Below are 143315 nucleotides of genomic sequence, written 5' to 3'. Positions count from 1 at the left end.
AATGGAGTCGTCCATGTTTGTTTATCATTTTATGTGTTTTGATTCTTTTATATCAACATTTGAGTTAATCCTGATTTCCATAATATGGCCATTATCTTGAAAAGAAATAGCCTCTGATATGCAACATTTTTCCTTTTCATCAGGATCTTGTAATGCCCTTCTGAAGAATGGTCCAAATTCTGTCCAAAAGCCGGAAGAGGAACAAAATCTCATTCCTATTCCCAAAACTTTTTGGTACCGAGATTTTATGATGGAAAGGCGGTAAGATCCTGTAAATTAATGGCATCATTACTCTTATACTTCTAACTTCTAAGTGGCATCATGCCATCTGTTTGTATCACTATGAACTTTCTTTTGTTTGTTTCATAGGTTAATGTTGTTGAAGGACTTAAATTGTAATGGAGAACTATTTGATAAGTTAGAAGTTTCTAATATATATTACAATTGGCAAATGAGTTGAGATCTGCTGGGCTGCAGGACAACTGAAAGGTGAGTTAACTTATTTGTTTCTCTATTAGACTCTGATTGTGTTCTTACCCTTTTTGTGGGGAAGTGATGATACATAGCTCGCATGTTCCACATATTCATTTTTGTGTGCTACTGAATTAATTTATTTTGTTATCATATTCCTCAACCGCTCAACCCATATATTTCAATGTTGTAGTCTCATATCTGTACTTTTTTACCAAAGAAAATAGTGGTTAACATCATTGTTTATTTCTTTTGTAAGTTTTGGACTGAGGATGATAGGTTTTGTGGGTTGAAATAGTGACTTAGTGGAAAAAGAAAATAGGGTTGGGATGTAGTAGTCTAAAAGCTTCTATCTGAGCTTGCTCCTATTCATTTAATACATCTCCTCTTCTGTTTGTATTATATCAAGGATGCGTTTGGAAACAAGAAATGGAATTCTTGCGAGAGTTAGAATTCTAATAGAATCCGATTCTCATGGTTATATGAGAATTATGGCTGTTTGGCAAACTATGAGAATTCTCGGCAATTCTCATTGTCAATTTCCCACTTCCTAAGTTAATCTCCCTCCTTCCAATAGAGATGTCCACAATTATTCAAGAATATATTCCTTGTTAGAGTCAACATTTCATTGGCCTTAAGAGTTAAGAGCAACACTGAAACCATCAACATGGTTTCTAGTTGCAATTTGTCATGGGAACCTAAATTTTCTTTGTAATCTCTTTGTTTATTCTCTCGTGATACTCAATCACTCATGAAGGAGTGGAGGGATGATGCTGGGATGATATGGGAATCTTGGGCCATGTGTGTGGTTGTAACATTTTGTTACTGAATGGCTTCTAGGGAATATCTTTAATTTATTTAGCGTTTTAAAACAGAAACTTATCTCTTAGAAACAAAAAGTAAATAAGTATATAACCATTGAGAATGATCTCTTGTTTTAAATCTCGTATATTTTATGCCTTTATATTGTGCTGCTACATATATTCATCAAAACTAGAAAGGCACTTAACATGTGAAGACATGGTGGATGATAAAAAGGATCATTGTCTTCACAGTTCCTATTATGTGCCTATTAAAACTCTCCATCAGAAGTTGTGGTAATGGAGTTCGTAATTGTTCTCGAAATCTTTCTAAATGATTAGGATGGTTGCTAATTTCTCGAGGCATCCTTGTTGTTCTTTGGTAAGGGTGGAATTCGAGCTAATCAAGCCGAGCTTGACTATTTGAGCTTATCGAGCCGAATAGCATGGTTATTTTACACTACAAAGATGCTATTTGAGCTTATCGAGCCGAGCTTCATAAAGCTCGTTTGTTACACGAGCTATGCTATAGGCTCAAGCTTGGCTCATTTAACTAAATGACCGAGCTCAAGCCAAGCTTAAACGAGCTGAGCCCGAGCCGCTTGGCTCAAATTCCACCCTTATTCTTTGGTGTGCCATTTGACTTGCTTCATGCGAGCTTTTAAGTAGAGAAACTGTATCTGGTTTTAATATCACATAAGATTAAAAGGGAATTGTTATATATCTTTATTAGACATTTGCAATGCTAGCACTATTCTAATCAGTCATCTCTAGTTGTTATTGTCTCTTATAGCAAGAAAATGTAGCTATGTAGAGTCTCTTGCGACTTATCTAACATCATATAGGATAAAAACCATTCAAGACTGTTCAAAGAAAGTAACAGAAATCTATATTGACGAGATAGCAGGACAGAGTTTTACGGTCTCAAAGAGACCAATGAAGGGACGTGGGAGAGAAATGATCCAGTTGGGAGTCCCCATTGCAGATGCACCTCCAGAAGATGAAAATGTGTCTGGGAGTTGTGAAGGCATGTATATTACATTAAAGCCATATGCGGTGTTTTCCCCTCATATGCATAAAAAATAAAACCAAGAATCTGTAATATACCTAACTTATTTGATTTGTTGAATAATTTTGCAGATCATAACATGGAAGCCATCCCTAGCTTGCTGCAAGATGTTATTGAACGCTTACTTAGCTTGAAAATTACTACTGTGAAGCCAGATTCTTGCATTATTGATTTCTTTAACGAGGTAAGAATATGTTTTGTAGTATTCCCAGAAATCTCGAATAACTGTTTGAATGCTTTACGATACATATGTTTGCTCTTTTTCACAGGGGGATCACTCACAGCCTCATATATCTCTACCTTGGTTTGGAAGGCCTGTCTGTGTTCTGTTTTTGACAGAATGTGACATGGCCTTTGGCAAAGTTATTGGAGGAGGTCATCCTGGAGAATTTAGAGGTTCTCTTAAGCTTTCGCTATCACCAGGGTAATTTCAAAAGTTTCTTTTTTGGCCTGGGGTTTATGTTTTGATTTTCCAGTGGTTTCTCTTATCATTAGGGATGTAATTCTTTCAAAATTGTCATTATTATTTTGCTGCAAATTATCCTCATTAATTTTTATTCCAATATTGATTTGTTATCATCGTCACTATTTTGTCACTCATCTCTTACTGTCAAACTTAGCTTCCTTGTGATATTTTCTCTGTTCATCTGATTGATTTATATACTGTCCGAAAACTGAATGATGATGGCTACTAGCAAATATGCAGAAGCTATTTGACTTCTTTTGATAGCTGGTTTTTCTTCATGAAACAGATCTCTTCTTTCGATCCAAGGTAAAAGTGCAGACTTTGCCAAACATGCAATCCCATCTGTCCAAGGCAGCGAAGTCCTTCTTACCTTCACAAAATCTCGACCAAAGAAAGCCATGCTGACAGATGGACAGAATGTACTCATATCTGCTGCAGCACCAGCCATGTCCTGGGCCCAACCACCAAGTAGGCCACCAAGTCAGTCAAGTCATCTAAGATATCCGCTTGGAGCTAAGCATTTTGGAGCTGCTGCAACAACTGGGGTATTACCGATGCCACCCATCCATCAGCAGCACCTTCCACCACCTAACAGTATGCAGCCAATGTTCATTACTTCTCCAGTGGCACCAGCCATGCCATATCCTGCACCAGTTCCACTACCAACTGCATCATCTGGCTGGGCTGCTGTTCCACCTCCAAGGCACCCTCCACCGAGACTCCCACTTCCTGGTACTGGAGTTTTCCTGCCTCCCCAAGGCTCTGGCCCTCCAGCATCTCCACAACAGCCAGTCTCAGCTAGTGCCATTCCAGTGAACTCTGTGGTGGAGACACTATCCCCATTGCAGAAGGAAAATGGGTTGGAAAGCTTCAACTGCAACAGTAATACATCTCCCAAGAGTAAATTAGATGCTGAAAAAGCACAGAGCCAGGAATGCAATGGAAGCAGCGGCATTCATTTTGGTGGAACAATGTTGGAAGAGCAGCAAAAGGATGGTATTGAAAATTTGGGGAGCAAGGCAATGGGTGCAATTAAGTAGAGTGGTTTTACTAAATGAATTAGCGAAAGTAGTAGGCTGTCAGTTGAGAAACTTGAGGATGAAAGTGTAGGCTGCAAATGAGTTTTGAGCGAAATGTAAAGAACGGCGAAGTTGGTGGTTGACTGTAAAACTGGAGACCTATGAAAGGTTTTCTGGATTCTCTTTTGTCTCTGTTCCCGTCTTTGATTGTGTGAACTTAGCAAAGTTGGATGAGGAACAGATTCTCATGTTGAAGTTTTTTGAGAGAAACAAATATACTTATATAGATAGACTACTACAGTTTATACCATGCATTACCAGAAAAATCGTTTGCCCTTATATTTCATGTGAGTTATCTGTTAACTTCATTTTTGTTTATCCTTTAAAAGGCTTCTTACATGCGACTGGTTTCCGCCTCTTTCCGAGGTAAAAGATTATTTTTTTCGCCCATTTGAGCTCATTCAACTAGGTCTGGATCAAGGTGTCCGATGCAAGAAGCTGATAAGGCCTCCTATTGGACAATGTCGGGGGCTAGAAGAGTTTAGTAGTGCGGCCAATAAATACGGAACAGACAGGGATTTGCAGTCCACGTGTCCTAATATGTTGGCGTCCCTTTTTGGAAAACATTGACCGGAGGGAGAGATCATGCTTTTAGAACAAGGGAAACTAGCAAAAGATTTTAGGGTTAACAACCATGTTTTTTTTTTTGTGTGTATTTGGAGAAAATCCTAATTTTCCATCTAGTGGGAGAAATCCTAATTGACTCATCTAATGGGAGTAATATTCGTTAACCAAGATTTTATCCAGTAATAGAATTACTGTCCCTGTTTGTCTACTGAGAGATCTGATATGAAGGACCTCTAAATGATGGGTACAACGTAACCTTTATAAACAAAACTAAAATCCAAATATACTTACCAATCTGGTGATCTGGGTGCAATGGGTGCAAGTTTCGAGTCCTAGCAATAACAACTGTTTTAAATCTCCATTTCCAGTGTTTGTAACTTAAACTGTATTAAAAAGGCGGGTTTTTGGCTTTTGAAATATTTATGGACATATTTCTATTTACCTTGTGAAACGGACTGGGCCCTCTATAAATGTGATAGAAATAGAGATTGTTTTAAAGGATAGTCGAACGGCGGAGCTTAACGATCTTAATAGAAGGGGCTATATGGGACAAAACCAACTTGGTTGGTTTAAATCGTCTCCTCACCTTCTCTCTCATTTTTTCTTCGCCTCCAATACCCTTTCTCCTTCACCCCATCTCTCTCTCTCCCCCGCATCACCCAACTCTCTCTCCCCCCGCAGCTCCGCTCACTCTCCACTGCCATGCAGTATACTAGTAAGTATAGGGCCTATATAGAGGCTGCATTGGAAGCCCATTTTTGTATTGTTTCTTTAAATTTGAAGATCGAGGCCATATCTAAGGTCCCATTGGTGATGCCCCTTATATTTGAAATTTGTACAGTTTTCTTAATTATTTTAGGTGGTCTACTGGCCTTTGGGTTATTCACCGAAACGGGCCTTGTAAAATCAAGCTGATATTATTTAGATTTTAGATGTCCCTTCAATAGCATCATCTTCAATAGCATCATCGACGGATTGATTTTAGTATAACAACTTTGCAGGTAAATGCAAGACTTGTCGGTAAATAATTGCCTGATAAAGAGTAGTCCCTCAATAACCATGCCATGCTAGATTCCTAGATGTTAGAGTGTGTTTGTTATGATGGAAACAATATGGAAAAGAAATGAAAATAAGAGTGGTCCACCTTTTCTATAGTTTTTAAGGCATTTGTTTACCCATAGAAAGAAAATGGGCTTTTCCATATGGAAACAAAATCATGGAAATGGAAAAGATTTTGTATCCTTAGCTAACCCCTAAAAATTTTGTAGAAAGGAAAGGAAATAGATAGCTAGAGACTTACTACTAGCACACCCAACAATACAATTATTCATTTCCATAGCTTTTACAAACAAACATGATTATTCATTTATTTAGTTTTTACTTTCCTTTTCCCAGTTTACTAAACACATACCATTTAAAATTATTTCATTTCCATTCCATTCCATAGTGACCTCCCATTTTATTTCATTTCCTTTTCTTTCCATGAGTTAAAATTTAACAAACACACCCTTAGTATCCGTACTAGGTGGGAAGACAATCATATATGAAATATACAGTTACTTGCAAATTCATGAAATTCGCTTAGGAGTGACTCTCACGGACAAATTGAATGAAAAAGTCACTCTCAATACTATTTCTTTTAATCACTCACAAAGACCGGTTAGATGAAAAATCCAGTTCACTCTTGACGAAAATAAAAACGACTTGGGTAGATGAAAGGTCAAGTATGCCCTTGACACGAAATAATAAACGGTTCGGCCCAACCGAAACGATCCGTATATATATAGTATGAACAATGATTGTTTATATCTCAACGTGAGGTATGAACAATCATTGTTCATATCTCAACATGATGTATGATCAATAAGAACGCCAATTGGATTATGAACAATCATTGTTCATACCTATTAGAGTATGAACAATCAATCGCTTCACACATCAACATCGCTTATATCTCAAACATGAGCTATGAACAATCAATGTTTGTATGAACATGAATACCTATTTGGGGTATGAACAATAATTGTTTATACCTATTTTGTCCTTGAGAGTTATTAAAATTGAAATCGTGGGTTCGTGGGTTACTTAATGGAGTTAATGCTAGAATTTGTTTTTGTGAGTTACTAAAAAAACAAATGGACAGAGCACATTTGGAACAAAGCTTCTTATTGTGGACTCATTTACAAAATTTCTTGTAAAGAACCTAGTCTTTGGATCTCATGGATATAGACAGAGCACATTAAGGAGAAATTTTTATGGACAATGTAAGTACCTAGAGACTGCTCATGGACATGGAAATGTATTTTGAAGCATAGGAAACATGCTACCAAACTCTTAAAGTACATCATTGCAAATGGTGAGCATACTCTATTATGGCACGACCCATAGTGCCTAGCTTGAGGGATCGCTTCTCCTCTCGCAAGAAGTTACAGACCATCTACCACTATTTCTTGATGCAAAAGTAAACTCACTAATCACAAATGGAGAATGGAATCAGCTAGCTAGTTCACAACTTCACACATTACCAGAGGGAGAAGTCAAAAGTCAAATTCTTGCTATTGAAATAAATGTCCATTTACCAGAAGATAGAATGATATAGTTGTTATCTCCATAAGGTGTGTTCACTTCCAAAGCATCTTATAATGACCTTAGAAAGAAAAGAAGAAGTCCCAACTGGTGCAAGATGGTGTGGGGAAAACTGGTGTTGCCGAAGCATTCTTTCAATGGATGACAATTGTTTCCGGGAAGCTTACCTACTCAAGATAGATTAAGGCATAAGAAAGTCTTGAATTTTTCTTAGTGCTGTTTTTGCAATTGTGAGAGAGAAAACTTTTTTGACTGTCATTTCTCTTCAAATGTCTGGGCAAGAGTGAAGCAGGCTTTGGGATTGGGTAGCAATATGAAGAGTTCAAATGAAGAATGGTGCTGCATTATCAATCACTGCAGAAAACAATCTCCCAAAGCTAAAGTCTATAGAGCATATGTGAACGTAACTATAGGCTATCTTTGGTTAGAAAGGAATAGTATAAGATTTCAAAATCACTCAGTAACATGGCAAATTAAATCTTGCATGCTAACACCATTCTGCACGATGTGAAACTCTATCTCAGCATCAAGATAGACTCAATACTTCATACCATGGAGATCAAAGCTTTATTCACACGACTCGATATACAAGTTAAGTACAAGAACAAAACTCTTTTTCTCTGTAAGTGGAAACTGCCACCCTCTGGGTCCATTAAACTCAATACAGATGAATCTGTAGTTGAACAGCGGGTTGGCTATGGTGGCTTAACGATTGATCAAGAAGGAAATGTGATATTCACATACTCAGGGGGAGGATATCGAAGGTCAGTTCTTTTTCAAGAGCTGAAAGCAATAAAGGTTGGTCTCACCATGTGTCAGGAAAAAGACCTAAATAAAATACAAGTTTGCTCAGATTCCCTACGTGCAATTCAGATTCTGAATGGCAAAGAGAGAGCCCCATAGTACTGCATGAACATCATAGGTTCTATACTTAAGCTTGTAACTTATTTTCTTTAGGTCAAATTTTGTCATGTTTACAGGGAAGTGAACAGTAGTGCTGACTACTTAGCTAGCCTATTTTCTTACGCTAAAGAGCAATGTACATGTAATATCCCCCCTAGATTCTACACTAGCAGAGATTGTAGCCACTGATGTAAGAGGGAAGGTTTATCTCATATTCTAAGAAGAAAAAAAAACAACAACAACACGGTCCTTTATAATTGTTTTCCCCAAATTGGTCCTATGGGTTTTTTTTCTGATCTAGAATTCTAGATACTGATAAGAAGTTTAGCTGACTAACCTGTTAGACTTGGAATCTGCACTGACATTGTCGGGTGGCTTTTTGTCTTTTCATTTTTGGTCGTTCTCAAGTCTCCATCTACTCAACTTACTTTAAAACATGTGGAACAAGGAGTTACCAGTAACAAACCAGAAATAAACATTGGAAGGTTCTCCAAAACCTTGGATTTTTCCCATTACAATGCAGGCCAAAGAGCCTACTTCCCACTCTCTAAGTACTTAGGAAACTAAAACAAATGTTGCTTTTAATGGCTTGTCACTTGTGATATAACAAAACATAGTTTTGTCCAGCTTAAAAAAACGGAAAATTGTATCAACCTTCTCTCTTTCGTTCACTGAGAAAGCCATGGTAGCTAAAGATGATTCAAGCTGTTGTATGCAGATAAAAAAAAACAATAGAAGACAAGGACAGAATAACAGGTAATAACCAAGGCGCGGATTAGGCTGTCCTTAAGGAAAGATTTCGCCCTTCCAATGGTGCGAAAAGGCAACAAGGTGCCTTCTTCCTCACAGATTCAATGGTTAACAAAGCATCGACTTTGCACTAGAAAAGACTACCCTCTAGAACAAAGAAATATAACTCTCTCGGGGGCCGCGGAAGAAGAGAAGAGAAGAAGATTGAATCAATTAAAGACTTATCTGTTTCACTGATTCGTGTAGGGTGGAGAGAAGGGAGTATCCACGAGTTCTGTTTCGCTGGTGTGTATGGAGGAGGAGCACGACTTCTGTCTCTCTCAATATAGAGGCAGCAGCAGCAGCACAGTATCCACGAGTTCTCTCTTTGCGTCTCTCTCTCTCTGTTCTGGATTCATCCCTATAGACACACACTGCTGTGTTTATATAGAGGTTTCAGTCGGTATCCAAACCTGAGAATGACTCCTCAAACCTGAGAATGACTCCTCAAATTCGGTCTCCCAAAACAGCTATGAGACAGTTGGAGTTTAGGCAATTGATAATCCACTACCCACTAGACAAATAGCCCAAGCCCACGACACGACACGACGCGACTCGGTTCGGTGCGGGGCGGGCGGGCGCGCGCGTGTGTGGCTTTGGGTGAGTCCTCCCTCCTAACACAAAAGCCTTTGTACCCTAAGGGCACGCCCTTATGTTAGAGGATCACCTCATATACCTCACTTGCTAGTGGTGGTTCACCAATGTGGGACTAAACAACATACAAGTGTTTTGAAATACACTTGGAGATTCCAACAATCCCCCACTATTTCAAAATACTAATAGTCCCCCACTATTTTGGAATAGGATATTACAAAAAAAATGGGTTAACAAAATGCCAGAGAGAATCGAAAAAACAATGCATAAGATACTGGTGCTTTTCGGGCTTGAACCAGTCATAGGGTAACATGTCTTATAATACGTGAAAGTGGTGGATTAAAAAATCTTTGAACCAACATTCCCTTGTAGTAAAATAGAGGACATGCACCCACATTGCTCCTTCATTATATGCCTGTTCTGCGGTGTTGCGCTTTTTGGCCCTTATACGCCTCAGTGTTATGTGAATGCTCTAGAGTATTTGCCTGAATACTCATAAGAACCGACCCAGTTCTACATTCACGTAGGTGGATATCCATCAAGTGTACATAGCAGTTAAAATACACTATCTCATAAAAAAATGGACTATGGATTCCATTAAGAGTAAAATAACTCATCCTTTTTCTCATTGCTATTCAAGTTATACAAAGTATACAATAATGCTATCTAGTCATAGGGGGTGGGGCCTCAAAGAAAGACAATAGCATACCGTGAGCGAATGAGGTGACTTGTTTTTCCCTTTGAACCTACTTCATGGGATCTCCAATCACATAGGTGGGGTTGCCGTCAGTGTCGCCCTCTATCTAAGGCAAAAGTCCCATCCCCCTCGACGTATCAACCACTTGTCTCCTGTTAAGTGGTTTTGTCAGAGGATCGGCCAAATTTAACTCTGACCTCACATAATCTAGAGCCACAACTCCAGATTCCAAAGAAATGCTTTATAGATGTAGTCTCGCATTTAATATGCCTTTTTTCCCATTATACAATTTGTTCTTTTTGCCTTTGCTATCATACCCGACAAATACAATGCATAGGTACAAATTGAGGCGGTTTTGTACCAATAGGAAGATCTGCCAAGAGGTTTCTAAGCCACTCAAATTTCCTCAAAGACTTGCTTTATCTAAAGCAATAAGCTCGGACTCCATGGTTGAGCGAGCTATCAAGGTCTGCTTTTAGAAGATTTCCAAGCGATCGCACCTCCACCTAGGGTGAAAATATAACCACTAGTGGACTTGATATCATGAGAATCGATATCCAAATTTGCATCACAATAACCCTCTATCACGGTGGAGTTTGTCTAAACCTTATGCCGTAATTCATTGTTCCTCTAAAGTACTTTGGCTAATCTCTAACGACTCCAATGTTCCCGACTAGGACAATGAGTGTATCCGCTTAGCCTCCTAACTGCATAAGCAATGTCGCCCTAGTGCAATTCATCAAGTACATGAGACTACCAATAATTTGGGCATATCTAGATCGAAGGACACCATGTTGAGCATTTTTCTCAAGTTCACTATTTGCCTCATAAGGTGTCGACACAGGGCTTACTATCATAAAAGTTAAACTTCTTCAAAAAAACTTCTCAACATAATGTTGTTGTGAAAGCCGTATAGCCATCATGTTTTACGATGATCTTGATTCCAAGAATCACATCGGCTTCTCCCAAATCCTTCATTTCAAATTGGGAGGATAAAACATCTTGGTGTTTCTCACAACATCAAGGCTAGGACTCATGATTAACATGTCATCCACATATAGACAGATAATCACATATGTATTCACATCAAAAGATTTGAAGTAAATACATTTATCAGCATCATTTATGTGATATCCATTAGACATCATGACACTGTCAAACTTTTCATGCCATTGTTTTGGCGCTTGTTTCAACCCATATAAAGACTTAACTAACTTGCATACCTTATGCTCATTCCCTCGGTACTATCAGATTGCCCTCGAGATGCATCATATATATTTCTTCATCAAGATCATCATTCAAAAATGCAGTTTTTACATCCATTTGATGAATAAATAAATTATGAATAGCAGCTAGAGCCATTAGAACTCTTATAGAAGAAATCCTAGTTACAGGAGCATAAGTATCAAAATAGTCAATGCCTTTTTTCTGGGAGAACCCCTTGACTACAAGTCTAGCCTTGTATTTCTCAATGAAACCATCTAGTTTCAATTTCTTTTTGAAGATCCACTTGTAACGTATAGGTTTCGCCCCAGGAGGTAGATCCACTATCTCCCATGTGTGATTAGCTATAATCGAATCTAGTTCTGAGTGTATAACATCCTTCCAGAAAGGTGCATCTCGAAACTTGCCCTCATTATATCGATCCACAGGATCATCATCAAGAAGAAATGTGTAAAAGTCATCACCAAAATTGGTGAATTTTTCGTCTCTTTTACTCTTCCGAATTTCTTGTTCGAAAATTTCAGGATCTCGTTGATTGTTGTTCACTAGGAGCTACCAACCTCTCAATGCCAATTTTCAAAGGAAACAAATTCTCAAAGAAATCAGCATTTTTACTCTCTATAATAGTGTTAGCATCGACAAGGTTATTATCAGATTTTACTACTAAAATCTATATGCAAAGACTATTATGAGCATAACCAATGAACATACAGCATTAATGGTTCTAGGTCCCAATTTTTCTCTTTTTAGGTTCGTTCACAAGAACCTTAGCAAGACACCCCCACATTTTTCAAGTATGTCGGGTAGGTACATGACCTTTCCATAACTCATATGGTGTCTTATTCCCTGTTTTCTTGTTGGGTATCCTATTCTCAGATATGGCAAGCGGATAGGATTGCTTCCCCACAAGTTCAGGAAGCTCCGAACTTACAAGCATAGCATTCATCATCTCTTTTAGTGTTATGTTTTTCCGTTCGGCTACTCCATTAGACTCAGGAGAGTATGGTGGAGTAGTCTCATGAATAATGCCACTCTTGTCACAAAAGTCCTGGAAGGGGTTAGACTCATATTCTCCACCCCTATCAGACCAAAGTCTCTTAATCTTCAGTTAAAAGTCGGGTTTTCAACTTCAGCTTTGTACTTGAGAAACATCTCACCTGCCTCATGCTTGTGTCTAAGTAAATATACCATGGTGTACCTAGAGAAGTCATCTATGAATGTAATATAATAAAACTTCCCCTCTAGACATGGTATTACGAATTCACCCAAATCCATTATGAATAAGAGTTAGTAATCCAGGTTTTATCTCTAGACACACGATTAGCGGGGTTTCTTCGATGGCTTTAGTCTCAAAGACATATCTCACATTTATTATTAGAAAAATCAGAAATATTAGACAATAAACCACATGCTTTCATCCTTTTCATATCTTGAACATTCACATGTCCTAGTCTACCATGCCATATATTAAAAGAGTCAAGCAAGTAAGCGTATGATTCATTCTTATTAATAATAATGTTGTCAAGTACATTCAACATGAAAAGACCAATTGTTATTACAATAACCTTTACCAACAAAACCCTCATTCTTTGTCGAAACAAACTTGTCACTCTCAAAAGTCACCTTGACGCCTTGACTTTTCCCAAGAGGGACCGCGAAATCGATTCGACCTAATCTCATGAACATAAAGAACATTACTAAGTGAAAGGGTTTTCCCTCGAAGTTAACTTCGAAGAACCTTTTTTGTTCCCTCACAGAACGGACCTAGAGTCACCCATATAGACATTTTCATCTTTCACTAGTATGTAGTCTGAGAAGGCTTCAACATCACCACAGATGTGGCGGGTGGCACCAGAATCTAGTACCCAGTTCCTCTTCCCAGTGGCTATGAACACTTGTGACACAACAGCAGCAACAATATCATCTCCCTCAACTAGATTAGTATTGGGAGGATCATCAGTGTCTTTCTTGTGTCTGCACTGAAAAGCCCTATGTCCAGGTTTACCACAAACATAACAATTTCCATTGCCAGTACCACTCCTTTTAAAAGAAGTGCCTTTGACCTTGAAATTCTTATTTTTGTTGAACTTCTGTTTCTTAGAGGTTTTGTTAGATTTGCTGGGATTACCTTCAATGATATTGGCTTTAGAATGGAATTCCTTAGACAACACCTCATACCGAGTCTTGTTCTTTTCCTCTATGTGAATGTGAATGATCACATCCTCAAGAGTCATCACTTTACGCTTATGCTTCATACTATTTTTATAGTGTTTCCAAGACTTCGGGGAGTTTCTCAATCAAACATCCAAAGAACAAAGGATTCGGGTAAATTAATACCCTCGGTTTTCAAATCATTAATCAAGCACATGAAAATCATGGATTTGAGACGTTACATCTCTATCCTCTCTCATATGGAACTTTAGAAAATTCCCAATAGCATATTTCTGAGTACCACCATCCTCTATTATGTATTTCTTGTTCAAACTCTCCCATATATCATGTGCATTCTTATTTGAATAATAAATATAAAAAATCTCATTGGACAAGGTACTCAAAATAGCATGACGATATACCTTATTCCCAGTGAAACTGCTTAACCCACTTACATTTATGTCATCGAACTGAAAATAAACTAGTGAAATACATAAAATATGCCTCATTGGCAGAAGCATTATGCTGCCACATCAATAGCTGAGCAAATAACTATAGTGTGCAATCAAGAAAACATCATCTATGCAGTTGGTCAACCTAAAATGAAGGGGTTTTTAAGTGTTGGTCCTACTATTAGTACGGAATTTTGGCTTTGGTATAGAAATCTTAAATATTAGTCTTTAGTCCTACTTCCGGTAGTTACCCATCAGTCAACTCAAGTACCGGAAGTAAGACTTAAGACTATTATTTAAATTTTTTTGTACCAAAGCCTAATAAACCAACAAATAGTATGACCAAGACTTAAAAAACCCTAAAATGAACAATGGGGCACTATTGTTACATGCACGTACCCAGACGAACATATTCAAACACATGAATAATTAGGCCTAAAAGCATAGTCACTAAATCACTTTTATCACACCCAATTATACATCAACACAAAAAAGGTTAGTCACAACCATAACATTTGTAAAGTAGCTAGGGTATGCGGGACTCTCAACATCACCACTAATTTAATAAACTTCTCAAACTCATTACAGTCATATAATTAGAAGCTCACATCGAATAATAGTCAACAATATATTTATTTAGGAGAAAAAAACATAAAACAAATTTATCAAACTTATATTCAAACATAGAACTCCATTCGTTATTAAGAAAAACACACAACTAAAGTGAAGGGGATGTGTAAAGCCAATCATATACATACCCAAAGAACATAGTACATTGAAGTCATCAAAAACTGAGACCAAATATTTATGTCACACCATAATATTTTTTAAAGAAATAGATGCTGCATTACCAATGAAAAGATTCATTTGAGGCTAAGATTTTGAGGTTTGTGAAATATACTATAAAGCTTAACCCTGAAAATTAGATATTCTCATTAATGTGAAATAAAAAATAATCAAATACTCATTAGATTGCTCATAGCGGGAAACAACTATGCAATACTTACTAAGTCAATTTTTTTGGTCATAACATCAGGAAATGTAAGTTCATTCCTATTAAAAAATAACATTGATTAATGTAGCATTACAATTGGTAGAATGGCTTTTTCCTTAACCAAAATAATGGTAGAAACATAATAATACGCCATGGAGACTTTTCTCTGTCTCAGTGCTTGCTCATTACTAACAAAAAAAATCTTCCTAGTGGTCAAGCAAATTGGATCAATCAAATTTCAACGAAAGTGGCATCAACTACCATATAGTCATTTTCCACGGATACTTCACAACAACAACTCGAACTTCATTATCTTTGGATCAAAGTTTCACGACGGCGATCATTATTGATTTGGACATGGCAAAAATGGACTAACAATATCAACATGAAGAAAAACAGAAGAAAACAAAGCAAAACTTCATTTTAAGTCAAAAACGTGGCCCGTGAAGAAGGACACGTAATCAGTAATCTATAATGCAAAAGTTACACGAGACTTTGTTGGTTAGAGATGGAGAAGAGATGCCTAACTCAAGTCGATCAGCGACAGTTCAAGCACCTAGCTTTTACCAAAAATCTTAAACAAATACCGAAAAATACGTCAATAAAGCGAGGCAAACAAAATTTCTTATCTAGATGATAAAGATGTTAAATATAATATGAACATTCCGCTAAAAGAAATATAGATAGCAAGATATATAGGGGCATGTTATTTCGTTACCTTTTGAAGGTTTTTCTAAAAGGTTCCAACAAGCAATTTAAAGGAAATTTATACCAAATGGAAAGGAGGGAAGAAGTGATAAGAGAATTTGGAATGAATGATTTAAGGCGAGTGGACAGTTTAAGAAACTAATAAAGTGGTAGATGCAGTGAAAGTGACAAAGTATCTAGCCGTTTTGCTTTGGCAGAACTTAAACCCCAATAACCAAATGGTAACGGAAATTTATAGTGTAAATTTATATTAAATCTCCAAGGGTCAAAAAACATTTTCATTTAAAACTTTTTAATTTTAAAAAATAACACCCATAGCTACGAAAATGGGATTTGAAGTTCTTATTAAGAAAGAGAACTGCTTCAGTGGTTCTTGTCTCTTGGGTAGTCAAAAGATGGCTCGAGAAATAAAACATTTGCATGTAGTACGTTGAATGACTAATTAAGTTGTGGAAAAATATTTAGTAACATTTAACTCACTGACAACATACTTTAATTTTCATTGAGAATATTCTCAAAGGGGTTTCAAAACAATCTTTGTCGTACACATGTTTTTAGCCGATCCCAAAACAATCCTAATGCAAATCCCTGCTGATCCCAACCACCATTTGTCTTCCCATTTTATTTTGTTATAATAGATAGTTCATGAATAATATTTATTATTTTTTATGTTTCGGGTGGCGAAGTCATTCCCCATTCCGTGGTTCATTAGATTTTGCTGAAACTAACATTGTAGAAGGAGAACATTATTATATTATATTTTTCTTTGATTGTTCTTTCCATATTCATAAGAAGAATAAGAGAGGATATACTTCGACTATGAACGTATTGAAGGAAGAAACTTGTGTGGGGAGATAATGGGGCTGGGTAATTTGATTGGGAGAAAGGCAGTGTTCGTGATTCCGAGTAAAACTTCGGAATTCCGCCCAATATTTCGGTTTTTCAAAAAATCGAAATTCCGAATATATAGTTGAAATATCCGAAATTCCGAAATCATTCGAAAATTCAAATGTGATAGGGTCGAAATTTAATGAATTTCGGTTTTTGGATTTGTCGGAATTCCGAGAAATCCAAAATACCAAAATATGGAGAAAGTTAGAGAGAGGGTAATATCGGAAACTGATACTTTTAAGTTTTAACCGTGTGTTTCACCTCAATAATATGTCACTATCCACATAAATTTGTTTTCCAATCTAATTGCCACAACGATATAGAACAAGAAAGAACTTTATGCTAAAAATGATTACATAGATAGTTGGCCCGAGATAGAAAATGACTGCCACTACCTCACTATGCCTCTTGGAATAGTAATACTAACCAAGCAGGCTTTGGTTTTTCTATATGGAATAATTTTGGATATTGTATTGGTGATGGACATGACAGAACCAGTGTCGCTGACCCAGAAGAGGCAGAGACAGAGGCACGAGCCATCCGAGGAGGAGTAGACTTGTGTCGACGTTTGCAGCTCCGATGTGTCACCATTTTGACGGACTGCAAACACTTAACTGAAGTCCTAAAGCAAAAAGGAACTAATTTATCTTGGGGAGCTAGATCAGTCGCATATGATATTTATTATAGTATCTCTTTGTTTGATCATTGTAATTTCTTTTACATTTGTAGAGACTCGAACATTATTACTCATGTACTCGCGGCTAGAGACAACAAGTCCCTCCACATTTTACTTTGAACCCTGCTACGGCAAGGTCGCTAATTACTTTATATATGGATGTAAGGAATGTAGGAAGTTCTTCCTAGTTTTGGAAGTGTATTCCTTTTATCTATAAAAAAAAATATATATATATTTGCTGGCATCATTTCATATCACACGGACACACGTCTCTATTCGGAAGATTGTTTGGGATGTAATCCGCAGTGTTTAACACGGATGGATGGATCGCATATTTTTTATGATGGGCTCCGCTGTTTTTCTGCATCAAAAATTTACAATCTCATTTAATAAGCCCTCTTTCTAAACAGCTTAATAGCATTTTGGCCTATAAATAGAATTATGAACTCCTGAAGGCTGACCACCTCTGCTTGTTTACTGTAAAATTGTGCAACCCCCGAAAAAGGACTTGGAACTGCTAAGTGACTATTATAGAAATCACTCTAAGAAAATGGACAACAATGGGAGAAAAAAGAGACTTCAGACACTCACAAAAAATGATACCAACTAGCAGACATCATCTCGCTGTGTTTCCCCAGTTGTGTCTAATTCCTTGGCCGGAAGCATTGCGTACCCTACAATTTAAGAGAGGGCGAGGCCCAAAATTTGCAAATCCATGGCTCATCCGCTTCATCATTTTGTTGTGTTCCGAATAACACATCCTTATCAAGAGGCAACAAGATACTCTGGTCACAAACAAAAACGTGAAGTTAAAGCTGTTTAATCAAATCTCCTTCACATAAAGAAAAAAGAGTAGCATTCCAAGAAAAATGCCTTGCCAAGTTACACACTTCTATCACTCACGACAATCATTACAGTAATCATCACACATAATATTGTGATCATCTACAAAAACGATCACTACAAGTAATGACACATCATATTAAATAACCAACAAAAACCCATGTCTACTACACACATTGCTGTTTTGTAGCCTCCATCCTCTCTAGCAAGCCTGCAATCTCAGCTTGCATTCTAATTTTCATGTTGTAGTAATCACAATGAGAGTTTTCTAAAGCCTTGAGCTCCTCAAGTTTCTTCCTCCGTCTCTCCTCTGTCTCCTGCAAACACAGTTTGGCAAGCTTGCTCGTGTACTCTTCCTCCAACTTCTCACTGTTAGCTCGCACCATTCTTCGATACCTCTCAGCTTCTCTTCGGGCATCATCTGCTTTGGCCTGGAACATCCTCGCTTCTGCTTCTTTAATTCGCACTATGCTTTCGAGGCTGTTGAACCCGTTCTTTGACAATATGCTGCTCTGCAACTCCTCTTCCACTGTTTGATCAGTCATAAAGGGTTTAAGGTTGTTCTGGTGAGCATCTTCTCTAAATGACAACATATCATGTTCTACACCGGAAGAGTGCATGCTATAGGAAATAGATTGGGGACCCAGAGAAGTGGGAGGTGGGGCAGAGGCCATATTTCCCTTTTGACTCATCTGAGTTTTCACCGCGTCTTTAAAAGAGCTCATAGAACCAGAAGCGTCTGTGATCCCATCTGTGTTTATATATGCCACATCAATATTCCGTGTTAGTAGAAGATATAATACACAGAGGACATTTAAAGCAAAATTATCAAGAGTTAAGATTCCTTACAAGAATTTCGACATAAGCAGTTAAACACGACTAAAGAGAAAAAAGTAAATGGCTTTTCCATGCAAAAAAATACATATCTGGAAGCACTTTTTAAAGATGAATGCTAAAAATCAGCAACTCAAAGGTGGATATTCAATCACTTGAAGAATGAACAAAGAAAAAAACACGGAAAAGAGTACTCGAAATCTGCTAAAATCATTACAAACAAACAAAATCAATATGACTATTCCACAACCCCCTCCCCCCCAAGATTGGTGCACCTAAGAATCCAATAAGCAACGCCAGGCATGCACGTCAGCAATAAGAATTCATGATCCATCAATATTATAGCAATACTCAAATTGGTCTATATGATCTAAGTCAAATCGATGCTACTTCCAGCGCTCTTACAAATATGGATAAAAACAAAAAGGTTTTACCCTGGACCCTTGGATCTCAAGAGAGCACCTGAATAATGTAACATAACATAACTCTGCTGCTCCAAAGAGGAGTCCGCCGTCTTCCACATGGCTTCTCTTGTCCCACAAATTTCCACATAACATGTTTCAATATATAGCTAATAGTTATTAGTTGTGTATATCCCCTTCATGTTCCCTTCTACACTTGAGATGTTTATCATTTACACTCACCACCACTTGAAACAGCACATGTTTCGACACCCCCCCCCTCCTTTCCGCAGTTGCTAAACAATCAATAAAGAACAGCTAACTAAGATGGGAACTAGATCTATATAACTATTGACAAGTACGTAAAAAAATAATACCAGTATTATATGTATCAATGCCTTGTATTTTTCAGCATGCTAGACATTGTGATTTGGTCCAACACTCAGACTACTGGTGCACCACCTTGGTCAACAATATCAAAATATTGGATCGGAAATAAAATAACACATCACGCTGATTGACATGATTGTTAGCTTGATGATAAACAATAAAAGGGTAAACTTCATGTGGTAATAAGACCAAGGGATGTCCCACACATTAACGTGACAAAGTAACTTCTAGTCTGAACTAGGGAACTTACTCTTCACTAATTTTAGTAATTTCCCGGTAAACTTACATGCATTTGTTCTTTCGAAATGATATAAATTCCATAAGGTATTCAACATAGCAATATCATATTAACTTAGGAAGTTTATTTATGGTAGAGTTGTGTTCACTTAGTGCGAACTTGCAAGCTGTCAGCAGCATGCAAAGCCCTTGGCAAAGAGAGAGGCTGTAAATACATTATTAATGCTAGTAACCAATCTCCAAAAGCTCAATATTTTGTACAGGGACATAAAATATCAAACGCTACGAAGGACTAACATGCAGTAGGCACACACCAAACAACACACTCCCAAGGGTGTTCACGCCCAAAAAAGGCCTCGATGCTAGCGCTGGGTTGCAAACTCAAATACACAACCTCTCCAGACTTACTGCTTCATATCATCTTGACAACTTATTACTCCAAAAGTCGAATTGTAATTGTACGAGAGAGAAGTAATAACATACCAAAGGGTCTCTGGAGTAAACAATGGACTCACACATGCCTAATACCACTTCCTTCTAGTTTGGGAAGTTTCCTTGTGATAGTTATTCAAGTGTCTTTAAGGATGATTACTTGCCACTCCTGGGACCAAAGATTTACTCGATTTTTTACAACATTCTTCACCAAATCCAGGAAGATCAGCAGGACTATGAAGAGAATATATTTATCAAAATACTAGGCAACATACAATTGCAACCTTAGGAATATTTAGGTTGAGAGGAATTAAGAGCTTCTGTTCCACGGCGCACTAGTGGTATCTGATCATCTTAATGCCTTCTACTAACCATTAGTATCTCAAATTACATCCTGAGAGAACTCAGTTGATATCAAGCATGTATTCTGTAGGTTCTTTGGAGCCTATAGTATTAAAAAAATGGAAATGTGAAACCTCGTTCTAGTCTATTACATGTTCCATGGTGGAAACCTCATAATTTCTCTCATTCACTGTCTTAAGCTATATACCTAAGGTTATCTTTGTTGGAAAATTATACCCCGGCAATTCAATTTTGGAGTTTGAAACCTGTCTCTACTACCACAATGATGATACAGAAATTCACTATCTTAGCAAAATCTACTTGCATAAAGCTAACTAACGAAGAGTAACTTCGATATAAAGTCAATGCCATTTGTGTGGAGTAATGCCAGTCAATTTTTAGATAGTTTTACAAGCAGCTGACTCCTACAAATTGCACCTTGGGAGTAGCAGTGCTCTATAACCAAACAAGAGTTTAGTAAAAATATATTTAGCCTTGACTAAGAAAGATCGTGAAGCTGACAGACAGTAAATTCTCCAAATGGAGAATGTTTGTCAATGTTTAATTCTAAATCTGGTGACATTTGTCGAATCAAATTAAACTCACTGAAACAACTTTCTAATCAAGATTCCTGTGGAACCTGTGTTCTCTAAACGTACGGTTCAGATTTGAACTTCACTATCTCTAAATTAGTAAATTTTACAATTCAAATGGAAAACAGGACACATTATCACATAATAATAAATCACTCATGTCTCTTTAATATACGATATACTAAAATAGTAAAATTTAATATCCAAAACGAGTTCCAGCTAGAGAAAGCATTGCACTAATAAAAGAAATAAAAATTAAGGCGCGGAAGGAAGAGAATCCATTATCTAAGGAGCCATCGATCCCAATTGAAATCATTATTCTTAGTAGACCGCCTCTGCAAGAAGGAACAGAAAAGAAAATGGTAACATGTTTCTTCCATACACACAGATAATTTAGTCAACATAATACTGCCATGGCAAGGGACCAAATATTTTCCTTATGCTTCACAAGTAAAGAACCTCTAAAGTTGATTTGCATTTATGCTAGATATAAGTACGTTAACTTTCACTTGGCTCAAAAAGGGAGGTGTCGCTAATCAAATCCCATTAGAAATGGAAGATCCCAAATGCTATTGTTTTGGAAAATTAATCTAATAGTTAACCTCTTCACGATATCCTTTAAGACCAAGGACAGTTGAAAATTTGAAACTGGTGTTCTGTGCCGGGATGGAACCAATTGTTTATAAGGATACTGTCGGAGACCTTGGGATTGTGGGACACTATGAGTCTTCTAAAGGAAAAAGACAGTAGCATTAACAACAACGACAATGACAATAATAACAAGGAAGGTGACGATAACAATAATGATAATATGACAATAATAAGGTTCTTCAGAAATAAGATGATGCCATTAATCAATACAGACGTTCTACAGACAAGCTGGTCATTTCTAAAACAGTTATAACTATGTGACATAAATGTCGTATCAAGCCATTAAAATTCACAAATTCTTCAAAGACACTATTTCAGACACATGCACATCTTAATAATGCATCCAAAAAAACACCCAGAGGAAAATAAACATGAAAGTATGCAGAGTATTTATTTAGAAATGAGATTTAGCTTGATAAGTAACTAATACATGGTTTATCCCTCAATTTCCTTTTATTTTCATCACTCATTTTTTCAGTAGACAATCTCACCCTACCCTGTACTACACTTCCAACTAATAAAGTTGGTAGTCCATCAATCAATAACAAATGGGGAAACTGAAAACTTATACCCTCAACCTTCATTCTACACTACTTTGATAAAGATAGTCATTCTACACTTCTTACATTCTAGGCCAACATCAAGCATAAGACAATGACATAGGAGCAGTGATATGGAGGAGCCAACACAAATAACTGGGAAAATTGTGAAGGAACATACCAATATACACCTGAGATATAGTCAAGAGTCGTGATATCTAAGATAACAAACCATAAAAATATAGTGGAGGATAGAAACAATTATGAACAGATAAGAAACCAGAAAACATGAAAATAATGTCAACTCAAATAAAAGAATAAAATAGCGGTCAGAAGACTTACACTTGAAAAACTGAAGCAAGCCGTTGCAAGCATCTGCAGGAGAAATGACCTTGTTTTTAAGCTTGCCAATCAATTGTTCTGCCCTATTGTGAAGTTCTTTGCCCTTGGAGTCTTCACTGGCCTGGAATATCTGCCTCACATAGTCAAGCTCCTTTATCAAGGTTTCTAGACCCCACTCTCCAGGACACAATTCAAAGACATCCTTAACAAAGCCAAACATCTCAGAAGCATGCCCACATCCAGGGCAATAGAATTGCATTTCCGTGCTCCCTGTTTTCCCTCTCATTCCAGACCCTGGTTTGATGAGATTACTCTGAATACCACATACAGCATGGCACCAGTGGGAACAGACGTCGCAGCCAACCCAACTGCAAGTTTTGTTGGCACAATCAAACTTGAAACAGACAGGGCACATGCATGCACTACAGAAGCCTTTTTTAGACGAGCATATCTTGCAGTCACAGTCATCAACAGGCAATAAACCCTTACAATTCACATTCCGACACCTCAAGAGCAAGAATATCTCGACAAGCTCAGTCATCGGGAGACGCATTTTCGCCGATAAAAAGATGGCCTGACCGGTCTTTAACGTGACCAAGATGTCCAGTTGGGCCTTGTGAGATTTTGAGAGCAACTCAAAAGTAAAATCAGACCTCTCGAGCCGCTTTTGGAAACTTAATAACTCATCACTCTTCAGGGCACTCCAATGAGACCCTTCAAGTACTCCTTGGTGGATTCAATTGTCTCATCAGGAAGCTCCTGAAATATATGAGCCATGACCGAATTGATTCAGAGACAACTTCTCGTAGTAGCCTCTCAGGTTTTGATAGCTTACGTGGGTCAGCCCTCCTCCATCCGATCCAACCCTTTGTCGATCAGAGGCTCTTCCCCTTGAGTCATTTGATTGGGTTTCCATTACTTGCCTTGCAGGAAGATCAGACGGGAAGAAAGAAAGGTTCTCAGAACCAGTTGTTCTATAAAGGGTTGAATCCTTATTGACTGGCCAATTACTTTGCATGGATATACTACCAGTACCAGCATTATGATTCGCCAAAACAACCCCATCCCCAACAGGTTTGAACCGACTGTGAACAGACCCATTAGTCCCCTCCCCACAATTCCAAATAGGGTCATTCTCTCTTCGATGACTCCCAACAGAATACTCATAAAAATCAGTAGAATTGCGCGTGAGCGAACAGCTAGGATTGTGTGAAAACGGAACAGAATACGAATAAGACATTGACATCGATGCTGCTCCAGTAAAATCATCAGAACTCCCAGTACGCGTATTATTATTCGAAGGCACCAAAGACTGGGTACTCCTACTAGGCCTCAAAGCAACAGGAACATCAGCAGCTTTTGGCATGCGGTTAGGCGAGGCAAGGGACAGCGATACATCAGGCAAACCCAAAGACAAATTGAGGGTCTCAGTCTCAGTCTCTAGTTTTGGTTTCTTCTCGTTCTCCTTCTCCGACTTCCCCTCTCGATCAATATCTCGTTTCGGACCACCTCCACTGACCCCATTCAATTGCAAGAAATCTCTTTCAACCCATCTCTCATCTTCATTTCCAGAATCCAAAACAATTTCTTTCCCTTTACTACAGCTACCCTTTTCTAAAGAAGTCAAAAAATTCTTCCCTGTAGCTGTAACCTCTTTTTCCTGAATACCCATCTTAAAATTCTCACACAAATAACTCAAAGTCAACTCCTGCGATCCTAAATTTCCAATTTTTAACGAATTTGAGCTACCCCCATCACGATCCATGTCTGATTTTCGTATAAAATCATCATTTTTCACAGAAAAATCAGTTTTTTCGTTCGGGTTTTTGGAATTTTCCGAGTTTTCAGTACCATACACATAATCTTTATCTGTAAACATGATGAAACACAGGTAGAAAAATGGACAGAGTTACCTGAAAGAATGAAGGAGGAATTATAATGACTGTAATACCCTTGTCTGCTTCTTCCTTCTTTCTCTCACCAGTCACCTCTACTCCATTCGTTTGGAGTTTGGACAACGGTTGAATTTTTTCCACTTCTTTAAAACCAACTACGATACTTCCAAAAGTTGAAAAGAAAATTACAACTATGGCCTCAATTAATTTTAAAGTTGACCATGCAAGTAATTATTTTTAGGGTGACCTCACCCAATTTATACCAAAATCTAGAGTACACAAGCTGTATCTGTAAGAGCGTATTGCATGACAAAGTCTATAACCAAAGAATAAAATGCCAACGCAACCATATATTGAGAGTGTACTCTAGAATTGCTATTCATTTATATACTTTTGATGTTGTAAATACGAACAAATTTATGCGTATGTATATCCGAGAACTATGAAATATTTGTTTGGTATATAGATGAAACCTGATGTCCTCTTCATAGGCCTAACCTTTTTTTTTTTTTTGTTACTTGGTTTTTGCTCCAAAGATTGTAGTTCCACTTGTTAGATAAGTTTTATGACGAATCTAAGAAGATTTGAAATTATTTGGAAAGATGGCAGGTATCTTGCATGGAACCATATATAAAATTTAACGGGTGTAGGCCTTTGGATGGTGAAAAAGGATATAAAGTGGAAATCTTTTTAGGTGGGACAAAAGTCAGCAGGAAAGTTTGCTAAGACATCTGGCGATGGCGAAAGACCCACATGCTAACTATTTTGTCTTCCAAAATTATTTTTTCTTTTCTGTTTTTGGCCAATGTTGTTCAATTTTGACAGGTCAATTATTTATTTTCGGTTGACTTACAAAGAATATTTTCAAGCGTGTTAAATTAAATACGTTTAAGTTCTTGGAATATTGGATGGATTAAAGCGTCTTCAATGCTACTCTATTATCCTACGTGTAGAGTGGGCAAGTTGACAATTTACCACACCAATCCATATTCTATATGGCGTGACTATCACATGTGGTTTAGAAAAATGATTCAGTGAGAATAGATAACTAAAACGAGAAATAGACGAGAAAAGTAAAGATAAATATCCAGGGGCGGGCGACCTTAAGTTTTGGGGGCCCTAGGCGAGATCCTAACGTATGATCTCTACCGATAAATGATGAAAAATACATAAGCCAATTTTTTTTTTCTTATTTGATCAAAAATTAAGTCCAAATTCTTTCGTACTCTTACGGAATCAAATGTGTGTTTAATATCAACAAATTCACACCAAAATTCAATTACAAAAACTAAACACAACTGAAAAGTTAGTCTTATTATATTTCTAGCTGCGAAATCACTAATTAAGTCTTCATAATCAAGTTTTTATACTAAAGACTTTTCAATAGATAACATATCTAATCCATTTAATCTTTTTTGATACATGCTCGATTGAAGGTAAGATTTGATCAACTTCAGCTTTGAAAAACTTCTTTCTGCATATGCGATGGTAACTGGTATAGTCAACAAAAGAAAGAGGAATAGAGACCGTGAAGTGCAAGTTGGAGAACTGGAGAGATCTTAGAGAATTGTAGAGACCGAGAGATTAAGAGTAGAAGTGGAGTCGTGGAGAATAAACCTCTCTACAGTTTAGTATCGATGTTTAATGATTTATGTTTGGGCAAAATTTGGAGCCAATGTTGGGCTGAAAAAAGAACAGTAGGATGTTTGTTTGCTTTCTTTTTGGGCCGAAAAAAAAATAATTGACCACAATTGCTTTTAACCATAGGGGCCCTAATATTTGGCCAACTTTCGGGGGACCAGCCAGCCGCTTGTGTGGGCTGTCCTCAGGGCCGGCCCTGTAAATATCAGAGTGAGTTCATTCTCTCTCCTGTTACTAATCTCACTCTTTCTTCAACTAAATACGTTGATCTTCGTTGGTGTTTTTATGTTATATTCAAAGTTTAATCTCTCACATTGATTCATCAATATCTTATTTAACATAAATGATGAAGAGACAACTTAAAGAAAAAGAGAACATATTGCAACACAAATAGATATTGATGAAGGTAAGATGAATTCATAATATGTTGTTGAGTATATATCTGAAAACCCAAAGGTGTAGCAGTAGGACGTACAAGTTACAGGACTAGTGCTCCATGGAGACGAGAAAATAGCCCCATCATTGTTTATCAACCAAGTATTGTTCTTGTTGTAAGTTTTAGAAGCATAACACCCATGTGAAAGAGAAACTTCTTCTGCCCCTGGCCTGGTGGACCTAGCCTTAACTCAAGTTTTTTCTCTTATGCAACTACCAACTTCTTTTCATCATTATTCTTAAACAACCACTCTCTATCCTTGTGTATCAAATCCGTTTCAACTTGAACTTGAGATAGGAAAATCCCAAGGAAGAAGAAGGTGAACTTGTGTTGTTCTAGATCGGTCTGTTTTATTTCTCTCTCTCTTTTTAGTTATCTCAATTTCTCATATCTTTTCGCGTTTGTTTTTTTTGTTAGTTTTCGCCACGTCATTCCTTTTAAGGCCAATCAGGTTGGACTTCGTAAGTTTTTACGGTGCTGGACCATGTGTGATAGTCACGCCCTATTCTATATCAAGTTGACAACTCACCACATTCTATTTTGGGGGTCAAATATAGAGCTTGATTTGATTTATCAAGTGTCACTCCATACTAGCTGCCCAAGTTGTCCCAACTTATCATATGTGCAAACAACCAAATTTAATTACTTTTCTATCCCTATGAATAATTTCTAATTCAAGAATGGTGTGTTGATATGTTAAAAACATATGATTATCTATGCAAGTGTGTGTTTCAATTGTGGACGGACTTATACAGTGTCATACACAACTTATACATTGTCGTATATAAACTTTATCCATTATATAATGTCGCAACGGCTTTATACATTGTCAGTGATATAAGTTGCCTGGGAACCTATTTGTTCTAGACACTATATATAAATTGTCTTCAAACATGTCCCTTAAAAAAAAGCCTAAACAAAACAATAATTCACATTCAAATTGAAAAATCATTTCACATTCAATTCAAAATAACTTACAACAAAATAACAAGTGAAACAAATTTGCACCAAAATAAGAAAGTGACATAGAGCAACACATATCTATCATTGCTGAATTAATTTTGCCCACGCAATTCCCACAAATGATCTATTAAAGCAGCCTGAAAAGCTATGAGTCTGCCTACAACGAATTTCGCGATGCGGACCAAGGAACCGTTGGAACCTTCTTTCATCGTTTTCATTAATATCAAATTCCCAATTATCGTGTGATTTATTTGAATGAAATGAGCAAGTAGTGTTTGATTTTGATTTGACTAATCCATCTCAATTTCATGAAGAGATGAATTTACACAAAAAATCATTGTGCTAAAATTAGGATTAGAAATGGGCGGAACTAAGTTTTTTTTTTATCTGTAGAAAGATGTAAAATAGAGAATGGTAATGTATATGGACGAGATATGGGGTGGTGGCAAAGAAAGACGAGTTGTAACATTTTACCATAAGTGAATTGTGTCTATAGAATAGATTTCATTATAAAACAATAATTTGGAGTGTAGCGCGTTAGTGCAGAAAAATTTTCACACTTCAACTAGTATCATCTTTTAAGTAGATGATATCACTTTGCACTCCAAATCAAACAATTGCCTTGACATTGCACTCCAAATCAAGTAATTGCTTTGACATACTTAAGACGTCTAAAACTTAAGTATAACTTTGACTCCGCTTGTGGATCTGTTAAACTTTCTATGTAACAGTGAACTAGAAAAAATATATGGTTTTGAACTATCGGGATGTTTGCAGTTTTTTTTTTTGGTCAAAACGGTAGGGATGTTTGCAGTTGACATCTAATTCCTTACCAAATACAAGTAACCTGATCAGTTTTAGACTTTTTAGTAATAAGGTTCAAGGGTCATCACTCATGACTCATGACCAGCTTCCCAGTTTGTTGAGGATTAGTTACACAATAAGCAGGCAAGCAGCACAGCTAGGTTCGCTGCCCCAGTGCAAGTCTGGCTAACCAACATCACGCGTATGTTGAAGTCTTGAAGGCGGAGGCTGGATCAACACAAATCAAACGCAAGTTCAATTAACTTTATTGTCGAATTCCAACAGACAGCTACCCCTATGTAACTAAAAAAAAAATCATAATTATCTCAAATTTCTTCGCCTTACATTACAACCATGTCTGATATATTTAATGACTTCCCATCTCAATAAGCGAACTTACCAAGGCTATAATTCAAGCTAAGCTAATGCTACCTACATCCATTAGCTCAATGCTCAGGATCTTTACCAGATGTCAATGCTTTAGCTCAGAGTTCAATGTGCATAAGAATTCCAGTTCATCGCCCTGTACAACTTTATGGAATAGAAATCACCTAACGAGGCCTCTTCCATATAATGTCTTCATACTCAGCTACCTCATCCTTTGGTTTATCGCGAACTACACTTAAGACAGAACTTGTTTCTTCTGTAGTTTAAGAAGTCACACCTACAAAAATACGATTCGTGAATAGACAAGCATTGTGGACTTCCCTCAGCAAGACAATAAGAACATATGTAGAAAACCTAAAAATAATTCTTACTTAGGGCATTCCCACCCCTGGCTGCAGGTCTCTTTTTTCTCTCCACAATGTGGTCGATGCATTTGGTGTTGCGAGCAAAGTTCATGAACTGACACCTGCATGGAAAAAAATCAGACAGAGGGAGGAGTGGTTCCTCAATAGAGAATACATTTGAAGAAGCTTTAACTTGGCGACACCAACAAGATGATAGAAAGTGAAGTTTTGTTAAAAACCATAGCAAGTTGAAACTAGACTTACTGTGGGCATGTCCAGTCCCCTTTTTCTTGTCAATATCATCAATATTAACTCTGTTAGGCCCATCAGCCTTGCACTCTAGGCATCGATATTTCTAGCAAAATTCATGAAAGTACAACTGCAGGAACAGTCACACACCAATTGGTTAACCTTCGAGTATACTATTGCTTGCAAATGCATGAAAGATTTAGTATGCAAGTTACGAGATAAAATTGACCACAATGGACATACACTTAAAGAAGTTAGATTAATCACTTATTTTGATCTTTAAATATGCAAAGGTATTATTGTGGATTTGTGGGAATGGTGAAATGTGATTCTTTTTTTTTTCATCACGGTAGCAATATCATACCATTATAAAAAAATATTAAATATTTGCAAGCCCAACATACTACTTACTTGGGGCATATCCAATCCCCTCGCTTCATTTCAACATCCTTAGATCGTTCACGACCCATGCCCTGAGATACCCTGGGGGTTTATTGCAGGCTTTGGAAGGGCTGGATCAGGGGGTGTCTCGCTCAATTCAACTAGCTCTGATAGTAGCTTGCGGGCAGATGCTTCAATCTGTTCCCTACCATGGGGTTTCTCTTCCCCTGAAAGAACAATTGGATCTAATGCATAGATTAACAACATACTAACAATATCCACAGTAGTGCAGGCAGATGCTTCAGAATCCTTTAGTATCCCATAGGCTCTATCACAGGATCCTCTCAAATTGCAGGCACTGCACACCTGTATGTAAGAGGATTTATTATTTATATCCAAATTTTCAAATTTTTGCTTACAGTGCCTTTCTAGCCTTTCTCAGTAATAATGGGAGCATACAAAAAGGACAAGCCATAAAGAACTTCGCCTGAAAAAATCAAAGAATTTCCAATTTGTATCACTATACTTTTATCTTATGCAGAGACAGAGAACTTACATCCCCTTCGTCAAGTTTTAAAAAAATGCTCTCAATCTTTTTAAGCTGAATTAACAGCTTTTGAAACAGACTAGGGCATCCACACTCAACCATAGTCTGAATGTGTTCTCTTGACAACGACCTGACATGATAAAGAGACATTAGTATTCCCACGTATGTAATATTGAAAGAATGTGCAATTAAACAATAAGTTACCACAGTTATGATTGTAAAAATAAACTGCATTGGGGGAGGGGGGTGGGTCATCGTATTCCTATTGCTATGTAGATCATTGATTATAAAGGCAGCAGAAACTTTGGCCATGTATCGCCAGTATACATGAGTTTTTGGTCCACCAGGCAAACCGTATCTATTTATACAGTTATATTTTTGAGCAACCATCTAGAATTTCAAAGCTCAGTCAGACAATATTTTTAAAATATCTCAGATGTGTTTAAGTTTTAGGGAACCTAATATATTTTAGACAACATTCAATTGTTGAATCATTTCACCAGTGACCAGACAATAAGATGCTTCTTCCAAAATCCTCCAAGTTTTACAATCTAGGAGTGACTGATAGTTAGCTGTAAAATGGGCTTTTGAGATAGCAAATCATTGTTCTTTTGAATTTTGGAATAAAGGTGGATCAACTTCAACCTTTTCAAACAAGCTACCAAGTACCAACTACCATTACTAAAAAGAAAAGAAATCACCATACAAAGGTAAGACAAGCATTCCCAACTTATTTTCTATCATGCTAACTAAAGTATACTAGCTCATTTTTCTATTCAAACTTCCAACCAAAAATTCAATGCCAAAACAAATGAAAACAAAGAAAGCCCCATACCTGAAAAATATCGAATCGATCATGAGAAAAGGTAAGAGAAGCATTTCTCAATTTATTCAAGTCCCTGTTAGTAGTACCAATTACAGCATCATCCTCCACACCACCACCACCTTCATTATTATCTTCAACTGGCAATAAAGATTTATCAAAGTAACCATTACTATTCAACTTCTCAATAAAACTTACCCATTCAGGCCATGGGTGAGAATAACTAAAACTAGTAGTTTCACTACTTCCATCATTGTCTGTAAGGGTATCTATAGCTTCAGAAGCAGTAGTATAGCTTTTCAAGATAAGGGGTTTTGAGATAAAGGAAAAAGGAAGTGGTAGTAATACGTGGGTTTTGGAGATTGATGAAGGGTTTTGGTAAAAGGGGTTTTAAGATAAAGGGAGAAAATGATGTTGTTTTTGTTGTTGTCGAAAGGGTATTTCTGTGAATACGGAAGAAAGAAGAGGTGAAAAGAAAACGTCTTGAAGCTGCCATGGTTGAGATTAATTCCTTCATCTCAAAAGAAATGAGTCAAGAGATGAAGAGGGACTAGTAAGGGTTTTAGCAGGTGAGCGCGTGCCCATCATGCGTTCATGTTGCGGAATATCGCAAACTCTCAATATCGTCCCTATTTTTACCAGCCAAAATTCCAAGGAATGTCTATGTTTCAAATGAAACTTTGAAATATGTTTCAATGAAACTTTGAAATATTAACTGTTGCTTGATTTACCAAATCTCTATATGATATGATAGCCGGATCTTTAGGAGCAAAATTTCTCAACCGAACTGTGTATTTGTAATCTCTCTATTTTATGATTTTAGAACCACCTCCCTTAATTATTCTAATCAGCTCCCTCCTTTTTAAATAATTTACCAAAAACTCTCTCAATTTTATTGAAATTATACTTAGCTTCATATTATTTAAAATAATTTAGAAAACCTCATTCATGTCACTCAAATTATATTCAACCCCTCCTAATGTTTTATATTATTTTTTAGATTATAACTAGAATTCAAAAAATCATACTATCATATAAATGTTAGAGCGACAGGTTTAAAAATTTGAAAAAACACCGATGCGTAGCACGGTTCGCATACTCGTCTCTATATGATAGGCGGGTCTTTCCGAAGCCTCCTCAACTCTCGAGTAGGCAAATTGCAATATCTATTTTGTTATTATTTATCCATTTCACCTTTTCTTTTGTTATTATTTAGTCATTCCTCCTTTATGTCTTGCAATCGAAATCAAACACCAATTCCTCAATGTCCAACTCCACACCCTTTATGTCTTGCAATCGAAATCAAACACTAATTCCTCAATGTCTCTATATATATTCTTGAGGGGTATAAGGTTTTTTTGAAGCAGTATCAAAAGTGGGTTACTGCGAATAAGGATAGATTGGAAGAAGGTCATATAAGGTTAGAATTAATTTTGCCTTTTTTGTTTTATTATTATTATTATTATAAAAGTTTGATGTGTATTATTTACTATAAAACGTAAGGTATGATTAGAATTTGTCAACAGAATGACTCATGTTCTTGATATAACACAATATTAACTAGGAAGTAGGACTTTGATTCTAAATATGTTACTCTAAATTCTAAATATTATGAGATGTGCTGTTTGAAGTATGTGTGATCAGTATGTTAATGTTGCGATACTATATTTGAATAGTGGTACTTGAACTTGCAGGAACTTCCTAAGGATATATAGTATTAAAATTAATTTCAAAAATCTATATAGAAACAGAATCAAGAACAATGACAAGCCCTACATTTGTTTCAGGAGAGTTGTTCTCTGCCTCGCCAGATATACCAACTGACTCCATGTCTCTGTCAGAATTTTGGTTTGTCTGAGCAGCAACTTGCAGCTTTTCTATCAGCCCTTCAAATTCATAAATGATCTGCAAGAAAAGAAAAGAGAACAATAATGTATACATAAAACAATAAGTTTCAAGCATGCTAATTCCTAGGAAGATATCCACAAATAAACCACTCACTAGATTATGCTTACTTTGTTTTCTTCATACAAAGCCCCACAGTGATGTATAAACAAGTATGTTTATGTCCCCGAGTAAAGGAGTATCAAATGTCAACCATAGTTGTAATGTCAAGGCTTAGTTTGCAATGAACTAAGATTTGGCATTACATTATGCATGCTTTATAAGTAAAACCATTCTTTACTAAGTCGGACCTGCAATTGGTTGAATGAACTATACTCTTCAGAAGGCAATTTGTTGATTTGGGTGCAACTGCCTATGGTATGACTCATCCTCGATGATGCAGGCCCAACCACCTCAACGTATGCAACACCATTGCCTTATGGAGCTGAAAGAAATGGAGATAATAGCATTGCTCCTGCATGCAGTGTCACTGGCTCCACTGTGTAGGAAGGGGCTCATGCTCAAAGATGAAAGTATAGTGTCTTTAACCAATATTTTCTGGGGTTAGAACTATTCCATAGACTGTTTTAGGAAATCGTTTTGTGTTCATAGAGTGATGGGCATGGTGTTGACCATAGACTAAGCAAGATTAGCACCATTTTTTTTTTATGGGATGCATGTATTTTAAAAGGATCAGAACAAGGCATTGTTAGTAGTTGAAAAAATAGTCATGTTTCTTCTTTTATTGAGTTCATGTAATAGCAGAACAATCTATGTTGGCAGTGGAAATATGGTAGACCTAAACCTTGCATCTAGGACGAAACTACAATACTGAGTGGTATGCTTCTCAGATGATTCAATTTAGTGAAATGAACACCTTTGTTTTTTATCGTGCTCAGATATTTTTTATTTCTAGAAATTTTGTGTTTTGTTTATTTTCAAAGTGACAATTTGTAGCCATTCTAGAGATGTTGTTTGATTTGTCTATCACATGTTTGTTCTCTATCCATTGCCACGGAAGAATGCTTATCTTCTACTTCTTCTCTGTGCATCATGCTTTGAGTGTTGCTGCTTAACTTCCCGAGCATCGTATCATAACTTAAGTCATTCCTTTTCTTCTCTTTTTCTTGAGGGCGGCTGAGAGGGTTGCGACTCTTCTCTGCTCGCACTTCCCGCTTATGGGTTCGCTTTTGCCTCGAGATAGAAGAACAATGGATTGACAAATCAGAAGGGATGCCCGAACATAGATATTGATTTGAACAAAGGAACTCAAACCGCACCATAAACCAAACTAGAGATGGAATTCCGTGATAGATGACCGACCTAGCTAGAAGTAGAGCTAACCTAAGCAGGAAAAATGTTTACTTACGAGGGACCGTGAGGGAGTGGGAAGAAAAAGAGGGAATGGTATAGAATATGGAAACATATGGAATTAGGAAGCATATGGAATGCCACAACATATCAACTAGAGTTTATGCCTTCATTTAATGAGTGTCATAAAGAGTGTACAAGATGTAAACCGGTACTTTCACGACCGAGGGTTTTTTTTTTTCCCCAAGTCTTGAAACCCGACATTCGAGACCGATAATTAGCATGGTTTCTTTGGATTCTAATTGTAATTACATAGGGAGGCTCATCTAATTTAAATATATATATAACTAGAACATCATTCCTTTTGGTATTAAATAGCGTTGTCTTATCTAAAAGCGATTGTGAACCGTGAGTTATTTCGCACAATTATCTATGAATCCACTCAGAAATCTGACAATAAAATGGATTGTTGTGTTGCATCGAGGCAAAATGGGCTTTTCCTAAAGTTTGCAGTTGGACCCTGAATTTACTTTAACCTTATGGCTTCTAAGCTATCTGAATCAATCTTTTTAAATTGCATGACCAGGGGATATTCTGTGGTTCTGTAGTGACACTTCAGGTCAATAGTCCCACGGAAAATAAGCTTTTTAGTCTCAATCAAATCTCAATCCTCCAAACCCAAACATATACCATGGGAGAGGGTAGCGATATAATAATTTCTCACTTGAAAATAAGTGACCTAGTCTTATAGAAAGCATATACATACATCATATATATACGCTTGAAGTTATTAAGCATCAACTTAGAATGATCCGTGAGCAGAATTTTTCTTAAAATACCACGCAGTAACCACTACTTTAAAAACCGTGCTAAGCTCGGTCCGCATATATACTAGTATTGTCAATAGAATCAGAAGTGTCAGTAATTCTTCAGAAAAGTGTTTGTGTGTTGTGTGTGTGTGGGTGGGGTGGATGAAATGACCATCGAATTAACTTAGTTGAGCTGAGGAAAAATTCGTTCTTTAGGGGCTTTGATAAAAGCCCTAAGCATATTTCAGTTGATGTTGAGTGCAATTAGTGTTAGCTGTGTTGCTTAATACTTATTGATTATAACAAACAAATTGGTTCTTCCCTGTTGTTTGTTCGTTATAATTCAGTGTAGAAGGGGCATTTGCAATTTCAGATTGATTTAGCTTAATGATCACATCGCAGCCTTTACGAAAAGTACTTCAAGCGTCCGGATCTGAGGGAACAAACCGATAGTGAGAGAAGCTCTTTCTTTGGTTATCAAATCTATCGAATGTACAATCAAAGTGGTTTTTGGGTGGTTTCTATGCTTGACGAGGGACAAAGTCAAGTTCATTTTGTTGCAGAGAGAGTCCAGCTTATTTTGTTGTAATACTCGATGTACATAAATGACTCGGTTCATACGTAAATAGTCTTGTATATATATACATTTTCACCGCCGTGGTAAAAATTAGGTTATATGTACATATGGTTGTTCGATCTCACATGTCAAGAAGAATCACTTGTTCAATCTTTGACATCCGTTAATAGTTTCTTGTAACTTCGTAAGGTCATCCTTTCTTAATAATCGCTAATATCAAGTAATCAGTTACAAGACATTTTATAACCATGCATGCTTTTGAAAGAACAAAAACTTTCTTTTGGAAGTCTATCTTTTCCTTCTACTTGCGTCCACATTATGGAAGTAGAAATTGTATTGTGGGTTGAATATTTTATAGGGTATGTACATATGGTTGTTGGAAGGATGTCATTATTGATTTTTAGGGTTATGGCCAGGTTTAAATTATCTGAAATGTTGACTAAATAAAGGAAACTCTTGAAATTCGATAGAATTTGGATAGTGTAACATACCTCATTCTATTTCTTCATATATACTTGGAGTTATCATAGCAAGCTTATAAGTATATTAGTTTTAATTGGGATGATCTCTTTTTTTTCTAGTGGTTTTCTTTGTACATTGTTTATTTAAATATGGTTTACTAATACTTGTTTTATTTTTCTTTGTAGCGATGGGTCCTCGATCCGAAAGATGTGGAGAAATGTAGTGAAAAACTACATTCAAAGGTGTTAAGAAATTGTTTGGTAGCTTCCTCTAGCGTGACGCAGTTGGAAGAAAAGACAAAGTGGCAGACGCGCTTTAACGGCATCGGTAGCGTAGGGACCATTTTGGAAAAAGAGGTTCACCGAGGTTGATTTTCGTTTAGTGAAGATAGTGTAGATAGTGTAATAGTGATACTAATGTAGGTTTAGATGTAAATATGGACAAAGGGAAGGTATAGTAGAAGAGGAGAGTGAGGAGGAGGGTGGGGAGGAGATGGTTGGGATGATGATGTGGAAGAATACGTGGTAGAAGGCGTGCCACGATTGGAAGAAAGCACCTCGGTATTGGATTTCGTAAGAAAATCCAATGATGATTTGGAGTTTCAAAGAGGTGTGTATAGGGGGAGGCCCATTATGGGTAGTTATTGTATGACTATGCGGTGCATGTCGCTTCGTGATGTTTGGGAGAAAAGGGTAATATTTTGTTTTTCTTATTATCACTTTGATTTTCTTTACAAAATCTTTTGTTTACATTCATATATATCTAATGCGTGCTTTCGGTTGTTTCAAAGAGGATCGCGAGTGTTGAAGTGTGTTTCACACTAAGCGAGATTATCGATGGAATTTCAAAAAATGAATGTGAAAGGTCTCCGAGATTTGCCGTGGCAGTTGGTTGGCGGATGGGTTGTTTGATCTCGTGGAAGGTTATCACGAGCATATGGATCCACCATTGATCTCTGCGTTTGTGGAGATGGCATCCGGAGACCAACACCTTCCATATGCGGGTTAAGGGATGATCGCGGACTTTTGGGCGATGTTGTCCAAATCGTGGAGTCACAATTAGAGGAAGAGCGTCTGCAAGGGACCCAGATGAACTAAACTTACAACAATCGATAAATCTCCTACATCTTGGTGCGGGCTCCTATTGATTTTGATTAGGGCTGAGATGGAATCTAGTAGGTTCACTTCAAAGTAAGGCTAGAATTCATCCGAAGCATTTTATGAACAAGGTTCATGATAGCCCTATATGTGTATTTGCTAGGAAGGTGGTGGAGAAGGCCTCGAAGTTTCCGGATGTTATGTTCAAATCTAGAGCTTTTATCTTTTTTTTTTCTTTGGATGTGCCGTTTTCTTGACAAGTCCGGGATTTGGAGTGCCTATATGTTATCATCCGGCCCGTTGTTGAAATTGATGAGATAGAAGAGTATGCATGGGATGCAACCAATTTTACGTTTTTATATAGAGGTCTGAGGCCGCCCACATGTAGGAAGGTGAAAGGGGTTGACGGGCTATATGACTCTTCTATAGGTAAAACTTGAGTATTTTAGAGTTTATTTTTTTTAATGTTAATTTTATTATTCTATCAATATGTTAACTATTTGTGTATATCTAGGCATGGATCTATGAGTATTTTCCGGTATTCATGACAGTCCCAAACTTCAACTATATCTCATCTCAGCCGCGTGCTCATAGACACATCCCAGTCGCTCCACACTATTACGATACAATGTATGCATTGCAGTTTTATCGAGCGATAATTGATGATTTGAATGAGTTCAATGTAAGTATTAAATTCAATGTATGTAAGTATTTAAGTTTGTTTATATATTTTTTTTAGTAATTGATCATTGGAGTTGTTAATGACACATTTGATTTTGTTTCAGGTTGTTTGGCATCCCTACAAAATTGTCAGAGATACAAACCCGATCGATGACATTGCATTTTTTGAGGGATTGCTATGTTTTTTCAACATTGTCGAGCTTTTCTGTTCCGCCGCAAGTCGCGTCGGTTAGGTCCGCGTCAGCTTGTACCTAAAAGATCTCTAATACCAAATTTGAGAACAAGAACTGCGGTGGCGGTAGCGGGTATGAGGGAATTTGGACCAATATTGGGCCACTTTCTTTTGGTCGTGGCGAGAATCCGCGCGGATCCAACACCGCAACCGAGGACTATCTCGTCTTTATCCATGGAGGTCATCAAAACTACATGACTTGGTATGCGAGGAATTCTCATATAGTTTTAGTGAACCCCGAGCTTCTTCCTATTCATCCCTCCCCGAGACACTTAACTAGTTTCACCGATTGTAAGTATTGTGATTTTTTAATTGAGTTTCTAAGCTGTGATTTTTGCATTCGATTGATAACTTATCTTGATTTTCCTTTTTGACAGTCATCGATGAAACCAAATTCGTTTGCTAGAAGAGTCTGCAATTGGTCGGGAATGATATGCGAGAGGAAGCAAGGTCCTCCTTGAGCAGCGCAAACTTGACTAGGTGCAAATTACATTGGTGGGCTTATAGTTGATTTGTTTCGGTTTAGAGTTTGTAACTTTGTAATTTGTTTGATGGATGGATTATTTGAAACTTTGTTAACTTTGTTTCCCATTTAGTTTGATGGATGTAATTTGTTTTGTTTAGGGTTTGTAATTTTGTTAACTTCGAATGAATGGATGGATATGATGTTTGAATGAATGTTGGATGTTTGAATAGATGAATGAAAATGTTTGAATGGAATTTGATGAATATGAATGGATGAATTTGATGAATGAGTGTTTGATATTTGATGTTTGAATGGAATTAAATTATGGAATTTGATGAATATGAAAGTGTTGTAAAACAAAATGAATTTTGAATTTTTTTCCAAAGCGACTCCAAGCCGCGTCGTTTGGCATAAAAAGGCCAAACGACCTCGTCGATCGTTTTCCTTTATACCAAAAGCGACTTCGCGGATCGTTCTCTTTTAATCCCAAATCGACCCATATACATCGTTTGGCCTTTATACCAAACGACATGGACACATCGTTAGGTATAAAAAGCCAACGACCGCGCTGTTTGTTTGCTTTTATACCAAATGGCATGGTCACATCGTTTGGTATAAAATACAAACGACTTGCTCATGTCGTTTTTCTTTGATCCCAAACGATGTATTGGTCGCTTGGGATTAAAATAAACGACTTGACCGTGTAGTTTTCAGTCATTATTGACAACATACGAACATTATTTCAAATCACTTTCGATTGCGAATCAATCAACTAGTCGATAACTTCGATTGCCCATCCGAATCAACTTTAGTCGATCATTCGATTTCCAAATCACTCGATTGCCGTCGAATCAACTTAATGCGTCGCTCTATTTCCAAATCACTTTCGATTGCCGTCGAATCAACTTAGTTTAGTCGACTTTCGATCTCCAAATCAAATCAAATAAAAGCCCTAACATTATTTCCAAATAACATAAAAATCAAATCAAATTACACTTGTTCCAAATTACTTCAAAATATCAAATTACATCAATATATCCTTAGTCGATAAGCCGATTTCCAAATCACTTTCGATTGTCGTCGAATCAACTTAGTCGATTCGATTTCCAAATCAAATCAAATAAAAGCCCTAACATTGATAACATAAAATCAAATCAAATTACACTTGTTCCAAATTACATAAAAATATCATATTGACAACATACAAACAACTTTAATTAGATAACATACCTTTGTTGGGTCTTCAATCGAGCTCATTTTCCCATATTAAATTAGGAATGTTCAATGCCATAAATTGCAATTGCCTTTGCTGTCAAGGCCAAATTCCAACTTCAGCAATATCATATCGGGCGCTCTAAGCCATTTAGATTATTGGAGGAACCCGGACAATCTTCAACAAGTTCAACATTGACAAAATGATTTCCACAACATGTCGCCGCTTACGACACTTCGAAATACTCTCTCAGGATTTGCTTGGGTTCTCAGCTGCATGAGAAGGAAGCATCGACGAGCTCTAAATGTAGAAGGGGCGAGATTAAATCTTGAAGCAAAAAGTATCCGATAAAGGGCATGCTCATCCACTTATTTAAAAGTCGTAACCTTCTTCATGTAGGATTTCCTTCATCGAATAAAAACCTCACTTTGATTGTACAAAGTACAATAAAGGGGGAGGTTGTCGATAAATTCTTCGTGACAACTCCCTTCATCATCGTGGGCCATTCTTCTTGACTTCTTCCTAATGCAATCAGAAGCTCTATAACCCTTTGATTGCCATCGCCAAGGTCATGGACTCTAACAATGTATTTATGCATTTCTTCAAGAATATCCAACCCGTAATCCTTAGGACCCCTCGTCTTTTCCAAAGTCTAAGCCATCTCTCACATTTAAGTGGTGTGACCGTGTTTGGAGAAGGCTCATTTCTTGGGTGTGGTTGTTTTGGTGTTTTGGAGAAGGTTTATTTCTTGGTGTGTTGTTTTTTGGTGTTTTGGAGAAGCGCTTGTTTGTGTGGTGTGGATGTTTTGGGTTGGCATTTTGGAGAAGACTTCTTTCTTGGTGTGGTGTGGGTGTTTTTGGGTGTAGTGTTTGGTTGTGACGCGACCAGCTCTTCATGGTCACGCGTGGAGAATGTTCAAATGAGATGGATCTAGCCAAGAGTTATCATCTCGGTTAGTCTTTCTGCATGACTACCTTTCGGCCGACCTTTGGTTTTGCTTCCCTCATGGGCTGCATTTCTAGCCATGTACTTTTCGTATGCAGCCAATCTCCATAAGCTTCCTAATCATAACCCTCTGCTCTTTGATAAGCACCCAAAGTGTATTATGAAACCCCCGTTGAGACATATAAATTTGGTTAACTATGTGTTTAATAATCATGAAATAAATATGTTTTCATACTTTTGCGATTCGCAAGATATACATGGAAATATGGTTTAAACCTGCGATAAAGCCGCGAATCCATATATATGAAAATCTTCCAAATCCGCACGGAAGCATCAAACTTTTCGAAGCTCCTACCTTTTTTGAACCCGGGACTCAGATGTGACAAGAGTGAAATTTCTTTCGGACAATCGGCGATGAACTCTACGATAAAGGGAAGTTGTAAAATTGCCCAAAGACCGGACCGCCAACTGAATTTTTATAGGACCCACTATATCTTGCCCCACAAGATTGGATAAGTCATCAATCATGGAGCATGTCAAGACAAAAATGACAAATTATTGGTGTAAAGTTAACACCTTGCATGTAATTAATTAGATTAGGTGTTAATAGTGAAAAAAAAAGGCAAGGTGTCACTTTGTTTTAAATGTGTGGATAAAAATGAAGTAAATATGGTTTGATGTTTCACATAGGAGGAAATGAGATGTCTCTCAAATGAAGAAGAAAAACAAAACAAAGGGGACACTCCATTTACTCCCTTGACTTCTTTTCCTTTACCTTGTATTATTTTAGTTCTTTAGTCATTTTTATTATTTAGTTTTAGTTTTTGTAAGAAAAGCATGTAATAGTTTTAATGGAGAAACTTTGGTTTCTTCTAGAAAATAAATAAAAAGCAAGTGAGTTTAGTTAGTTTTTCTTCTTCTCTTCCTCTCTCTCTTTTTTTGTTCTTCTAGTTTGTAATCCTTTATCCCAAGGATCATGAGCTAACTTCCCTTTTTGGGGAGTTAATCCAACTTCGTGAGGGAAAATAATTGTTGTTGGCTTGGTAGGTTGTTAGAAGAACAACTAGACCTACATCCTATCCCAAAATGATAGTTGGTGTAGTGTCTAGTCAGAATCAAGTAATGAGCTTAGATAAGTCATTGCTTGATTCAATGCTAACATGTATGAGTTTATAAATGAGCCATACATGTTAGGGATCAAGTTTTCTTCCATTAGGGCTTGTCTATATGAGTCTAGGAAGAATCAAATGAACCTTTTCAAATAAACAACTAAATGTTATTTTCACATGAGGAGGATTAGCTCTCCACCTTTTCTTTAGTAAATTGTATTTTGTCTTAGTTGCATATTTGAATCTTAATGTTTTTCTTTAATGTGTTTGTGTAGGAAAGAAACCTAGTATTAATATAAACTTACTCACTAGTTCCCTAAGAGTAACAAACAAGTTGTAGTTGTCCTAACCTTTAGGTTGGTTCGATCCTTACTTCAACTTCTGAACGGTGAAGATCGTGAGTAAGGAACTTTGAATTCGCTCTTTTGCTAAATTAGAGAGTCAAATCTCTAACGTAGTAAAAGCTAATATCACTCTTTATTCAGAAACCATTGAAAACCTATTCATGAACAAGTCCATCGAAGGTGCAACATCGACCAACACCCACTAACACATTGGGAGGAAGCGCATAAATGTTTTCCAAAAGGGGTCGATAGCGATCAAAGGGATGGACCGCCTTTGCTCTTCAAACTCAATTAATTCATGAGCACATGGCGGTCATGGCTCGTGCACAAAATAACACCAACACCTTATCTCTCCATCTTTAACACGCTTTACGGGTATCTATTTCTTCAAATAACAAGTCCAAACATTTCTGATTGAGACAAGGCCTTTGAGTTCCGCGAAACAAAGGAATCGGTGGTGGTCTTTGAGTTACAATCATACTTCTCTCCGAAGGTAGCTCTAATCTCGGACATCCGGATCTCTAGAATCGGGTGGATTAAGCTAAACATACTCAAAAAATCATGACGGTTGCATTTCCTAGTACCGTTTCACCCGCATGAGACCTTTCAACTCTATTGGTTGTTGTACTCCCAAAGTGAATGTGTTGGTCATTCAACAACATCACGAATCGATCCACATGAGGAAACCAAGTCTCTGCAAATAACAAACAAAATTGAGTACTTCAACCACGTAATATTTTTCCAAAGCATCCCATCTGTTTGGAAAATAACCTCGCTCTTCGATTTGACTCTGTGTTCCACGACGAATTGGGCCTTTTCTACAAGGTTAAGTAGTTGGAAAAATATTGTAACGATTCTCAAAGGACGACGTAGCGATATGCCATCTACATAGATGCTTGTGTGAGTTAGGAAAAACTCTGTCATCGGCCCTCATCGTGGCCGCATCCTGTCGGTTTCACGATCCGAGATGGGCTTATGTCACCAAGCAAAGCCACTAAAATGATCACGGGGCCCCACTCATAGTCATTTGTTGTTTTGTGATCAAGCGACGCTGACACCTTACGGTGAAAGATTTCCTGCACGTTGAAGTCACCCCCAACAAATTGTCTGAAGGCCACCGATACTGTTAGTTTTGTAGGTGGCGTCTAACATGAAAATCCCAGTTGGAAAAGTCAGAGCCAACTTAACACCTTTCCGGATGGGCCCATAACAATCCCGTTATCTCCTCGGTATTCTCATCCCATCTCGACTCCTCAAAATAATGTTCTTTTGCTAACAACTCAATGTAATCTCCGCAATTGTGTGAGACCGTTCATATCGATTTCCTTACGCTTACGCGCTACGGTTGTAGACTTGGGATATACTAGAGATGTTATCATGATACCTATTCTTGATGGAATCCAATATTTGTTTAGGTTTTATTCCACACTTACTCATCTCGACAAATACCGAACTCGTGGAGCGGCTAGTCGAAGTAGCAAATGCATGTCCTTCAAGGGTTGCGCCTATGGATGGTTGTGAACACCATTAAAAGCGACAATTTTCCAACTATCGACATTCTGGCGTTGGAAAACACCTTTTAACTTAAATGGACATCTCGATTTCTTGGTTCCCGACCTTCTTTATTAGCCCTCTCTTTGCCTTCCTTTTTGTGTGACCGATACACTTTAAGCACTCGCAAGCCAAATTCAATCTTGCTACTCGGTTTCCTTTGGCACCTCTCGACTTTTCAATGACCACAACAACATTAACTTGTCTTCCTCTAGCGGTTGCCCAACGATTGCCTCATCGATGCGATGTGAAATACCTAAACACATAAAAACAACAACTATTATTAATACACTAATAAAATTATATTTAGAAATTTTTTAAAAAAAATGAAATCAATGCTGCTTTCAATCATACATCTTCCGTAGTAAAAAATTTCGTTGTATCACTTAAAATCGGTTAACAATCCACATCATTCGAGTTTTGCGGAGGATCGGTTCAGGATAGCGGCAAAAGAATTCTACATATAGAAGACTAAAACAAGAGTCTCAAACAATTTGCATTTAGTTTTCAAAAAAAAAAAAAAAAAACTTTAATTAAATTTAGTCCAAACGACCCGACCATGTAGTTTCATAGAAGGTCCAAACGACCGGCCATGTAGTTCTATAGTGTCCCCAAACGGCCGGAGAAGTCGATTCTATAGTCCTATAGTGTAACCAAAACCGACCCATCTAACCATGTCGTTTTATAGTGTTCTCAAACTACACGCCATGTCGTTCTATAGTGTTCTCAAACTACACCGCCATGTAGTTCTATAGTGTTCCCCGGCTTGACCCATTATGTCGTTTGGGTTCTGGTTTTGCATTCATTCGTTTTGCATCCATTCATTCATTCATTCAATCAATCAAGTGTTTTGTATTCATTTTAATCAAGTGTTACCTCATTATTTAGGTTTTGCACTTTGTTATCGGCGATTTCGGCATTTCATTTGCTTTCGACTTGTCGCATCTTCAAATTCTTCACCTTGACCTTCAACATTTTGTTCCACTTCTTCACTTTCAACATATCTTCTATTTTCTCCTTCTCTAATTTGTTGCTCTTCTCTAATTTGTTGTTGTACCTCAAATACTTCTTCTTCATCTTCATGTTCCATTTAGAGAAACTTAAGTATTATAATATGTAGAGAAACTTGAGTATGTAGAGAAACTTGAGTATTCTATGTAAACCCTAAACTCTAATTTGGTGAATAAATTATTCTATATATATTTGAAATTTTGATATATTTCAAATAATTGAGTGAAATATATTTGTAAACCCTAAACTCTAAACCCCCAAACTAGTTTATTATTTACAATTGAATAAAAAAATGGAAAATAACAAGTTTAGATATAAAACAAATTATTATTTTAGATTTGGATAATTGAGTGAAATATGTTTGAAATTAAATTTTTTTTTTTTGTAAATGCGAAATTTGTAAACCCTAAACCTAAACCCAAACCCCAAACCCCAAACCCCCAAACCCCCAAACTAGTTTATGATTCAAAATTTGAAAAGAAAATAAAAAATAATAAGTTTATAAATAAAACAAATTATTATTTTGAATAATTAAGTAAAATATGTTAGTCTGAAATTTGTAAACAACCCTAAACCCTAAACCCCAACCTAGTTTATGATTCACAATTTTAAAAATAAAATAAAAATAACAAGTTTAGATATAAAACAAATTATTATTTCAAATAATTAAAGTGAAATATGTTGGTACGAAATTTCTAAACCCCGAACTCAACTCCAAACTCCAAACTAGTTTATGATTCACAATTGAAAAAAATAATAATAATAACAAGTTTAGATATAAAACAAATTATTATTTTAGATTTTAGCATGTTTGATTACATGTAGCATGTTTGATTACATGTTTTAACTTGGTTATAAAGATACTATGTCATAACGATATAAAGTCACGAGTGCATGTAGTTTTATTGATGTAATTGTGTTGTTTTTAACCCAATTTTTAAATCGGTTTCAATTTTCTAATTCAATTGAAATTGTTTGAGTCGTTTGGAATCGTTTGAGTGCATATCCACATCGTTTGAGTGTACACTCAAACTTCGTTGACCATTTGAGTGTATACTCAAACTACATGGACAAGTCCTTTGAGTGTTACTCACACTAACACTCAAACTACGCCGCCATGTCGTTTGAGTGTATACTCAAACTAAATATTACGTCGTTTGAGTGTACACTCAAACTATATGGAACAAGTAGTTTGAGTGTTACTCACACTAACACTCAAACTATTGGCCATATCGTTTGAGTGTATACTCAAACGGCTTGTCATGTAGTTTGAGTATACACTCAAAACGATATGGTCAATGTAGTTTGAGTGTACATTCAAATGACGGGTACATGTCGTTTGGAGTGTACACTCAAACGATGTGGTCACGTAGTTTGAGTGTTAATGTGAGTAACATTCAAACGACTTATCCATATCGTTTGAGTATACACTCAAAACGACTTGGCCATGTAGTTTGAGTGTAACTAAACTCAAACTAACACTCAAACGACGTGATCGCGTAGTTTGAGTGTGCGCTCAAACGGCGATGGTCACGCGTCGTTTTTTGTATATACTCAAACGACTTGGCAAAGTCGTTTGAGTGTATAATTCAAACGACGCGACCACGTCATTTGAGTGTAAACGGAAACGACCCGGAGGGTTCGTTTTGGCGATACCGGTTGAATTGGTTGCTGGGCTTGGGCTTTGATGGCAAACTTGTAATATGGCAAATTTGTAAAAAAATTTTTTTAGGGGTTGCCCAATCCAATTTGATGAGTGCCCGATGGAATCACCTACAAAAACACCAAAAATGACACATACATTGTCTTCAGGAAGAAGAGTCACTTGTGCGAAAACTAACCTCATCAGTATCCGGTTCCGCCTACACATAACAACAACAACAAAATTAAAAAAATGATAAATAGAATTGGAGACAATGAAGTGAAGTAATATCTTCAATTCGACATTAATTACACGACAGAGGATCTTCGACGACAGATTATAATCAGGCAATTGTTGGTCAGAGATTTGATTCGTTGACGCTTCCACCTGTTCAATATGGTCTTGAGAGAAATAGAAAACACGGTTGCCTTCATGAGGAACTGTAACAAGTGGTCCAGCACAAGCATGCCATAGCTCGGCGTAAAGCGCTTCTTCATCACTCGTTATTGTTGTTGTCGTTACTCCTGATCTTTCTTCAACACCACTACTATTATCTCCATTAATTGTACTCATTTCTTTCTTCCTTTCTTCTATATATGAAATTCAGCAGCTCAACAACTTCAAGAACAATAACACAGATCTTTAATATCAATCAACTGTCTAGTTTTTTTTAAGAAACAAAATATGTTGTCTCGTAACTTTTCTTCCTTTTAAGTGTTGATGTTTTGTTAAAGCCAGAACTGATAAACTGAACCGCACCGAACCGATTTCATGGTTCAGGTTGAAGTCGGTTTTTGTGATATCTCAGTTCGGTTTCGGTTGTTGTTTTTAAGAACCGAGTAGCTCAGTTCGGTTTGAAAATTGCCGTGGAACCGGACCGAACCAAACTGTGAACACCCCTAATAAAAGATAGGTTTCTTAGAGATTGGTACCACTTTTTAGACCGATATTAAAAAATAGTATCAAATTTCAAAAAAATTAGGAAATAGTACTACTTCTCTATAAGTCAACGAAAAACAAATTAACAGCAAAGATTACAATACATCGCGCAACCACTAAAATTGTAACACGTGGTGTCTAGGACAACTTAAAAAGTGGTAACCTAATTATCTAAAACATGTGAGAGGCACGGGAGGGGTAATGTCACCATATTGAAAATATTGTCATATTGACCGTGGTCAATTTGGTCAACTGACAGAAGTGGTACATTTTTTTTTTTTTTTTTTTTTTAATTTGGTACTATTTCCTAAAATAGGTCTAAAAAGTGGTACTAAAGCTTAAAAAACTCTTAAAAAATATTTATGTTGTATCACTTAAAATCGGTTGAACATCATCCACATCATTTGAGTTTGCAGAGGATTGGTTCTCGGATCGCGGCAAATAATCCTACATATAGAGTAAAACAAGAGTCTAAAACAATTTGTGTTTGGAATTTCATTGGTTGTAAATCATGGATTTCAAAATGACCAAACAAACAATTTGAACTTCTCATTAAATTTAGCCCAAACGAACTAGACATGTCGCCTTAGAGAGTCCCCAAACGACCCAACTATGTCATGCCAATAGAGTCCCTAAACGACCAATTAAGGTATGTATAGTATATCGACCAGTAAAGTGCCCAAACGACTTATTGATGTCAGCTAATAGAGTCCCCAAACGACCCAGTGGTATAGTTTGGGCTCGGGTTCTAAATGTTGTTGATACCAAATTGTAAATTGCAATTTGTTAAATGGATCAGAAGTTTGCAACATTAACAATTGTAATGCAATTTGAGGGACAAATAAGAACCCCAATAACAATTGTGTAGTAATGTGTTTATAAATTGTAGTTGCAATGGTTTACCTCATTATTTGGGTTTGGTTGTCTTAATCATCGACCGATTTCTCGGTACCTCTTTTGCCCCACTAATCACATTTTCTACTTCTTCATTTTCAAATGTCATTTATTCACTTTCCATTCTGACTTATTTACTTTCCATTACAATTTCTTCACCTTCAACATTTCTTACCACTTTTTTTCACTTTTCTTTGCAACTTCTTCACCTTCAACATTTCTTACCACTTTTCACTTTTCTTTGCAACTTCTTCACCTTCAACATTTCTTCTCATTTATCTATTTTGTTGCTGCACTCAAACATTACCTCAAATGTTTCTTCTTCATCTATATGTTCAATTTAAGGTTTTGATTGAGTATGAAAAGAGTATGGAGTAAATGAGAAGCTTGATATAGTTGGCAATATAAATGAGAAGTTTGAGTATTCAATGTAAGGTCAAAGGCCAAAAGAGTTGGCAATAGGTCACCTTGATGAGTGTGTGTGTGTGTGTGTGTGGGGGTTATTTTTAGAAAATAGCAAACTGGTATATATATCCTTCTCTAAAAGTAGCTACTTAAGTAGTTAAGTTAACTTAAAATAAATAATGCGTAAATAAAACTTCACCTAGAAAATGAATTTAACCCTAATATTTTGTGGTTATGAAACACTCATCATAAATATTATCTTTACAAAATTTTAACGCATTTGGAAACCTCTAATATAGATAAAAATTGTTATTATATTTAAAAAGAAATCTAATAATCCAAAAATATTGAGTTTTTGCAATCATTTTTTTGCCAATGTTAGAGGTTTCCAAATGAGCTGAAATTTTGTGGAGATGATCTTAATGTTAAGTATATCATATCCACAAAAAATTAGGATTGAGTTAATTTTCTAGGTAAAGTTTTACTTACGTATTTATTTTAAGTTAACTTAAGTAGCTACTTTTTATAGAATTACTATATATATATATATATATATATATATATATAGGGGAGGTGCCCAATACAATTTCGTGAGTGTTCGATTAAACTACCAAAATCAATATATATATATATATATATAGGGGGGGGAGGTGCCCAATACAATTTCGTGAGTGTTCGATTAAACTACCAAAATCAATGTGTTTATATGAGAACCCTTTACTTTTGGCCCATGGTAGTTTTGGAAGTTAGTTGAAAATCTGGGTGATTAAATGAGGGGAGGTGCCCAATACAATTTCGTGAGTGTTCGATTAAACTACCAAAATCAATGTGTTTATATGAGAACCCTTTACTTTTGGCCCATGGTAGTTTTGGAAGTTAGTTGAAAATCTGGGTGGTGAAATGACCCTCAATTCATATTGTATGGGGCAGTGGATGTCTGTTACAATCACCAAATCTACCATTAATCAATCACTAATTCTACCTATATTATTACAAGAAATTGCTTTGTTCTTCAATTAATCCAAGAACTAATTAAGGGAACGGTTGGGACTTTACAATTACAATTTTTGGGCGGCGAGGTTTGGAAAGGAGGTAGGATTTGGAGAATTTGGGATAGTACTTTCCTAAACGAGATGGAGTTGGGTTCATAGTACAAAATATTAGAATATGAGTATTTATCGATACTCAATTTATTGATATGTATCGTGAATATATCACCCTCTTTGGGGATATTTTACATTGTTTCATATGCAAATATCGTTAGATATATATTGTCAAATATCATGAATATTGTAGATACTTTTTGATACATCATGATATATTATTTATATTTATTTGAAATATAATGGTAAATAAATAAAATTGTTACATAAACAAAATATCGCTAAATATCAATAATATCGTATATATCGTTAAAATATTGACAATATTTACAGTCATATATATCTTTAAATATATCGTGATATTTATATAATTTTTTTTTTCTGAAATCTTGATATTTATCACGATATATAGCTATCGCGATATTTTGTACTATGGTTGGGGGATTGGTTGGGTTACAGAAAAACCGTTACCATCCCTAGGAAAGCATGATGATCAATCAAAGGATGAAAACAGTGAAATAAAATAACGATTTAACTCCCTATAGTACAAAATCACGACTCTAAATCAAGGAACAAAATATCGCCGATATATCTGATATATTGCCGATATATATTGTTTTTTTGGTACACCGACATCGATATATCCGATATATATCCACCGAATATTGAATCTTTTTTTTTTCCTATATATATTGGAATTTCCGATATAACGATATATATTGACCGATATATACGACATATCTGATATAAATTGTTGACTCCGATATTATTGACTTTGACAAAATATTGTTGACTTTGACTGATATATTGTCGATATTTCTGATATAATCGATGATATTTCTGATATATCGACATACAAAACAAAATTTTGATTGGTCACAAAAAAACTGGATATATCTGATATTTCTAATATATCCGATATATATCGGTTTTTAGATATACCGATATATTCACAGAATTCAATATTTTGATCCTTGCTCTAAATCACCGAGGGCTTCACTATTGCACTATATAAACCAACTCTTCACTAGGGTTTTTTCATCATTCATTTCTTCTCCCTTCTCTAGGGTTAGGGTTTCTACAGTCCCTCTTCTTTTTTTTTTTTTTTTAACCTTTCATGTCTAATCCAATCAAATCGAACATTTTTTACAAATGATATTTTGAGTAGTAATAATTAGCTATATTGTACCAAGAAGTGGGTGTGGCCAAAACCACCAATACCCACATTCTTGATTTGCCAAAATTGGTTATAGCTAAACAAATAAGAAGTTTACTGGCCGGTTGTTGTGAAATTTTCAATCTCTGTCGACAAATCTGCTTACCGAATTTCTTACAATTTGGGCTTTAAAAATCAAAACTAATCTGTTTGAAGAAATTAAGGTTATGGTTTAATGTTAAAAGTGAGAGGGGGTAAGAAGAGGTAAATGGCACTAGTTTTAGCTTTTTTAAGAGACCCATCTCTCACATCAACCAATGGTCACCTTCCAGGCATTCTGCTTTGATTTCCTGCAGTTTTGCGTCTATGGGTGTCCACATTTTTCAGTGTTGTAGATTTTTCATTTGATTGTTTTGTTGAAGCTTTCTTTATACTGCTGTTCATAATCTGGATTTGGTGTTACCGTGTTAGAACTTTTGGTTTTAACACACATTTCCACCACCAAACAACAAATGAACTGTGGATCCATGGGGACTTGAGACCCAGAATTTTCGAGCATTGTGGATACCTTCTTGTCTTTAAAAGTGCTAAAATTTAGTCCATCCTTGAGCTACTTGCGCAAAATGACTTCAGTTTGAGTTGAGGGTTGTAATTTACCAGTCAATAAAATTATACGGTTTATGTTACCAAATACACATACAAGGAGACCGGTCAACAAAATTTATACTAATCCCTGTAAAACAGAAAGATAAAAGGAGATTTATTTCCAAACATTGAACTTGTGTATCAGCTCCGAGAGAAGCAGTCTGATTCTGAAAGAAAATTAGGAATGCAGTTTTGATTTCAAGAAAATTTGGAATGCAGTTTTGATTTCAAGTTTATGAGAAGTTGTTGAACTGCCTTGAAATTAGGAGGAGTTGGAATTTCCTCTTATTTTGATAGTGAGAGTCTGAGAGAGACAGTACCTCTACAGGATTCCCATGCGATAATATGCCTGCAAGAGCTCAATGAGAACTCCAAAGTTTAAGTTCTATTAACGAAGAAAGCAATTTATGCACTCAATTGGCAATAATATGCCTGACTAAATACTTTTCAAAAGACACAGTAAGTGCATTCAAATACTCTTGCGGATTGCATCTGCATTAACACCATTGCCTACATCAAACGAGCATATTATGGTGACAAGTGATTTAGTTCGTGATTTTTGAAAGGACGAAACGCCATGGGCCCTTGGAGATCACCATACAATTATGTGGAAAGACTTGTGCAAGTAGAATGTGTTCTTTATATTTGGCACGGATTGTTTTAATATTTTCTTGATTAATATTATGTAGAATTAATTAGAATAAAATGATGGAGATAAATATTGGTACACTATCTTATTCTTTATGTTATGTCTCTTTTTTTTTTTGTTCACTACTAACCTTGTTAAGATAAAATAATATTTTTATTTCTACTATGTCTCTAGTAGCCCGCAATTCAACTTTTAATTGAATACCTAATGCAAAAGAAAAAGATAATGGTGTTGCCATAAAATAACTTAACAGCGAGCAACTTGTATTTTATGCTTCCATATGAGATAGTTGACTAAAGTTTGCACATGCATACATGACTCTAAAATCCCGTTACCAAAAAAAAAATAATCATATAAATTGATGAGAACTCTAAAAATCCTGTTATTACCAAAATTCGAAAGCCAAGGAATATAGATTGAAAAGATTGACCATTGACGCTTACATATCTTGTTTTGAACACGCCAAGACCGTCTAAAAATTGATGTCTCCATATTATTATAAGTTTAATTCCCGCCACCACACCCATGAAGTACCATTTTCTAACAACAACTTCCTATTGCATTTTCTAACAAAGAACTTGATATTGATAACACACTCAAGAGGGAATGTGATGCCTAAGCTTTTGGCGGCACATTACCACTTTCACCAAGCCGGATCAACTTTGTAATCGGAAAGGTCTCTTGCGGTTATGTGGTGTGCCAGTGAATAAAGGTGTTTACTATGAATAAATGTTCTTTAGCGCTGTAGTTGAACTTGAATCACCAGCTTTCATTGTAAGTGCAAAATCGTCGCGTCAATTGAATCAAGTACCTCCCTGAATTCCTTATTCCACTTTTAACAACCTGCAATTCTCAACATTTACCAAAAAAGAAGAAAAAAAAAGTTAAAATTTGGTTACAACATGATCTAGCAAGCAATTTTAGACAAACCCATAATGAGGTGCCAAGTGATCAAAACAACTAAAATTCAAATATTTTAGAAGGAATGTGTCTGCCGAAGCTTTTACCCCATACAACTTTCATCCAAACATGTCTAATGCAGCATTGCAGCCTATGCTCAATAAAAACTCCAAGCTAGATCAGTTAAATTCCATCAGAGTCCAACCTATGCCTCCCCCGCAATGCTTACCATTCAAAAAAAAAAACACCGATAATGTAACAACAAAATCGAACTACAAAGCAAATTAGGAGAACCCCCAACGAAAAGAAGTATGGGTGACTAATTTTTGATGTCGGGATATGCTACGTACAAATCAATATAATACGTGGATCCAAAACAAACCATCAGCTTATTATTTGAAAAATTTCATGACGTGAAAGAAAATGAATTATGATACATATGGCACTAAAACAAATAAAAAAAAAATTGTATAAGCAACATTTACGTTGGGTCGATTTGGCCACTGAATGGAGAATATCAAGATGGACAGTGAATTGAGAACACGTACTCATGCATCCAGAAAGATATTTTTGAAATCCCTACACACTTCTACGAAACCCAACTCCTCATTAAACAACTTAGTAAGCACCCCATTCTAGGCTCAATGTTGTATAACACCTTGACCAAATTTACATTTATCGACGGTGGACTGAAATGTCCCAGTGTGCTGGTTGGATTGGCCAACTGACCTTACATTTTCATATATTAATTTCACTATGCGCTAAGCATTCCGAACCAATCACAGGTCTCCCATAAGCATGGCTCAACAAAAAGATAAGCAAATAATCAATGACTGACCATCAAAACTCCACAAAAAAAAAAATGGGAAAATAATGAAGGAGAGTACCGCAAAGAGGCACAATCAATAAAGTGGATCAAAGAAATAGTTCAGGTATGAAAGTTACCAATTTCGGTGACAACCCATTCCCAAGGAATTACTACATCATTTGAAGCTTCGATTTGGCATAATTTAGACTTATGCTCAACGTTCAACTTCAACTGCATAGTTCAAAAATATAAATAGAGGCAAAGCAAACTATGAAACACTCTACATGATAAAATTTGGCAAATAATAAAGAAGTACAACAAATAAGGAAATGGGAAAGGAGAATCACGATTTGTAATGAAATAACGCCATCAAACAGTATCTTAGACACTTTCCCAACGGCACTATAAGTTGCATTTTTCAATTCTAAATAGATGGTAGTGCTATGTTCAACCTACTCAGGCAGATGAGACATACATTGCTCAATCTAGTGAAGGCTTCACATAGTATCCTATGGTATAAGAACTACAATGGTCAGAAACATGATTCTTTTGGTAGGGTTTAACTAATATATTGTTGGGGGGAATTATTAAAGATATCTTTTTGTGTAGACATCATTCCTTTAAGGTAAGCATTCTTACAATGCCAATCACATTTAAAGAAACCTAAAACCTAACAAATCCTTTTTAAAAAGATAGGCGACCTCTATAAGCAGACTGAAAAGGTGATCAAATGAAATCAAATAGAGAATAAAGTAAAGAAAGTTCTATTGTTGCAAGCTTTAGATCAATGAAGATTGGGAGGTAGAGTTGGAGAAGAAACTTCCTCAAAGAGAGCTTGGAATGAAGAAAAGAATAAAGTGTATAATTATGCTTAAAATAAATAAGTTCGAATAACTTACCTTCTATGATGGTCTTAGTCAAATTAACTTGCTTTCATCAATCTTAGCCTCCAAAACACTTTGTTGATTTTGTTATTTGGTTATCTAAGCCACTTGATGTAGAGACTAATACCATACAAAATGTTTTTGAAATAAACAACTACTCTAATAATAGCACAGGGAATATATTTTTCAAGATAGAGTTCAACATTATGGTGTATGTACTTACGCTTATGACAAAAATGAATGTGTAATTGTTTCTCTGAACCAAGACCTGAAAAGGCAAAAGATGAGATGTAAGGTGACTTGCAAGGAGAATTGCTACCATGAGCAGATGAATAGATAAATTCTTTTTGCATTAGAGATAGGAAAACAATATACTAAATCAAGAGTACTACTTGGCGTAAAACTATATTCAGCGATTAGTAAGGCTTTTGCATTAAAGAAAAAGAATAAACAACTCACATGTTTTTATGGAAATGGCAGTGAACTACTCCCTTGATTCCCCTTTTTTCATGGTGATATCGACGACACTCAAACTGAGTGCATGAGGGGTTTGGAGAAGAGAGCGGAGAGTGGGGATTGCATAGGGTCGTGGGTTTCATTAAGCAAATTAAGAATATGAAGCGTTTTGGGAAGAATACGAGGTTTTAATTCTCATTCATTATGAAAACCTACCCGTTCTCTCTCACTAATATAGTCTAATACTAACCTCAAATGTAGCATACACATTGTCATTGGCCACTTCTTGGCCCCAAATAAATGTGTGAAGACTCTATCTCAACCATCGATTTTGTTTGTCTTGTCCTCACTCTAGTGCAATCCCAACAAGAGAGTATCGACCGCTAAAATGCCTTAACCGTAATATATTTTTGACTTTAATTATTCTAAGACAAACAACAACTTAAGAAAACATAACAACTAATAAATCATATCAAGTGTACCAAGCATATCATCAAATTTTAGAAAAGCAGGTTAAAAAAAAAAAAAAACCACATACTCGAGTAATTCAAAACATGTCTACAAATGCTAATACCAATGCCCATTCTATATGAACTGCGAACTCGCCGAGTTTGATCATGCAAGAATTAAGATAAAAGGAGCTATTGCCCATGTTGTTTGAAGGTCTAAGTAATCCACAACAATGTAAAGAGTTGTATCCACTAATAAATACTATCTCCAAATATATAATCACAAATAAATTGAGGTTGAGATCACGCACACAAATCTCTCCGATTTGCAGCTTGAATAACTTTTGATCACAAATAATTAGGAACATGACAAATGGGTAGAATGTCTAAGTATAGTTGCAATTAAAGAGATGCTTACGATGAATAAGTTAAGGGTGGAAGCGTTCCTAAGAATAGCAACCCACTACCTGCAATGCCCTTAAGGTTAAGCAACCAATTCAAGAAGGTTTTTCAACCTTTTCTGATATTAGATCTTTATGGACATTGTGTTATAAAACAAAGAAGGTGTATATATGTAATGATATTAGCTTATGTTAGTAAGTATACGATGATGAACTTCGAAGCTTCAAATGTGTAGTTCAACAAAAGAGATTACTTATTGGAATATCCCATGTTAAACAACATAAGAAAAATTGTTTGGGCATGGTATCGTGGCATCAAACTTTTGACTGAATTTCCTAAGTAGATCCAACGTAACAATCTAAAGTGCCATTATAAGAAACTATTCACATACATACAACGTACAACTCACTCAGTGTATACCATACTACTTCAAGAACCATAAATAATTTTGTGTGCTTGTACATATTCAGCGTCAAAGACCACTTAGCCTTTCCAATCTTTGCGCGCTATTGCTTCAACCTCACTTAATCATAAATTGAATAAATTTAATCTATGAAAGTTTAAATAAGAACCCTTGTGCATTGATACTCCTTTAAAAGGCTACATCTATTCGAGTGGAAGAGAAGCATCACATTTTTCAAAAAGTTGAGGAAAAGAAAAAAAATCTAAAGCTAGTGCAGTAAAAAGTTGTCAAATTGAGACCAATAAACTACCTACATCTCAATAGCTAGCAACAACAAAATATTTTCTTTTTCCTGATTGATTGGGATCAAAGTGTGTATCGATTTCAATTCAAATAGCCCAACTAAACTATAAATCAATCTTGTGCTTTTTAATGGCGGTTCTTTCACACCAATCCAAATATCCATGGATTAGAAATTAAGTGTGCCCATAAATCAAATCAGAAATTTAAAGCACACTAAAATGCATATAAGCTACAATACTTAACAAGACAAAAACGTTTCCTTAAATTCAAGAACTAAGGAAAGATAAGCAAAAATTAAACAATAGTAAGCAAAAACTTTTAACCCAACTGTGCACTCGATCAAAACATTGTGATCATAATAAGTGAATCTTACGAGGACTGGTTAAAACTGATTAGGAATGTGCAAAAAATGCTACAATTTCTTATGACATAGAATGATAGAACCATGAAAAAACAAAGAATCACACTCACATCATCAAAAAAATAAAATAAAAAATGATCAAAATAAAATGTGTAATGGGTCGATTAAAGCGAATTACGATAAGATAATCAAACTACTGTAAAGAGGGATAGCGGGTTTTAGAAGGTGAAAAAGGGATGGAGAGAATGAGACTTTATCAGAGAAAGAGTTGAATGTTAGAAATTAAATGATGGAGTAATTAATCTGAAGAATCCCATGCTAGTGAAGATAAAATTGATCCGAGGTATAGATGTTAAAGCATCGTGAATCTTGGGCGTTTTCGTTTCAAAGTTGTTTTCATTTCCTTACTCCCCGCTTTTTCCGGCACTTAATTTGAATATTTGGAGTTATTTGTGCCCAAGAATCATAGTTTCTACCGTTTATTACAACCTTAATTAAATGACAATTAATCTTAATATTTGGGGTTATTTATGACAAAGAGGCCAAGAGTCATGGTTTCTACACTTTATTACAACCTTAATTAAATGACACATTAAAAACTACTCAAAGGTGTTTCGAAACGATATGGAGCATACACCTATGCCCCATCAAACGCAGATCCTCACGCGATCCCGACCACCCTTTGTCCGGCCATTGTGTTTTATTATCATAGATGGATTAAATTTGAAATTTCAAACCACTTTAGTATTTACGAGCCACTCTTGCCGCCAAAAATTTTCACAGAGACAGTAAGTGCTAGCTAGTTTAGTTGGTAAAACCTTTAAGTGCACACTATGGAGTTAAAAAGAGACTCGGCCACACATTATGTTTTGTTTTTTCTACTCACTTATCTCATTTAAACACATACTTGCCAATAAAAATAAAAATAAACAAAGTTTACAAATTGTAAAAACCAAACTTACCTTCGAAAACAATGGTGGAATTGGATACCCCTTGAAAAGGTTATTGAGAACACCATAACGTTTGAGTTTCTAATTGGTTTGATGCCTAATTATGTCATAAGAGAAATGGTTTGATTTTTAATCCTAATTGAAGATACAGTGAAAGTGGATAGAGGAATGTTCGAGATCCGTAGAGATAATTAAGTGAGCAGAGCGAACTAACTGGGCCGATAAGAGGTATATAGTCCAAAATGTCGTTTGGTTGGTTTATGTCTGCTTTTCTCTCCGCCAAAACTCTCTCTCTCTCTCTCTCTCTCTCTCTCTCGTCTCGATAGCAGGTCCCAACACACTTCCTTTCTCTTAAGTTTCAAGTTTCAACACTGCACGAAGAGCATGAATCATCAAGTAAAGTTTTCTCTCTCCTCTAAATTGTGTCAATTTGTTAATCAATTGTGTTGTACTTTTTTCAATCAGTAGGGTCAGGGTTGGATTATAATGAACAATCGACTTTGAAGAGAGCTTGAAACTTCAGATAAACTTGATTTTGTTTTTTGCGATCACATGTTTCTTACTATTTTTATTACGACTCCAATCTCTATTGGTTATTCTCAATCCAATTATATTTTTATGGACATTTAGAAAACATATATATCAGGGGTTTTTTTTTTTTCGATAACCTAATATATATTGGGTTTGTTCCTATGTAATGAGTTGTGGTGATAAAGATCTTTAAGGTATATATTTGTGTGAGACTGAGTGGCTGAGAAATATGTGTTGACTTCTCACTATAAAAACCTATAATATTTAGTTATTTCCCTGCAGCATACAATATGTGGTGGCCCACCCTTTTTCGACATACATTCAAAAACATATGCTTATGAAGTTTGTCGAGAGGAACATCAAGCTCTTAGAATGTCACTTGTAAGAAATGTTTCCTGATTTCCACAAGTGTAGTTCTTAATTGGCCGAGCATTTCCATTGTGTCATTTTGTCTTAAGATAATGATTTTATATAAATATTTCTATGTAGGTTTTCGTACTTCTACCCTGCCTATGCATATCACTCTTGGCACTAGTCGTCTTTGTTGCAAGTTTCTACGTAGGTTTCTGGTATGTTTCTAAAACAGCATACGAATCAAATTACATACCTCTTCCCCGTGAAAATCTTAATACAGTTTTGTTTTAAGGTATTGTAAGTGTCCAATAGCTAGGGTGGTCAATTCCTAGTGGTTGTACCTAGATGGCATTGTGCTCTACACCTAGTTACTTAGCTTGTGAGCAACAACCTATAATACAATGAGGTTGAAAAAAAAAAACTATTAAACACTTAAGTTTAACCTAATCAACATCATTGTCCATTTAACTAATTTTTTAACTCTTTTTTCTTAAAAGTTCGATGGGGTTCACCTTGAAGGCTATGCTTGTTTCCTCTGGAAATTTGGAACTAGGTGAGTGAATTTGTTGAATAACCATAGCATACGCTCATGCCCCCACTGCATTGCAGTATACTAGTAATTTTAGATAGTGAAAAGACCAAAACGCCCTTGTGACGAACACCACAAATTTCCCTGTTCCTCATACCTCTCATTTTTCTAATATAGCACGATATTTACAACATCGACATGCCGACCTAGTTGGCTTTGTAGTGTCGGCATGGAAGTTGGGACCTTTGTGAGTTCTGAGTTCTGATTGTAGTGGACTCTAAAGCATGGATGCACCTCCTAATAGGCTGTGTCCGCGTCGGACGCGGTCAAGACACAGTCAACTAAACCGGACGCGGGTTAAGACGCAGTCAGGACACTGTCAACACGGTTAGGACGCGGATTTTAATCTAAAAAAAAATAAAATAAATCAAAATAATATTAAAAAACACAAAAATTTCATTTTTTTTGTTTTGTTAAGACTTATGACATGTTTTTAAAGTTTGATTATGAAATATTAAACTTAATTTTGTCGCTATTTATCTTTAATAGTTTTCATTTAATTTAGTTTTCAATAGTTTTGAATTTATGAATGGCGATACATTTAATTTAGTTTGCCGCGTCCGCGTCCTATTTTTTGAGATATAACCGAGTCGCCGCTTCAGTGTACGTGTCCGCGCAACATAAAAGTGGAGTAGTCTGCTTATTATAAATTATATATTATATAATCGAAATGAAATGAAATAACGATTTTTTAGCGAAGTAGTATCTATGAGACAAAACCAACTCTTTGGTTTCTGTCTGTCTGTCCTCAACTTCTCTCTCATTTTTTCTCTTTCTCCTTTACCCATCTCTCCCTCTCCCTCTCCCTCTCCCCTGCATCACCCAACTCTCTCTCTCTCCCCGCAGCTCCGCTCACTCCCCACTGCCACACAGTATACTAGTGCTATTTGGAAGATCATCAACATTCTTATGTTTGCACAGAAACAGAGGAATCCCTTTTTCACACAACACAGAAGATGAAGAGAGCAGCAGCAGCAGCAGCAGTTCTATACCACTATCCATGCCCAGACGGAGCATTCGCAGCCTTAGCAGCACACCTCTACTTCTCTGCAGCTTCTCATCCTGTTATCTTCTTCCCCAACACTGTTTATGACCCAATCAAGTAATCTATCTCTTCACATTCTCTGTTTTGCACTCTTTTCAAAGTTTTCATTTTTATATGAAAATTTCTATGCACACAGGCCTGAAGATCTTCCATTTGATGACATAGAAGAAGTCTATATGCTGGACTTTGTTGGGCCTTCTGGTTTTGTTGGGAAAATTTCTTCTCTAGTAAAGAGGTGTTTTTTCTTCACCATTCTATTCAATTATGTTATTTAGTATTAAAATTGTTAATAGATTGTTATCAGTTTTATATTTGGAAGGAAAATGGTGAATTAGAAAACTTGGTTTGTGAAAAACAAGAGATCTTCGAACAACCGAAAAACAACAGACGAGCATAGAATAAAATGTAATTGGAGTTTGTAATGAAAAGTGGGGAAAAGGATAATATTTCATATTTAAGCATTATTTTAACGTCTTCCGTTGCTTAATTTTTGGTATTTGGTTATGATTGATGAGTAATGGAATAGTTGTAATCTCTTGATATGGTACTCCGAACCACACATTCTGGTTGCTGGAATATAAGTTTCAATTTTATTTAGCATCTGAGGTTCTTATTGGACTCCAGATATAATGTCAAGTACTAAAGTTGGAAAATGTTGATCCTACATGCATTGTCTTGATTGTTTTTATTTCTATTATTCTTTTGTTTCCAGCGTCATCATTTTAGACCATCACAAGACTGCGCTTGAGATGTTCAGTGGGCAAACGTCCATCAGCGAGAATGTAACAAGAATAATTGATATGGAGCGGAGTGGGGCAACCATTGCTTATGACTACTTCAAGGAAAAACACACAAGTAAAGGCTTTGGTTCTGAGCTGGTGCCCAGGGATAAACGCGAGCAGGTCAACCAGCTTTTCAAATACATTGAAGATGGAGATTTATGGAGGTGGGCTCTTCAAAACAGTAAAGCTTTCAGTAGTGGAATGAAGGATTTAAATATTGAATTCAATGTGAGATCAAACCCGGATTTGTTTGAGCAGGTACGCGCATCAATCATAAACTTCGCTTTTCTCGTGAGAATAATTTAAACATATCTGCTTATTATGAATGAATGCAACTTTTAGGGTAAAACATGGGATGATAACCTTGTTCGCTAAAGCTGATACTCGTTATTCTTGTACTAGTCTGCAACTTTGATGGGTGTGAGCTGAGCTCAGTAGACTTCATTTTACATGGCTCAGGTTTGCACTGATACCATGCAAAACTTGGGTTGGAATGTTGGATTTGGTAAGGAATTTTTGAGCATGACTTGCAGTATACTTATTTCAAAGCCTTGGCCAAGGCAATTAAACAGTGCTCCAGCAATAGGAATATAATGGTTGGTTTCCTCTGTATGATCGATATATGATGTGGAGGAAATTCTTACGGATAATAAAATACAGATTAACCAGAAATATGATTGTATTTAGAATTGAAGACTCTGAAGTTAATCATAAGTATCTTTGCTGCATATCCCATCTTCTGTGATCAACTCAACCTAATAATATAATAGATTCAGTCTAAGAGGACTGTGTTGAAAATTTCCGTGGTATATGTCATCTCATTATTTTTTTTGGTTTGTGATAACTGTTCCAAATCTTAATGTGAACTCATTTCACCTTGGTTTCCTAAATACCCTTTGTTTAACTCTTTCTGTGGTTGTTAGAAAAGACTAATAAAAGTAATCGCTTGATTTGAAACGCATCTTAGAGTCGACTATATATGAGATCCAATAGCATCAGCAGCCATGGTGGTGCTGGGCTTCAATCAGCAGCCATGGTGGTGCTGGGCTTCAATCTCTAAAGTGATGAACTGATGATGCTTGTTGCATCCTAATATTCCAAATAGTAGCTTCTTTCTGATACTCGTTTCTATTGTTTTTCTACATGAGTTACTGCAGCTCTCATTTACTATGCATTGTTGATTTTCAGCGTACTTACTGCTATAACAAAGATAAGATGTTATGATTCGCTAATATAAATACATTCAAGTTGTCATAATGTGTGAGGGATTTCTTGTGATTGAACAGTTATTGGCGTTAGATCCTCAGTCAGTCATCAGTCAAGGCATCTCAAGCTTATCACGTAAGCAGAACTCAATCAACGAAGTTCTCAATCAGTCTTACAAAATTGCATTAGGGGGTGGACTGTACGGTTATTGCCTGGTATGCACATCTTTCTTTTCTTGTTCTCTGCACAGTTCTCATATGTCTATTTTGCTACAACTCTTATACTTAAACTTGGAGCATCCTACTCAAAACCAATCGGTAATGACTGGAGCGGCCCTGAGAATTTGTATAGCACTATACAAGGCTTTAACTGTCTCAGGTGGGACTACTATACTAAATGTCTCTAGTCTCTACACTGCAGTACCCAATTATATAAAAAACAGATGCGATTTTCTGAACTCCGAGAACCCAAAATGAAAATACCCAAATTTTGCCCTTTGAAATAGATAAAGTCTTTTGTCTCTTTTTTGCTGATGGAGACACATTTTGGAAGCTGTTTTTGTATATTTGTATCATGTTCTCTGCATATTATGGATTTAATTCACTAATATTCTTTCACCACTTAAGGTAGAGTAATTCCCAATTTCCAGGACAGCCATTTTATTGTATTCTAACTGTCGTTGCATGCACAAGAAAACTATGTCTATTCCATGTTTATGCAAACCCACTTTCAGCTTTATTTTATTTGCTGTTGCTGTTGCTGTTGCTATCAGTTTTATAATCTGTGTTTTGGCTATCTACCATGTATAGGCCGTCAATGCAGACTCTCTTTTAGAACTGCGGAGTGAGCTCGGACACCAGTTGGCTAACAAGAGTCATGATCAAAATTTGAGGTCTGGTATATAATTTTATTTAATTTAACATTTGGTTAGGAATTAAAAACCTTTACAGTTTGATGTTTAGTTGTTGCAATTATTATAAATCTAAGTTCTTATCTGTCTGCAATCTTCACATCTGTGATGTACTACTTATGACTTGTAAATTGTTTTTTTCCAGTTTATAACATATTTGTAGTCTAGTATCATTTATTTGTACTAATTGTATAAATAAATTTGAATCCCAGGGGTATTGGAGCTGTTGTATACAGAGTTCCTGAGCTAGAAAATGATAAATTACTAAAAATAAGTGTCAGAAGTGTGGGCAGTGAAGACACAACACCTATATCTCAGGTTTAATCCTCATTCATGTTGATTTGTGAGCGTTGACTGCATGTATTCAATAACAGATATCTGCTTAGTGGAGTCTGTAAAACATATTGAGTGGAAATTTCATGCAGGCATTTGGAGGAGGTGGACATCACCATGCGAGCTCCTTCATGCTAAGTTCTGCTGAATTTGAACGTTGGAAAGTTCCATTTCAAAGCTCCGACATTAACGGATCACTCTTAGTGCAGGATACCTAAATTAGTTATTGTATTTGCTTGGCACCAGATCAGTGGACCATGACACTCCTACTGGCGCATCCAACAAATTGTACCGCTACATTTTGTTAATTTCTAGCTTAACTCTGTGCTGTTGTCACTGCATGGGGAGCCAAAGGGGAGTCAGTTGCCCATCTTTCAGCTTCAGCATACAACTATGTGGACAAGGAATGGGATGAGCACAGTTGCACAGATTATGATCTATGTCCGTCATTCAAATTTTAATAATCCTGAGAATGTAATGACCAGGAACGATCAAAAAGCAAAAACAGAAAGAAAGTGATATAAATTGATTGAAATTGAGACTGGTTCGTAATCTCAGCTTAGTACAATATTTTTCAACTGAATGTCAATTATTACAATTCCTCACGATTCCTATTTTCTATAAATATAAAGCTCTAAGTCGTTCAAATTAATAGTATTCCAAAAAAAATCGATAAAGTGAACAATGTGATACAACATTATAGACAATAATTTATTGATAAATTAGTTGAGAGATTTGTTCATAGTTTCATACCGAGAAGAGTTAATAGTTACACATTGTTTTGCATGTTAAAAAGTTGAAACACTCCTAAAATGATAAAAGATGGGTTAGTTGTTATATAATCAAGTGAGCCGAGGGGAGAAATATGTGACCAAAATGTATTTGGTTGGTTTCTGTCTTTCTGTCCTCATCTTTTCTGTTCGTCTCCCTTTTGCTCTTCTTCTCCACTTTTCAATCTCTCCTTCTCCATTCTCGGCTCACGCCCCCCACTGCTATTTCTACTTAAAGTCTGTGGCGATGGAGTTGAGGGCGTGCGCCTTGGGAACACTTATTAAAACATTGGCCCAAAATAAACGGCGGTTGGGCTGGTCTCGTTAATTTGAGCCCATAACGCGTAGACTGAACGGGGTGTTGTTAAGAAGCCAGCCTGTTGACGGGTTGAGAAGTGAGAAGCAACAGAGACTTTAAAAGAGTAGAAAAGACGAAAAAGAGGAAGTGGCTTATTAAAAGAGCAGAGATTGAGAAGAAGATGGGGGTGGGCACGGAGGCGCAAAAGTACGTATGGGAAGGAGCGATACCGCTTCAGATCCATCTCCACGAATCCGAAATCACCACACTCCCTTCTCCACCACCCGCACTGGTAAGTAACCTTACTTGATCATTGCCATAAACTAATATTATATCGGGATTTGTACTTTTTCATGTTTTGTTTTTTGGTTAGATTTTGGCACCTCGGATTGGATACTTGCCATTGTTAGTCCCTCTTATAAAGCCTTATTTCAGTAGCACACTTCCTCCTGGCTCAGATACTGTTTGGTTCGACTACAAAGGCTTGCCCTTGAAATGGTATATTACTTTCTCTCTTTGCTCCATGAACCCATATGTCTAACAGTGTTTTACATTACTGCCCTTTCCTCCTTCAGGTATATACCGACAGGAGTTCTTTTTGATCTTCTCTGTATAGGACCAGAACGGCCTTGGAATCTAACGGTAGGATGTTAAGCCTATTTTGTTTAGTATCTCGATGAGCATTTGCAATAGTGCCATCTTCTTTCTTTTTACTGCTGTGTCTTTTTCTGTACTTTTATATACTCTGTAAAGTAAAAAATGTATATGTTAAATGAAGAAAGAAAATTAAGCAGTTTATGTAATAAAAAATTATTCATCAATCAGCACAAGAAGAGAAATTTTTTGTCTTGAATACTTAGATGGTCTTCAACAATAAGTTTAGTCGATGAAGAGAAGCAGTCTCCATATAGATTCCGTTCGCTTATTGCCATCTCAGTACTTGTGTTTCTACTTTAAAAAAATTAGAAGATTAGAAGAGCTTTCTCCAGTCTGATTTTTTATCTCTTCATAGTTATATTTATGAAGTTGATAGTTTTTGCTTGGGTGTGTTTGTTTGTAAGCATGTTCTGAAATATCCAGAAGATTCCCAGTTTATTTGTTTCTTCGTCCACCTGAGAGTCTAAGACGAAACAACCAGAAAACAGAAATGCAGCAATGTTTCATGAAGATCGCGGTATACCAAAATCTGGCTTCCTACTTTGGCTAGGAAACCTTCCATATGGAAACTTTGTTACACATACTGCATGTATATATAGAATAATAAAGATAAACGGAAAATAGGACAAACTGTCTGAAGAGTATTAGAAAAGTTGTTAAATAACTCATCATACCATCATTGAAATATCAGTGGATGAATAAGGTATTTTGGTCTGCTCAGCACTTTGTTATATTGATATACCCCCCCGCCCCCTAAACCTTGGCCAACCAAGGTATTGAATATAGTCATATACCAGTTGTGTACATTGTTTGATTGGAACTTGATATTTTGACTGATATGGATATTTTCAAACATCGGTTACAAGAATCGTGAGATAAATAATTACCTAAGTTTTGGTACGAGCTTATCATAGCTAGCTAATATGCTTTTAGTCAACGTCTTCTTTCCTCTCAGTCTGACCCAGTATGGATCCTACAGGTGCATTTTAGAGGATACCCTGGAGACCTTTTAAGTCCCTGTGAAGGCGAAGAAAGTGTGAAGTGGAGCTTCATAAATTCATTGAAGGAGGTCAGAATATAATTGTTTTAAACTGGTTTGTTTCAAACTTTCAGTATGCTTGTAGTCTTTGTAATTTGGAAAACCATGCATATTCTCATTGAAAAATCATAAAAGTATTTGAAATATTAACAAAATACATGAATTATTATGTACTTCCTGTTAGCTGGTTTCAACACGTTAAAACCAGGTGGAGGTTGTTATGCAGACACATTTTGGAAATCATGCCAACCAGGTCATTGCATCAGAAGTTATCTCAAATCTTACCTAGAGAAAGATAGGTAAAGAAAACGGAGAAAAAGAAAATTAGAATTTCACTAGGAGGAGAGTTACTTTAACCTGACCATTCTCTTGAGAATTTAACTGGGACCGTTCTCTATTTCTTGTGAAACCAACTTTAATCGTCTAGTGATAAACATTGTTGAAATAATTGGGTTATACATGACCAAATTTTCAATTTGTGTCATGTACTTATATCAGTAAGGTAAAAAAAAAAATATGATTATTATGTTTTAATTTTTTGACTTCTTGTTATTAAGATTATTTTGTTTTAGAAATTTGGTACATTTCCTTCTTTAGGCATTGAAGGTTGGTCCCTGGACTCCCTCATTCTTGGGTAGGGTCTTTTTAGGTAGTTTGAGTTATGTATTGGGAGTAATGCGTGGAAATTTGTTTCATATCCTGAGCATCTTTGTTCAGTTTTTGCCTCCTCTTATCTTCAAGAGAAACTAGAATGTCTGTACATTGAACAAAATAGTTTAGTGTGATTTGAGGTGTTGAGGAGTAAACCATTTGCATGAAACCAAGACAACTATTTGAATATTAGTGTTAGTTTTCAGCAAACTGTTATACCTACGGTTCATATGGTTTATTATTTTTCAAGGCTTAGCTTGTTTCATCACATGCTTAACTAAGTTGTTTATCTTTTCCCATTTAACTTGGAATTCAGAAATGTGGTTGACATTTAATTTTGTATGCAGGCAGCATATATAATCAATGGAAATTGCAAGAATGTCATGAACATGTCTCAGCCTGATCAGTTGGAGCTGTGGAGATCTTTCAGCAATGGTAAGCCGCATGCCTGCTTAGTGGATCATGACTTGTTGAGAAGTTCATGTATGTATAGTTTGCTTGTACAAGGAAATGCTTAAAAAATTAAAGGCATTTCGGTGGGAAATGTATGTACATTTTTTATTTTTCTCTTTTGTTTTGTTGTTTTGTAGTCTGTGATCTGCTATGTAACGAAAATTATGGATACCACTAATGTTGAATGACGTGTGTACTAATTGTTTGATAAGGTAGGGCCTAAAACCTTATACACATTACATATAGAATGTTTCTGTCTGTGTTTGACACATGTGCAACACACTGTCATGGACTCTGACACAACAAATACGTTGAGAACGAGTGTCCTTGTTAACTATTGAAAGACACTGAATAGCAAACAATTAAACTGTAAACTTTAAAAAAAAACTGTCTTGCATTTGTTTTGACGCAAGTTTGTGTTTCTGTACATTCTCCTTTTCCCATGCAATATAAGGACTAATCACACATTGGTCATACAAGTTAAATTTCTATTTGAATGATCTACAAATATGTTATTTACATGACTTTTGCATCTAGCAGTATGAAAAGGATTCATGTGGACAACACTGTTGTCTAACACAAGTTTTTACATCCAGGAAACATGGAAGGAAACCTTCGGATTTCCTCCAAGCTCAAGCTTGGAGCAGTTGGAGAAGAGTCTGCAACAAAAGTGATTTCTCACCATCATCAACAATCTTCTAGTGAGACAGATTTTGCTGGACCAGGCCGAACAGGTTCTTTACTCTCCCCCAAGGAGTGAACATCACGTGTTAACATAATTTATGGCATGCTTTGACATACATTTGCAGTGTTGGTTTGCCATATTTTCACTTGTATGGTCTTTTCTTATAGCTGATTGCTTCTTTTATCAGTACACCTATATATGGAGGTCATATAAACGTTGGTAATAAGAAAATTGATATATCTTATCTATGAAGATATCGTAGTTTTTTTACTTGTTACTTGAAGTAGATAAAGGAAACATGATCTTGAAAATAACAAAAGTTTATTAGATTCTAACTTACCATTTTCTACGGATCATACCTTAGTTTCCATGACACGAATTGTTAAATAGTAGGAGCATGCCCAGATATGTTGAATCTTGTTAATGGTTACATAACCAAACATGTGAACCCTCCAGGACTGACAAACATGCCTCCAGGACTGCCACCTCATTTTGATATGTTCAAAATGACAAATCTGATATGTCTTGGTTAATTTGTTTGTCATGCATATTACACACATAAAGACAATAATACGGACGCAATTCGGATGGCCTATTTAGATAATCATAACCCTCTTACTTTCCTTTGAAACTCTATTACATATATGCTTTTAAGTGCATTGTATACAGGTTTCACTATCTATTCATTTTAAGTTATATTTTTTGTGATGGTTCTCTAACTTGATTTTGTACTTTAGCTGCAACATTTGTCATCCCCAAAGCATATGACAGTAGTTCTGTAGTCATTGTGGCAGTTGAACAATTCTATACCTTCGAACTTTGATAATTTGTGGCTACTGTATGGTTATATTTTATCACTGCTGAGATAATAGGGCCATTTGCTATTGTTCATTTTTTTTTCATTTAGAATTCCACAGTAATTTGTTGCTTTCAATTTTTGAGCTGCTTAGTCCCCCTTTTCCAACCTCTACAAAATTTCACATGGCAATTGCTTGGGAGTTTTTTTTCTCCTTTCTGCTTTTCAGTTCTTTTATTATTTGGGGTCTGGTCAGGCAGAATTCCTGTTCGATTGTACATCCGGAGTATTGAGGAGGATGTAGATGATTTAGAAGATGTACCCCACATTGACAGTTGGGACAGAATCTCCTACTTAAACAGACCTGTGGAGATGCACAAGGATGAAGGTAAGTTCATGTTCTTTGTCATTTAAATGCTATTGTGTGAACAAATTTAACTTGCAGCATATTTTTTATTTATAATTGCCCCCCCCCCCCCAAATTTGCTGCAAGATCCAACGGTAATGCTTCTTCACGTGAAAAAGAAACTTTATCTCTTAGCCATTGGATCTTGCAACTGGGGGGGGGGGGTGTGTGTTATCCCTAACTAACCCTATTTTCTATGGATTTTTCTAAAAGCATGGGATGAACGTTTAAACCAAACAGTCTACGTTTCTGTTTCCTGACTAGTTGAGAGTGATTAGTGAATATAACTTTTTTGATTATATGCAATAGAAAGGTGTCGGCTTACTTTGTCATTGGCCTATGTATCATGTACTTACGTATGTTAGTTAGATCATCTAATACCAAGTGCTGCTGTGTCCTGCAGGTAAAATCTTTACTTTATCTGATGCCATTAAAACTCTACTGCCTGAATGCTTTGAAGATGAGCCTTCAATTGATGAAGAGATGTCAAGAATTGAACTAGAGGATGGTGCAAAATCGCCAGAGAGTACTTTGTCTAACAAAGATCCAGAGAACCTTGGTAGTGCTAGAGGCACGGAACCGAGTGAAATTAAGCTCATACGTATTCAAGGAATTGAACCCAAATGGGACATTCCCTTCAGTTGGGTGGTCAGCAACTTGATGAATCCTGAATACTATCTTCATATCTGTGTTTGTATTCGAGTTGCGCAAGATCCGGACAAGATTTGGTGACAGGCCACTTCAGTATGTTTCGTCATCCAAGGAATCTGGTATATTGTTTAATTTTTCACGATACTGACTCCACTATCATATTACATTTGATGTGGAAAAATGTACAGATTGTTCGGTTGTACAGTGGTATAGAAATCATACACTTCACTGCTTTGGAATGGCACAAAATTAGACGATATGCAAAAAGCAATGAATTTCATTCCTGCAGAGTGACTAGGTCGAAGGATTAGTATGATGACTTAAGTAACATTACAAGTCCAATCACAAGACATCTCGGAACCATCCTGTTTCCCTCAAGAATCATCCTTGCTTTACCTGAGCATTGTCCTTGTTTTACACTGTAGTGATCCATTTGAATTTCGAAAATATTTAACGCAAACTTCCTTATTGGTTTTTGGCAGTTAGTTCCTTAGAACAGTTTTAGTTTCCTACGTGCTTATAGCAAATTTGATTTATGAACAGATTCGATTAAGCTTAATCAGCCACTTTATAGTAAAGGAAGTTAAGATGCATGAGTCTGGACTCTGGACTCGGGAGCCAAGGGCTCAAACCTTAGGACACCCGCCAATGTTCGCATCTGTAGTTGTGTCAGACGCTAAGTACTGATTGTCCTTAAAGCCGGAACTTCATGTTTTGTAACATTAGGCATGAAATCTCCGATTTTGTCTCTTGTGCTTTTAGGCAGACTCGTAAATGTACCAATGAGAACGTGAGAATAACGAGATAAAACGGAACGGTAATGGAGCTTCTGTAAAAAAATTGGGATGCGAATCTTTATAGTCTAGCTATTTTTTCTAACACATTATATGACTTTTACAAATCTTTGGGGGTGAGGCTGCTGCTCCATCAATAGCCAGGAAAAAAGTGTGGTAATGGGTGGTTCTCTTTGTTCTTAGATCCATCTATAGCCCGAGGAGTGCCTAAAAAGTGTGGTAATGGGTGGTTCTCCTTGTTTTTATCGGGCATATTCTGCCGAGTTTAATCAAATCTCTGGACTGCTGGTATAATATTAAATAAACAAGTAAAATATAATGTTATTTCCACAATTGGGAAATGCAAAACTAGAGTACAAACTTCTTAGTAGTCCGTACACACAATAGCATAAACAAACTAGGTTATTTTGTTCACAAGCTGTTCGTCTTTGTCTCCTTGGTGGATCTAATGCGCCACAAATTGCTGTCATTGGAGTGTGAGAAGTGCAATGTCAGCGGAGGACCCAAGAAGGATACTTCGTAAATTTCACCTAGAATGATTAGCACCAATTTTCAAATTTTCAAATAAAACGAAGAGCTCCTAAGCCCCCCTATAAAAACGACTGGACAAGTGTTATTTACCATCACATACATACTAGATACAAAGAGCTAGAAAAAGAACTATCGAGAGAGAATATGTCGAAGGACGAGGTTATCTTGTTGGATTTCTGGGTTAGTCCATTTGCATTGAGAGCAAAGATTGCATTGGCTGAGAAAGGTGTTGAATTTGAGGCAAGACAGGAGGACTTGTTAGGCGAAAAGAGTGAGTTGTTGCTTAAATCAAACCCTATATATAAAAAAGTGCCTGTTTTGGTGCACAATGGTAAGGCTGTTAATGAGTCCACTATCATAGTTAGCTACATTGACGATACCTGGCCAACCCCTTCACTGCTCCCTCCATGCGCATATGGGCGTGCTACTGCTAGGTTCTGGGCGGATTATGTTGACAAAAAGGTTAATTTGTTGTTCCCTGTTTTTCCCTTTTTTGTTAAATTTAAATGTTCATAATCAATTTGAAGTCTATTGTTTTTAATTATGAATGTGGACTTACATTTAATGCAGTTATTTGATGGTGGAAGTAAGATATGGAGGAGCAAAGGAGAGGAAGTTGAGGTAGCCAAGAAAGAATTCATAGAAATCTTGAAAGTGCTAGAGGGAGCTCTTGGTGAGAAGGAGTACTTCGGAGGAGATAGCTTTGGGTTTGTGGACATATTAGCAATCCCTATTACCGCTTGGTTTTATGCTTATGAGCAATATGGAAATTTCAAGGTGGAGGATGAGTGTCCCAAAATCTCAGCTTGGATTAAAAAATGCCTTGAGAGGGAGAGTGTTGCGAGTGGTTATCCTGAACCAACGAAAGTCTACGAGTTTGTTGGCCTGCTGAGGAAGATGCATGGCCTTGAGCAGTAATCTCTTATTTCTCTTGATTTAGAGGAAAGGATAGAGAAGAGAATTTCTTGTTCTTCTTCTTCTTCCTATCCGTCTTTTCCATTTCACTCTGTTTTGTTGCTTACTGATTTTGTTCTCTTAGCTGAACAACATAAATAATGTACTTGTGCTGGATAATAACATAATACCAAGTTCCAATGGTGTATATGCCACTCATTTTTTTTCCTCAGTTGAAGGTTATTAATACTAATATGCTCAATCGTGGAAGTTCTCAAAACATTCAAGTGACTAGAGCACCACAAACCACAAAACAGTACTTTTAGAAGTCACTGTATTTGGCTACTCAATAAAATTTCCAACTTTCCAAGTATACTCTCTGTAATTCGAATTACTATTGTGTAAATAATATTAAATCAGTTGGTCCTGAGAGACTGAGAACATATATAGAAATCTTGGAACAACAACCACATTGCCATGCATTATGGTGTGCTGTTCTAAGAGGACCATTGATCGCCAATTTGGAATCAGTATCCATCATATCTATTCAGTAAGTGTTCTTGACGGGCTGTCATTGAGCTAAATAAGTGTCTTTGTCCTTTGAATCCATTCGTTTCCGAACATGCATTTGAGAATGCAAGACAAAGCCAACAGTTCTCCTTACATTATTGGACACAGTAGCAACAGAACATAGAGATAATTTGTTGAGTCCACGTACTTCGATTTCCTTATCTCAAACTGATCTTCACAGCTCACCGGAACTGCCTGCTTTCTCTTTATTTATTCCCAGAAAGACTGGAGATCAGCAACTGCGCATGCCTTGTCCCCTATCTAGTGTCTTTGGATATGGTGCATTATTGAACTAGTAATGTTTGAAGTTCTGCCCATAACGAAATAATCTCAACTTCACAATCTCCACTCGTAACTTGTAAAGTAAATATGACCAAATATACATACAAATAGTCAAATTCTACAAAAGTGACGTTACAATGCAAAACTATATCGGTATCGTGGTAGTGCATGCCGCATTGCAGCCGTTTTATCTCGAAAGTAATCAATATCGGAAAATCGTACAGTGAATTGGATATTCATCTTCTTTGCCTAAATTGGAAAAGTCATCCATAATAATTAGGGCAATCTAAGGTGGAACCCGCGGAAATCAGACATTATCCACCACTGACACAATGTCCAGCCGGACACGTGGAGAGAATCATAAGAAATTCTTATGCGGGGGGACCCATTTATATGCTTCAGTGACTTGATATCCACTCATACATTGCCACCTTTCTATAGTAAGGACACACTACATACTGTATTTAAACATACTGTACCAAATTAAGCCTTGCCAAGCTGGCGTCTGCCTAACATTCCTTAAGCTATCGTAAGTGTCCTTTAGCGTGAACTCTCCTGTGAATGTCTCCTTCCATACCACACTATCATCTCCCCCTTCAATCTCCACCTCCTCTTCCATCATCGTCACTATCTCATTCATATGTATTCTGATGTGCTGTGGAACAGCCCAGTTTCCATTCTCTATTAAGTTCGATACTTTAGTATTAAAGTTACCTATGGAAGCATATCGTAATACTTGTGGGAACTTGTCTCTAAGTATTCCTGCTGGATGCCAAGGGTCGTGCCACAGGTTTGTGTTCCTTCCATCTCCGATCTTATACAAAATCAGATTCGACGCTTCAGTTCTTAACTTCAGTACGTTCCTCCAGCTCCAGGAACAATCAGTTGGTATTTTCATTTCCCAGAACCTCTTTTGCTTTATTAAGTTCTTCTTCACCCACTTAACCCAAATAGTTTCCTTATTACTTGCTATCTGCCATACTTGCTTCAGATTTGCTGCTTTGTTTGCTGTTTTCAAGTCTCTTATTCCCAGCCCTCCTTCATCTTAGATTACACACATAAAGACAATAATACGGACGCAATTCGGATGGCCTATTTAGATAATCATAACCCTCTTACTTTCCTTTGAAACTCTGTTACATATATGCTTTTAAGTGCATTGTATACAGGTTTCACTATCTATTCATTTTAAGTTATATTTTTGTGATGGTTCTCTAACTTGATTTCGTACTTTAGCTGCAACATTTGTCATCCCCAAAGCATATGACAGTAGTTCTGTAGTCATTGTGGCAGTTGAACAATTCTATACCTTCGAACTTTGATAATTTGTGGCTACTGTATGGTTATATTTTATCACTGCTGAGATAATAGGGCCATTTGCTATTGTTCATTTTTTTTTTCATTTAGAATTCCACAGTAATTTGTTGCTTTCAATTTTTGAGCTGCTTAGTCCCCCTTTTCCAACCTCTACAAAATTTCACATGGCAATTGCTTGGGAGTTTTTTTTCTCTCCTTTCTGCTTTTCAGTTCTTTTATTATTTGGGGTCTGGTCAGGCAGAATTCCTGTTCGATTGTACATCCGGAGTATTGAGGAGGATGTAGATGATTTAGAAGATGTACCCCACATTGACAGTTGGGACAGAATCTCCTACTTAAACAGACCTGTGGAGATGCACAAGGATGAAGGTAAGTTCATGTTCTTTGTCATTTAAATGCTAGTGTGAACAAATTTAACTTGCAGCATATTTTTTATTTATAATTGCCCCCCCCGCCCCAATTTGCAAGATCCAACGGTAATGCTTCTTCACGTGAAAAAGAAACTTTATCTCGTAGCCATTGGATCTTGCAACTGGTTGGGGGGGGTGGGTTATCCCTAACTAACCCTATTTTCTATGGATTTTTCTAAAAGCATGGGATGAACGTTTAAACCAAACAGTCTACGTTTCTGTTTCCTGACTTGTTGACTAGTTGAGAGTGATTAGTGAATATAACTTTTTTGATTATATGCAATAGAAAGGTGTCGGCTTACTTTGTCATTGGCCTATGTATCATGTACTTACGTATGTTAGTTAGATCATCTAATACCAAGTGCTGCTGTGTCCTGCAGGTAAAATCTTTACTTTATCTGATGCCATTAAAACTCTACTGCCTGAATTCTTCGAAGATGAGCCTTCAATTGATGAAGAGATGTCAAGAATTGAACTAGAGGATGGTGCAAAATCACCAGAGAGTACTTTGTCTAGCAAAGATCCAGAGAACCTTGGTAGCGCTAGAGGAAGGGAACCGAGTGAAATTAAGCTCATACGTATTCAAGGAATTGAACCCAAATGGGACATTCCCTTCAGTTGGGTGGTCAGCAACTTGATGAATCCTGAATACTATCTTCATATCTGTGTTTGTATTCGAGTTGCGCAAGATCCGGACAAGATTTGGTGACAGGCCCACTTCAGTATGTTTCGTCATCCAAGGAATCTGGTATATTGTTTAATTTTTTCATACTAACTCCACTATCATATTACATTTGATGTGGAAAAATGTACAGATTGTTCGGTTGTACAGTGGTATAGAAATCATACACTTCACTGCTTTGGAATGGCACAAAATTAGACGATATGCAAAAAGCAATGAATTTCTTTCCTGCAGAGTGACTAGGTCGAAGGATTAGTATGATGACTTAAGTAACATTACAAGTCCAATCACAAGACATCTCGGAACAATCTCAAGAATCATCCTTGCTTTACCTGAGCATTGTCCTTGTTTTACACTGTAGTGATCTATTTGAATTTCGAAAATCTTTAACGCAAACTTCCTTATTAGTTTTTGGCAGTTAGTTCCTTAGAACAGGTTTAGTTTCCTACGTGCTTATAGCAAATTTGATTTATGAACAGATTCGATTAAGCTTAATCAGCCACTTTATAGTAAAGGAAGTTAAAATGCATGAGTCTGGACTCGGGAGCCAAGGGCTCAAACCGGACACCCGCCAATGTTCGCATCTGTAGTTGTGTCAGACGCTAAGTACTGATTGTCCTTAAAGCCGGAACTTCATGTTTTGTAACATTAGGCATGAAATCTCCGATTTTGTCTCTTGTGCTTTTAGGCAGACTCGTAAATGTACCAATGAGAACGTGAGAATAACGAGATACTTTGCTAAGGGGCCGAGGCAGGGACGGAACGGTAATGGAGCTTCTGTAAAAAAATTGGGATGCGAATCTTTATAGTCTAGCTATTTTTCTAACACATTATATGACTTTTACAAATCTTTGGGGGTGAGGCTGCTCCCACACACACCCCCTTAGATCCATCTATAGCCAGGAGTGCCTAAAAAGTGTGGTAATGGGTGGTTCTCTTTGTTCTTAGATCCATCTATAGCCCGAGGAGTGCCTAAAAAGTGTGGTAATGGGTGGTTCTCCTTGTTTTTATCGGGCATATTCTGCCGAGTTTAATCAAATCTCTGGACTGCTGGTATAATATTAAATAAACAAGTAAAATATAATGTTATTTCCACAATTGGGAAATGCAAAACTAGAGTACAAACTTCTTAGTAGTCCGTACTCCGTACACACAATAGCATAAACAAACTAGGTTATTTTGTTCACAAGCTGTTCGTCTTTGCCTCCTTGGTGGATCTAATGCGCCACAAATTGCTGTCATTGGAGTGTGAGAAGTGCAATGTCAGCGGAGGACCCAAGAAGGATACTTCGTAAATTTCACCTAGAATGATTAGCACCAATTTTCAAATTTTCAAATAAAACGAAGAGCTCCTAAGCCCCCCTATAAAAACGACTGGACAAGTGTTATTTACCATCACATACATACTAGATACAAAGAGCTAGAAAAAGAACTATCGAGAGAGAATATGTCGAAGGACGAGGTTATCTTGTTGGATTTCTGGGTTAGTCCATTTGCATTGAGAGCAAAGATTGCATTGGCTGAGAAAGGTGTTGAATTTGAGGCAAGACAGGAGGACTTGTTAGGCGAAAAGAGTGAGTTGTTGCTTAAATCAAACCCTATATATAAAAAAGTGCCTGTTTTGGTGCACAATGGTAAGGCTGTTAATGAGTCCACTATCATAGTTAGCTACATTGAGGATACCTGGCCAACCCCTTCACTGCTCCCTCCATGCGCATATGGGCGTGCTACTGCTAGGTTCTGGGCGGATTATGTTGACAAAAAGGTTTGTTGTTCCCTGTTTTTCCCTTTTTTTTAAATTTAAATGTTCATAATCAATTTGAAGTCTATTGTTTTTAATTATGAATGTGGTGTTGATCCAAGGTCACTTACATTTAATGCAGTTATTTGATGGTGGAAGTAAGATATGGAGGAGCAAAGGAGAGGAAGTTGAGGTAGCCAAGAAAGAATTCATAGAAATCTTGAAAGTGCTAGAGGGAGCTCTTGGTGAGAAGGAGTACTTTGGAGGAGATAGCTTTGGGTTTGTGGACATATTAGCAATCCCTATTACCGCTTGGTTTTATGCTTATGAGCAATATGGAAATTTCAAGGTGGAGGATGAGTGTCCCAAAATCTCAGCTTGGATTAAAAAATGCCTTGAGAGGGAGAGTGTTGCGAGTGGTTATCCTGAACCAACGAAAGTCTACGAGTTTGTTGGCCTGCTGAGGAAGATGCTTGGCCTTGAGTAGTAATCTCTTATTTCTCTTGATTTAGAGGAAAGGATAGAGAAGAGAATTTCTTGTTCTTCTTCTTCTTCCTATCCGTCTTTTCCATTTCACTCTGTTTTGTTGCTTACTGATTTTGTTCTCTTATTGAGCTGAACAACATAAATAATGTACTTGTGCTGGATAATAACATAATACCAAGTTCCAATGGTGTATATGCCACTCATTTTTTTTCCTCAGTTGAAGGTTATTAATACTAATATGCTCAATCGTGGAAGTTCTCAAAACATTCAAGTGACTTGAGCACCACAAACCACAAAACAGCACTTTTAGAAGTCACTGTATTTGGCTACTCAATAAAATTTCCAACTTTCCAAGTATACTCTCTGTAATTCGAATTACTATTGTGTAAATAATATTAAATCAGTTGGTCCTGAGAGACTGAGAACATATATAGAAATCTTGGAACAACGACCACATTGCCATGCATTATGGTGTGCTGTTCTAAGAGGACCATCGATCGCCAATTTGGAATCAGTATCCATCATATCTATTCAGTAAGTGTTCTTGACGGGCTGTCATTGAACTAAATAAGTGTTTTTGTCCTTTGAATCCATTCGTTTCCGAACATGCATTTGAGAATGCAAGACAAAGCCAACAGTTCTCCTTACATTATTGGACACAGTAGCAACAGAACATAGAGATAATTTGTTGAGTCCACGTACTTCGATTTCCTTATCTCAAACTGATCTTCACAGCTCACCGGAACTGCCTGCTTTCTCTTTATTTATTCCCAGAAAGACTGGAGATCAGCAGTTGCGCATGCCTTGTCCCCTATCTAGTGTCTTTGGATATGGTGCATTATTGAACTAGTTCTGCCCATAACGAAATAATCTCAACTTCACAATCTCCACTCGTAACTTGTAAAGTAAATATGACCAAATACACATACAAATAGTCAAATTCTACAAAAGTGACGTTACAATGCAAAACTATATCGGTATCGTGGTAGTGCATGCCGCATTGCAGCCGTTTTATCTCGAAAGTAATCCATATCGGAAAATCGTACAGTGAATTGGATATTCATCTTCTTTGCCTAAATTGGAAAAGTCATCCATAATAATTAGGGCAATCTAAGGTGGAACCCGCGGAAATCAGACATTATCCACCACTGACACAATGTCCAGCCGGACACGTGGAGAGAATCATAAGAAATTCTTATGCGGGGACCCATTTATATGCTTCAGTGACTTGATATCCACTCATGCATTGCCACCTTTCTATAATAAGGACACACTACACACTGTATTTAAACATGCGTATGAGATGCCCTCGCAATTTCATATGATATCACCCAGCTTTTTCTAGCTTCATTCTCAAACCATGGCTCTGTGCTTTCTCTTCCTGGTTATGTGCTTGGTCTCATTTAGTTCTGGTGATGATCTTCAGAGACTGCAACAACAAACTAAAGCTGATGGCTCACTGAGCTTCTTAGTTGTTGGAGACTGGGGTAGAAAAGGAGCATATAACCAATCTCAAGTTGCATTTCAGGTCAATTCTCTCTCTTTCTTTTATAAGATCAATTTTGTTATTCGATTTCGTGAAAACATATTTTCGAATCAGTGTGACCAAAGTGAAGTGAAGTGATCGAAGTATAAGACAAGTAGTATTTCCACATAATATCTCAAGAATCTTTTTAGTTGGCATAAAGAAAATAAAATTTTCTAATTAATTGGCCATTGAAATAATTAAAGAACTTTTTCAAGAAAAAAAACGTTCTAATCCATGAGCCAACACAATAGGGCTAATTTGTTCAAATATGGTAACAAAGTAGCTTATAAAAGAAATAACAGAGTACAAGCCTATTTTTATAGTACGTTCGTATGTACTAATTGTCGAATATTTTGAATGTGTAACGTGTATTTATAGGAGAATGAAAAATAATTATTATGGTATAATGAGGGATCCTTTGTGTAGATGGAAGCAGCTAATCGTGACATTAGGGAATTTAGCAACAACATTGTGATGATGAGCAGAGTTACAATTATCTGAATATTTTCATCATCATAGAGCAACGAACCTACTTCTATCTATCTATCTATATATATATATATATATATGGGGATGGTTATATGAACTCCACCTTATAGCGACTCCAAAGTTACTCCACTCATAAAAATGAACTTACAAAATGAACTGAGGACTAATTTTTTGTGAATATGTATATCTCATTCACAAAAAATATATAATGAACTGAGGACTTATATATATATATATATATATATATATATATATATATATATATATATATATATATAAGTCATTCTCTAAAAAAGTAGTTTTATGGTTTTGTGGAGGTTTCCAAATAAATTGAAATTTTGTGGAGATGATTTTTTATAGTGATGACTTCATAACTACCGGACATTAAGTTTTAATTCATTTTCTAGGTGAAATTTTATTTACGTTATTTATTTTAAGTTAACTTAAATATCTATTTTTAAAAAATGACTATATCCTATTTGAAATTTTGAATATGTTATATTATTTATTTATTTTTATGTGCAAGTTACATTGACACTTGATTGATGAATGTTGTGGATGACTCGAGAACATACCATACGTACTGGTGGGCTGCGGCTCTTTATTTAGTTTTCTATATCTTTTTCATGATCTAATACAGCATTAAACCCATAGACATACATTATCTACTTTTTCATGATGCTAATTAAAGAGACGTACATCAAATTCTGATAGAGTACTCTCGGAAACTTCTGAAAAATTCCGAGATTTTATTATATAGCCATAGGTTTTGGTTAGTCGGGATCGTAGCAGTTCCATAATTGTTTGTTAGGAATAGAACAATATTTAAAGTAAAAAAGAATAATCTGAAGAACAAATAATGCAAGGGGTTAGGCTCCAAGTGGTGGGGGTATCTTTACCAAACCAATGCATGCATGGTATATTATAATTACAATAAAACTAATTAGACGATTCCTTTTCATATTCTAATGGCTAGGATGGATAACTTGTAAATACAGGTCGCTTTCAAATTATACATTGCAGTGAGGTATGCTAAAATGCCATTTTATATTGGTTATTTGGTTTTATCCCCCAATACGAAAATTTTATATAATTTTGTGAGACAATGCCGTATATCTTAACCCCTTCTTAAGAAAAGTAACAAGTCTTCAAAAGTTCAAATCATGGGGTGGGGGGGAATCTTTCGAGATTTCCAGCTGCTCCTTGCTTTGATCAACCATGGCCCAAAATATCGCCGAGATATCTGATATCTTGTCGATATATCTCGGTAAATTGGTACACCGATATCGATATTTCCGACATATATCCACCGAATATTGAATTCTTTTTTTTTCCGATATATATCGGAATTTCCGATATGAAAGTTTATATCGCTGATATAATCGATATTTCCGAGATAATCGATATATATCAGTTGATTTTTTGACCAATTATTAATAACTTAATATTGAAATTTTCGAAATATCCGAAATATCTGAGATATATCGGCGAGAAATCCGAGATATATAGGTGAGATATCCGATATTTTAGAAACTTTAGACTGGTCACCAAAAAAACCGAGATATCCGATATATTCGATATATCTCGGTTTTTGGGTACACCGATATATTAACTGATATCGAAATTTTGGGCCTTGTGATCAACTAGGGAAGGTGGTTACTGGGGGAAGGTTGTCGAGGAGTGGTTAGTCTACAATTCTACATCAGTACATCACATGACAGGTTTCATGGTTTAAAGCCCATATAAGATCTAATTATACAGCTCCATGATCCAAACCCATAGTACAGGCCCACATGACACCGAGGTCCATGTTCCAAGCCCATCTAGGTAGTTTGTAATTTGTAGGTAAATTAAATGGAGGTTTCTCCTAATGGAAAACAAATGGACGCAAGAAATTGCTAAGCAATGGTTCATTTCTCAAAGAGGTTTCTCGTTATGGAATTAGGAAATAACTCGTTTATTACAGATGGGAAGGATCGGACAGAGACTTGATGTAGATTTTGTCATCTCAACTGGTGATAATTTTTACAATAGCGGATTGACTGGCGTAGACGATCTAGCATTTGAGGAATCATTTAGCAGTATATATACCGCTGAGAGCTTGCAAAAGCCATGGTATAGTGGTAAGTTGGACTTTGCTATATCCTGACTCCTGATTGTAGTGAGTAGTGATAATTATTCATGTTTTCCATTTTTTCCTAATCAATATTAGTGTTGCAGTTTTAGGCAACCATGACTATAGAGGTAATGTAGAAGCACAGTTGAGTGATGTACTAAGAAAGATCGATCAACGATGGCTTTGTCTGAGATCATTTGTTCTTGATACAGGTATACATTTCATTTAAGCTCTAATGTATTTTGTAAGTTTTCTTACTCTATTTTAATATCACAACGAAGTTTAAGAACTTAATTCAGATCATTTATGTTATACTAGAACTCGTGGAAGTTTTTTCGTCGATACAACTCCATTTGTGGACCACTACTTCACAAACCCAAAAAGACCATACGTATGACTGGAGTGGTGTGAATCCAAGAAAGCAGTACCTTGCAAAAATCCTCAAGGTAATTTTAGGACAATTACAAAATTTGAATGGGTAACTGCCTCATTTACATTGGAAGTTTTTTTTTTTGATTGGCAAGCCAATTTTAAATGAGATTATTAACTCTTTGATGCTGGCCCTGGTATTATCACCCAAAAGTTTTAGACTTTGCTAGTCGGCACCTGCTACATTGGAAGCTCAAATGGTGCATTAACACCCAACAAGCTTATCTTTAAATGGTTAAAACTTAAAACCTCTAGAATCTAGATCAACTGCATGGCATCATGCATTCATTTCTTTTAAAGAATGAATGCATCGAAATGCAACAAGAACCACTGGAAAACAAGAGAAACACCATTAGTTATTCACTAGTGACAGTTGATGCTGCAGGATGTTGAATCGGCATTAAGAGATTCAACATCGAAATGGAAGATTGTGGTTGGTCACCATACAATCAGAAGCATTGGGGTCCATGGCGATACCCCAGAGCTTGTTGATCAGCTCCTCCCAATCCTCAAGGTAATCAAATTACTAATTAAGTATTACCAGTTCGGTTAATTTTGAGGAGAAGGTACACTATCTATCTTCACTATGTATATCCTACAATGTATCTTCAGACCTACAACGTGGATTTTTACATCAATGGACATGACCATTGCTTGGAACACATCAGTAGCAGAAGCAGGTAAGATTGAACTCAGTAAGATCTGACTTTGATATAAGCAAATAAAATAACAAGAAACACACACACACACACACACAATCACACTCACACACATAACACATAACAGAACACAAGAACAAATAATTAATTTTACTTGCGGGGTTGGCTTATTCTTGCAGTCCTATCCAACTTCTAACAAGTGGAGCTGGCTCAAAGGCATGGAGGGGCGACATTAAAAGCTGGAATGAAGACCATGTGAACTTCTTCTATGATGGACAAGGTTTCATGTCCATACAATTGACAGACAACATCGCCAAGATTGAATTCTATGATGTTTTCGGAAACCTTCTGTACTCATGGAACAGCTTCAAACAGCTTTACTCTGCGACATAGATGACATCTACAACTTGCTCAATCAAAATTCATAACATCTGTAAAACTTCTTCTGTATTTTGGTATTCAACTTTGTTCATCGGCACAAGTCACACTGTCACAGTATGAAAATTTTGCAGGCCGAAGACTCTTTTAGTTAACACCATGTTTTTCAACTGAACTCTATAGCGCTTTTCAACTAATATTACTGCAATTTCATCCTCCTGCCCATTAGAGTTTAATTGACAGGTAGATGCACTTACAAGTAATCTCAAAAAAGAAGGGAATGCCAGAAAAAAAATAATAGCAATGGAGTTCATTGATATCTTCAAGACTTACATTTACATGAAATATTGTAATCAAGTACCTTCTTCGTTCCCAGCAGAAAAAAAAAAAATTGATTGGCGATCTCTCCAGTATGGCAAGCCTGCAAGCAGTTCCCTACGCAACTGATGAGTGTAATCTTCCCAAGCAACAACTGCAACATTGAAGTCATCCCAATCAAAGGAACTGTGTATGTACTCATTGCAGGATACAGAGTGGAATACCACTTCTGCAAGTTCATGATCACCCAGAGTCATTGATTTCAATCTGTTACATTTCTTTGTATGTGATCTGACTAATTGTGAGACATTTACATTGTTTGCCCTGATGCTGACTGCATGTAGCTCAAAGCCTTTCCAGCTGTAAAACTGTACCACCTGTTCAATTGAAAGCCAAACAAAAAACTTCAGTGGCCATTACAAAAATTTGAAGACTCAGTAATTCCACAGACTATCATCTACTGTTTGGGCTTGGGAGCATACAAGTACAACACTTACATGACTACCGAACCAAGATAGATCTATAAAGATTCTAAAAAACAAGGGATGTCACCTTTTCTCCTTCCTGCTATTTCAGTCAACACAAATTATAAGCTTCACACAACAAGCAATGTTTATCCAAAAAAGTTTATTTTCCTTCTTAAATAGGATTTTACAGCCACGATCCAATGAAATAGAAATGTAATCTACACATAAAAAAGGTGTATGTCTAGTTCTAGAGATGACTACACTATATTCCAAGTCAACATGCGAATTTATCTTACATTAGGTACATATCTATTTGGTAATAATAAAACTTATCTATTTCCCTAGAAACGTGAAAACAATGGTAAGAGGCTAGGACAAAGTACCTGCAGAGCATGCAAACTGTTGACAAACTCTTTCGTGAATGTTTAGCCTTCCCCTAGCTAACCATAATGGCTTCATCAATAGCTCTGAGAGATCATATGATGAATCTGACGTAAGATTTGAAATCTCATCATCAAAGAAACAAAAATTATAGCCAAGAATGTGTATTCGAGCCCAGCGTATATCAAAGCCTGAGTGACAAGAGGGAGCTTGTTCTGAAGAAAACCAGTACATGTTGCTGGAGGCTGGGAAAGGCAGGTACGAAACAGGATCCTCATCTAGGCCACTTGAGAGTCTTTGGGAGAAAAGAGATATAAGTTTGGCATCCTCGTCATACGAACTCTCACGGGTGAACCATAATGTTAATGTAATTCTTTCACCATCAGTTATCTGTTTTATGATAAGGGAGTAAGAAGTCAGGAAGCATGCAAGCTACTAGCTCTGCATTATCAATTTGATAGTTACACTTTAACAAGGTGATGTGTACTCTAAATGCATGTAATGAGTTTACCTCATCTACAGAATGGATATTCCGACTATCAGCTGTATACATTAGAACATCCTGAGAATACAAATGAAAGTGAATCAACACGTTTTTTTTTCAAATAAAGAACAAATTTTGTAACAATAACAAAAGTTTTGATAATTTCCAGCCATGAGCATTTGAACAATATCTTATATGTATGTATCATAACACAATAAACAACACAGCTTACAATGCATTCTAATTGCAAACACAATTGTTGCATTTGTTGTGTTTTGCACTTACTCCAATCATAGGAACAATAGTTTCAGGCTCCCCATCTTGGAAGTGGAAGAGTCCACCTTCAAAATCCTTGGCATGACTATTCAAATAGCAGACTGCCTTATTCACATTTCACAAAGATTGTGTTAGCACTCACCCGCAATATAATAACACCGCAAATTTATATACATCACTGCACACAGAACAAGTAATATACACACCGCAAAATGACGTTGTTTAAGGTAGGACCTATTATCATCACTGTGCCAACCAATACTAGATCCCTTAGTCCAGCTGACTTGCAACAAAAAGAATATATACAACTCAAAACCATATTTATTAGAATGAGTATAAATGCACAGAAAAGACATAAAAGTTGAATAAGAATGAAACCTGATCAATCCTGTAAATTCGACAAAAAGCTCAAATTCACACCCGAAAAATTCCTCCATTTTGTCTTTCAGCCTCTCTGCATGACATTTCATAAGCAGTAGAACTGATTGATTTTAAACTAAAGAAGTAAAAAAGAGAGCATACCTCTGATTGAGACGAAGGGCAATACAAGATGGCCGCAGTTGGTGGCAATGAGATGAGAGAGAGTGGTGGAAAAAACATTGGGCCTGTAACCAATTGTGCTGCAGCTCTTATGTATGAACTCTAACTCCTGATCATACTCATACTTGTTAAATATTAAAGTTTAACACTTTATTACATAGAAATGAAACTGAGATTATAGAGAGTAATTATTATTACCTTGCAGAGATCGAGGGAAATGAAGTCATGGATAATAAGACGGGGATGAGGATTCTCCCACCCTGCTGCCATCTCCCCCCTGTTTTCTCTTCTCTTGCAAATTGGTTGGGCCTATTATATGGACTTACATATAGGCTAATTAGGAAACACGGATCTGGGCCTAACACTCGATCCGGCCCAATTACGCCACCAGAAAGTTGATGTGCATATCTTGCAGTATGGTCAGTGTTTTAAAAACTATAAATTGGGCTCTAGACACTTTCTTTAGTCAGTTTAGTGTGCTTTTTGTCTAGAGAAAGACCAATATTATATTTTGATTCTACTCCAATTTTAGCAACACGTCACTTTTTAGGTGTATTAACTGTTTTTAAATTTTTTTATTTCTCTTTTTTACCTTTTCATTTGTAACTACCAATTTTTTCTACAAATAAATAATACTAAAATCTAATGTGCTTTCGGTCAGTAGGTGTGTGTGTCAATCGAGGCCACTCATCGCAATGGTGCGTGTGTATTGCTCCAAGATGTCTTTCAATCAAATAATACAATTGTCTTATAAAAAAAATCCATTTGTCCTTTCACAATTTCACAATTTGAATTACATCAAACAAAACTTAAACATGCTATTCAAAATTATCAAAGATGGATTTTAAATTGTTAAAGCTGTATTGAAATTAGTTGTAATCAACGTACATTTTTTCCATTTTTGAAGTTGATGTTTTCCACATTATTTTGGTCTCTCCAGAAATTCATCTCACTTTTAATTAGAATTTTATAGATTTCAAATGAATTTTAGTTATTTTGATTAACCCACTACTCTTTTGGTAACTGATTTAGTTCGTAGTTTTTTTTTGTTAGTAGTTTGCTTATTTAGTTGGGACTAATAAAAGATGTCAAAATTGTAAAAGTCAGTTTGAAATTTGAGACAGATGTCAAATTTCAGTTTTTATGGAGGAAAAACAAAAAAAAAGTTTGTTATTTCCTCTAAACTTAAAATTTTTGGGTATGTGTACCTATACCCAATTTTTTGCGTTTTTTAAAACGCTAGGCGGTAGTCGGGTGGTGGGAGAGTGCCTAGCACTTAGGCCTTCTAATGTCTAGACGGGCTAGGTGCTAGGCGGTTTTTTTTCCTAATATATATAGTAATACACACTTATACTACAAGAAATGAAGAAAATCATTTACCATAACTCAAAAAATAAACACAAACAAATATACTTATTACAAAAATGCGTAATAGTTGAAGAATATCGGTTTCATATAAAAACACATATTTTGTTATAATGTAATTTATATTAGACTTTAGTTTTTTAAACTTATTCAAATCTTAAACTTCTACACATGATTTTAATTTTTTTCGACATTTAATCATTCAAAAAGGAAAAAAAAATGATTTGGATCGCCTAGAGGCCGTCGAGACCCGTCTAATCGGTCCGTCTAAACTTGCATAGTCAGTCCACCGATTTTTTAAATGACTTGGGCCTAGGTAAGTCGGTTGGGTACTGCCTAACACCTAGAGACCGCCTAAGCGGCCGCTTAGACTGATTCGCCTTGATCGATTTTTAGAACAGTGACTATGGTGTGCTTCTACGTTTTCTTGCTCCTTAAGTTTTCCATCACAGGTTAACTAGTCAAAGAGACCCTGCCGTCTACTTTTTTTTAGTCAAAGTTATTAGTGGTCACTACTCACTACTTCAATATGGTTTTAATTCATTTCCACTACCACACAACTCCAAAAAATTTGTTATATTTGTACCTTAAAAAAAACACTTTAGTCTATTGAGAAGGAATACAACAATGAAAGTTACCTCTGAAATCAAACACACCATAATATTACATTTTTCGAGTTTTCATTATGAATTCTAAAAATCCGTTCGAAAATAAAATAAATAAATTTGAATGGTAGATACTAAGACCAATCACATTTCAATTTTAATTTTTCCTTGGCCAAAAACTAATGGTTGTCACTTATAAGTACCAAATTACATGTATTAATGTGTTTCGATATTATGACAAATGTAATCGTATGAACCATAGATTCCTCATATCATATATCCGTGGTGTACCTATAATCCACAAAACCAAATTTTGCACTACTAGAGATCTCTTGAAGATGAATCTCATTTGTCCTTTTATTCAAAAACAAGAATCTCCAATTTCCAATTTACCAAACTAACCCATACCCATTAACACAACAATGAATGGCAACCACGTAAATAAAGAACAGAAATCAGGGCTAATTCGAAACTCCTATAAATAACCGAGTTTATCACCAACTCCCTTCACTCGTGTCAACGACTTTGTAGTTTGTATAGCTCTCAAAACTCATAAATAAGATTGTTTTTGTATTGGCTGTTTCTCAGAAGAAGATGGAAGCAGCAACATTTCTTCAATCTTCATCTTCCTGTGTCTTAAAACCTCCAATTTTTTCAACAGCTAATCGAACAGATTCTGTTTCTTTTGGCTCAAGAACCAATCTTTCTAATGGATTAATGAAGGTAAGTAGTTTAATTACTATTATTATTATTGTTTACTTGAGATTTATTGGTATTGAGTTTGTTATTTTAATGGATGGACAGCAATATTGTGGTTCGATTAAGGGCCCGAAGAATGGGCAGAGGAGATTTGCATTTGGAGGTAGAAGAAGCTTTGTTGTTAGAGCTTCATCAGCTTCGGCTGATTCGCCAATTGTGCCTCTTCAATTAGAGTCTCCCATTGGACAGTTTTTATCTCAGATATTGAAAAGTCATCCCCATCTTGTTCCTGCTGCTGTTGATCAACAGCTTGAACAGCTACAAACTGATCGTGATGCCGAGAAAGTTACACCCAAAGAAGAGCCCTCTCCCGCTGGCACGGGCCTCGTTTTGTACAGGTTAGTTTTACTTTTAAATTTGCAATAGTTGAATTGATAGAGTAGTTGGGGTTTACTGAAAGTTGTTATTATTGTGAAAACTTTAGGAGAATTGTTGAGGTTAAGGCAAATGAGAGGAAGAAGGCGTTAGAAGAGATATTGTATGCATTAGTTGTGCAAAAGTTTATGGATGCTGATGTTTCGTTGATACCATCAATTGCCCCATCGTCTCATCTGTCGGGTAAAGTAGATACTTGGACGAATGAGGAGGAGAAGCTTGAAGAGCTTCATTCTCAAGAAGCATTTGAAATGATTAAGAATCACCTTGCTCTTATATTAGGAACACGATTAGGGGATTCGACTTCGGTTGCACAGATTAGTAAACTTAGAGTTGGGCAAGTTTATGCTGCTTCTGTTATGTATGGGTATTTTTTGAAGCGGGTTGATCAGAGGTTCCAACTTGAGAAGTCCATGAAAGTGCTTCCGTTTGGCTCTGACGATGAAGACAATGATATTGTGCAATCCGTGTCTGAGGAGATGAGTCGAGACACTGAGAGCTTGCGTAATGCTGAGCAAAGTAAACCGCATCCTGAGGTTTCTTCCTGGGTTGGTGGATTTGCCCCTGGTGGGTTTGGGGCTGGTATAAAATCATCTAAGTTGCGGACCTATGTTATGTCATTCGATTCAGAGACACTGCAGAAGTATGCAACAATAAGATCAAAGGAGGCTGTTAGTATCATTGAGAAGCACACAGAAGCACTCTTTGGGAGGCCTGAGATTGTTATTACACCTCAGGGAACTATTGATTCTGCGAAAGATGAACTCATTAAGATTAGCTTTGGGGGTTTGAAAAGGCTTGTTTTAGAGGCTGTGACATTTGGTTCTTTTCTGTGGGATGTAGAGAGCCATGTGGACTCGAGGTATCACTTCGTGACAAATTAATTCATGCCAAAGGAATGCGAAAGTCCTTGTGAAAAAGTACGGCAAAACTGACTTCGGCATGAAATCCTGTAGTGATTACATGTGAATACTGAGTACTAAAGTGCAGGTAGCTGTGGATTGATCTGCACCTTGTTGTCAGGTCGTCCTCTAATTAGATTTCAAGTATTTTAGTAGTCATAGTATGTAATTCGTACTTATTGCTTTTGTGCAGTACTAAGATACTTGATGTTACGCTTCTCTTGTTTCAATTATGAGTGACTATTTTGTAAAGAAAATATCTCTGCAGTCTAATGCTTTGGGGTTTACTGAACCTCTGGTCATTAAGCATTACAGCCTTATGTTTGAATATACTCCATTCTAGTCTATGATAATCCATGGAACGAGTCCAGTCTACCAACTTTTATATTGAATTTAGTTGGGGGTATGTATGAAAGCTTCAGTTATATGACTTGGTCAAAAAACAATTGCATTGGATACGGGTTTGTATGCCGAAAATAGTCACTCATGACTCATGACTCATCAGTCAGGTTATTCTTTTACATATACTAGCCTTTTTGTACGTGTCTCCGCCACGATAACAATCCCTGATTTTATTTTATTTTTCATTAATTTATGGACGTAAAACTACAATTTTACTCCGGTAAAAAGACAATAAAAAAAATAAAACAAAAAATGGCATGAACTATAATATTCGTGTTTGGCAAGGGGTAAAATCGGAAAAAAAAAAAAAGCGTGATGAATTTACTGTTGAAGCCCTCGTTTTCTTTATAGGAGTTAGATTAGATATTTAGATTAGATATTTTAATTATTTTTAACGGTAATAGACTTATAGGCTTATAGCTTCATATCTACTCATTTTCGTCCCATTTACAGAGCTAGTAGGGAAAAAACAGAAATGAGTGTGTTAAACGTTGCGGTTCAGACAAATAAATTAAAGTTGGCATTTCAGATCAAATGTTGAATTTTCAGTTCATCACTTCACTTCATGTATTGCTTCTGGAGTTCTGGTGCACAAAGTGACTTCAAATTTTTATGAGCTCATAGAGTCATAGAAACCTTATACGTTTTTATTTATTCTTTGTTATTTACAACGATGTCTCCCAATCCGGATTTTTGAGAATATAGAGGGCCTTATTCCCTTTCCACTGGAGCATGCAACATCCTACCTTTAACACTCAATGTTGGTTCCTTCACCATTCCTCATGAGTACCGAAATTTGTGATCTGTTTGTCCAAACATTTTTGGGTTAACTAGTATTACCCCACTAGATGAGCCAATTAGGATTTTCTCCTTACTAAATGGCGAAATTAGGGCTTCCCCTAAGTACACACAAAATAAAAGTCAACTTAGGTTGACCGTGCCTAATTTCCCATCTAGTTAGGGGTAATGTTCGTTAACCCAACATTTTTTACAATCCAAATGCACTCTACTTTCATGGTTTATTTCGTATCTTGTATTCAATTGTTGGTCCTATTAAAGTATTTTCTTAATTCATTTTCATGAAGCTCTTTTCTGACGTTTTTAATCAGTACCTGACAAGAAAGAAAATAGACTTGGGGAACATATTTGCTTCTCAGCATTTCAGGCAAATAGACACAACCTTGATGTTTTATTCATACACTCATATGTCAACAGGCTTACAGCCAAGTTCTATGGATTTGCCAACAGCATCTAAAACTAGCTGTGTTTTTCTACTGATCTCTGGCCATTTGCCATCTGGTGATTTCCCATTCTTCTTAATATTCTCAACCAACCTAGCAAACTCTTGAACCATCAAAGCCTCTTGAGGTAATTCTGAAGCAACTTGAACCTTCACGGGTTTCACAGTCCACCCTACCTGGAGTTCTGCAAAATTTGCACCCGATGATAAATCACACGAAGCTGAACTCTCTTCATAAGGTATGGTGAAGTCTTCAAGATGAATGGATCCATTGGTACCATAAAGCACAAGGTCCATAGACACATTTGAAAGAAAAGAACAGTAGAATGTCGCAGCTTTGCCATCTTCACCCCAATCAAAAGAGGCGCCACATGCTAAGATAACACCTTGTTGGTTGCAGGTGAGTTTTGGTAGTGTACACACGGTTTTAGGTAGTTTGTAGTCTGTTGCCCATAAAATGGCTCCAATGCAGTACCACCCGACATCTCCAAGTGCACCAAGGGAATCTAAGTCTGGCTTTACTCGTATGTTGTCGTCAAAAATTCTTCAGTCTCTGAAAATGTGGATGTGCTGTGGATCTGTATAAGATTTGGAATAAAGGATCATACATGGGTAATCTATTGCGCAATTGCTTGTAAATTTCAGCGAAGGATTGACAGGTGTTTTACAAGCGGATGCAACTATGACTTTTATGTAATCGCCACTAAAGTCATAATCATCCACGATGGGCAATAAAATTTTCCTTGATCAAATTTATACTTACCGAATTGAGCTGTCCAAAGAGTTGTGTATCTCGAAGCATGTCCTTCATCTTAGCCGTCCTCGGATGATGCAACCACATACTTCCATCCATGAACTGTACACCATTAGCTCTACATGCCTCCAATATCAGATCAAGATCAGCCACACTTAGAGCCGTTGGTTTCTCCAAGAGCAAATGCTTTTTCTTCTCAGCTGCCAAGACCCCCCAGTGGACGTGCAAGGTTGTTGGGAGTGGCATGTACACAGCATCCACATCTGGGTCGTTAAGAACTTCATTATAACTGCCATATATCTTAACGGTTTCTGGAAAACCATTGTCTGCTGCGAATTTATTCGCTTTCTCGATCGAACGGCTACCAATAGCATAAAGGGTTGAGTTGGGTGAGAGATGGATGGCTCTAGATACCTTCCTGGCTATCTGGGCACATCCCAGTATGCCGAATTTGATCGAGTTTTCAGTCATGCTTCTTTTAAATATAGAGAGAAGCAAAAAATAAAGCACTCTTCTGGAGAAGGTTGGATTGTGCTAATGAAAAATGTTTGACCTGGATGGAATGCTGATACGTGGGCTAGTTTTGGCCGTTTTCATGAACTACCACATTTATCTGCTTGTATAATTGGTCACTTGGTCCACCACACTTCCTCTCCATCACAAATTATCACTGGATGACAAGACCTAATTTCTTAACTTGAGCTCTACGTTTAGCGAGAAAAAAAAAAAACTTGAGCTCTACGGGTAGGCAAAGTGCTCATATTTCAGTATATTGCAGCATTTTGGTAGTATGATTAGGAGAATGTTCGCTCCTTTTGCCTTTTCTGCTCTGTAGTTATTAATTTTCAAAAGCATTAATGCATTATGAAATCCGTGTACAACAATACTAAAATTTTGCACTCTATTATAGCATTTCCAATGCAAGTCATTTTTTCAACTCCACCTAAGAGCATTTGCAATGCAGGTGATAGAAGGGGAAGTGATAACTATCACCTACTTTCCTCCAAAAGTGCTTTGTGCAATCTTTGGGTGATAAACTTCGGTGATAGTTTTCCCGAAGTTCAAAATAAGGTGAAACCTTCCACCGAAGTTTATCATCGACTTGTTAACTTCGGACGGGATGTTGGATTCCGTCTCGTGTTTTTTTAAAAATGGGTTTTTTCCCGGACGGGATGTTAGATTCCGCCTCGCATGATTTTTCGACTTTTTCGGTTTTTAATTTCAGACGGGATGTTTCATTCCGTCCGAGATGTTTTTTTTCGATTTTTATGTCCGGGATCGAATCCAACATCCCGTCCCGAGATATTTTTATCACCTTTGCATTACTTGCGACAAATTCACCTTGTTTTTCACCGGGTTGGTGAAAATGGGGTGAAAAGTGATGAGGTGGCGGCGAGAGGGGGAAAACTATCACCTGCATTGCAAATGCTCTAAGACTATTTCTTCTTTTTGCTACCTTTGTGGTGAAAAATGAGAAAATGTTACCCAATTCAAAGGTGACTTTAAACCTTGGGCCGGAATGTTTGATTCCATCCGAATGTAAAAATTGAAAAAACCGGACGGAATGAAACATCCCGACCGAAAAGAAAAAAAACCAAAAAAGTTGAAAATACACGCGGGTTCCGGTCCGAAAAAAAAAAAAAAAACACCGAAAAATATAAAAACACACGGAATAAAATGTTCCGTCCGAAATTCACAACTTAGTGACAATCTCGGTAGCAACCGATACCCTCGTTGACTCGTTGTGACTTAGTTACAAGTCACCGTTATTGTCACCTTTGCATTGGGCAAGTATTTTCTGGTCCACAAAGGTGAAAACTCTCAATTTCTCTTCATAGTGACTTGCATTGGGAATGCTCTTAGTAAGACTTGACTGGTGAGTGGTGAGTGCTGACCGTAAATTCACCTTACTGAACCAGCAGTGGATGATATCATGCAGACCTTAATGACAAAGACATTCCCCGTCTCGCAAGGCCAAAAAATCTAAAATGTTACTGGTTAGTTAGAATTTTGAGCTTTGAAGTTTTGAAGTATGTAATAAGATGAAGTAGTTAGAATTTCGTACACTTGGTCTTCCCTCTGTGTGCTATTTCTTGTCTAACAATTTAACTATATTTGTTGTTTGTTGTTCATCTAATTTATCATCTACTCTTTCTGACTTTCTTACACTTTCGCTAGTTCTAGTCATTCTTCCTCGTCAAATTCACTTTGGCATTTTCACTTTCTTCCTTTTGGTAGGGGAATTCTTTCGTATAAGAAAAGGCTTGATCGAGGTGATTTATCCAGAATCAACTAGTCACTTGAAAGTCTTAAACTAAATGGTACTGGCTATATCATGAATTCATGATCTACACTTATTAATAACAGCACATCATCCTATTATTTTCAACACCTGTGTATAAGTCCCACTCGCTTGAAATTTGAAAACTGAATATATATTTTCAGGTTCATAACCAAAGCATAGATTCACACTCGTATTTTTCCAATAAAAGTGTCACAATGGATTTGACCAATTTCTGCACTTGTTGTATGTAGAAGTTCATTTCTAGTATTTATAATTTGGAACATAATCTAAAGCAGTAACTTACGTATGGTCGGCAAATTGTGATTCCTTGCTCCTGAACGTCTCTTTCCTTTTGAAAAGAAAAGGAGGAAAAACAAGGTTTTTAAGTATACATAGGGAAAAAAAATACCAAACCCAACAGGTAAAGCAAACTTCATGAAGAACATTGTTGTATTATTCGAACTTTAACTAAAGCATATAAAGAAGTAGAACCACCTCATTGTCACCTTCACTGATCAACCCTTAATATTTCTCATTTGGCTCCATCAAGAACACTCTAACTTCCCTCCCACGACCAAGCCATGCACACAACAGAGAGGCATCGTTTTCGCCCAATGGCTTCTCGTGTCACAGTACTTGCACACTTCTTTGGTGTAATGGCCATCATTCTGATGTTTGTATGGTTGTTGCACTATCGTGGAGGAATTGATTTGGATTCTGATAGTAGTGATCGTGTTTTCAATGTAAGCAATTCAATCTGCTTTGAATTCCTCTAACTTCTATTTAGTATTAGACATCCATGTTCATAGCTACACTCTGGCGTAATGCAGGTACACCCATTTCTCATGCTCTTTGGGTTTATATTTATGGCTGGAGAAGGTATGGACTCAATGGACAGAACATTACTTTCAGATTGCCATAGAAGTAACTGAGGAGTGACTGAGTGATTATTCAATGTCCCTCCGGTCTTTCCCTTAATACTAGTAAATACTTCTGTGACAACAGCACTTGCCTCAGCTCACTAGTCTGTGTTAGGCTCTTAGCTACTTAGCTTATAGCTTCTACAACTTTGAAAACTCGTTACTTAGCACGCATAATTGAATACAGACTTAGTTCATTTAGCTGTGAAATTTATTGTAATTATGCTGAGGATGTAATTTTTGTGCACAGCAATTATGGGCTACAGAATGGTCCCGGCAGAAAGGAAGATACAGAAGTTGTTTCACATGGTGATGCACCTTATTGCAATTAGTCTAGGGATCGTTGGTATATATGCTGCCTTCAAGTATCATGACAAGGTCGGATTAACTGATATGTATAGCTTGCATTCCTGGATAGGCTTGGGTACCTTCATCTTCTTTGGCTTGCAGGTAACAACCTTACATGAAGAAGCTAAAACTATTTATTTGGTGATAGTGATACCGTGATAGATGCGAGCTATACAATACTTTAGAATGGATTGCTTAGCTCAACTCGTTTTGGATGCTTGTCTCACCTGATTGAAAGATCTATCGCCATCCAAATATCTGAGTTACGTACGTGTTTTGGCCATTTAAACCAGAACCTATGGTGCAGAACACTCAGTACGGCAGTTTGCTTCAGTTATGGAGGAGCTAAAAGAGTGAACTAAAATATGATTTATTTTTCGACTAAACAACACCTAAAATCTGGATATGAAGCTAACTGTGAGAGGGAGTTTTGACTTAAACCCATACGTGAATAGCGTGACCTAGAAATTAACACTAGCCCATGTTATACTTTGCAGTGGTTATTTGGGTTCTTCACCTTCTGGCTACCCCAATCATCAGTAGCAACAAGAGAGACGATGCTCCCTTGGCACATCTTTAGTGGAAGGGCCCTTCTCTATATGTCTATATGCGCAGCCTTGACTGGGTTGATGCAGAAAGCCACATTCATGCAACTGCAGCATGGAAATGAATCTCGCTTGATGAACTTCACTGGACTATTCACTCTCTTATTTGGCCTTGCAGTTGATCTCTCGCTCTCCCTTGCATTCTAATTCTAATGTGTCGATCCTTTTTCCTATTCTTGTTAGCCATCTTGATATTTCAGAATTTACACAAGAGTGAAAGAAAATGTTTTATTTATTCATGGATTCTATTATACAAGGGCTTCCTAATTGTGACTTGACGAAAGAATCTCATATCTAGGATAATAAAATTGCACACATGAGGATCCAAGCAAAGCCGAAAAACACAAAAATAAGGGAAAATAATTCTAAAAACAAAATTGTTTTAAATGGGTACCTTATATGTTTTTTTTTTTAACGATGAGAAGGTCATCCAAGCATGAATCATCTCTGTGGCCATAGTGCCATACACTTGGGATATGGAGCAATAAAGATGGATAAAAGGACAATGAACAAACTAAATATTGAATAAGAACTTATTATCCACTGCCATTCTCACAACATATTGAATAAAACCATTTTACTTTTTCAACAACAATGTGAATCTACTTTATTTTTATTCCATATTTAACTAATAAAGTTTTGTTACACACGAAGTTCTCTAAGCTTGTTTGGCAATAATATACATGCCTATTTCTCAGATTCAGCAACAAATCTTTCTACAAGTTTTATAAAATTTCCAACAATAGTCTTTCCTTCAATAGTTATAATGCTTTCTGGATGGAACTGAACCCCCTGCATTGAAGTATTATCCACAAAGTTAAATTAATAAGTGATAGCATGCCAAGGACTAGCAAAGAAGACAAACCGGTTAAAAGCAGACAAGTCGTGTGCTATAGATTGGAACTATGGGAATCGGTAACGAAAGCTCAAGCCCAAATATAAGTGCAAGGCAACCTTGCCGTGTGATTATGCTTATATCATCCTTCTAGTGTTTCTCATATTTTACAATCAAAGTACGAGTGCAGGCCTAAACCATGCCAAGTGGATTTCTCCAACCACAATCCTGAATATAGTTCAACCTCTAGATGCTCACCACTCCAAATTATCAAAACTTGAATCCTAATGACACAAGAAATAAGAGGGATCCCAATCTATCTTAGAAAGACACTTTCGAAACTCACAATCAGGTCTTTAGTACATGTATATTGGACGTCTTCTTTATTTATTTTTTAATATCACAGGTTTTCTAACTACACTAATCAAAGAAAATCACGACTCTGCAACAAGGTCCTCTGGTCCCTACAGATATCATAACATGCACTAATATTGCATCCACAGTAGAAGAAACTTACCTGGAGATGCTTATACTTCTTATGACGAGCAGCCATTATCAAGCCATCATCTGTCCAAGCTGTAACTTCAAGCACATCACTAGGGAAGCTTTCCTTCTCAATCACAAGGCTATGATATCTACCAGCAGTGAAAGGGCTGCCATGCAATAAAAATGCAGTCAAAGATACAATATCATTAAGCAAATGTATAACATATATAAGAATATTACACGTTGAGCGCGTGCAACTATATAATGGAAACCATGAAAGTAGTAAGTTAAATTCCGAAAGGAAATAGAATCGTACTTAGTTAATCCAGAAAACAAACTGTCTTCCCCCTTTTCGTCATAATATACCAGGGAACTTTTTCCATGCACGACACCAAAAGGAGAGCGGACAACCTTGCCTGCAGATCATAAAGACACTTGGCATTTTTACAAAGTGTAAGGCTTCCAAAGAAATACTTAAGCTAATTGAGAACCTAGGGGTCACACGCACACCCAAAAAAAAATGATACAAGATGAAAAAGTGAACTGGAAAGGATAAACCCACACTAACACATAGATAAGAAGAAGAAACTCACCTCCAAATGCCTCACCGATGCATTGTAATCCCATGCAAACACCAAATACAGGTAGAATAGGACCAAGTTTCAAAACAGTTTCCAATGATATTCCAGAGTCCTGAGGAGTACCTACACAAGGATGTAATGTTAGCTAAACTATTCGAAGATACCAGGTAAAAAATGCTTCCATAGGATTTAAGTCTCGCACCTGGTCCTGGGGATATTAGTATTCCTCTTGGATTTTTCCTATACATGCACCACGTTGATGTTAGTTACATAAATAGTCAAACTTTTTATTACTTCTTTTGGAACCAATCATATGATATAAGACAAGCGTAAAGACCCAACATGTAACACCAGAACAGCATGGATATGAAATTACTAACAGGAGCAGAATTACCTTGCTAGTTCCTCTACAGTGAGGTCATCATTCCGGTAGACTTCGGGTTACAACCCAACTCTCCCATGTACTTCAAGACCAAAAAGGGGGTGAGTGATTAAAGAAAATTCTTTCCATCTCAAAGCATAAGTAGCCAAATGAGAATCCTTACTGAGCAAAAATCTCGACAAGTAAACAAGGCGCAAGAAAAATGCAGCCAGTGATTTATAAGAGATCAAAGTACACAAAATCTTATTATCTACGATTACATTTGTCCAAAATCTTCCTTTCCAATTTTTATAATTTAATTTCAGCTTGACCAATTAATACTTCCTCCACTGAGTTGGAAGTCCCATAAAAATGGTACACACATCAATGGAAAATTTTGATTCAGGGTCGTCCATTTGATACGCCACCTCAACTGGCCAATTAGATAGTGCAATCGTATGAGTCATTCCTAAACTTTCCAACCAACTAAACATCATCCACAAAATCGAACAGCAAAATCTCCAGTTTTAAATAAGATACTATCACAAAAGAAAATGAAAAAAGTAACTTTTCAACTAATCTATATAAATCACATCAAGTCTTGCCACAAAATGAGACCGAAAATGGCAAGCATTCCAACCGTGATAACACGAAACAGCCTGGTCACATGCATAGGAAACATCACTCAATCACAGTACCCATACATGTTGTAGATACAGATTGATAGGCAATAGTCTATTGAACCCTAACAGACTCGTATTGCTTCAGCGTACAAAATAGCGCATTCAGAAGATTTCTATAAATTTCTCCCACAAGGCATACAACATTGTTTGCATTCGCGTCTGTGAACAGAAATTCCATCTGTCAAAATGAGCACAACACTCTTTTCTATGCAAATCGATTTCACATAAGAAAACAGAGTTATATCAATAAAAAAGTAATATTTAATCATATTCAAAACATGATAATATTGAAAAAGAATCGAGAGAAGAAAACCTGGCAAAGATTGTAAGTAAAACTATCATAATTATCAATCACCACAATCGGACTCTCAACTTTCTTAGCTTTAACACAAACCCTAGAATTCTCCACTTCATTCAACAACGAAGCTTTCACCGTCAAACGATCCGCATTACGAATCGGTAACGAATCATAACGAATTTCTACACACAAAAAAAATCATTTTGTTACAGAAAAATATTCACACAAAGAAAATGAAGAGAGAAAGTTTTTGAATCCTACTTCGAGTTGAGAGAAAGTTTTTTGGTGTAGTGAGTGAAGTTGTTGGAGTGAGACAAGCAGCAGCAGCCATTTGACAGAGAGAAAACGAGCCTTGTCCTGATTTTTTTGATTTTGTTTTGGGAGGGGGGGTTTATATACCTGATCCAATTCAACAACTCGGTCACGACTCACTGAGTTGGAATTTTTTATGCGGAATTTATCCAATACATCAAGTTGCACACATAGATAATAAATTTGTGTTTAATACCCGTTTTATACATTTTTACGTATAGTATGAATAATAAGGCGAACGTTTCAAACATAGGGATTAATACACAAATTCTATGATCCAGACTTATAATTGCCGAATAATAAGGTCTGTATTTTTTTAATGAAAAAAACATATTATAAAAGGTATGATGCAACTTCAAAATGGAAGGTTTTGAAAATTCACTTAAGTTATAACCTTCCATACCTAAAGAATATCGAAGAACTAAAGTGTTAGCAAGTAAATATAAATGAAAAATTGAATTATGTATGTGTAGTTAATGAGCAATTATGGCAAATTATTACATTCTAAACTTGTAATGCAACAAAATATATATGTTTTTTCCTTATTATATGATAAAAGAATTGTTTGTTTGGCTTTTTTGGCGAATTTTTAAATGTATTATTATTCAAAATTTCAAAATTTTAACGAATAATTTCCGTATCGAATTTTTGTCATCTGCGAATTTACTAGCTATCCACTTTGCGACCATAGTTAGTAAATTCGCGGACGACAAAAATTTGATACGGAAACTATTCGTTAAAATTTTGAAATTTTGAATAATAATACATTTAAAAATTCGGCCAAAAAAAGCCAAACATACAATTCGTCTTTTATACGCATATAATACGGAAAAAAACAGATATACTTTGTTGCATTACAAATTTAGAATGTAATAATTTGCTAGAATTGTTCATTAACTACACATACATAACTCAATTTTTCATTTATATTTACTTGCTAACATTTTAGTTTTTCGATATTCTTTAGGTATGGAAGGTTCTAACTTAAGTGGATTTTCAAAACCTTCCATTTTGAAGTTGCATCATACCGTATTATAATACATTTTTTTCATTTAAAAAATACGGACCTTATTATTTGGTAATTAGAAGCCTGGATCATATAATTCGTGTATTAATTATTAGATTTGAAATGTTTACTTTATTAAAAATATATAAAACGTGTATAAAACAAATATTAAACGTGAATTTACTAGCTATGGCCACGGCCTACCGGCTTTCCTAAATAGCATGGATGATAGATGCACCCATAGTTTTTAGTACGAGTGTTCTTTTGGAAATGAAGGATGAATCAATGGCATTTATTATGAAAGATATTCTTCAATCAAAGTTGTTCTTCAATCTTCACAGAAAAGGGCACGTTGTTATTGTTATTGTTATTAATCTTGAATTTGGACTCAACAGACCTATTAAAGATTCCAGATTAATTTACTACCTCTTACTGTTTTAAGACGACCACATTTATTTTGATTTCCTTTAGGGAGAGCAAATTTCACTAAAAAAAAAAGGGTTAACTAGTATTACCCCTCATTAGATAAGCCAATTAGGATTTCCCCCACCACCCCCTCCCCCCCCCCACTAGATGGGAAATTAGGGTCTCCTCCCTAAATACACACAAAAAAAAAGTCAAAGTAGGTTGACTGAATTTTTTTTTGTGTGTATTTAGAGGGAGACCCTAATTTCCCATCTAAATGGGAAAATCCTAATTGGCTCATCTAGTGGGGGTATACTAGTTCACCCAAAAAACACTGATCTTCTTAATTAAGGAACTAAATTAAGTAGTAGTCAATTTTATTGGCTTCCTGTCTACATACGAAACCAACTACATTATTATCAATGGTTAGATAGGAACCTTACGAAATAATGCTGATTTTAGTCAATTCTATGGGCCTGCTGGAGAGGCCCAAGAAGTCATTCTATGGGCTAAGATATGGTTCCCTATTGGAATGGATTCCAAGTTTCGTAATACTGGAAGAACGATTGAATGAAACTGGAGTTGTTTCAATGGATGAGAGAAGATGTCCTGAGAACTTTAATGGCTGAATAAATTAGACTTCACACGTTGATCTTGTATTAATAAATCAAATTGTGAAGGGCTAAAAACTTAGTCCAAATGTAAATACTTACGCTCCTCCTAAAGCATAGCTAGTGGTGATAGAACTGACAAATGATGATGGCTGGCGCCTGGCAGAGCAATGTGGTCAGTGCACCCAGTGCCGGCTCAATTCTTAGGCCAGTTAGGCAGCCGCCTGAGACCTCAAATTTGGAAATCCCTTAAATATTCTAAATAATGTGCATTTTCAGTTTTTTTATTTTTTTATTTTATTATATTTTGGATATTCTTATTGTTATATAATATAAAAACCTAGTTTAATTAGACTTAGAACATCTCTAGGTGGTGGTAGTATACTCTTTAAATTTGAAGAATAAATTTGGAGAAACTCTTCAAATTTGAAGAAGAAATTTGAAGAAACTGGTTGCAAATTTTGACCAATTCTAACTGGTCACAAATATCGACTGCAAATGAGATTGTGACCTCTATCACGCCACCAAGATTATTGTCGCTACGACATTACCATAATTGCCCAAGTTTAAAAAAAAACACATGATATTCCCAAACATCGCCGAAAAAAAAAAAAAAAAAATGCGCGACATTAGTAGTGGCCAATACACCGGGCGTGTGTGGTGGTCTTTAAAAAAAAATCGGCGACATTTGCAATGGCGCGCGATATTACCAATGTCGTTTCACATCCGCATCCAAATTGCTAAATTTGCGAACAAAAATGCGATCGGATAGGTGATGCGATCGAATATACTGTCACCTAGAGTTGGAATTCCAAAAAAATTCAAATTTTTTCTTCAAATTTGAAGATTTTGACAGAAACAGGTGATACTACTATTAGAGATGCCTTAAGTGTTTGACCATTCTCTATATATGCATTGATTTTCGGAGAGATTTCATTGATTTTCGGAGAGATTTCTTTTCAATATGGAAAGTGAATCTTGTTTCAAATTAAAATTCTTCTCCAAATCCATATCTCCACGTTGTCCATCCTATCCCAATATTTCTTTTTCTCTCGCTCTCATGAGTGTTAAGTTTGGGGGTCCAATATTTCATTTTCTCTCACTCTCATGAGTGTTAAGTTTGGGGGTATGATGTTCAACAACAAATTAGTAGTAAAATTGTTATTCTCATATAGGAACTCATCACAGGGGATAAAAAAGGCCTCTCATCAATTCACACTGAAAGGCCTCAAATAACCTTGAGCCGGCCCTAAATGCACCCTGCCAACATATTCGAGCATATTCGAGTTAAGAAAAGGTTTCATGGTTATGTGCAACTCTCTGGTGTAAGGAAATACTGTTTGAACTTCAAAGGCTTGTGGAGTTGTGGATGTCCAAAGCACATAGCCACATGCCCATATAAGCTTATTTCAGGCCTGTAAACTAGAAGCGAGCATTGCAAAATTTGCAAATACATGTATGAAGAACTCAAAATTCAATTCATCCAAGGACTGAAAGTCTAAAACATATTTTGAATAACAAACAAAGATCCGAAGCATACGTGAGAACTGAGAAAACATGAAAATTTAACTCCAAAGTCCATTGATATACTTGAGCAAGAGGATGACTCTAAGTTCAGCTAGGGACTTTAAGCATGTGGGAAAAACCTGATAAGACATTTTAGTTCAGATGTCAAAGAGCATCCGAATTTCTCATTGAGCATACACACTTTTAGATTTGAAGATCTAAAATAAAAATGAGATAACACATTTTGATCTCACACAAAGAGCGACAGCTTAACAACTAACATAAGTACACAACTACGGATCATTTTCAGAATCAGCATTTTATATAATTCATAATTTTCCAAATGATAAAAGTATAAAAACTACATTATTATGCCAGATATTGCCAATTTACAAGTCGTTTACAAGTCAAAAAATAATTCCAATGGCGCAATTATCAGCCACCAACCAAAAATGAAGTTAGAGCACAAAAACGTGATAAGACTAGTAGGCCACTACAGTAGCACTAGTACCACATCTCAGTATATCAAATAAATGCTGACGCCAATTAAAGCCTAACTACTTCCATAAAAAACTAACTAATAATGGGTTTAGTTACATACTTACGTCAACTAAATTACTAAACACCAGAATCTTCCTTCCTGGTTCTTTTCAGTTTTCACACTACTCATTTCTAAGCTGCTTCATCTCTCTCTTCAAACAAACCCTAGATCTTCAAGAACCTTCCAGAACACTCTCAGATCTGTAGTCCCAATCTTCAAAACTCCCACATTTCACTGTCCCATCAAAACAAAAATAAAATAAAATAAATCTGAGTTTCTTTATTTATTATTTTATAGTTTAATTTAAGTATATCTTAGATCTAAAACTTGAGATCTTCTAGATGTTATAAGGTGAAGTAATAAATATAAATATATAGAATGGCAATGCAGGCAGGGAATGTGGTGATACAAAATAATGGTGCTAATGAAATGAGACAATGGGTAATGGATGATAGAGATAGATTTATATCATGGTTAAGAGGAGAATTTGCTGCGGCGAATGCGATTATTGATTCTTTATGTCATCATTTAAGATCAATTGGTGAACATGGGGAGTATGATGTTGTTATGGGTACTATTCAACAGAGGAGGTGTAGTTGGAATCCTGTTTTACATATGCAACAGTATTTTTCTGTTGCTGAAGTTACATTTGCTTTGCAACAAGCAACTTGGAAGAAACAACAGAGGTGTTATGAGAAGGTGAAGTTTTCTGAAAAGGAGGTGAAAAAAACTGGTTCTAGACAGTGGTCTAGGGTTGATAGTGTTAAGGAAACTAACAATGCTAGTTCAGAACTGAGTCCGAATCGTGATGTGGGTTTGTCGGGGGAGATAGTTGATGTGGTGGAAAAGAAAGTTGAGGTGGATGATTCAGATGTAAATAGCTCACCACTTGCAAAGGAGATCGAGGGTAATGAATTAAAAGTTTCATTTTTTTTTTTTTTAATACATTTTGTCTATGAGTGTTTGATGCTTTTGTTGCTAATTGTGCTTTGGACTTAACTTGATATGCCAAGTTTAATGAGATCTTGTGAAAGTTTAGAGGAATCATATTTATGTCAAAATGAGAAAGCATTTGATAATTAGTTTTGATGGTATTGATTTCTTTTGTAATAGCTATTTTCTTTAATTCAATTTCATCTGTCAAAAGATAAAGATCACACTCTGGTTGTTGCACATTATTAAGTCCAGCATGCACTGCACACTGAAGGAAAATATGCATGGGCAGACTATTGATCATAGTGGAGATGATGAATAGGCTTACAACTAAGTCCCACGAATTCAAACTTTAGGAGTTATTGAACATATAATGATAATTGTTGTGAGGGTATGTGGCAAAAGCGCCGTGTGTTTCTTAGGTATGTGCCTACACTATGGTGGAATTGCGCTCCCTTTGATATACAATCCTATGTATCACTCGAACAGCTAGGCTGGAGCAAAGTGTTCGTTAACAGTAAATAAGTATCCACAGACTGGTTCTAATTACTGTGAGTCATGATGTATTTCTAAAATAGAGTAAATAGTGTGACCGTGGAGCAGGTGGTCTGTTGTCAAGAAAATGTGCAGAAATGAGGTGTCAATTCCCACTGAAGTGTGTGCATGTTGTCTCTTTTCCCGCACCTCACCGAAATTGGCCAGAGGCTTGATTGAATTAGCTGAATTTAGGTTGAAAAGAAAGGCATGCTGGCTGTTTTTCTCCTTATTAGATTGTGTGGAAGGAATTTGTTTTGTTTGTCTGCATTTAGATCCATGTATTAATACAATTCGTGAGCTTAAGCCTTTCCTTTCATAGAGGATGGTTTCCATCATGTCTTGAGGCTGCCCATAAAATTGCTTGGCTTTTACTTTGCTGGTTGCAGGAGTCTTTGGTACTGCAAAGTTGCATTCAAATGTTGGCTTAAAAGAGTTCTGGAAACTTTGAAGGATCAGAGTCTTGCTAGAATACAGAGGCCAAAGTAGTTAAAGATGAGGGCACCTCAAACTTTAAAGGTGTGTTTGCTTGCACTTGTTAGAATAAATTTGGTGAAACTTAGATAAATTCGGTTATCCTCCTTTTTAACTGGGTCATGGAAGGATGAAGTTCACATTTGCTTGAAGCACTACCAACTCGGCTTTTAATAGAAGTTCCCTTTGATGTAAAGTGTGAGAAACAAGTAAAAAGAGAGAGAGCGTGCAAAACCTTAAGAATTACATAGCCCATTGTGACTAGAGATTCTGTTTTTTGACATAATGGAGTCGTCATGTTTGTTTATCATTTTATGTGTTTTGATTCTTTTATATCAACATTTGAGTTAATCCTGATTTCCATAATATGGCCATTATCTTGAAAAGAAATAGCCTCTGATATGCAACATTTTTTCCTTTTCATCAGGATCTTGTAATGCCCTTCTGAAGAATGGTCCAAATTCTGTCCAAAAGCTGGAAGAGGAACAAAATCTCATTCCTATTCCCAAAACTTTTTTTGGTACCGAGATTTGCGATGGAAAGGCGGTAAGATCCTGTAAATTAATGGCATCATTACTCTTATACTTCTAACTTCTAAGTGGCATCATGCCATCTGTTTGTATCACTATGAACTTTCTTTTTGTTTGTTTCATAGGTTAATGTTGTTGAAGGACTTAAATTGTACGGAGAACTATTTGATAAGTTAGAAGTTTCTAATATATTACAATTGGCAAATGAGTTGAGATCTGCTGGGCGGCGAGGACAACTGAAAGGTGAGTTAACTTATTTGTTTCTCTATTAGACTCTGATTGTGTTCTTACCCTTTTGTGGGGAAGTGATGATACATAGCTCGATGTTCCACATATTCATTTGTGTGCTACTGAATTAATTTATTTTGTTATCATATTCCTCAACCGCTCAACCCATATATTTCAATGTTGTAGTCTCATATCTGTACTTTACCAAAGAAAATAGTGGTTAACATCATTGTTTATTTCTTTTGTAAGTTTTGGACTGAGGATGATAGGTTTTGTGGGTTGAAATAGTGACTTAGTGGAAAAAGAAAATAGGGTTGGGATGTAGTAGTCTAAAAGCTTCTATCTGAGCTTGCTCCTATTCATTTAATACATCTCCTCTTCTGTTTGTATTATATCAAGGATGCGTTTGGAAACAAGAAATGGAATTCTTGCGAGAGTTAGAATTCTAATAGAATCCGATTCTCATGGTTATATGAGAATTATGGCTGTTTGGCAAACTATGAGAATTCTCGGCAATTCTCATTGTCAATTTCCCACTTCCTAAGTTAATCTCCCTCCTTCCAATAGAGATGTCCACAATTATTCAAGAATATATTCCTTGTTAGAGTCAACATTTCATTGGCCTTAAGAAGTTAAGAGCAACACTGAAACCATCAACATGGTTTCTAGTTGCAATTTGTCATGGGAACCTAAATTTTCTTTGTAATCTCTTTGTTTATTCTCTCGTGATACTCAATCACTCATGAAGGAGTGGAGGGATGATGCTGGGATGATATGGGAATCTTGGGCCATGTGTGTGGTTGTAACATTTTGTTACTGAATGGCTTCTAGGGAATATCTTTAATTTATTTAGCGTTTTAAAACAGAAACTTATCTCTTAGAAACAAAAAGTAAATAAGTATATAACCATTGAGAATGATCTCTTGTTTTAAATCTCGTATATTTTATGCCTTTTATATTGTGCTGCTACATATATTCATCAAAACTAGAAAGGCACTTAACATGTGAAGACATGGTGGATGATAAAAGGATCATTGTCTTCACAGTTCCTATTATGTGCCTATTAAAACTCTCCATCAGAAGTTGTGGTAATGGAGTTCGTAAATTGTTCTCAAATCTTTCTAAATGATTAGGATGGTTGCTAATTTCTCGAGGCATCCTTGTTGTTCTTTTTGGTAAGGGTGGAATTCGCTAATCAAGCCGAGCTTGACTATTTGAGCTTATCGAGCCGAATAGCATGGTTATTTTACACTACAAAGATGCTATTTGAGCTTATCGAGCCGAGCTTCATAAAGCTCGTTTGTTACACGAGCTATGCTATAGGCTCAAGCTTGGCTCATTTAACTAAATGACCGAGCTCAAGCCAAGCTTAAACGAGCTGAGCCCGAGCCGCTTGGCTCAAATTCCACCCTTATTCTTTGGTGTGCCATTTGACTTGCTTCATGCGAGCTTTTAAGTAGAGAAACTGTATCTGGTTTTAATATCACATAAGATTAAAAGGGAATTGTTATATATCTTTATTAGACATTTGCAATGCTAACACTATTCTAATCAGTCATCTCTAGTTGTTATTGTCTCTTATAGCAAGAAAATGTAGCTATGTAGAGTCTCTTGCGACTTAACTAACATCATATAGGATAAAAACCATTCAAGACTGTTCAAAGAAAGTAACAGAAATCTATATTGACGAGATAGCAGGACAGAGTTTTACGGTCTCAAAGAGACCAATGAAGGGACGTGGGAGAGAAATGATCCAGTTGGGAGTCCCCATTGCAGATGCACCTCCAGAAGATGAAAATGTGTCTGGGAGTTGTGAAGGCATGTATATTACATTAAAGCCATATGCGGTGTTTTCCCCTCATATGCATAAAAAATAAAACCAAGAATCTGTAATATACCTAACTTATTTGATTTGTTGAATAATTTTGCAGATCATAACATGGAAGCCATCCCTAGCTTGCTGCAAGATGTTATTGAACGCTTACTTAGCTTGAAAATTACTACTGTGAAGCCAGATTCTTGCATTATTGATTTCTTTAACGAGGTAAGAATATGTTTTGTAGTATTCCCAGAAATCTCGAATAACTGTTTGAATGCTTTACGATACATATGTTTGCTCTTTTTCACAGGGGGATCACTCACAGCCTCATATATCTCTACCTTGGTTTGGAAGGCCTGTCTGTGTTCTGTTTTTGACAGAATGTGACATGGCCTTTGGCAAAGTTATTGGAGGAGGTCATCCTGGAGAATTTAGAGGTTCTCTTAAGCTTTCGCTATCACCAGGGTAATTTCAAAAGTTTCTTTTTTGGCCTGGGGTTTATGTTTTGATTTTCCAGTGGTTTCTCTTATCATTAGGGATGTAATTCTTTCAAAATTGTCATTATTATTTTGCATTATTATTTTGCTGCAAATTATCCTCATTAATTTTTATTCCAATATTGATTTGTTATCATCGTCACTATTTTGTCACTCATCTCTTACTGTCAAACTTAGTTTCCTTGTGATATTTTCTCTGTTCATCTGATTGATTTATATACTGTCCGAAAACTGAATGATGATGGCTACTAGCAAATATGCAGAAGCTATTTGACTTCTTTTGATAGCTGGTTTTTCTTCATGAAACAGATCTCTTCTTTCGATCCAAGGTAAAAGTGCAGACTTTGCCAAACATGCAATCCCATCTGTCCGAAGGCAGCGAGTCCTTCTTACCTTCACAAAATCTCGACCAAAGAAAGCCATGCTGACAGATGGACAGAATGTACCCATATCTGCTGCAGCACCAGCCATGTCCTGGGCCCAACCACCAAGTAGGCCACCAAGTCAGTCAAGTCATCTAAGATATCCGCTTGGAGCTAAGCATTTTGGAGCTGCTGCAACAACTGGGGTATTACCGATGCCACCCATCCATCAGCAGCACCTTCCACCACCTAACAGTATGCAGCCAATGTTCATTACTTCTCCAGTGGCACCAGCCATGCCATATCCTGCACCAGTTCCACTACCAACTGCATCATCTGGCTGGGCTGCTGTTCCACCTCCAAGGCACCCTCCACCGAGACTCCCACTTCCTGGTACTGGAGTTTTCCTGCCTCCCCAAGGCTCTGGCCCTCCAGCATCTCCACAACAGCCAGTCTCAGCTAGTGCCATTCCAGTGAACTCTGTGGTGGAGACACTATCCCCATTGCAGAAGGAAAATGGGTTGGAAAGCTTCAACTGCAACAGTAATACATCTCCCAAGAGTAAATTAGATGCGAAAGCACAGAGCCAGGAATGCAATGGAAGCAGCGGCATTCATTTTGGTGGAACAATGTTGGAAGAGCAGCAAAAGGATGGTATTGAAAATTTGGGGAGCAAGGCAATGGGTGCAATTAAGTAGAGTGGTTTTACTAAATGAATTAGCGAAAGTAGTAGGCTGTCAGTTGAGAAACTTGAGGATGAAAGTGTAGGCTGCAAATGAGTTTTGAGCGAAATGTAAAGAACGGCGAAGTTGGTGGTTGACTGTAAAACTGGAGACCTATGAAAGGTTTTCTGGATTCTCTTTTGTCTCTGTTCCCGTCTTTGATTGTGTGAACTTAGCAAAGTTGGATGAGGAACAGATTCTCATGTTGAAGTTTTTTGAGAGAAACAAATATACTTATATAGATAGACTACTACAGTTTATACCATGCATTACCAGAAAAATCGTTTGCCCTTATATTTCATGTGAGTTATCTGTTAACTTCATTTTTGTTTATCCTTTAAAAGGCTTCTTACATGCGACTGGTTTCCGCCTCTTTCCGAGGTAAAAGATTATTTTTTTCGCCCATTTGAGCTCATTCAACTAGGTCTGGATCAAGGTGTCCGATGCAAGAAGCTGATAAGGCCTCCTATTGGACAATGTCGACGTGGCTAGAAGAGTTTAGTAGTGCGGCCAATAAATACGGAACAGACAGGGATTTGCAGTCCACGTGTCCTAATATGTTGGCGTCCCTTTTTGGAAAACATTGGCCGGAGGGAGAGATCATGCTTTTAGAACAAGGGAAACTAGCAAAAGACTTTAGGGTTAACAACCATGTTTTTTTTGTGTGTATTTGGAGAAAATCCTAATTTTCCATCTAGTGGGAGAAATCCTAATTGACTCATCTAATGGGAGTAATATTCGTTAACCAAGATTTTATCCAGTAATAGAATTACTGTCCCTGTTCCTCTACTGAGAGATCTGATATGAAGGACCTCTAAATGATGGGTACAACGCAACCTTTATAAACAAAACTAAAATCCAAATATACTTACCAATTTGGTGATCTGGGTGCAATGGGTGCAAGGCTCGAGTCCTAGCAATAACAACTGTTTTAAATCTCCATTTCCAGTGTTTGTAACTTAAACAGTATTAAAAAGGCGGGTTTTTGGCTTTTGAAATATTTATGGACATATTTCTATTTACCTTGTGAAACGGACTGGGCCCTCTATAAATGTGATAGAAATAGAGATTGTTTTAAAGGATAGTCGAGTGGTGAGCTTGAAACGATCTTAATAGAAGGGGCTATCTATGACAAAAACCAACTTTGGTTTAAATGCATCTGTCTGTCCTCACCTCTCTCTCATTTTTCTTAAGCCCCCAATACCCTTTCTCCCTTCACCCCATCTCTCTCTCCCAAGATCACCCAACTCTCTCTCCCCCCGCAGCTCCGCTCACTCTCCACTGCCATACAGTATACTAGTAAGTATAGGGCCTATATAGAGGCTGCATTGGAAGCCCATTTTTGTATTGTTTCTTTAAATTTGAAGATCGAGGCCATATCTAAGGTCCCATTGGTGATGCCCCTTATATTTGAAATTTGTACAGTTTTCTTAATTATTTTAGGTGGTCTACTGGCCTTTGGGTTATTCACCGAAACGGGCCTTGTAAAATCAAGCTGATATTATTTAGATTTTAGATGTCCCTCCAATAGCATCATCTTCAATAGCATCATCGACGGATTGATTTTAGTATAACAACTTTGCAGGTAAATGCAAGACTTGTTGGTAAATAATTGCCTGATAAAGAGTAGTCCCTCAATAACCATGCCATGCTAGATTCCTAGATGTTAGAGTGTGTTTGTTATGATGGAAACAATATGGAAAAGAAATGAAAATAAGAGTGGTCCACCTTTTCTATAGTTTTTAAGGCATTTGTTTACCCATAGAAAGAAAATGGGCTTTTCCATATGGAAACAAAATCATGGAAATGGAAAAGATTTTGTATCCTTAGCTAACCCCTAAAAATTTTGTAGAAAGGAAAGGAAATAGATAGCTAGAGACTTACTACTAGCACACCCAACAATACAATTATTCATTTCCATAGCTTTTGCAAACAAACATGATTATTCATTTCCTTAGTTTTTACTTTCCTTTTCCCAGTTTATTTCCTTTCCTTTCCTTTCCATGAGTTAAAATTTAACAAACACACACCCTTAGTATCCGTACTAGGTGGGAAGACAATCATATATGAAATATACAGTTACTTGCAAATTCATGAAATTCGCTTAGGAGTGACTCTCACGGACAAATTGAATGAAAAAGTCACTCTCAATACTATTTCTTTTAATCACTCACAAAGACCGGTTAGATGAAAAATCCAGTTCACTCTTGACGCAAAATAAAAAACGACTTGGGTAGATGAAAGGTCAAGTATGCCCTTGACACGAAATAATAAACGGTTCGGCCCAACCGAAACGATCCGGTATATATAGTATGAACAATGATTGTTTATATCTCAACGTGAGGTATGAACAATCATTGTTCATATCTCAACATGATGTATGATCAATAAGAACGCCAATTGGATTATGAACAATCATTGTTCATACCTATTAGGAGTATGAACAATCACTGTTCACACATCAACACTGTTTATATCTCAAACATGAGCTATGAACAATCAATGTTTGTATGAACATGAATACCTATTTGGGGTATGAACAATAATTGTTTATACCTATTTTGTCCTTGAGAGTTATTAAAATTGAAATCGTGGGTTCGTGGGTTACTTAATGGAGTTAATGCTAGAATTTGTTTTTGTGAGTTACTAAAAAAACAAATGGACAGAGCACATTTGGAACAAAGCTTCTTATTGTGGACTCATTTACAAAATTTCTTGTAAAGAACCTAGTCTTTGGATCTCATGGATATAGACAGAGCACATTAAGGAGAAATTTTTATGGACAATGTAAGTACCTAGAGACTGCTCATGGACATGGAAATGTATTTTGAAGCATAGGAAACATGCTACCAAACTCTTAAAGTACATCATTGCAAATGGTGAGCATACTCTATTATGGCACGACCCATGGTGCCTAGCTTGAGGATCGCTTCTCCTCTGCAAGAAGTTCTGGACCATCTACCACTATTTCTTGATGCAAAAGTAAACTCACTAATCACAAATGGAGAATGGAATCAGCTAGCTAGTTCACAACTTCACACATTACCAGAGGGAGAAGTCAAAAGTCAAATTCTTGCTATTGAAATAAATGTCCATTTACCGAAGATAGAATGATATAGTTGTTATCTCCATAAGGTGTGTTCACTTCCAAAGCATCTTATAATGACCTTAGAAAGAAAAAGAAGAAGTCCCAACCGTGCAAGATGGTGTGGGGAAAACTGGTGTTGCCGAAAGCATTCTTTCAATGGATGACAATTGTTTCCTGAAGCTTACCTACTCAAGATAGATTAAGGCATAAGAAAGTCTTGAATTTTTTTTCTTAGTCTTTGTTTTTGCAATTGTGAGAGAGAAAACTTTTTTTGACTGTCATTTCTCTTCAAATGTCCGGGCAAGAGGAAGCGAGCTTTGGGATTGGGTAGCAATATGAAGAGTTCAAATGAAGAATGGTCTTTGCATTATCAATCACTGCTTTGAAAATCTCCCAAAGCTAAAGTCTATAGAGCATATGTGAAACGTAACTATAGGCTATCTTTGGTCAGAAAGGAATAGTATAAGATTTCAAAATCACTCAGTAACATGGCAAATTAAATCTTGCATGCTAACACCATTCTGCACGATGTGAAACTCTATCTCAGCATCAAGATAGACTCAATACTTCATACCATGGAGATCAAAGCTTTACTCACACGACTCGATATACAAGTTAAGTACAAGAACAAGACTCTTTTTCTCTGTAAGTGGAAACTGCCACCCTCTGGGTCCATTAAACTCAATACAGATGAATCTGTAGTTGAACAGCGGGTTGGCTATGGTGGCTTAACGATTGATCAAGAAGGAAATGTGATATTCACATACTCAGGGGGAGGATATCGAAGGTCAGTTCTTTTTCAAGAGCTGAAAGCAATAAAGGTTGGTCTCACCATGTGTCAGGAAAAAGACCTAAATAAAATACAAGTTTGCTCAAATTCCCTACGTGCAATTCAGATTCTGAATGGCAAAGAGAGAGCCCCATAGTACTGCATGAACATCATAGGTTCTATACTTAAGCTTGTAACTTATTTTCTTTAGGTCAAATTTTGTCATGTTTACAGGGAAGTGAACAGTAGTGCTGACTACTTAGCTAGCCTATTTTCTTCTGCTAAAGAGCAATGTACATGTAATATCCCCCCTAGATTCTACACTAGCAGAGATTGTAGCCACTGATGTAAGAGGGAAGGTTTATCTCATATTCTAAGAAGAAGAAAAAACAACAACAACACGGTCCTTTATAATTGTTTTCCCCCGAAATTGGTCCTATGGGTTTTTTTCTTGATCTAGAATTCTAGATACTGATAAGAAGTTTAGCTGACTAACCTGTTAGACTTGGAATCTGCACTGACATTGTCGGGTGGCTTTTTGTCTTTTCATTTTTGGTCGTTCTCAAGTCTCCATCTACTCAACTTACTTTAAAACGTGTGGAACAAGGAGTTACCAGTAACAAACCAGAAATAAACATTGGAAGGTTCTCCAAAACCTTGGATTTTTCCCATTACAATGCATGCCAAAGAGCCTACTTCCTACTCTCTAAGTACTTAGGAAACTAAAACAAATGTTGCTTTTAATGGCTTGTCACTTGTGATATAACAAAACATAGTTTTGTCCAGCTTAAAAAAACGGAAAATTGTATCAACCTTCTCTCCTTCGTTCACTGAGAAAGCCATGGTAGCTAAAGATGGTTCAAGCTGTTGTATCTTGGATAAAAAAAACAATAGAAGACAAGGACGTAATAGCAGGTAATAACCAAAGGCGGATTAGGTCAGTCCTTAAGGAAAGATTTAAGCCCCTTCCAATGGTGCGAAAAGCAACAAATGGCGTCTTCCTCCACAGGATTCAATGGTTAACAGCAGTCTGACTTTGCACTAGAACAGACTACACTCTAGAACAGCAATATAACTCTCTCTGGCGGCTGACAGGAAGAAGAGAAGAGAAGAAGATTGAATCAATTAAAGACTTATCTGTTTCACTGATTCGTGTAGGGTGGAGAGAAGGGAGTATCCACGAGTTCTGTTTCGCTGGTGTGTATGGAGGAGGAGCACGACTTCTGTCTCTCTCAATATAGAGGCAGCAGCAAAGTTTAGGCAATTGATAATCCACTACCCACTAGACAAACAGCCCAAGCCCACGACACGACGCGACTCGGTTCGGTTCGGTGCGGGGCGGGCGGGCGCGCGCGTGTGTGGCTTTGGGTGAGTCCTCCCTCCTAACACAAAAGCCTTTGTACCCTAAGGGCACACCCTTATGTTAGAGGATCACCTCATATACCTCACTTGCTAGTGGTGGTTCACCAATGTGGGACTAAACAACATACAAGTGTTTTGAAATACACTTGGAGATTCCAACAATCCCCCACTATTTCAAAATACTAATAGTCCCCCACTATTTTGGAATAGGATATTACAAAAGAAATGGGTTAACAAAATGCCAGAGAGAATCGAAAAAACAATGCATAAGATATTGGTGCTTTTCGGGCTTGAACCAGTCATAGGGTAACATGTCTTATAATACGTGAAAGTGGTGGATTAAAAAATCTTTGAACCAACATTCCTTTGTAGTAAAATAGAGGACATGCACCCACATTGCTCCTTCATTATATGCCCCATTACTCATTGTTTAAACTTTTTGGCCCTTAACTTTTTGTGTTATGTGAATGCTCTAGAGTATTTGCACGAATACTCATAAGAACCGACCTAGTTCTACATTCACGTAGGTGGATATCCATCAAGTGTACATAGCGGTTAAAATACACTATCTCATAAAAAAATGGACTATGGATTCCATTAAAGAGTAAAATAACTCATCCTTTTTCTCATTGCTATTCAAGTTATACAAAGTATACAATAATGCTATCTAGTCATAGGGTGGGGCGTCTCAAAGAAAGACAATAGCATACCGGAGGCGATGAGGTGACTTGTTTTCCCTTTGAACCTACTTCATGGGATCTCCAATCACATAGGTGGGGTTGCCCGTCGATTAATAAGCCCTCTATCTAAAGCAAAAGTCCCATCCCCTCGGCGTATCAACCACTTGTCTCTGTTAAGTGGTTTTGTCGAGGATCGGCCAAATTTAACTCGACCTCACATAATCTAGAGCCACAACTCCAGATTCAGCAGAAATGCTTTATAGGCGTAGTCTCGCATTTAATATGCCTACTTTTCCCATTATACAATTTGCTCTTTGCCTTTGCTATTGCGGCTGACAAATCCACAATGCATAGGTACACAATTTGGAGGCGGTTTTGTACCAATAGGAAGATCGCCAAGAGGTTTCTAAGCCACTCGACCCTCAAACACTTGCTTTATCTAAAAACAATAAGCTCGGACTCCATGGTTGAGCGAGCTATCAAAGGTCTGCTTAGAAGATTTCCAAGCGGCGCACCTCCACCTAGGGTGAAAATATAACCACTAGTGGACTTGATATCATGAGAATCGATATATCGGTTTGCATCACAATAACCCTCTATCACGGTGGAGTTTGTCTAAACCTTATGCCGTAATTCATTGTTCCTCTCAAGTTGCTTGGCTAATAACGCACTCCAATGTTCCTGACTAGGACAATGAGTGTATCTGCTTAGCCTCCTAACTGCATAAGCAATGTCAGGTCTAGTGCAATTCATCAAGTACATGAGACTACCAATAATTTGGGCATATCTAGATCGAAGGACACCATGTTGAGCATTTTTTCTGAAGTTCACTATTTGCCTCATAAGGTGTGTCGACCGCAGGCTTACTATCATAAAAGTTAAACTTTTTCAAAAACTTCTCAACATAATGCTGTTGTGAAAGCGTATAGCCATCATTGTTTCTGATGATCTTGATTCCAAGAATCACATCAGCTTCTCCCAAATCCTTCATTTCAAATTGGGAGGATAAAAACATCTTGGTGTTTCTCACAACATCAAGGCTAGGACTCATGATTAACATGTCATCCACATATAGACAGATAATCACATATGTATTCACATCAAAAGATTTGAAGTAAATACATTTATCAGCATCATTTATGTGATATCCATTAGACATCATGACACTGTCAAACTTTTCATGCCATTGTTTTGGCGCTTGTTTCAACCCATATAAAGACTTAACTAACTTGCATACCTTATGCTCATTCCCTGGTACTATCGTACCCTCAGGCTGCATCATATATATTTCTTCATCAAGATCATCATTCAAAATGCAGTTTTACATCCATTTGATGAATAAATAAATTATGAATAGCAGCTAGAGCCATTAGAACTCTTATAGAAGAAATCCTAGTTACAGGGCAGCATAAGTATCAAAATAGTCAATGCCTTTTTTCTGGGAGAACCCCTTGACTACAAGTCTAGCCTTGTATTTCTCAATGGAACCATCTAGTTTCAATTTCTTTTTGAAGATCCACTTGTAACGTATAGGTTTCGCCCGAGGAGGTAGATCCACTATCTCCCATGTGTAAATAGCTATAATCGAATCTAGTTAGGTGTATAGCATCCTTCCAGAAAGGTGCATCTCGAGAACTGATTGCCTCATTATACGTCACAGGATCATCATCAAGAAGAAATGTGTAAAAGTCATCACCAAAATTGGTGGATTTTCTGTCTCTTTTACTCTTCCGAATTTCTTGTTCAGAAATTTCAGGATCTGTTGATTGTTGTTCACTAGGAGCTACCAACCTCTCAATGCCAATTTTCAAAGGAAACAAATTCTCAAAGAAATCAGCATTTTTACTCTCTATAATAGTGTTAGCATCGACAAGGTTATTATCAGATTTTACTACTAAAAATCTATATGCAGCACTATTATGAGCATAACCAATGAACATACAATCAACAGTTCTAGGTCCCAATTTTCTCTTTTTAGGTTCGTTCACAAGAACCTTAGCAAGACACCCCCACATTTTTAAGTATGTCAGGGTAGGTACATGACCTTTCCATAACTCATATGGTGTCTTATTCCCTGTTTTCTTGTTGGGTATCCTATTCTGTATATGGCAAGCAGATAGGATTGCTTCCCCCACAAGTTCAGGGAAGCTCCAGAACTTACAAGCATAGCATTCATCATCTCTTTTAGTGTTACGTTTTCCGTTCGGCTACTCCATTAGACTCGAGAGTATGGTGGAGTAGTCTCATGAATAATGCCACTCTTGTCACAAAAGTCCCCGGAAGGGGTTAGACTCATATTCTCCACCCCTATCGGACCAAGTCTCTTAATCTTACGGTTAAGGCTGGTTTTCAACTTCACTTTTTGTACTTGAAAACATCTCACCTGCCTCATGCTTGTGTCTAAAGTAAATATACCATGGTGTACATAGAGAAGTCATCTATGAATGTAATATAATAAAACTTCCCCCCCTCTAGACATGGTACTTCTGAATTCACCCAAATCCGTATGAATAAGAGTTAGTAATCTAGTTTTATCTCTAGACCACCGGTTATTCTGCAGGGTTTCTTCGTGGCTTTAGTCTCAGCACATATCTCACATTTATTATTAGAAAAATCAGAAATATTAGACAATAAACCACATGCTTTCATCCTTTTCATATACTGAACATTCACATGTCCTAGTCTACCATGCCATATATTAAAAGAGTCAAGCAAGTAAGCGTATGCATTCATTCTTATTAATAATAATGTTGTCAAGTACATTCAACATGAAAGACCAATTTGTTATTACAATAACCTTTACCAACAAAACCCTCATTCTTTGTCGGAACAAACTTGTCACTCTCAAAAGTCACCTTGGCCTTGACTTTTCCCGAAGAGGGACCGCAAATCAGATTCGGCGAATCTCGGGAACATAAAGAACATTACTAAGTGAAAGGGTTTTCCCGAAGTTAACCGGAAGAACCTTGCCCTGTTCCCTTAACAGAACGGACCTAGAGTCACCCATATAGACCTTTTCATCTTTCACTAGTATGTAGTCCGAGAAGGCTTCAACATCACCACAGATGTGGCGGGTGGCACGAGAATCTAGTACCCAGTTCCTCTTCCCGTGTGGCTATGAACACTTGTGACCTGGCAAAGAACAATAATATCATCTCCCTCAACTAGATTAGTATTGGGAGGATCATCAGTGTCTTTCTTGTGTCTGCACTGAAAAGCCCTATGTCCAGGTTTACCACAAACATAACAATTTCCATTGCCAGTACCACTCCTTTTAAAAGAAGTGCCTTTGACCTTGAAATTCTTATTTTTGTTGGACTTCTGCTTCTTAGAGGTTTTGTTAGATTTCTTTGGGATTACCTTCAATGATATTGGCTTTAGAATGGAATTCCTTAGACAACACCTCATCCCGAGTCTTGTTCTTTTCCTCTATGTGAATGTGAATGATCACATCCTCAAGAGTCATCTGCTTGCGCTTATGCTTCATACTATTTTTATAGTGTTTCCAAGACTCGGGGAGTTTCTCAATCAAACATCCAAAGAACAAAGGATTCGGGTAAATTAATACCCTCGGTTTTCAAATCATTAATCGACATGAAAATCATGGATTTGAGGCGTTACATCTCTATCCTCTCTCATATGGAACTTTAGAAAATTCCCAATAGCATATTTCGAAGTACCAAAGATCCTCTATTATGTATTTCTTGTTCAAACTCTCCCATATATCATGTGCATTCTTATTTGAACAATAAATATAAAAATCTCATTGGACAAGGTACTCAAAATAGCATGACGACATACCTTATTCCCATTGAGCCAAAAGCTTGATTTCTTTCAAATCATTAGAACCCTCCATGGGTCTTTGTATCGATGAGATACCTTGCATAGTTGAGTACATCTAGGGCTGTGAATACCCTTTCTCCATCGCTTGAAGTGTGAACCGTTGAAGGATTCAATCTTGGACACATTGGGTAAGTTCTGCGAGCATTCATGGGAGGTGCAAAGATCTCTCATAGACGAAGTTACTTCCATGACTCGCAATTGGTTTCTTTGATGGGTGGTGTCAACAGTGTAGACATCTTGATCTTTCCTTAAGAATGTTGTATCTGCAGATAAAAGAAAACAATAGAAGACAAGGACAGAATAACAGGTAATAACCAAGGCGCGGATTAGGCTGTCCTTAAGGAAAGATTTCGCCCCTTCCAATGGTGCAGAAAGGCAACAACAGCTGACAGGAAGAAGATTGAATCAATTAAAGACTTATCTGTTTCACTGATTCGTGTAGGGTGGAGAGAAGGGAGTATCCACGAGTTCTGTTTCGCTGGTGTGTATGGAGGAGGAGCACGACTTCTGTCTCTCTCAATATAGAGGCAACAGCAGCAGCACAATATCCACGAGTTCTCTCTTTGCGTCTCTCTCTCTCTGTTCTGGATTCATCCCTATAGACACACACTGCTGTGTTTATATAGAGGTTTCAGTCGGTATCCAAACCTGAGAATGACTCCTCACTAGACAATTGATAATCCACTACCCACTAGACAAACAGCCCAAGCCCAAGCCCAAGCCCACGACGCGACTCGGCTCGGTTCGGTGCGGGGCGGGCGGGTGTGGCTTTGGGTGAGTCCTCCCTCCTAACACAAAAGCCTTTGTACCCTAAGGGCACGCCCTTATGTTAGAGGATCACCTCATATACCTCACTTGCTAGTGGTGGTTCACCAATGTGAGACTAAACAACATACAAGTGTTTTGAAATACACTTGGAGATTCCAACACAAGCTTCCGTCTATCAGCGACACCAGTGACCATACTGGCACATTTATTAGCCATAGCGATCACAACGCTCGTGCTTGTTTGGAACTTGAATTTCCGAGGGGGTCTGGCTTTCAAATCTGTTAACAAACAAAAGATTTTTAATGTAAGAACTCGCGTCACGCCTTCACCCATAAAAACGTATTATAATTTAATTATAATTTATAGATAGTTTAGTCTTTGGCGAAGTTCAAAATTTAAAAGCATATTTTTCTTTCATTCTGCAGATTCACCCAGTACTTATGGTAATTGGATTTATTTTGGTTGGAGGGGAAGGTATATTGAATTTAATTATGTAAGTCAATTGAGTTCTTCCGTTCATTAAGGTAAATTCGATCATATATGTGCACTGACATAAGATATGTATTATTGATTTGCAATTTTCTACAGCGATTATGGCTTTCAAGACAATTCCATCTAACAGAAAGGCGCCAAAGTTGGTGCACTTGATCTTGAATACTATCGCTCTGCTTGTTGGTATAGTAGGAATTTACGCTGTTTTCAAATTTCACAAGGAGCTTTTCATAGCTGATATGTACGCCTTGCATTCATGGCTTGGCATGTCCACCATATGCTTATTTGGTTTGCAGGTAATACTTTAATTCCGAAAAATGTACATACAGTGACTTTGTTCAGCATAGAACACTATGTATTGTACATTTGTACATGACTTGCTAACCATGTATATTTACACGTAATCTCAGTGGTTGTTGGGATTCTTCTCATTTTTCTTCCCTGGGGCGACACAATCGGCAAGAGCAAGCCTTGTCCCATGGCACTGGTTTTTGGGAATGGTAATATTCCTCATGGCAATTTGCACAGCTGAGACAGGCTTGCTGGAGAAATTCACATTCTTAGGCCTAGAACGTGAAAAAGAAGCTCTTGTTATAAATTTCATAGGATTACTCATTCTACTTTTCGGGATCACGGTCAGCCTCAGTGTAGTACTTCCCCGATCTAAGTAAAAATGCTCAAGACTTACAGTTTCATTCATTTATCATTGAATTAGCCATTGTTTAATAAGTCTAATGCCACACCTGTGTAGACATTACTAATAAAATCTGTATTAATATGTGTATTATGAGTAATTTTTCCATTACATTTTGAAGGCATTATGCCGAATTTATTTAATAAATATATTATATATATAATTTATTTTCAACAAGAAAGCGTAGAGAGATCTAAAGATGTGGGCGACACATTAAATTATATATAAGTGTTATTTACCCAAGATAACACTAATATGGTAAGGCGCCTAACCCAAAGCAGTAAAGGGTGTACTAATGCATAAGAACAGCTATACATGCATATAGTGGGGGAGACTCTAATTTCCAATCTAGTTTGGGAAAATTCTAATTGGCTCATTTAGAGAGGACGAGTATTACCCACTAGACTAGATAAGCCAATTAGGATTTCCCCCAACTAGGTGGGAAATTAGGGTCTCTCCCCAAAATACACAAAACACGGTCAACCCAATTTGATTTTTTTTTTGGGTGTATTTAGGAGGGAGACCCTATTAGGGATCTACCCAACCAACACGACGAATTTAGAATCTAGAAAACTCAGAAAAAAAAAAACAAAAAAGAGAAACACATAAATATACGTGGTTAGGCAATTGCCTTAATCCCCAAGCGCACCATAATTCACTATTATCAAGAAGTAGTTACAAACACTAATATATCTCTCTCAAACAATCTCACACAAAGCACTCACAAAATAGCTCACCTAATTTGTAATCTATGCTCTCAAGTTTCTCTCTAATGTGTGATAATAAAACTCTAAGGATGGGGTCCTATTTATAGACTCCCATCAAATACAAGTCCTAAAGCAAAAGGGAAACTAAAATTGATTGAGATAAGGATCATGTGTAGTAGTTGGTTATGATTATAGAGTCCTAGTACATAACCAACTCCATGAACTAATGATTATTAAAACCAAAACCGATTTGGATAAGGCTTCATGTGCTAGTGGTTGCAATCAGACTCTAATAACATAACAATCTCCCACTTGGAGACTGATAAACAAAGTAACTGTACTCCTTGTATAACTAGTGCATCATGGTGTGCTTCAACAACGATCCTCAAGCTAGAAAACCAACCGAAGCTTAACAGAGCTTCAGTTTCTCAATAGTCACTGGTTTAGTCAACATATCAGCTGGGTTCCGACTTCCTTGAATCTTCTCAAGTACTATTACTTCATCTTCCAGAAGTGACCTGATGAAATGGTAGCGTATATCAATATCCTTAGTCCTCGAATGGAATGCTAAATTCTTCACTAGATGTATTGCACTTTGACTGTCACAATGCAACACATTTTCTTCTTGTATCAAACCTAACTCTTCCAGCAAGCCTTGGAGCCATATCATCTCTTTGCTAGCCTCAGTGACTGCAACATATTCTGCTTCTGTAGTAAACAAAACAACTATCTTCTGTAATTGTGAAACCCAACTAACGACTGTTACACCCACAGTAAACACATAACCAATGGTGCTCCTCCTGCGATCAATATCTCTTGCAAAGTCTGCATCAACATAACCTTGCAGTCTTATATCACCTCTGTGATAACACAAACAGACATTAGTAGTGCATTTCAAGTAGCGCAATATCCACTTAACTGCCTCCCAATGTTGCTTTCCAGGATCACTAAGAAATCTGCTCACAACTCCCACTGTTTGAGCAATGTTTGGTCTCGTGCAAACTATTGCATACATTAGACTTCCAATGGCTGAGGCATATGGTACCTTAGCCATGAAATCTATGTCTTTCTGGGTCTTGGGAGATTGTTCCTTAGATAACCAAAAGTGACCACCCAAGGGTGTGCTAACAGGTTTAGCATCACTCATGTTGAACTTTCGAATGACACGTTCAGCATAATCAACCTGAGACAATGTCAAAGTCCCCTTCTCCTTATCTCTAATGATTCTCATCCCAAGAATCTACTTAGCTGCACCCAGATCCTTCATAGCATATTCACTTGACAACTGTTTCTTCAGATTTTTAATCTCATTCATATCTGACCCAGCTATCAACATATAACAACAAAATAAGATAACTAGAGTCAAACCTCTTGTAGTAACAACAATGATCAGCATTGCACTTGAAGAAACCGTTCTTTCTTATGAAACCATCAAACTTCTTGTACCACCGTCTTGGTGCCTGTTTCAAACCGTATAAGGTCTTTTTCAACTTACACACCATTTCCTCCTTACCATTCATGATGAAACCCTCCGGTTGGTGCATATAAATTTCTTCATCTAGGTCACCATGAAGAAATGCGGTCTTAACATCTAACTGCTCTAGATGTAAACCTTCAGCTGCCACAATACCTAGAGTCATTCTGATAGTAGTAAGCTTCACCACTAGAGAAAATACATCAGTGTAGTCAATACCATGCTTCTGCTGAAAACCTTTGACTACCAATCATGCTCCTCCTTTACTCGGTATACCCATTTGTTGTGCAAGGCCTTTTTTCCAATGGGTAATTTAGACAACTCCTATGTCTCATTTGTGATGATGGAGTCCATCTCATCTTTCATAGCAAGCTCCCACTTGCTCGCATCCTCTACCTTCACTGCTTCATCATAGCACTGGGGCCATCAGTAAGGAGTAAGTAAGTCACATAAGTGGATATGGGATACTTTTGACTCGACACATGTTGCCTAGAAGTCTTCCTAAGATAATTGGTTGGAGCTGGAGTCTGTGATGTAGCAACCTCATCACCACTTTCTGTGTTTGACTGTGGAACATCAGTAACCTGTTATTGCACTGTGCCATGACTAACTTCAGTGTCTTCCAAGTCAACAAAGTTAGTCCCACTAACATGTGTGTCATTTCTGTTCTTGTATATTATATTCTCATTGAATACCACATCTCTACTCTGTACGATTTTTCGATTATGGTAATCCCAAAATCGATAACCAAACTCATCACCACCATATCCAATGAATACACACTTCAGTGATTTAGGGTCAAGTTTACCCCTAGACTAATCACTGATATGCACATATGACACACATCCAAACACTCGCAAATAAGAGAGACTTACTTGCTTGTCACCCCAGACCTCCTCAGGTAACCTGTGATCTAATGTAACTGATGGCCCACGGTTAATCAAGTAAGCTGCTGTACTAACTACTTCAGCCCAAAATAGTTTCGGTAACCCTGCCTGTATACGCATGCACCGTGCATGCTCTGTCAATGACTTGTTCATTCTCTCAGCCACCCCATTCTGTTGAGGTGTCCATGGTAGTGTCTTCTCCATCCGAATACTATTTTCAGCACAGTACTCCTTGAAACTAGTATCATTGTACTTTCCACCATTATCAAATCTCAAACACTTCAATTTCAACCGTGTCTCATTTTCAACTATAACTCTCCACTTCTTGAATACATCAAAAACCTTAGATTTCTGCTTCAAGAAATAAACCCATACCTTTCTAGTAGAGTCATCAATGAAAGTCACAAAGTATGACTTACCACCAAGAGAGGAGATAGATGAAGGACCCCAGACATCTGTGTGAACCAACTCAAGATTCTGCTGCTTTGGAGTTCTTCCCACTTTCTGAAAGCTAACACGCTTCTGCTTCCCATATATGCAGTTCTCACATAAGTCTATCCTAGTAGACTTCAAATCTGGTAGCTTTCCTTCTGAATGAAGGACTTGCATTCCTTTTTCACTCATATGACCAAGTCTGCGATGCCATGTGTTTGGATTTTCTTTGTCATCAGCAATATCAACATAACCACAACCAATGGTGGTTAAATAGAGAGTACCATTTTTCTTTCCATGTGCAATAAGCGATGCACCTTTTGCTACTTTCCAACTTTCACATGTAAAATGGGTAGTGTAACCTTCACTTGCTAGCTGCCTTACTGAGATTAGGTTTCTCCTCAAATCCGGAACATGCCTTACATCTTTTAGCTTCCATACAGACCCATCAATCTTGATCTGTACATTGCCTTTACAAGCAATGTTGCAAGGCTTGTTATCACCCAAATAGACTGTACCAAGATTACCTGGAACATAGCTTTTTATCATATCCTTATTTGAGGTCGCATAGAATGAAGCACCCGAGTCCAGCACCCAGGAGTCGTCTCTGCTCTCCATAGAACAAATTAATGCATCATCTAACACCTCAGCCACATTGGCTTCTTGGCGTTTCTTCCTTCCATGTTTCTTACCTTTCTTATTCTTGGGCAACCGACAATCATAAGAGTAATGTCCTTTCTTGCCACAATTATAGCAATCTATCTCGGATATATCAACTTGAGATTTTCCTTTAGATTTAGATATGTTCTTATCATAATCCCTATATGAACTCCTACCTTAATTTCAAAACTCAATGCAGACTCAGAAGTTGAAGCAACATCCGATTTACTTCGGATCTCCTCGGTCAGTATCATACTAACTACATCATCGAACTTTAACTTAGTTTTACCTGCAGAGCCACTGATGGCAGCAACTGTAACTTTCCATCTTGCTGACATCTGACCAAGAATGGCCAAAGCTCTAACTTCATCACTAAAAGATATTTCAACAGACTCTAACTTATCCCTGATCTCGTTGAACTTATTGAGATGTTCCTTAAATGAATCTCCTTCAGACATCCTTAAAGTAAAGAGCTTTATAATAAGATGTACCTCATTAGTAGCAGAGGGTTGTTCATACATAGTAGAGAGAGCATTCATGAGATCCACAGTGGTCTTCTCAATCTTGATATTGAATGCTATTGACTTCCCCAGAGATAACCGAATTGTACCAAGTGCCTTTCTGTCAAGCAGGTTCCAAACATCCACAACCATTGCTTCAGGTTTGGATCCCATCAATGGAAGATATAGATCTTTCTGATATAGATGATCTTCAATTTGCATCTTCTAAAATCCAAAATTTGTTCCATCAAACTTTTTGATCTTCAACTTTCCTTCGTTATTTGCCATTGCTCACACAGGAACAATCAATACCCAAGATCCATAGTAAAACTTTACGCTCTGATACTAGTTGTTAGGGATCTACCCAACCAACATGATGAATTTAGAATCTAGAAAACTCAGAAAAAAGAAACAAAGAAGAGGAACACACAGATATACGTGGTTAGGCAATTGCCTTAATCCACAAGCGCACCACAATTCACTATTATCAAGAAGTAGTTACAAACATTAATATATCTCTCTCAATCAATCTCACACAAAAAACTCACAAAATAGCTCACCTAATTTGTAATATATGCTCTCAAGTTTCTCTCTAATATGTGATAATAAAACTCTAAAGATGGGGTCCTATTTATAGACTCCCATCGAATACAAGTCCTAAAGCAAAAGTGAAACTAAAATTGATTGAGATAAGAATCATGTGTAGTAGTTGGTTATGATAACCAACTTCACTTATAGAGTCCTAGTACATAACCAACTCCATGAACTAATGGTTATCAAAACCAAAACCGATTTGGATGTGCTGGCGGTTGCAATCAGACTCTAATAACATAACAGACCCTAATTTCTGGTGGGGGAAAATTCTAATACACGAAACAATGTAAATCTTCAGTCTCGTTTGTTCGCTGTTAAAGCAATGTCAAGAAACATATAAAAGGGACTATCATATATATCATAATAATAATGACAGATTATTACCTGTCACCGGCATGAACATAAGATAGTGTCTCAGCATAAAAAATGAAACAACTCTTGCTCTGTAAAGGACTCTATATATACCATCGCAATCCACTTCAACAAGCCAATGATTCTTATATATCGCCCAGTTTAGGGTGTGCTCGTTTTGCCTGAGTCATTAAAGACTTAAAGTTTCTTACCTTTAGAGGATTCCAATCATAATTAGACTCGGAGAAGTTAAGGTTACCAGTGACTATAATTTTTGAAGGGATGGTTTTTACACAGAGAGAAGATGTTGTTCAAGAACAGTAAGGTGCAGAGTGACGAACAAGACTAGTACTACAATTGATGGAAGAGAGAATTGATCATGTTGTTCTCAAATGTGGATATTTAGTGGGGAAGGCCAACAATGAGATTCTACGTGCTATGGTTGCAGCAGCAGCAACAGTCATTGCTTAGAGAGAGACGAGTTGTGGATGTTAACCGGACTAGTGCAAACATTTTCAATTTGACATTGTTTGAACTTTGAAGGTCGGTCATTTGAGTAGTAGTATAAGGAAACATTTAAAGTTTTTATATTTTGGCGATTTCTTTCTATTTTTTGACTAGGTATTACCCGTGCCTACGACACGGTTTGTTATGAGGTGTTTATTATGTTGTTTGTTTTATTAATCTTGGTACATCCCAATATTTTCAAATGTGTAGGCTATGTGGGAATTTGTAGACATTTTATTTTGAAGTGGTACTATACGTTGTTGTATGTGTGGCCTACGTTCAAAACTTGCATGTTCAATATTTACACTCTAGGTATTATCGAAGGCATGAAGTGCTATTGAAGTTATTTCTGAAACAGTATTTAAATTGATCGAAGAAAATAAAAAAAATAAAACAGTAGTAAAATTAGGATAAGTCAAATCTTTTTATTCTAGTTATTGGTTTTAAGCCCGTATCTCTCAACTTCTCAAGTCAATAGCTAGCAATACTAATCTGTATCTACGGAGAGCCTAACAACATAATAAAAGTACACTACACATTTTTGTCTACACACAATAAGTTATCAACTATATCAATAATTAAACTAAACAACTCCCAAACATTAACATATTTCTTCTTGATGTGGTGAGAATCAAGTATTCTGGTCTACCAAAAAAATCAAATATGTGAATTAAAAGGAGGCCTTCCAAGAGTGTGTGAGATGTCACCAACAATGTGAAGTTACATGGCTTTAATAAAATTCAATATATACAATCCTTAATTATGCTCTCACTTATTATACTACTTGCTCAAGTTCATAGATTGCCTCAATTACAATGCACGTTGGGCCATCAAAAGTGAAGCTTCACTGAAACAATGATATTATATACATGATTGCAAAACCCACACATCAAAACCTAAAAGAAAAAACCCACACAACTAAACCAGGGTTTTGAAATAAGCCAAATAGCTTTAAGGTTGCTCTGAATGGTATACTCTGAAAGTTGAATGAGTTCATGGAACTTTTTTTTTTGTAGTATATACTCTTCGAATAAAAGATTTTTTTTTTTTTTTTAATGATAACGAATTTTACAAATAATTATGACAAACGTGCAACAAGCTGCGTTGCAAGTCTTTTTTGAATAGCAAATCTTATCCTTCTAAAAACAAACTCGTTAGAACCAGCTGTCATGACGTTACTGTCCATAACTCTTGAGGAGCTCAACAGACTGTTGTTCCAAGAAACCAAAAGTGTCGAAACTGAACGAAATGAAACAATGTTGGTAAGCCCTGCAAGCTTCCTCATGCTTCTCCATTTTCCCTGTCGCTACTCTCGTAGCTGCTTCTCCCACTTCAAAGTCAACATTCCCTAACCCTACCAACGGAGAGACTCCAGTTACATCAACACATGCATGTTTTCCTTTAGACCAACTGTAAATCAAGACATCCGCAGGCTGAAGTGTCGATCTGCCCTCATTCAGAACATGGTTTTGAAATAAGCCAAATAGCTTTAAGGTTTCTCCGAATGGTCCTATTCTCCTAAATACAAACTCGTTGGAACGAGCTGTCATTACGTTGCAGTCCATAACTTTTTGCAATCTCTTAAGGAGCTCAATAGACTGTTGGGCCAAGAAACCAAAAGTGTCGAAACTGAAAGGAATGAAACAATGTTGGTTAGCTCTACAAGTCTCAATTTTCCCTGCCGCTGCTCTATTAGCTGCTTCTCCCACCTCAAAGACTCCATTCCCAAGCCCTACCAACGGAGAGGCTCCAGTTACATCAACACACGCATGCCTCCCTTCAGACCAACTGTAGACCAATACATCTGTAGGCTGAAGTGTCGATCTTCCCTCATTCGGATTAGTGAGAAACTTCACGGGAGCTTCCTTCTTCACTTGTACCCCAGCCCTCCAAAATGCATCGCATAAAATATCTCGACATAATCATGTCGGTATTTGAAACCCGGAAAATCTCTAATATCTTTGCATGGTCCCCGAAAGCATCTAGTCTACTCTTTTTTGCAAACCGGGCATAGACCACCATCAGAGTACAAAGGAATCATGAGGCGGTGCAGGAGAATAGAACGATACTCCATGGGCGACATCTGTTGTCCAAGTCCCTCCATCGAATAGCGGTAGAAAATCCTTTGCATGTTAGACTACAAGCATCCAATGATCGCTTTTGAAAAGCGGATAACACAAACTCCCTCTCAAGACTAGCAACAATCTTACCGTAAAAACGCTTCGCCAAAACTTTTGTGGTTTTGAGGGGACGGTAGCATTCACAGCCAGAGAGTTAAAGTCAAAATCGGGTAGACAGAGACTCAATGCACTGCTAGCAACATCAAGAATCTCATCCACAGGCACTGTGCCACAACTCCTAAGAATATGGTTTTGAAGCTCAGAAGTCTGACAACAGGAGGCCACAAAAGCAAAAGTAGAGACATCAGTGACACAATAAATACCTAACCCACCCAGATGTAATGGGAGTGTCGATAGACGCCACTGCAAATCACCGAAGCCAGGACCAGCAGAAACCACAATACCCTGGAGAACACTGCAGAGATGCCGATCAAAAGTCTTAGATGCCTCTCTGAAAAGAGCTGGTGGACAAGTACGAATCGCAAAGACCAACTTAGAAAGCCCAAAGATAAGCTCGTAAGAGCTTAACTCACACCGGGATCTTCCAAAACAGCCTAAACGGTCCATCAAACTCATAGCCTTTTCAACACGCTTGCGAGCAAGGCCCATGACAAAGGATGAATCAATGCTGACCGCACCTCCAAGCAACTTGACCCCCTGCTGAGGACGTGACAAATCTGAAGGAAAGAGACCAGGAGTGGAGCGACATGGATCCAGTGATGGCCAAAATATCTCAGTTTTAGCCACATTAAGAACTAACCCATAAGAAGGTCCTTCTTCCTGAATCATACCCAAAGCTGTCGCCACCTGTTCAGTATCTCCGATCAGAGTCCCGTCATCTAGGTACCAAGCCTATAGTAATAACTGACAACTAGACTGGATCCGTAAAATCAAGGGATGCAACACTAGTGCAAAGAGAAGGGGACCCAAAGGATAGCCTTGTTGGACCCTAGTAGCAGACCATATGTAGCCGTCCCCCAAATATAACCTCGCAGGTTGGCAATACAAGTACTTGACCCAAGGGGCAATAGCTGGGCAGTGGATACGAACCTCTCTTAACATGGTAGTCCGATCAACCATGTTAAAAGCATTCTAAAAATCTACCAGTAGCATCGAAAGAGAAGTACTGCCACTGTTAGCATAAACTATACGGTTGACAGCGTGCAAAATCGCTTCTGCTCCACTAGAAACACCAACCCTATACTGAAAATCCTGTAAATACCCTACCATATCTTTGGAAACTCCTTTCATTGCAATCTTGGAGACCAAGCGGCACCAAAATATACCCACAGCTATTATCTGGCTTAAGAAGTGGAGTAAGCGGAGCACTTGCTATAAATTCCGCTAACGGCTGTGGACATTGTCCCTGTAACCAAAGATTCACCATAGGGGTTAAAGCATCTAGCAAATCAGATGATATAGCTGCCGCAACACCACTCATGGCATCCAACAAATGCTGAACTCAGAGACCATCACGACCACAAGATGTACCTTTTGGAAACGACCTAATGCATGACAATAAGGTGTCTCTCTCTACCAACAAAGGGGCCTCAGCAGATGTACCTTTTTTTTTTTTTTTTTTTTTTTTTTTTTTTTTTTTAATTTTTAATTTTTAATTTTTTTATTTATTTTTATAGTATATATACTCTTCGAATAAAAGAAAATGTTAGTTTTTTTTTTTAGTAGTATATATACTTTACTTAATAAAAAGAAAATGTTGTTGTTGTTGTTGTTATTGTTGTTGTTTTTTTTTTTTTTTTTTTGTTTTTTTTTTTTTAATTTTTAATTTATTTATTTAAGTGAAAATTTTATTGATAATGATAACAAATTTTACAAATAATTATGACAAGCGTATATAACAAGTCACAGCCACAATTCCTTTCTCAATAGCAAATCCTATCCTTTTAAAAACAAACTTCGTTAGAACCGAAATTGCATAACGTTCGCCATAACTTTCTCAAGTTTCTTGAGGAGCTCAACAGATCATGTTCCAAGAAACCGAAAGTGTCGAAACCGAACGAAATGAAACAATGCTTGGTTAGCCCTCGCAAGCTTCCTCATACTTCTCCATCTTCCCTGTCACACGCTCTCTTTAGTTTGCTTTTTCCCACCTCAAAGTCTCCATTCCCTAACCCTACCAACGGAGAGACTCCAGTTACATCAATACATACATGTTTTTCCTCAGACCAACTGTAAATCAAGACATCCGCAGGCCGAAGTGTCGATCTGCCCTCATTCGGATCAGGGTTTTGAAATAAGGCAAATAGCTTTAAAGTTGCTCCGAATGGTATACTCTGAAAGCTGAGCGAGTTCATGGAACTTTTTTTTTTGTATACTCTTCGAATAAAAGAAAATATTGTTTTTTTTTAATATACTCTTCGAATAAAAGAAAATGTTGTTGTTGTTATTGTTGTTGTTGTTGTTGTTGTTATATATACTAGTAAACGGGTACGTGCGTTGCACGTTCTAGGAAAGGAAATTAGGGTAAAGAAAATCAAAGGAATGAACACATATAAATTAGAATAGTAACATATTACATTTGTTTGAAGGGGATGGTTATATGAACTACACCTTATAGTGACTCCAAAGTTACTCCACTCCTAAAAGTGCACTTATAAGATGAATTGATTGCTAATTTTTTGTGGAGATATATATCACATGATGGAGAACTCCCCCACAAAAAATCAGCTTAATTGAATATGTTTAATTTTGTTAAAAGTTGTTATGAAGTTAAAAAGATTTGGGCTATTGGATAATTTTGTAACAATCTAAATAATTTTTGACAAGGTTGTACATCTTCGAATGAGCTAATTTTTTGTGAGGGTGATCTTGATTGTATGGAGAACATCTCCACCAAAATTCAGCTTCTAATTCATTGTATTTAGTGGTAGAGTAACTTTGGAGCCAATTTAAGTGGAGTTCATATAACCACCCCCTTGTTTTAATGGATATATTATGTAATATGTTTTAGATTAATACAGGTCGAGGTCTGACAAAAAACTTCAATAAAAGAAAATGTTCATGGAACATTTAGTATATACTCTGAAAGCTGAGCGAGTTCATTGAACTTTTTTTAATAAAATGTTTGAGTTTTTTATTATTATTATTATTTTTTGTAGTATATACTCTTCGAATAAAAGAAAATATTGGGGGTTTTTTTTTTTTTTTTTTTTTTTTTTCCAGTGAAAATTTTATTGATAATGATTACGAATTTTACAAATAATTAGGACAAACGTGTGATTGGGTTATATACTAAAAACATTACTTTTGTATTAACTCTAATTCTTTATATTTTGAATGAGAATCATATGGGCAAATGTTATGCATATTATATATGTTATTAGTTATATGCATGTGTGTAATACTTTATGTTGTAGATGATATGGTGTGAACACACAGAAGATCATATCATCAGTACCTTATAAAGTATAATTAATCGTTCACAACCTAGATGGATTTGGACAAGCCATTGGTACGGTTGTAGTATAATCTGGTATTAGTCTATCTTGACTATAGGATTACACTAGTACACTTTGTGTGTATTGAACAGGACCAAGTGAGGTTGTTTATATTTATACTGACTATATAAGAGAACAAACGCCTATGTTATTATGGATGCTTGTCCTCTTAATCCGGATATAATAACGGGCACTTACGTGCATTGTACATTGCTTTAAATCATCAATGAGTGAGATTCATTTGTGAATCAACAAACTCGATGGATTGGGTAATGACATTATATGTAAGGTGTGCGGTTGATTATAGAAAGAATCCGTGACCCGCAGGAAGTCGGGTTGATGATGTCCCCTTGAGGAGCTCAAAAAGATTGTTATGTAAACCCTGCAGGTGGATTTATTCCGACATGACAATGAGGTTGAGTGGTACTACTCAAGGACATAAGAAGTTGATTAATGTAGTTGTCAGTAACTTGACTTAATTAACGGACATTCGATATCTTAAACACGGGGAGATCAACGAGCATATAATATGGAGCCCATAAATGCTGACACGTAATTTGGGATTAGGGTGGTAGTGCAACAATGACCTTTAGTGGAATAAGCCATTTGTTGACGGACTTGGGCCGTGTGTTCTGGTAGAACATGGGAAGCCCAATCCCGTCAGGAGGCCCAACCCTAATTTTAATAGTAACATATTACATTTGTTTGAATGGATATATTATATAATATATTTTAGATTAATACAAGTCGAGGTCTGACAAAAAACTTCAATAAAAGAAAATTTTCATGGATCTTTTAGTATATACTCAAAAGCCGAGTTCGAAGTTCATTTTTTTTTTTTGTATATATACTCTTCGAATAAAAGAAAATGTTGTTGTTGTTTTTGTTTTTTTTTTAAAGTAGAAATTTTATTGATAATGATAACGAATTTTACAAATAATTAGGACAAACGTGCAACAAGATGCGCAGCAAGTCCATTATGAATAGTAAATCCTATTCTTCTAAAAACAAACTCATTAGAACCAGCTGTCATGACGTTACTGTCCATACCTTTCTGAAGTCTCTTGAAGAGCTCAACAGACTGTTATTCCAAGAAACCAAAAGTGTCGTAACTGAACGGAATGAAACAATGCTTGTTATCCCTGCAAACTTCCTCATGGTTCTCCATCTTCCCAGTCGCTGCTCTCTTAGCTTCTTCTCCCACCTCAAACTCACCATTCCCTAACCCTACCAACGGAGAGATTCCAATTACATCAACACATGCATGTTTTCCCTCAGACCAATTGTAAATCAAGACATCCGCAGGCCGAAGTGTCAATTAGCCCTCATTTGGATCAGGCTCTTTAAGGTTGGTCCGAATGGTATACTCTGAAAGCTGAACAAGTTAATGGAACATTTCTTTTTGGGTAGTATATAGTCTTCGAATAAAAGAAAATGTTTTCTGTTGTTGTTGTTGTTGTTGTTATTATTATATATACTAGTAAATGGGTATGTGCGTTGCACGTTCTAGGAAAGGAAATTGGGGTGGAGAAAATCAAAGGAATGAACACATGTAAATTAAAATAGTAACATATTACATTTGTTTGAATGGATATATTATGTAATATGTTTTAGATTAATATAGGTCGAGGTCTGACAAAAAACTTCAATAAAAGAAATTGTTCATGGAAATTTTAGTATATACTCTGAAAGCTGAGCGAGTTAATTGAACTTGTTTTTTTCTTGTTTTTTTTGGTATTTATGTAGTATATACTCTTCGAATAAATGAAAATGTCTGTTTTTTTTGGGTAGTATATACTCTTCGTATAAAAGAAAATGTTGGGTTTTTTTTTTTTTTTAGTATACACACTTCGAATAAAAGAAAATGTTGGTTTATTTATTTTTTGGTATTTATGTAGTATATACTCTTCGAATAAATGAAAATGTCTGTTTTTTTTTTTTTTGGTGTTTTTTTTTTTGGTAGTATATACTCTTCGCAAAAAGGAAAATGTAGTTTTTTTTTTTTTTTTAATTTTATAAATATACTCTTCGAATAAAAGAAAATGTTGTTGTTGTTGTTATTGTTTTTATATATACTAGTAAACGGGTATGTGCGTTGCACGTTCTAGAAAAGGTAATTAGGGTGGAAAAAATCAAAGGAATGAACACATGTAAATTTGAATAGTAACATATTACATTTGTTTGAATGGATATATTATGTAATATGTTTTAGATTAATACATGTTGAGGTTTGATAAAAAACTTTAAAAAAAGAAAATTTTCATGGATCTTTTAGTATATACTCACGAAAAGTTTGTTTGAAGTTCATTTTTTTTTTTTAGTGGAAATTTTTTATTGATAAAGATAACGAAGTTTTACAAATAATTAGGACAAGCGTGCAACAAAGCTGCTCCGCAAGTCCTTTCTCGAATGGCAAATCCTAATCTCCTAAATACAAACTTCGTTGGAACCGGTTTGTCATTACGCTAGTCCATAACTTTCTCAATTTCTTAAGGAGCTCAATAGACTGTTGGGCCAAGAAACCAAAAGTGTCAAAACTGAAAGGAATGAAACAATGCTGGTTAGCTCTACAAGCCTCCTCGTGTTTCTCAATATTCCCTGCGCTGCTCTATTAATTGCTTCTCCCACCTCAAAGACTCCATTCCCAAGCCTTAACAACGGAGAGGCTCCAGTTACATCAACAAACACATGCCTGCCTTCAAACCAATTGTAGACCAATACATCCGCAGGCCGAAGTGTCGATCTTCCCTCATTCGGATCAGTGAGAAAATTCACGGGAGCTTCCTTCTTCACTTGTACCCCAGCCCTCCAAAATGCATCTCATAAAATATCTCTGACATGATCATGTCGGTATTTGAAACTTGGGAAATATCTATAATGTGCTGCATGGTCCCCGAAAGCATCTAGTCTAATCTTTTTGCAAACCGGGCATAGACCACCATCAGAGTACAAAGGAATCATGAGACGGTACTGGAGAATAGAATGATACTCCACTGGTGACATACGCTGTTCAAGTCCCTCCATCGGAATAGCAAGTAGAAAATCCTTTGCATGTTCTGACTGCAAGCATCCAATGACTGCTTTCTGACGAGCATATAACACAAACTCCCTCTCAAGACCAGCAACAATCTTACTGTAAAACGCTTCCGCCAAAACATTTTGTGGTTTTGAGGGGACGGTAGCATTCATAGCCAGAGAATTAAAGTTAAAATCGGGTAGACAAAGACTCAATGCACTGCTAGCAACATCAAGAATCTCATCCACAGGCACTGTGCCACAACTCCTAAGAATATGGTTCTGAAGCTCAGAAGTCTGACAATAGGAGGCCACAAAAGCAAAAGTAGAGACATCAGTGGCACAATAAATACCTAACCCACCCAGACGTAATGGGAGTGTCGATAGACGCCACTGCAAATCACCGAAGCTAAGACCAGCAGAAACCACAATACCCTGGAGAACACTACGGAGATGCCGATCAAAAGTCTTAGATGCCTCTCTGAAAAAAGCTGGTGGACATGTACGAATCGCAAAGACCAAATTAGAAAGCTCAGCACAATCTCGTTAGAACGTTAACTCACACTGTGGATCTTCCAAAACAGCTAAACGGTCCATCAAACTCATAGCCTTTTCAACACGCTTGCGAGCAAGGCCCAAGACAAAGGATGAATCAGTGCTGACCGCACCTCCAAGCAACTTGATCCCCTGCTGAGGACGAGACAAATCTAAAGGAAAGAGACCAGGAGTGGAGCGACGTGGATCCAGTGATGGCCAAAATATCTCAGTTTTAGCCACATTAAGAACCAACCCATAAGAAGGTCCTTTTTCCTGAATCATACCCAAAGCTGTCGCCACCTGTTTTGTATCTTCGATCAGAGTCCCGTCATCTAGGTACCAAGCCTATAGTAATAACTGACAACTAGACTGGATCTGTAGAATCAAGGGATGCAACGCTAGTGCAAAGAGAAGGGGACCCAAAGGATCGCCTTGTTGGACCACAATAGCAGACCATATGTAGTCGTCCCCCAAATATAACCTCGCAGGTTGACAATACAAGTACTCGACCCAAGGGGCAATATCTGGGCAGTGGATACGGACCTCTCTTAACATGGTAGTCCGATCAACCATGTTAAAAGCATTCTGAAAATCTACCAGTAGCATCGAAAGAGAAGTACTGCCACTGTTAGCATAAACTATACGGTTGACAGCGTGCAAAATCGCTTCTGCTCCACCAGAAACAGCAACCCCATACTGAAAATCCTGTAAGTACCCTACCACATCTTTGGAAACTCCTTTCATTGCAATCTTGGAGACCAAGTGGTGCCAAACCATGCCCACAGCTATAGGACGTATGCTATTATCTGGCTTAAGAAGTGGAGTAAGCGGAGCACTTACTATGAATTCCGCTAACGGCTGTGGACATTGTCCCTGTAACCAAAGATTCACCACAAGGGTTAAAGCATCTAGCAAATCAGACGATATAGCTGCCGCAGCACTACTCATAGCATCCAACAAATGCTGAACTCGGAGACCATCACGACCACAAGATGTATCTTTTGGAAACGACCTAACGCATGACAATAAGGTGTCTCTCTCTACCAACAAAGGGGCTTCAGCAGAAGGAACCGAAGGTCTCACAGGTGGTTGTCGTGTCGGGTGTTTCTCCTCTAATGCTTGTATAGTCTCCATAGAATTAGAAGCAACCCCTGATGATGACAACACTTTTACCGCTGCAACAAAATGTCCATCAACAACTTTCTGTAAGCATCGACGCACATTTTGAGTAGGGACAGATTTCTTGGTAGATTGGATTGAAGGATGCTCTATTACAGACTCTAAGAGACGAAACATCCCCCCAGACTCATTCCATGTCATCAAAGCATGGAGAATCTGTTTCCGCTGAAGATCTTTCCTAGTACCAGAGCGACGTTCCTGCCGGTTCTGTGGTTGAAAAACTAGTAAAGTGCAACGCGGTAAAAGGAGGAGGCGAACCCAAGACAGAACAGAGCCAGGATCAACCGTGATATCCCAAAGGGCTGATTTTAGTGCACCAGAAAAGGCCAAACAACACGCGCGTGGTATACTTTTCACAAGACGGGGAAAAGGTATACGAATCTTGTTGTCAAGTAACGCCTCATCATCAAGAGGGCGCAACAACAAGCAAATTAGGAGTATTATCGCCACCCTCTCACGTGTTTGTCGGTTGTAAGATCTGCAGTGTTGGGCTTAGGGGGTGGTTGTGGTATGCCCACAATAGCACATTCGAGTTCCCCATTCTCTAACAAAGTAGGTGGCTGTATAGTGTCATCTAGATGACGACATGGTATGCCAAATGCGTGGATGCAAAGGCAAATGCCACAAATCCATTTGTCTAATGACTTTCAGGAATCCTCTAGTGACAGAAAAAGTTCACGATCCTCCTTAAGTTCATCCCATACCCTGTCAATACTCAACTGACAATCTATGTGTTGTTTATCGAAATGCGTGAAAATATAGGAAACAGTAAACCCATTACTGTTTACTCCATTGGTGCATCCATGACGACCCCGGAAAAGACAGTGAACTCGCTTCTTAGGTGTTGGGGCAATGAAACCAGAGGAAACAACCGAGAGAGCAAGACTTTTCTTCCCTCTCATAGCTAAATCCCGTCGAAGATTCAAAAAATCCAATTGAACAAAACCCAAAACCCAAAATTGACAAATCCCAACTCCCGTCGAACAAATCCCAAATCGGCAAAACCAAATCCCATCAAACAAATCCCAAATCCCGTCGACAGTTCAACAAATCTCAAAACTCATTCCACAAAATATTTGATAATTTCAAAAGTCAGTAGTCAATACCAGAAGATCCCAAAGGCCTGACACCTTAATTTTTTAATACATATATATATATATATATATATATATATATATATATATATATATATATATATATATATATATATATATATATATATTTTTTTTTTTTTACTAATGAATTAAGGGGAATGGGGAAGGGGAAGGTGAAGGTGATGCCGACGGTGGGGGTGGGTGTTTGCAACTGGTCAGCTGGTGATGGAAGGGGTGAAATTGGTGGAGGAGTCGACTGGTGGTTTGAAAACAGTGGAGATTAGTGTTTTTTGGGTGGGGGGATGATGTTGGTCGGGTGTTTTGCGGGAAAAGGTGGTCGGAGTTTGTGTTTGGGGTTGGGAAGGTGATTCAAGGTGGTGCGGTGGCGCGGCAAAACGATGGTGGTGCAGTAGCAGCAAGGTCGGGTTTTAGAACGGTGGAGAGATTGTGACGGTGGAGGAATGGTGGTGGCGGTGGCAGTAACAAGCTAGTGCTGGTGGGAGGAGGCGGAGGTGGAGTGTGGTGCAGCACAAGTGGTGCGGCGCTGGGGAAGAAGTGATGCGGACTATTAATTGAGTGGTGGTTTTTGATTTTTTTTTTAAATTTAAGTGGAAATTTTATTGATAATGATAATGAATTTTACAAATAATTAGGACAAACATGCAACAAGTTGCGCCGCAAGTCATTTCTGAATAGCAAATCATATCCTCCTAAAAACAAACTCGTTAGAACCAGCTGTCATGACGTTACTGTCCATAACTTTTTGAAGTCTCTTGAGGAGCTCAACGAACTGTTGTTCCAAGAAAGCAAAAGTGTCGTAACTGAACGGAATGAAATAATATTGGTTAGCCCTGCAAGCTTCCTCATGCTTCTCCATCTTCCCTGTTGCTGCTCTCTTAGCTGCTTCTCCCACCTCAAAATCACCATTCCTTAACATTACCAATGGAGAGACTCCAGTTATATCAACAGATGCATGTTTTTCCTCAGACCAACTGTAAATCAAGACATCCGCAGACTGAAGTGTCGATCTACCCTCATTCGGATCAGGCCCTTTAAGGTTGCTCCGAATGGTATACCCTGAAAACTGAGCGAGTTCATGATTTTTTTTGTTATACTCTTCGAATAAAAGAAAATGTTGGGGTTTTTTTTTTTTTAAATATAGGCTTCAAATAAAAGAAAATATTGTTGTTGTAGTATATACTCTTCAAATAAAAGAAAATTTTGGTTTTTTTTTGTATTTATGTAGTATATACTCTTCGAATTAAAGAAAATGTTAGTTTATTTATTTATTTATTTATTTTTTTTTTCTTTTTTGGTAGTATACACTCTTTTGAATAAAGGAAAATGTTGGGTATTTTTTTTTGTAAATATACTCTTCGAATAAAAAAAAATGTTGTTGTTATTGTTGTTTTTATATATACTAGTAAACGGGTATGTGCGTTGCACATTATAGGGAAGGAAATTGGGGTGGAGAAAATCAAAGGAATGAACACATGTAAATTTTAATAATAACATATTACATTTGTTTGAATGAATATATTATGTAATATGTTTTAGATTAATACAGGTCGAGGTCTGACAAAAAACTTCAATAAAAGAAAATTTTCATGGATCGTTTAGTATATACTCTGAAAGTTGAGCGAGTTCATGGAACTTTTACTTTTGGTTGTATATATACTTTTGGAATAAAAGAAAATGTTTGTTTGTTTTTTTTTGTTTTTTTTAATTGAAAATTTTATTGATAATGATAACGAATTTTACAAATAATTAGGACAAACGTGCACCAAGATGCGCAGCAAGTCCTTTCTGAATAGCAAATCCTATTCTTCTAAAAACAAACTCGTTAGAACCAACTGTCATGACGTTACTGTCCATACCTTTCTGAAGTCTCTTGAGGAGCTCAACAGACTGTTATTCCAAGAAACCAAAAGTCTCGTAACTGAACGGAATGAAACAATGCTTGTTAGCCCTGCAAGCTTCTTCATGGTTCTCCATCTTCCTTGTTGCTGCTTTCTTAGCTGCTTCTCCCACCTCAAAGTCACCATTCCCTATCCCTACCAATGGAGAGACTCCAGTTACGTCAACACATGCATGTTTTCCCTCAGACCAACTGTAAATCAAGACATCCGCAAGCCAAAGTGTCGATCTACCCCCATTCGTATCAATCCCCTTAAGGTTGCTTCGAATGGTATACTCTAAAAGCAGAGCAAGTTCATTGAACTTTTTTTTTTTTTTTTTTTTAAATATACTATTCGAATAAAAGAAAATGTTGTTGTTGTTGTTGTTATTTTTATATATACTCTCATAGCTGCTTCTCCCTCCTCAAAGTAACCATTCCCTAACCCTACAATGGAGAGACTCCAGTTACATCAACACATGCATGTTTTCCTTCTGACCAACTATAAATCAAGACATACACAGGCCGAAGGGTAGTTATGCCCTCATTCGGATCAGGGTTTTGAAATAAGCTAAATAGCTTTAAGGTTGCTCCGAATGGTACACTCTGAAAGCTCAGCGAGTTCATGGAACATTTTTTTTTTGGTATTTATGTAGTATATACTCTTGGAATAAAAGAAAATGCCAGTTTTTTTTTTTGTAGTATATACTCTTTGTGTAAAAGAAAATATTATTATTATTATTATTTTTTAAGTGGAAATTTTATTAATAATGATAACGAGTTTTACAAATAATTAGGACAAGCGTGCAACAAACTGTGCCGCAAGTCCTTTCTGAATAGCAAAACCTATCATCCTAAAAACAAACTCGTTAGAACCAACTGTCATTACATTGCAGTCCATAACTTTCTGCAATCTCTTAAGGAGCTCAACAGATCGCTTACGCCAAGAAACCAAAGGTGTCAAAACTGAAAGGAATGAAACAATGCCGGTTAGCTCTACAAGCCTCCTCGTGTTTCTCAATTTTCCCTACCGCTTCTCTATTAGCTGCTTCTCCCACCTCAAAGACTCCATTCCCAAGCCCTACTAATGGAGAGGCTCCAGTTACGCATGCCTCCCCTCAGACCAACTGTAGATCAATACATCCGCAGGCGAAGTGTCGATCTCCCCTCATTCGGATCGGTGAGAAAATTCACGGAGCCTCCTTCTTCACATACCCGACCCTCCAAAATGCATCACATAAAATATCTCCTCGACATGATCATGTCGGTATTTGAAGCCTGGGAAATATCTACAATGTGCTTTGCATGGTCCCCAAAAAGTATCTAGTCTGCTCTTTTTGCACACAGGGCATAGACCACCATCTGAGTACAAAGGAATCATGAGGCGGTACCGAGAATAGAACGATACTCTACCGGCGACATCGCCGTCCCAAGTCCCTCCATCGAATAGCAAGTAGGAAATCCTTTGCATGTTCTCGACATTTGTAAGCATCCAATGATCGCTTCGACGAAAGCGGATAACACAAACTCCCTCTCAAGACCAAAGAACAATCTTACCATAGAGCGCAGCTTACAACATTTTTTTTTTTTTGTAGTATATACTCTTCGAATAAAAGAAAATGTTGGTTTGTTTGTTTTTTTTTTTGTTTTTTTTTGTAGTATATACTCTTCGAATAAAGGAAAATGTTGGTATTTTATTTTTATTTTTTTGTAGTATATACTCTTCGAATAAAGAAAAATGTTGGTTTTTTTTTTTTTTTTTTT

General features: G+C 36.9%; 13 protein-coding genes, 1 long non-coding RNA gene, 1 other non-coding gene and 2 pseudogenes across 17 annotated transcripts in view; 12 read left to right on the top strand and 5 right to left on the bottom strand.

Annotated features, from left to right (window-relative positions):
* The window catches only part of LOC147521190 (RNA demethylase ALKBH10B-like), a 6363-nt gene extending 2199 nt beyond the window's left edge, over positions 1-4164 (top strand). Inside the window, exons 3-9 of the mRNA XM_086558331.1 lie at positions 144-261; positions 370-395; positions 457-489; positions 2176-2298; positions 2412-2524; positions 2610-2764; positions 3093-4164. Coding sequence (XP_086414457.1) covers positions 144-261; positions 370-395; positions 457-489; positions 2176-2298; positions 2412-2524; positions 2610-2764; positions 3093-3846 — 1322 coding nt within the window. The 3' untranslated portion in view covers positions 3847-4164. The remainder of the gene's footprint in view (positions 1-143; positions 262-369; positions 396-456; positions 490-2175; positions 2299-2411; positions 2525-2609; positions 2765-3092) is intronic.
* A 13757-nt stretch (positions 4165-17921) lies between these two features.
* LOC147521189 (protein OBERON 3-like) lies at positions 17922-24729 on the bottom strand. Its single transcript, XM_086596212.1, is given in 5 exon segments — positions 17922-18711; positions 22722-23417; positions 23420-23503; positions 23506-23562; positions 23565-24729. Coding segments are annotated over 5 exon segments (2457 nt in total). The 5' UTR covers positions 24601-24729; the 3' UTR covers positions 17922-18127.
* A 3966-nt stretch (positions 24730-28695) lies between these two features.
* Positions 28696-29254, bottom strand: LOC147521188 (uncharacterized). The gene is made up of 2 exons (XR_015193841.1): positions 29219-29254; positions 28696-29124 (listed from the first exon to the last, which is right to left on the bottom strand). It is a non-coding gene; the product is annotated as an uncharacterized LOC147521188 (long non-coding RNA).
* A 21856-nt stretch (positions 29255-51110) lies between these two features.
* On the top strand, positions 51111-51204 carry LOC147521187 (small nucleolar RNA snoR109). The gene has a single exon (XR_015206343.1). It is a non-coding gene; the product is annotated as a small nucleolar RNA snoR109 (small nucleolar RNA).
* Positions 51205-60492: 9288 nt separating this feature from the next.
* Positions 60493-64560, top strand: LOC147521186 (uncharacterized). Its single transcript, XM_086596123.1, has 7 exons — positions 60493-60808; positions 60888-60986; positions 61464-61791; positions 62820-62954; positions 63549-63631; positions 63862-63967; positions 64075-64560. Exons 1-7 carry the CDS (start codon positions 60663-60665, stop codon positions 64198-64200), a joined length of 1023 nt encoding a protein of 340 aa, XP_086452249.1. The 5' UTR covers positions 60493-60662; the 3' UTR covers positions 64201-64560.
* A 586-nt stretch (positions 64561-65146) lies between these two features.
* On the top strand, positions 65147-70676 carry LOC147521185 (autophagy protein 5-like). The gene is made up of 8 exons (XM_086595784.1): positions 65147-65342; positions 65424-65548; positions 65626-65692; positions 66687-66776; positions 67745-67832; positions 68447-68584; positions 69588-69719; positions 70141-70676. Exons 1-8 carry the CDS (start codon positions 65232-65234, stop codon positions 70467-70469), a joined length of 1080 nt encoding a protein of 359 aa, XP_086451910.1. The 5' UTR covers positions 65147-65231; the 3' UTR covers positions 70470-70676.
* Positions 70677-71511: 835 nt separating this feature from the next.
* LOC147521184 (putative glutathione S-transferase parC) lies at positions 71512-72815 on the top strand. Its single transcript, XM_086595688.1, has 2 exons — positions 71512-72175; positions 72284-72815. Exons 1-2 carry the CDS (start codon positions 71858-71860, stop codon positions 72629-72631), a joined length of 666 nt encoding a protein of 221 aa, XP_086451814.1. The 5' UTR covers positions 71512-71857; the 3' UTR covers positions 72632-72815.
* Positions 72816-74910: 2095 nt separating this feature from the next.
* On the top strand, positions 74911-76096 carry LOC147521183 (autophagy protein 5-like). The gene is made up of 2 exons (XM_086596004.1): positions 74911-75145; positions 75567-76096. The coding sequence occupies exons 1-2, from the start codon at positions 74941-74943 to the stop codon at positions 75893-75895; spliced, it is 534 nt and encodes a 177-aa protein (XP_086452130.1). The 5' UTR covers positions 74911-74940; the 3' UTR covers positions 75896-76096.
* A 1143-nt stretch (positions 76097-77239) lies between these two features.
* Positions 77240-78287, top strand: LOC147521182 (putative glutathione S-transferase parC). The gene is made up of 2 exons (XM_086595905.1): positions 77240-77633; positions 77752-78287. The coding sequence occupies exons 1-2, from the start codon at positions 77316-77318 to the stop codon at positions 78094-78096; spliced, it is 663 nt and encodes a 220-aa protein (XP_086452031.1). The 5' UTR covers positions 77240-77315; the 3' UTR covers positions 78097-78287.
* A 1118-nt stretch (positions 78288-79405) lies between these two features.
* LOC147521181 (purple acid phosphatase 8-like) lies at positions 79406-83869 on the top strand (annotated as a pseudogene). The gene is made up of 7 exons (XR_015215006.1): positions 79406-79623; positions 82079-82235; positions 82333-82440; positions 82547-82674; positions 83043-83171; positions 83270-83337; positions 83496-83869. The product of XR_015215006.1 is annotated as a purple acid phosphatase 8-like (transcript).
* A 106-nt stretch (positions 83870-83975) lies between these two features.
* LOC147521180 (uncharacterized) lies at positions 83976-86515 on the bottom strand. The gene is given in 9 exon segments (XM_086595463.1): positions 83976-84389; positions 84863-84913; positions 84915-85250; positions 85372-85422; positions 85630-85725; positions 85827-85899; positions 85999-86074; positions 86143-86269; positions 86359-86515. Coding segments are annotated over 9 exon segments (1224 nt in total). The 5' UTR covers positions 86431-86515; the 3' UTR covers positions 83976-84047.
* A 2179-nt stretch (positions 86516-88694) lies between these two features.
* Positions 88695-90423, top strand: LOC147521179 (UV-B-induced protein At3g17800, chloroplastic-like). Its single transcript, XM_086595359.1, has 3 exons — positions 88695-88853; positions 88935-89227; positions 89314-90423. Exons 1-3 carry the CDS (start codon positions 88725-88727, stop codon positions 90146-90148), a joined length of 1257 nt encoding a protein of 418 aa, XP_086451485.1. The 5' UTR covers positions 88695-88724; the 3' UTR covers positions 90149-90423.
* Positions 90424-91698: 1275 nt separating this feature from the next.
* On the bottom strand, positions 91699-93150 carry LOC147521178 (putative oxidoreductase At4g09670; annotated as a pseudogene). The gene is made up of 2 exons (XR_015214863.1): positions 92572-93150; positions 91699-92386 (listed from the first exon to the last, which is right to left on the bottom strand). The product of XR_015214863.1 is annotated as a putative oxidoreductase At4g09670 (transcript).
* Positions 93151-95336: 2186 nt separating this feature from the next.
* On the top strand, positions 95337-96997 carry LOC147521177 (putative transmembrane ascorbate ferrireductase 3). The gene is made up of 4 exons (XM_086558692.1): positions 95337-95589; positions 95677-95725; positions 96017-96216; positions 96612-96997. The coding sequence occupies exons 1-4, from the start codon at positions 95428-95430 to the stop codon at positions 96864-96866; spliced, it is 666 nt and encodes a 221-aa protein (XP_086414818.1). The 5' UTR covers positions 95337-95427; the 3' UTR covers positions 96867-96997.
* A 303-nt stretch (positions 96998-97300) lies between these two features.
* On the bottom strand, positions 97301-100339 carry LOC147521176 (anthranilate synthase beta subunit 1, chloroplastic-like). Its single transcript, XM_086595153.1, is given in 9 exon segments — positions 97301-97511; positions 98072-98207; positions 98357-98456; positions 98634-98744; positions 98824-98861; positions 99016-99061; positions 99064-99085; positions 99979-100145; positions 100225-100339. Coding segments are annotated over 9 exon segments (795 nt in total). The 5' UTR covers positions 100295-100339; the 3' UTR covers positions 97301-97406.
* A 4234-nt stretch (positions 100340-104573) lies between these two features.
* LOC147521175 (RNA demethylase ALKBH10B-like) lies at positions 104574-110737 on the top strand. Its single transcript, XM_086558321.1, has 8 exons — positions 104574-105251; positions 106289-106330; positions 106713-106831; positions 106941-107058; positions 108742-108861; positions 108975-109087; positions 109173-109327; positions 109669-110737. Exons 1-8 carry the CDS (start codon positions 104723-104725, stop codon positions 110417-110419), a joined length of 1947 nt encoding a protein of 648 aa, XP_086414447.1. The 5' UTR covers positions 104574-104722; the 3' UTR covers positions 110420-110737.
* A 4271-nt stretch (positions 110738-115008) lies between these two features.
* Positions 115009-122227, top strand: LOC147521174 (putative ascorbate-specific transmembrane electron transporter 1). The gene is made up of 5 exons (XM_086558679.1): positions 115009-115166; positions 121121-121257; positions 121379-121427; positions 121542-121741; positions 121856-122227. The coding sequence occupies exons 1-5, from the start codon at positions 115142-115144 to the stop codon at positions 122114-122116; spliced, it is 672 nt and encodes a 223-aa protein (XP_086414805.1). The 5' UTR covers positions 115009-115141; the 3' UTR covers positions 122117-122227.
* Positions 122228-143315: the final 21088 nt, after the last annotated feature.

This window comes from Coptis chinensis, chromosome 1 (assembly GCF_015680905.1).
Source record: "Coptis chinensis isolate HL-2020 chromosome 1, ASM1568090v1, whole genome shotgun sequence".
NCBI classification, from domain to species: domain Eukaryota; kingdom Viridiplantae; phylum Streptophyta; class Magnoliopsida; order Ranunculales; family Ranunculaceae; genus Coptis; species Coptis chinensis.
The sequence above is the reverse complement of the archived record's forward strand: the minus strand, read 5'-3'. Positions and strand labels throughout refer to the sequence as shown.

Coding starts and splice junctions, on each gene's coding strand:
- LOC147521177 (XM_086558692.1), top strand. CDS start 95,428: ATGCACACAACAGAGAGGCATCGTTTTCGCCCAATGGCTTCTCGTGTC. Junction 95,590..95,676: donor GTAGTGATCGTGTTTTCAAT/GTAAGCAATTCA, acceptor GGCGTAATGCAG/GTACACCCATTTCTCATGCT. Junction 95,726..96,016: donor TATATTTATGGCTGGAGAAG/GTATGGACTCAA, acceptor TTTTGTGCACAG/CAATTATGGGCTACAGAATG.
- LOC147521174 (XM_086558679.1), top strand. CDS start 115,142: ATGGTAGCTAAAGATGGTTCAAGCT. Junction 115,167..121,120: donor AGCTAAAGATGGTTCAAGCT/GTTGTATCTTGG, acceptor CCAACACAAGCT/TCCGTCTATCAGCGACACCA. Junction 121,258..121,378: donor ACAAACAAAAGATTTTTAAT/GTAAGAACTCGC, acceptor TTCATTCTGCAG/ATTCACCCAGTACTTATGGT.
- LOC147521184 (XM_086595688.1), top strand. CDS start 71,858: ATGTCGAAGGACGAGGTTATCTTGTTGGATTTCTGGGTTAGTCCATTT. Junction 72,176..72,283: donor CGGATTATGTTGACAAAAAG/GTTAATTTGTTG, acceptor CATTTAATGCAG/TTATTTGATGGTGGAAGTAA.
- LOC147521183 (XM_086596004.1), top strand. CDS start 74,941: ATGGCAATTGCTTGGGAGTTTTTTTTCTCTCCTTTCTGCTTTTCAGTT. Junction 75,146..75,566: donor GGAGATGCACAAGGATGAAG/GTAAGTTCATGT, acceptor TGTGTCCTGCAG/GTAAAATCTTTACTTTATCT.
- LOC147521182 (XM_086595905.1), top strand. CDS start 77,316: ATGTCGAAGGACGAGGTTATCTTGTTGGATTTCTGGGTTAGTCCATTT. Junction 77,634..77,751: donor CGGATTATGTTGACAAAAAG/GTTTGTTGTTCC, acceptor CATTTAATGCAG/TTATTTGATGGTGGAAGTAA.
- LOC147521186 (XM_086596123.1), top strand. CDS start 60,663: ATGAAGAGAGCAGCAGCAGCAGCAGCAGTTCTATACCACTATCCATGC. Junction 62,955..63,548: donor GACTGTACGGTTATTGCCTG/GTATGCACATCT, acceptor TACCATGTATAG/GCCGTCAATGCAGACTCTCT. Junction 63,968..64,074: donor ACACAACACCTATATCTCAG/GTTTAATCCTCA, acceptor AATTTCATGCAG/GCATTTGGAGGAGGTGGACA.
- LOC147521179 (XM_086595359.1), top strand. CDS start 88,725: ATGGAAGCAGCAACATTTCTTCAATCTTCATCTTCCTGTGTCTTAAAA. Junction 88,854..88,934: donor TTTCTAATGGATTAATGAAG/GTAAGTAGTTTA, acceptor ATGGATGGACAG/CAATATTGTGGTTCGATTAA. Junction 89,228..89,313: donor ACGGGCCTCGTTTTGTACAG/GTTAGTTTTACT, acceptor TGAAAACTTTAG/GAGAATTGTTGAGGTTAAGG.
- LOC147521185 (XM_086595784.1), top strand. CDS start 65,232: ATGGGGGTGGGCACGGAGGCGCAAAAGTACGTATGGGAAGGAGCGATA. Junction 65,343..65,423: donor CTTCTCCACCACCCGCACTG/GTAAGTAACCTT, acceptor TTTTTTGGTTAG/ATTTTGGCACCTCGGATTGG. Junction 68,585..69,587: donor TGCTGGACCAGGCCGAACAG/GTTCTTTACTCT, acceptor GGGTCTGGTCAG/GCAGAATTCCTGTTCGATTG.
- LOC147521175 (XM_086558321.1), top strand. CDS start 104,723: ATGGCAATGCAGGCAGGGAATGTGGTGATACAAAATAATGGTGCTAAT. Junction 106,331..106,712: donor GGGCACCTCAAACTTTAAAG/GTGTGTTTGCTT, acceptor CCTTTTCATCAG/GATCTTGTAATGCCCTTCTG. Junction 106,832..106,940: donor AGATTTGCGATGGAAAGGCG/GTAAGATCCTGT, acceptor TTTGTTTCATAG/GTTAATGTTGTTGAAGGACT.